This window comes from Sarcophilus harrisii, chromosome 3 (genome assembly GCF_902635505.1).
Source record: "Sarcophilus harrisii chromosome 3, mSarHar1.11, whole genome shotgun sequence".
NCBI lineage: Eukaryota > Metazoa > Chordata > Mammalia > Dasyuromorphia > Dasyuridae > Sarcophilus > Sarcophilus harrisii.
This window is the reverse complement of record NC_045428.1, coordinates 235,558,726-235,702,904: the sequence shown is the minus strand read 5'-3', so window position 1 is coordinate 235,702,904 and position 144,179 is coordinate 235,558,726. Positions and strand designations below refer to the sequence as shown.

General features: G+C 32.4%; 2 protein-coding genes across 2 annotated transcripts; both read right to left on the bottom strand.

Moving 5' to 3' along the window:
* Positions 1-36,343: 36,343 nt before the first annotated feature.
* On the bottom strand, positions 36,344-40,396 carry TFF2 (trefoil factor 2). Its single transcript, XM_023498881.2, has 4 exons — positions 40,266-40,396; positions 39,364-39,513; positions 38,373-38,519; positions 36,344-36,566 (listed from the first exon to the last, which is right to left on the bottom strand). The coding sequence occupies exons 1-4, from the start codon at positions 40,342-40,344 to the stop codon at positions 36,553-36,555; spliced, it is 390 nt and encodes a 129-aa protein (XP_023354649.1). The 5' UTR covers positions 40,345-40,396; the 3' UTR covers positions 36,344-36,552.
* A 43,008-nt stretch (positions 40,397-83,404) lies between these two features.
* TMPRSS3 (transmembrane serine protease 3) lies at positions 83,405-141,486 on the bottom strand. The gene is made up of 13 exons (XM_012544362.3): positions 141,469-141,486; positions 140,279-140,429; positions 119,647-119,757; positions 118,671-118,787; positions 118,108-118,231; positions 112,577-112,702; positions 103,770-103,813; positions 102,315-102,480; positions 100,992-101,161; positions 100,104-100,199; positions 93,200-93,342; positions 90,734-90,886; positions 83,405-83,860 (listed from the first exon to the last, which is right to left on the bottom strand). Exons 1-13 carry the CDS (start codon positions 141,484-141,486, stop codon positions 83,843-83,845), a joined length of 1,437 nt encoding a protein of 478 aa, XP_012399816.3. The 3' UTR covers positions 83,405-83,842.
* Positions 141,487-144,179: the final 2,693 nt, after the last annotated feature.

The following is a 144,179-nucleotide window of genomic DNA, read 5'->3' as shown; positions in this document are numbered from 1 at the left end:
GTTTAGATCTGACTTTATTTGTGCAGAAAGTATTTTGTAGTTTTGCTTACATAATTCCTGACTTTCCCTTGGCAGATAAATTCCCAAATATTTTATATTATCAGCAATTATTTTAAATGGAATTTCTCTTTGTATCTCTTGCTGTTGGATTTTGTTAGTGATGTATAAGAATGCTGATGATTTATGTGGATTTAACTTTGTTATAGTTGTAGCTTATTTCTAATAGCTTTTTTGTTGATTCTCTGGGGTTCTATATATCATCTGCAAAGAATGATAATTTGGTTTCCTCTTTATCTACTCTAATTCCTTTCATCTTTTTTTTCTTCTCTTATTGACAAGGCTAGCATTTCTAATACAATGTTGAACAGCAATGGTGATAGTGGGCAACCTTGTTTCACTTCTTATCTTATTGGGAATGGTTCTAGTTTATCCCCATTACATATGATGCTTGCTGATGGTTTTAAATAAATGCTACTGATTATTTTAAGGAAAAGTGCATTTATTCCTATACTCTCTAGTGTTTTTAATAGGAATGGGTGTTGGATTTTATCCAATGCTTTTTCTGCATCTATTGAGATAATCATATGATTTTTGTTAATTTGCTTATTGATATAGTCAATTATGCTAATAGTTTTCCTAATATTGAAACAGCCCTGCATTCCTGGTATAAATCCTACTTGGTCGTGTTGTATTATCCAAGGGATGATTATCTGTAATCTCTTTGCTAATATTTTATTTAAGATTTTTATATCAATATTCACTAGGGAGATTGATCTATAATTTTCTTTCTCTGTTTTTGTCCTATCTGGTTTAGGTATCAGTACCATGTCTGTGTCATTAAAAAAAAATTTGGTAGGAGTCCTTCATTCCCTATTTTTTCAAATGGTTTATATAATATTGGAGTTAATTGTTCTTTAAATGGTTGGTAAGAATTCACATGTAAATCCATCTGGTCCTAGGTATTTTTTCTTAGGGAGTTGATTAATAGCTTATTCTATTTCTTTTTCTAAAATGGGACTATTTAAGTAATTTATTTCCTCTTCTGTTAATCTAGGCAATGTATACTTTTGTAAGGATTCCTCCATTTTGCTTAGGTTGTCAAATTTATTGGCATAAAATTGGGCAAAGTAACTCCTGATAATTGCTCTAGTTTCCTCTTCATTCGTGGATAGCTCACCCTTTTCATTTTTAAAACTAACAATTTCATTTTCCTCTTTCCTTTTTCTAATCAAATTAACTGAAGGTTTCTAATCACATTAACAAATTAAACCAACTAATGGTTTAGTTTCTGTTGTTTTTTCTTAGTTTTATTTATTAATTCAATAGTTTTTTAGTTTGAATTTTATTGATCTTTCCTTTTATTTTTAGAATTTCAAGTTTGGTATTTGATTTGGGATTTTTAATTTGTTCTTTTTCTAGCTTTTTTAGCTGCAAACCCAATTTATTGAACTTCTCTTTCTCTATTTTATGCAAGTAAGCATTAAAATATATAAAATTTTCCCTTATTACTGCTTTTGCTGCATCCCACAAATTTTGATCTGTTGTCTCATTATTGTCATTCTCTTAGATGAAATTATTGTCTATGATTTGCTGTTTCACTCATTCATTATTTAGGATGAGATTATTTAGTTTCCAATTTCTTTTTGATCTATTTTCCCCTGGCCCTTTATTGAATGTAATTTTTATTGCATCATGATCTGAAAATAATGCAGTTGCTAGTTCTGCTTTTCTGCATTTGATTTTGAGGTCTTTATGTCCTAATATATGGTCAGTTTTTGCATAGGTGTATATATATAGTATAGATGAAAGTGTACTCCTTTATGTCTCCATTCAATTTTCTCCAAAGATCTATCATACCTAGTTTTTCTAGTTTTCTATTTACCTCTTTAACTTCTTTCTTATTTATTTTGTGGTTTGATTTATCTAGTTCTAAGAGTGCAAGGTTGAGATCTCCCACTATTATACTTTTACTGTTTATTTCTTCTTGCAACTCTCTTAACTTCTCCTTTAGGAATTTAGATACTACACCATTTGGTACATATATGTTTAATATTTATAGTGCTTCATTATCTATGGTACCCTTTAGCAAGATATATTTTCCTTCCTTATCTCTTTTAATTAGATCAATTTTTGTTTTTGCTTGATCTGAGATCAGGATGGGCTACCCCTGCTTTTTTTTTAACTTCACTTGAAGCATAATAGATTCTGCTCCAGCCTTTTACTTTTACTCTGTATGTGTCACTTTGCTTTAAAAGTGTTTCTTGTAAACAACATATTGTAGGATTGTGGCTTTTAATCCAGTCTGCTAGCTGCTTACATTTTATGGGAGAGTTCATCCCATCTACATTTATAGGTAAAACTACTAATTCTGTATTTCCTGCCATCGTATTAACCCCAAATTATACTTTTCTCTTTCCTTTTCCTCTTCCCCTCCTCTCCAGTATTTTACTTATGAGCACTACTTGCCTCAAGCAGTCCTCCCCCTATGAAGACCCTCCCCCTTTCTTATACCTTTGCCCTACTATTTCTTTTTTTCTATTTAGCCTACTCCTTCCCCTTTCCCTTTTTCCCTCCCACTTTTCTATAAGAAGAGAGATGTTTCTCAGTGAAACCAAATATATTTAATATTCTTTCTTTGGGCCAAATCTGATGAGAATAAGATTCACACAATATTCATCACCCTCCCTTCTTTCCCTCAATTATAATATGTATTCTTTGCCTCTTCCTGAGATGTAGTTTCCCTCATTTTACCTCCACTTTCCCCTTTTTTTTCTGTTACAATCTTCTTTCCATCTCTAGATTCTTTTTTATATTATAATAGTAAAATCAGATTATACATGTACTCTCAATGTATGCCCATAACAAAAATACAGTTCTCAAGAGTTTTGGGGGGTTTTTGGGATTTCATTTTGTTTTGTTTTTTTACCTTTTTTATTCTTTTCTTGAGTTCTATATTTGGAGGTCAATTTTTTTGTTTAGTTTTGGTCTTCTCATCAAAAATAAATGGAATTCACCAGTTTCATTGAATGTCCATCTTCTTCCCTGAAAGAAAATGCTCAGTTTAGCAAGGTAATTTATTGTTGGCTGCATTCCAAGTTCCTTCAACTTTCATAATATCAGATTCCAGGCCCTTTGATCCTTTAAAGTGGAAGCTACTAGGTCCTGAGTAATCCTTATTGTGGCTTCTCAGTATTTGAATTGTTCCTTTCTGGCTGCTTACAATATTTTTCCTTAGTCTGATAGTTCTCAAATTTAGCCACAATATTCCTTGGGGTTTTAATTTTGGGGTCTCTTTCAGGAGGCATTTGGTGAATTCTTTCAATGGTCATTTTACCTTCTGATTCTATGATATCCAGGCAGTTCTCTTTAATGATTTTCTGAAAGATAGTGTCTAAGCTCTTTTTTCATCATCTATTTCAGGGAGTCCAATAATCCTTAGATTGTCTCTCCTTGATCTATTTTCCAGGTCAGTTGTTTTCCCAATTAATTATTTTACATTTTTTTTCATTTTCATTGTTTTGCTTGACTGATTCTTGTTGTCTCTTTGAGTCATTCATTTCCATTTGTTCAATTCTGAATTTTAGCGAATTATTTTCTTCATTTACTTTTTTTTTTATTTCTTTTTGTATTGTCCAATTGAGTTTTAAATGAATTATTTTGTTCTATGGAATTTTTTTCCATTTCACAAATTCTGTTTTTTAAGGAATTATTTTCTTTTTCTCTTTCACAAATTCTGTTTTCCTGGGAGTTGCTTTCTTTTTCTATTTTATCAAATGTGTCTTTCAATGAGTTATATGCCTTTTCTAAAACTTCTTGCAAATTTTTCATTTCCTTTCCCCATTTTTCTTCTAGCTCTCTTTTAAGATCCTTTTAAATTTCTTCTAGGAGGGCCTTATTGTTATGGGAGAGCCTCACCTTTTGGGGCTTTATCTGGAGACAATCTACCTTTAGTCTCCTCAGGATCTGAAATCTGTTCTTCTCTTTTGCCATAAAGCTGTCTATCATCAGAGTTCTTTTTACTTTTTTACTCATTTAAAAAAAAAAAAGTTAAGGTCTGCCTTTAGGGCAGGGGAGACTTTCCAAGTGGCCACACTGAGTTCAGTGCTGATTTATTCTAGGTGCTGGGTGGGGGTGGCCAGGTCCCCTGAGATTCTGCCATTTCCGAGTTCACTATTATCTTTTGTGTTTGTGTTGGATGTTTTATAACTTCTCTGCTGATCTACTGGCTTACAACTATGACAGACTGTCCAACACTACTATAGATTCCTCCCCATAGATTCTCTGCCACAGGGAGTCTGCAGCACCCTGCAGAGTCTGCACCACTCCACGGAGTCTGCATTGTCTCAGCTGGCACTTGTACTCAGCTGTTTGTGCTTTGCTGCCTCCCTCCTGTTTCCGATTGAAACAGATCTTTTCTGGTCTGTTTCCTCCCCATAGATTCTCCACCATGCAGAGTATCCACTACCACTGTCTACATTGGCTGTCTCCCTTTCATTTCCAATTGTAACAGACCTTTTCTGGCAATCTTCGAAATTATTTTCTCCTGATAATTTGTTGCACTCCCAATATTTGTGGGTTCTGCTGATCCAGAGGTAATTCAGAAGCTGGATTTCATAATTAATGTGAGAGTTATAGAGAAGGTCAAAAAAGAAATGTGTGTCATCTCTGCCATCTTGGCTCCACCCCAAAGAGTAATCTTTTATTAAATATTTTCTATGTGCTAAACTGATGCTAAGTAAAATGAGCAGAACCATGAGATCATTACAAATGATAACAGCAAGATTATATGATGATCAGTTCTGATGGACATGACTTTCATAAACAAAGAGGTGATTCAGACCAGTTCCAGTGGTCTTGTGATACAGAAAGCCATCTGCACTCAGAGAGAGGACAATGGCAATTGAATGTGGACCACAAGAGTATTTTCACTCTTTTTGTTGTTGTTTGCTTGCATTTTGTTTTCTTTCTTAATTTTTTTTCCTTTTTTGATCTGATTTTTCTTGTGCAGATATTTATGGAAAATATAGAGAAGAATTTACATGTTTAACATATATTGGATCACTTGCCAACTGTGGAAGGGCATGGGGGAGAAGGGAATAAAAAATTAGAACACAGGGCTTTGCAGGGTGGATGTTAAAACTTATCTATGTATATATTTTGAAAACAAAAAGCTTTAATTAAAAAAATTTTTTTCCATGTGCTAGACATGATGCTAGGTCACATGCTAGGATATAAAGGCAAGAGAAAACAATATCTGAAGACAAAGAAAGGAAAGGAAAACAAGCAGAATGAGATAGAAAAGGAAATGGCAAAATGCTCCATCATTTTTGCTGGGAAAACCCCAAATGCAGTCATGAAGGAAGAGTTGGACATGACTGAAAAATAACCATACAACAAATACAGGTAAACAGGGATTCCAAGAGGCAAAAGTGGGGAATGAATCTCTAAAAATATAATGAAAGGGGATATAAACAAGAGGCAGAATGTCATGTGCTGGAACATGTATGAGAACAGTAAAAAGGGTAGACTGGCTAAATCACAGGAAACTTGGAGATCAAAAATGTGTAACAAGGGTAGAATGGTAAGGTGGGATTATATAGTGGAAAACTTTAAATTATAGAAAAGCTTTTATTTGATCCTACAGGCAATAGGAAATCAGTGAAGGCTATGGAGAACAGGAATATTATTGTTAGGACTGTGATTAAAAATGGCTTTGGTGATTATGTGAAAGATAGATTAGAGAAGGGAGAGATTTGAGGCAGTGAGAACAGTTAAAAATAATCTAGAAAAAGGGAAAGGTGTACCTGTCTAGAGCAGTGGCTATGTATATAGGAAAATATACATACATATTTTTGTATGTGTATGCAAAATATATTATAAAGATAAAAATGACAAGATTTGGCATCCCATCTTATATGTGGGAAATCTTTTGCAGAATATGGGAGGAAGTGGCATCATGGATACCCACACCAGGAGTTGTCCTTGTGGGGTACAAAGATACAGAAGCACTGAACCTCCAAAATATATGGGGTTTTAGGACTCTCTCCATACACCAACCCACCAAATATTGGGATGAGTTGAACCACAAAAGTATATTAAGGTTTTAGGCTGGTGTTGCAAGGTGTCTCAAAAGAATTTTTGAGGTTTAGACCATCTCCAAATCACGAGGCTAAGTTCTAAAAGGGAGTTTTATTTATTAACAAGGGGAAAGATGCCAGCTAAGTTCTCTAGTGGAAACTACCATTACAAGGAGGAAGACACCATTAGGCAGAATAAGTCCTAATGTGCTTGCTGCCATAAGGTGAGTAGTTCCTAATAAACTCACAAAGAAAGAGGTATAGATAGCTTTTTTTAATAGGGGAAAAATAACCTTGGAAATTGACATCATAACTTAGCTTTATGATTGGATTCAGTAACTATGAGGTTGTGATGATTTTTTCATTGCAAGAAATTGAACAACCGCTCCCAGCTTGCCTCAAGGAGTAGCTGTGGGAATTCAACTAGATCCAACTGCAACACAGGCTCTTAAATCCAACAAAAGCCTTCTCTGTCAACTCCTTGCCCTGTGGCCCACTAGACACTTCTAGCAAAGACATGGTCTTTTGCTAGGGTCTTATTCACTTCATCAGAAGGATATTTTATCACAATATGCTGAAGTTTGAACTAGATTGGTGACACAGTATATGAAGCACTGGACTTGGAGTCACAAAGATCTGATTTCAAATTCAGACTCAGATACTTATTAATCATTAACTCTGGCCAAGTCACTGCTATTTGCCTTATTTTCTTCATCTGTGAATCAGAGATAATTATTGTACCTACCTTCCAAGATTGTTGTGAAGGTAAAAAAAAAAAAGTTGATAAGAAGTTAAATAATGCACTTTTCACACCTTAAGATGATATACAAATGCTAGCTATTTCAAGATTAGGAGGAGGAGGAGAAAGGAGAAAAAGAAGGAGATGAAGGCAGAGAAGAAGCTAAAAGAAAACTAAAAAATGAAAATATGACAGGATGATGTCAAGGGATTTAGAAATGGATAAAAGGGGAGAAGGAGTGAGCTTAGAAGAATGTCTTTGACAGACATCAAGGTGTGGCCAGAATAAACCAATATTACGCATGTGGAGCTTTATTCCCTCAGAAAAGCCTTTCGCTATACTACTTCTGAAAAACAGTTGCTTGGTTCTTAGGAACATAATGCCACTGACCAGATGACAAAGGATCATATCTTTTATCTAGACTTGGATATCCATCTATACTAATTCCTGGATAGTACACATGAATCTGGCCAAGTGACGTAGGGCCCAGAAAGCACAGGTTATCATTTGGGGTCAGAACCAATTAAGGAATTTTGCTGATGTGACATATCAGGGCTCATTAAAGATGCTAAATAGCCAGGTTCAAGTTGTTTAAAAAATAGCAGGGCTTAAGTAATGGGTTATATGTCAATTTGGATGTTGATATTATGTTTCACTAGAGGCAGAACCATATAATCCCTCTCATTAAGGACAAGATAATTCTTATTTACTCATGAGCCCTCAACTACTAGCAAAATAGCATTCTCCCATCATAGGGTGCATTGTTTGCCCCTATTGATAAATGATTGCATCATCATTTATTTGGCTACATCTAACTGACCATGTCAACTGACCATGACAGATATGTCAAGTATCTGTCTAATCTTTCCAAAGCTGTGTGTGTAACATATCAATTCCATCCAATGATGGAGAGAAAGGTTTCTCTTAAAACTTATCTGAAAATAATGGTCAATTTTTTTTAACATAATTCTAATTAATTCTCTCCAGTCCTTTCTATTCCTTCCTCAGAATAGAGTTGCCTTAGCCACAAGGCCCTGTTACCAAAAAAGGGTTTCCTACACTCTGGAGAAGTATCTCAGGTCCTCAATTGACTGATTTCATTTCCTCTCAGATGGTTCAGGTAACTCCTTCTCAGAAAGGACTTAGGGGAATAAGGCATGATATTGGAAAGCATCTTTTTTAAAGCATAGAGATGTAAAATTGTTGCCAAATAATATTTACCTCATGTATATAAATTTACATGGAAGAAAGAGCATCCTTTAGTTGATTTGGTGATAATTATGAGTCACTGGACAACAATGAGGGCAAGTCCTAATTTGACCACTAATAAAAAAGGGGGGAGTACTCCTCCACAGAGGCCTCTAAGGGGACAAAGGTGTGCAGCATTTTTTTGTGGTTTTTTAAAATCAATGACCTGATATAGTCTTTAGTGGGTGAAATGTTTTGACAAGTGAACTAGGTAATATTGAGTGCTTGGAGGGATAGAGGGAGAGGTTTGGTATCAATTTATAATTGAAGACATATAACATTGCACATCTTACTGCAAATGACCCTGATGTGGGATAAAATATTTTTGACTGTATCAGAGTGTCCACACAGAGACCCTGATGTTCCTAGAGCTCTTCCTGCCCATATTACCACCTCATCCAAAGAGAAGAAATCTGTAACTAAACTAGAGGTGCTATTATCTGTGTTGTGGTTCTGATGTTCTTTTGCTGCTCTGGTTCACCATCACCAATTTGCATTAGGAAAGTCTCTTTTTTATTCAATAGTATTTCATTTTTCTAATTATATGTAATGATAGCTTTCAACATTCATTTTTGTAATATTTTGAGTTCCAATTTTTTTTCTTCCTCCTTCCTTTACTTACCCCTCCCCAAGATAAGCAAGCAATTTGATATAGGTTATATATGCATAATCATTTTAAATATTTTTCATATTTGTCATGTTGTGAAAGAGAAATCAGAACAAAAGGGAAAAGCCATGAGAAAGAAAAAGCAAACAAGAAAAGATGAAAATAATATACTTTGATCAACATTCAGGGTCCATAGTTCTCTCTCAGGATGTAGATGGCATTTTCCATCCCAAGTCTATTGGAAATTTTGTAGATCAATAGGTTGCTTTAAAAAAAAAAGCTAAGTTTATCATAATTGATCATCATATAATCTTGCTGTTTACAATTAATATAAATATTGTTTTGTACAATGTTTTCCTCACTTCTTTTAGCATTAGTTCATGTAAGTCTAGGAAAAACTCTTAGGAATTATAAAGATATGGTGTCATGAAACTTTGAGACTATATTTTCCGAGGAAGAAAGAAAGGTTTAATATTATTGGCTTTATTCACTTGCACAATTTTATTTTGTGTGTTTTAATTTTTTTCCCTTTCTTTCCTTATTATTGCCTATGGTAATAGGGCAGCCCAGTAAAAAGACTTGAAATTTGGTTTTTCCAAAAGTGAGGGAAGGAAAGGCCTAGAATTTCTGACTCTTGTCCTCCACATTTTTGTTTTGTTTTTGCTGTGCTTATTTGTTTTATTCTTTTCCTTCTTTCCTTTTCCCTCTTTTAATACTAACCCTACAGGAAAACTATAAAAGCCCTATCAGCATTTATTTGGTGAAAAATTCTCTTGAAGATCCTTAATACCATGTCACCAAGGACTAGCATGTGATAGGACCAGTAGTTTCCTGATGCGACTTCCTTTAGTACCAGTTTCTCTGGTTGTGTTTATATTCTACTAAACTGAAACTTTCAGACCCCAAACCCTATAGTCCCCATTTCTCTCCTAAGTAGGGGAAGAAAACATACTCCAGATATTGATCATCTGTCCTGATTTCAAACACTTCATATTATATAAACAGGAATAGGTATGGGCATGGTACCTAGGCTATTAGTTTCTTAGGGACAGGATGGAGGACTAAGTTCCAATGACTATCCAGTGACTAAATAGGGTTATTAGATATTTTCTGAGTCCTTTAAATAGTGGAATCCAAATTACTGTAGTATGAGATTGCTCAAGTGTTATAATTCCCTGCAGCAACTTCAGCTTCTAAATGACTTACAAAAATAATAATGGAACTGTAATTAAATTGATGTTGACTACTATAATTTTTGGCAAATTGGTAAATCTATTTGTAGGGGCAATCTCCACTGAAGAGTATCTAATTGGAGGATCAAGAGTAACCAATATGGACTGGGAAAGGCCCCTCTGTGGGTCTATGCAACAAGCAAGCTGAAAAATTGATAGCTATACATTATTTATGACTTCTTATAAAAAGAAACCTTTTTCTGGAGTCTACATGGAATGACATATGTGATCAAACTGCATCTGACAAATCTTTTCAGTAGCATGATGTATCCATGCCCACATTGGCCATAGAAATAAATACATTATATAGAAGTAGACCCACAAGAAAAGACCTTCACCTCCCCCAAGAATAAATCAAGGAAGTAAGTACTAATTGAACTTCTTGCCAGCTTCATGACCATGTAAAAAGGGATCCTTCATGAAGATCCTCTGATGGAGAAAATGCTATAACTAACTAGCTTTTGATAATTAGGTTATGTAGGCCTTCTTTCATAATAGTGGGAGGGAGGGGACAAGGATCCATGATTTATAAAAGAAGTAGGAATCAGAGGGAGAAACTTGAAAAGTAGATAAATGGGTTCCCATTAAGATAATGGAAAAAGAACTAGGGCAACATTGTGGATTCTGTCCATAGGATAGTCTACCTATAGACTAATGGATAGGGAAGTGACTATATCCAGGAGAGAAAATGTGGGCTAATGAGGAGAACAATGCTGGCCTAAACTCCTTTCTATATAAGACTCAAACAATAGCAATTGGGACTAGCATCAGAAAAAAAAATCATCTGGCTCTAAGAACTTAAAAAGTTGTTCTGAAGTGCCCTCAAAGTCCTGGTCCTCAATGGCCAGCCATTGGACATATAGCTGGCTATAGTCATTTGTTGATAATTCACTGTGTGCTTCATTGAAATCAGCACCAGCTTACTAATTCTTTCATCATCTGCCTTGTATATGCCCAGGATAGAAAAGGTTTTATTTTAATTGATGTAATAAGTACTTTGTGATTCCATGATCTTTGTGAGGGGTGGGCCACCTGGCCTCAGTAAATTCCTAAAAATGATCCCCACCCACCTGGATCTCCCTTGGGAAAGCCATCTGTTTTCCATAGGAATCTCAATTGATCTGATAATCACTTTGGTCTGAGAAACAATCACCACCCTTTTATTGAATTGAAAATTAGCCTTTAATCACTCCCTAACCCCAAACTATAGAAACCTAATATAATCAAAGGCTGTACTGCAAACCTTTACTAATTCCTTTTGGATCTGGACCACTGGAAAATTGTTTCTCAATGTAATAAACCCATTTTTTGCCAAAAACTTCACCTTCAGATAGGGACTGTGAATTCTTTCACAAAAACCTGTGACACCAGCCTGGGAACTCCATTGCTATTAGGTATCTCTCATCCCTTATTTCTCACACCTCAACAAAATAAAGAGTGCTGAGATTAGGGGATATATTGTAAATTAGTGAGAATTGTTTTGACAACCCAGAGACTGGGCATTGCTGTCCTTACTCCACCAGACTCTTGCTGAATGGCAAAAAGTTACCCATATCTTTGCCTCTTATTCCTCAATTTTTATAAAACATTTTAGAAGAGGAAGGATGGAATAACTATATGAAGCACCTAATATGTGAAGTGTTTATTGTGAACCAGATATTGCACTAAGTACTTTATAATTATTTCATTTGATCTTCACAACAAATCTTTGAGTTTAGGTACTATTATTATCCCTATTTTATCGTTGAGGAAACTGAGGCAGATAGAACTTAGTTCATGTTATGCTATTAAGAAATCTGCAATCTGTGGAGAAAAGGATTATTTTAAAATATGAATAACATCCATCAAAAAATGTAAAAGGTTTTTACTTTTTCTTGTCAACAATATTGCTTCTCAAAGGTATGGCAAATTTAATAGAGAGAGCTAAAGTGTATTTTTTTTTTTACTCTGTCTCCTTAGTAATTGTTTCTTTATTATTGATAGCAAATTATTTCACCAAAAGAAATGGAGAATTCTTTCAGATTTTTGCTGATAAAATAAAAGATTTGGTTCTATCCTTGATATTTTTCACTAATGCTTTAAATCTATTTTTTAAAAATCACACTTTTATATCCATACTCTTAAAATATTCAACTAAAAGGATACATAAGAATGCACAATTTAAATCCCTGAAATGACTAAGTAAAAAGAAGTTTCAAAATTTAATACATAAAGATGTAAAAGAGGAAAGAGTCTCATTTATACAAAAATATAAAAAGTAGCTTTACTGTAATGCCAAAGAACTGGAAACTACAATGTTACTCATAAATTTTTGATAGCTTGAAGGAAATATGGTACATGGATGTAATGAAACAGTGTTGTGCTCCAAGAAAAAGATAGAGGCACTTTCAGAGAAACTTGGGGATACTTGTATTGAATATGTATTGATACAGAGTAAAGTGAGCCAAAGCAGAACAATGCGTATTATAATGACAACAGTGTAAAACTGAATAACTTTGAAAGTTTTGGTATTCTAATCAATGCAATTGATGAGGACAATACAGCCTCGTCCAGAAGAGCATCTGCATTCCCTGGAAAAGACTCTCTTCCCACACATTATGCACATTTTGGATGCTAAATCTACATTCCCTGGGAAAGACTCTTTTCCCAAACCCTATCTCAAGTATGTTCCTTTTGGATGCAAAGCTCAAATTGTTTTATTTCTGTATATAAGTAAGCCCTGAGAAAATGTCTCTGCAATTCTTTGACATTGCCCACTAAGAGAATATCTTAGTGTCTTTCTCTCTTTAATAAAGTGCCTTTTCTTATCACAGCCTTTTGTGTAGCGTTTCTCGACTGCGAACCCGCCCTAACTTGGTGTTTTGTAGAACTAGGAGACCAACCCATATTCCTGCCACGATCCATATCTCATCACAGTGATCAACCATGATTACAAAATATGGATGAAAAATATTATCCATAGGAATAACAAAGAAGTAAAGGACTAAATACAAAGAATGAAGTAGAAATTTGGGGATATGGCCAATATGGAAACTCGATTTGTTTGACTAATCATATTTGTTACATAATTTTATTTTTTATTTTTCAAATGGGAGGGAGGATTAGAGGAAGAAAAATAAATGCTTGATAATTGAAAAAAATAAAATGAAATGCACTTTAAACTACATAAGGAAGTAATTGAGTCTTACAAAATATTAGAGTTGAAAGGAATCTAAAAGATCATTTAGCCCAACTTGTCCTTTTATTGGTAACTGAAACCTAGAGATGTGAGCACAAAGAATAACCAAGTTTTTACTCCCAAGGACAACGTCATTTGAAATTTTACCTTCTATTTCCATGAATTTGCACATGTTTCGCCTGAAGTAGAATTCCATTCTTCCTCTTAAAATCCCTACTTTCCTTCATAATTCAATTCAAGTGCCAAATCCTAGGGAAGGCTTTTCTTGATCCTCCTTTCTACTGTCACCTCCCTTTCACCCCAATGAAATTATCTTATATTAATGTGTATCTATATATATGTGTGTTTGCTATAATTTGATGCAGTATAAACTCGTTGAGGAAAAATACTCATTTACATTTTTATATCCCCAACACTAAAAAAGCATGTAAGTTAAACAAGTTAAATAAGTCTTTAAAATGTGCTTATTCCTTGGCTAAATCATTCAGTCAAAATAATCTTTCATCCCTCCCACCACAGAAAGTATTGTTTGTCTCTCTTATGCAGTTATACAATTTTATATTGTAGTGAAGCAGGTTGTGGTCCCTTTAAGAAACTGTATTTCCTATTGATTTGTGATACCTTTCAGATTTGCAGCTCCTCCTGGGGAAAGCATATCCTCCCCAGATAAATTATCTTTCCAGGATGCCAGGGCCTTTGATTTTATTAGAAACCCTGTTCAAAAAGCACCCCTTTGAAGTCTTGTTAAGTCCAATAGGAGATCCGGGCTGTCCCAGCTCCCACTGAGTCTGGCTTGCTCAGGCTGTCCCAGCCCCCACTAAGACCCAATTTAATAACTTCCTTCAATGAAGGTCTTTTGCAGATGGACCCAGATAGCTCACTCAGTTATCAGGACCCTTCTGTCCACTGAGATCTCCATTCTCTCAGTGCAAAACTCCGTTTTCCAATAGATCTGCCATTATAGAAGTCAGTCTCTTGCTAAACTGATTTCTATCCAACAATAAACTTTCATTTTGCAACTAATAAATTGGGAATGAGTGAATTCTTTCACTCCTAGAACCTGCAGCTGATTTTTAAAGGGGATTCTTAGCAACTCTCTTATTGCTACTAACCTCTAGATCACCAGGAAGCTAGACCACTCAAATCTCATCAGTAGTTGCTTGTATTATTGTTGTTGTCTAGTAGTTCAGTCAGTTCTGACTCTTCATGACCCCATTTGGGATTTTCTTGGCAAAGATACAGGAGTAATATAGACATTTTCCTTTCCAGTTCATTTACAGATTAAAATAGAAGCAAATAGGGTTGAGGAACTTGCCCAGGGTCACACAGTTACTAAGTGTCTGAGACTGGATTTGAACTCATGTTTTCCTGACTCCAAACGTGACACTCTATCCATTGTACCTCCTAGTTATCATAGTTAGTTATGTACCATATGTTATTCCCTTTCCTAAATTGTAAACTATTGTCTACCACAGTGCTTTACACATAATAGGAAATGTTTGTTTAATTGAATTGTTGAATCATTTCTTTAGTTAATCTATATACACAAGATTTCATTCTACCTTCACAAATTTTTCCTGGCATTTTACCTGATTTTCTTTTACTCTTATCACTAGTACAAGTCTTATCTTCTCCACCTTTACCCCCCCATTAGATATTAACTTTCTTGAGACTAGGAATTTATCAGTGCTTTGCCCATAGTATGTGCTAAATAACTGTTGAATTGAAATATAATATACTGTTTGGATCATGTGTGCACATTTTTTACAATGTGTTACATGACCACTGATGCTTTTTTCTGTAGTCTCTCTAGGTTGACTAGTATTTCAAAGGATGTTTTAATATTGCAGTAAGACATTTATCTTGTTAAATGTTTAATTTATTGGGGAAAACAAATCCTAAATGGAATAGTTACTTCTGCCATGAACAGTCACATGAAATCACAAAGATCATTTCCTCATAAGCAATCTCCACAAAGTTTTTCTGATTCCAAAGGTACTCACAGAAATATTTATAATCACTTTGTCCCATATACTAGATGGCAAGAGATCATATAGCCACATTTCTAATTGCATAATTTATAACCCCATAAGTAAAGTAATTGTATGATATCTTACTTCACAAGTTTTAAGAAGCTTGTCCATATTGTCAGCTAATATTTACTGAACACATATGGGTAAAATTAAACATTATTAAACAAAGAAGTCAGTCAGTCAACATTTATCAAGAATCCATTAGGAAGTCATATGCTATGAAAAGTTATAAAAGAAACTGAGAAGCTTACTGTTCTTGAGCAACTCAGAAAACCTTTGAGGAAACACATTGCATTATGATGAATAACAAAAATATCCAAAACTAAACATGAGTAAAACAAGGGTTTCAATTTGCTTACAAATCTAGAACATGAATAGGTAACACATGAGATTCCAAAACAAATATACTTTGTTTTCAAGAGAAATGCAATTATGGTTCTAGATCACCGTGGTTGTACATGGCTTCATCACTGAAGCTTTTAGGCAACAGACAGACCTAGAATTGGGTTCAGCCATACAGTGGGGGGACAAGTATTTTTCTGGTCAGGGAGCATGAAGTTATTGGATCAATGAGTTAAATCAATCTGAGTTATATAAGAGGAAATTAATTATGATCAGTAAAATGGTAGCTTCCTCAAGTTGCAGGATTAGTGTAGGGTAGTTTGGAAACAATTGAAGAACTTTTTGATATTTATGTGATAAGCATAGTCTTGGGACAGGCCCAAATAGAAGGCTCTCCAATCTTCTATTATGTGATAACTTCCCCTTCATAATACAAGGAATAATCAGGCCTTCATCTCCAAAGACAATGCTCTTCAAAATCTATGATTATATATAAACATACACACATGTATATATGTCTATGTGTATACATGTATAAATATATGTGTGTGTTTGTATATATAGTTTTCTTAAAATTCTGAACTTAATAAATATCAAATAAATGGATTTCTCTATGTAAAAGTACAAATTATGGCTTTGGAAATCACAAATCTCTACTGTATAATTTTATTTTTTGTATTGAAAATAATAAATAAATGTTTTATTTTTAGCTCCTCATCAGTTTACTTCTGAACTCTATACTATGTTTGCTTTTGTACATTTTGCTCCAAACCCCTTTTTTCTTTAGCAATACTATTATTAGCTCAAATCTCTCTCCTAAAGCTTATCTAACTTTTAAAAAGAGAAAAAGAAAAACAATCTTTGTAACATATATCCATAAGCAAACCAAACAAATCCCTGCATTGACCATACCTAGAAACCAATCATACATATTTCTGACGATTATTTCTGTCAGGAGTTAGATAGCATATTTCATCATTATTCTTTTAAATTTGTGGGTGATCATTTCATTGATCACATTTCTAAAGTTTTTTAAGTTGTTTTTCTTTTCCAAGTTGTTATCATAGAGATTTTTTTTCTTTTGGTTGAGCTCACCTCAATTTGATTGTTTATGTTTGTATCATGAAAATTTTACTAGCTTTTTCTGAAGCTATTTATCCTTGCTGTCATTTCTTACTGTACAATAATATCTCATATATCAGACATAACTGAAATGGCAGAACAACACTTCTCTTTATTTTTACTGGTCATTAATTATTTCCCAATCCATAACTATAAAAGCTATTTCCTTCCTTGTTCTTCTAATCTGTTTACAAATGAACATTTTATATATGTCATGACATCATTTGGAGCTAATCTTGTTTTATAGTGAAGATATTTATTTAAATCTAAATGCTGCCAAAGTAGTTCCCCATTCTCAGAAGTTCTGTCAAATAGTGAATTCTTGCCCTATTTCTTGAGATCCCTGTGTTTCTTCAACATGCTACAATTTTTGTTTTGCTTCTGTATATTGTGTATTTAACATCTGCTGATTGAATAGTCTCTTTTTAGACTAGTATTAAATAATTTTGATGAGTTATTACTTAGTAGTGTGCTTTGAGATCTGGCACTAGTAAACCCCATTCTTTCTAATTTTTAAAATTTTTTTCCTGGCATTCTTGACATTTTGTTCTAATTAAATGCATTATTTTTTATCTCCATAATCTATTAGTAGTTTGAATAACATGTCACTGAATAAGTAAATTTATTTAAATAGTGTTGTAATTTTTATTGTATAGGCATGATATAGCTATGAAAAACCTATAATTTTCCTGTTATTTCATGCTGCCTTAATTGCTATAAAGAGTGTTTATGGTTTTATTCATATAATTTCTTTATATGTCTTGATATGTAGTCTATCAAATAGTTTATAAATTTGTTTTGTTATAAATCCCTACAAAGGGCATATATTTACATTTATTTTAATGGATTTTTTTTTCTTTCTGAGTTTTTTTTTTCTTCTGAGTTATGTAGGTAGTATAATGGTAAGTTCATGATTTATATATTTTTCTCATATATATGCTGCTAACTTGCTAAAATTATTTTTTCTTTTTTATTTATTTAAAACTTAAATACAAAATAGATAACTGAGTTAACGTTTTTGTACTTCCTTCTGGAAATGTATGATAGAAGTCATGGAGGGCTCTGTCCTCCATTTCAGTCCCTGTGTATGTATTCTGCAACTTTCCTGTTGGTTATGATACCTTACTTGGTACTTGGTTATGATAAAAAGCCCTTTTAATTGACTGACAAGGTATATATGAGAGTGCAAAACAAAAGAATCCAATATCTCTCTCTCCTGGCAGCTTTGGAGTGTAAGAAAAGAATATGGTACTTTCCCCCAACCTAAAAGACCTATGGTCATGAGCACATGCCTGCTCTTTTTATTCCCTTAAGACTTTGTTGTGTTTATTCTTTCATAATCCCAAATTAATGGATATCAGAGACAGATATGTGTAAGCTTTAAAATAGATCAAAGAAAGGAGAAAAAGTACTCTTTATTAATAAGAAACTCTTTTGTAGTGGTAAAGATCTAGAAATTTAAAAGGTATCCACAAACTGAGAAATGGCTGAACAAATTATGGTTTATGAATATAATGAAATAGTAATATGATATAAAAAATGACAAAGGAAACTTTTATGAACTCATGTAAGGTGAAGTAATCTTGACCAGTTCAATAATTTATACTTTAATACAATAATATTGTTTTTTTTAAAAAGCAAAAACTTTGAAAAACTTAAGAATTTTGTTAAGGCAATAATCTGCCAAAACTTTAGAGGACTGATGATGCTACACACTTTGTGACAAAGATATGAGGGACTAACTATGAAGAATGACAATATTTTTTAACATGGTTGATTTGGGAATTTGTTTTACTTTATGTATATTTGTAACAATGGTTTGTTTACAGAGAAAAGGAGAATATATATTTTTTTAAATGAAAAAAATTTAAAAATACAATTTTGAGGCCTTATTAATTTTTTGTCTTGACTTTATGGCAGTCTAATTCTTAGATTACCTCTCCTTAATCTGTTATACAGGTAATTTTTATAAGACATTCCTTATATTTTCTTCAGTTTTTCAGTCTTGATTTTTTTCCTTATATCCCATTTTGTATTATGCAATAATTTATTTCTCTTTGAACCATTCTAATTTATAGGAAGTTCATTATTTTTAATGTGAATTTTATTTTTCTGTTTACCTCTTTCTGATTATTTTCTCTAGTTATGCTTTAATTTCTGTTTAAATTAATTATATTTGTAAGCATTATGTGAAAAAAAAAAAGTAAAACTGAATTAAATGGGAGCTTTCAAGAAAAAAATAAATACCACCAAAAAAAGATCCTAAGAAGGGACAGGACTTCTACTTCAGAAGGGATGGTATGATGGAGGAGAAGTACTCTTATTTTAATTTTGTTTTCTCCTCCATAAAGAATGATCTTTGGATCAGAAAGAACAAAAGAAACATGACTGATAGAGAATAGATGCCAAAAAATAAACAAAAAATTACAAACATCCTAGATGGTCATTACAGACCTTTGGGGAGCTTCAATAAAAAATCCCAGCCATGTTGATATTAAAATATTAACAAATAATCTTTGAACATAATTAATATGATGGAAAGCTAGACATTTTCTCCTATTCTGCTAACCTCTCAAAATTGCCAAGACATCAAGAGGTCTAATGAGATAATAATATGTCACAGAGAAACTAATAAGATCTTAATGCATGGTTGGTAAAGTTGTGAACTGATTTAATCATTCTGCAGAACAATTTGGAATTCTGCTCAAAGGGCTATAAAAACCATGCATAATCCTTGACCTATCAACAATACTACTAAGTCTGTATCTCAAAAGAGATTTAAAAAGGAAAAGGATTTTTATGGGCAAAACCTATCTCTAACTGCTCTTTTTTGGAGGCAAAAAATTGGAAATTAAGGGGATGCCCATCAATTGGGGAATGACTAAATAAATTATGGTATGTGGTTATGATGTAATTCTATTCTGCTCTAAGAAATTATGAGCATAATGCTCTCAGAAAACCTTGAAAGACTTCCATGACCTGATGCTTAATGAACTATACTGTGTACAAAGTAACAGCAATATTGTAAAATGATTAGCTGTGAATGATATAAGTATTCTCAGCAATACAATGATGCAGGACAACTCTGAAGAACTTATGATGAAAAATGTGATCCATACACAGAGAAAAAACTGGTGGTGTCTAAATGCAGACTGAAACATACTTTTGAATGATTTTATTTATTTTTTGTGTGGGTTTTTTGTCTGTTTTCTTTTACAACATGAGTTATATGGAAATATTTTGCATGGCTACACATATATAACCTATACTGAATTGCTTGCATTCTCAATGGGAAGTGAGATGAGGAATGAGGAAAGAAAGGAATCTAGAACTCAAAGTTTTAAAAGCAAAAGTTAAAATTTGTTTTTACATGTAACTGGGGATGAGCAGATAAAATACTAAACAAACAAAAAAGAAATTTTCAAGGAAAACAAATCACTCTGACACAATAAAACTATAGGGTAAAACAGAAATTGAAAAAAAAATCACCACTCACCTTCTGAAAGAGATAACAAATGGAAAACTCTCAGAGATATTATAGCCAAATTCCAGAGCTCTCAGGTAAAGGAGAAAATACTGCAAGTAACCAAAACAACAACAACAACAAATTTGAATATTGGAGAGCCACACTTAGAATTACACAGGATTTAGCAGTTTTTATGTTAAAGAACTGGAGGAACTGAAATATGATGTTCTAGAAAGCCAAAGATTAAAATCAAGACTCACCTGCTCAGGGAAATGTAGCATAATTTTTCAGGGGAAAAATGTGTATTCAATAAAATAGAGGATTTTCAAGCATTTCTGGTAAAAAAAAAAAAAAAGGTAGAGCTAGAAAGAAAATCTGATTTTCAAATACCAAACACAAAAACAGGAAAGAAACATTATAAAGCACTGATATTTTTAAACTGTTGACATTCCTATATATGAAGATGATATTTGTGTGCCTAAGAACTTTATTAGTAGAATTAGAGGAAATTTATACATAGAACCCATGGATATATATATATATATGTATAACACATATAATTTGACTGTGATGGAATGATATTTTTAAAAACCCATGAAATTAAGGGGTGAGAAAAAAGTATTGCACTGAGAAAAGAGGGCATGAAAAAGTAAAATGAGGCATATATCTTAGATGAAAAGTCATGAAAGAACAATTAGAGTAGAGGGAAAGATAAGGGGGTTATGTGCAGTCCTGAAACCTTAATCTTATGAAATTGTCTCAAAGACAGAATTATATACATAATGAGTTGGCTATAAAACTATAACTCACACTATGGCAAAGTGTAAGGGGAAGGCAGCATAAGGAAACTGATAGAAGGGAGAGGGAAAATTAGCGGAGATTTTGGTCAGAAGCAAAACATTGTGAGGGGGGAATGGGAAGGAAAGAATAAGAGAAGAAAGAGAGAGAGAGAGGGGAGGGAAAGAGGGAGGGGGAAGAGAAAGACAGAGTCCGAACGAAAAAGAGAGACAGAGTGAGGCAGAGAGAGAAAGAGACAGAGTAATAGATAGCAGGGAGGGAGGAAGAGAGGGAAGGAAGGAGAGGAGAAGAAATAATATGGAGCAAACTACACAATTAGAAAACATAGCTGTGACTGTGAATGAGATGAACTCACCCCCAAATGGAAATATATAGCAGAGTGGATTAAAAATCAGAATGTTACAATATGTTGTTTACAAGAAATACATTTGAAGTAGAAAGACACACATAGAGTAAAGGTAAGTGGGTAGAGTAGAATCTATTATGCTTAAGCTGAAGTAAAAAAAAATGTAGGTGTAGCAATTATGACATCACAAAACAAAAGAATAAGTAGCATAATTTTAAAAGATAAAGAAACTATATCTTGCTAATAAGTTCCTTAGAGATTGTAGTAATATCAATACTATCTATCTATTACATATATATATGTATATATACAGAGAGAGAGAGAGAGAGAGAGAGAGATAGAGAGAATGGTATAGCATCCAAATTTTTAAAGGACAAGTTAAATGAGGAAATAGAGTAAAACTATACTAGTGGGGCACTTCAACTCTGCCCTCTCTGAATTAGATAAATCTAACCCCTCAGAAAAAGAAAAAGAGAAAGAAAAAAGTTAATGAGGTTAATGAACAGAATTTTAGAAACTTAAATATGACAGACTTATAAAGAAAATTGAATGGGAATAGAAAGGAATATATCCTCTTCTCAGTATTACCACTTACAACAAAATTGACAGTGTAGTAGAGTATAAAACCCTACAACCCAATGCAGAAAAACAGAAATAGTAAACATATCCTTTTCAGGTCATAATGAAGTAAATATTACATTCAACAAATGATCATGTGAAGTAGATTAAAAATTAATTGGAAACTAAATAATCAATTCCTTAAGAATGAGAGGATCAAAGAACAAATCATAGAAACAATAAATGATTTCATTAAAGAGAATGACAACAATAAGACAACACTCCAAAATTTATGAGAAATAGCCAATGCAGTACTTAAGTGAAATTTTATATCTCTGAATATTTACATCAATAAAATGGAGAAAGAAGAAATCCATAAATTTGGGCAGGAAAATTTTAAAAAAAAAAACTAAAAAAATAACAAATTAAAAATTGTTATGGGCCAGAAGTTGAAATAAGGTGTTAAGTCACTGGGAATTGATAGAGACTTCGGGAGATTCACAAGTCCAGGAGATTCACAAGTTCAGTGGAGGAGATTCACAAGTCACAGCTCCCACAATCCCATTCTTGGAGGAGGAGTCAACCTTTGAGTTCACACCTCTAAAAGAGCATATAAAAAGACAAGCCTACTAGAGGAGAAGCCCACTAGAAGCTCTCAGAGGAGGAGACAGATTCATTCCAACTTCTACCTTTCTGCTGGCTGGAGGCTTTGGATTCAGAGAGAGCTAGAGCCTGAAGGACAAATCTTTGCATTCAGAGACATTCGGAGGGAGCTTTTGGAACCAAGGAGAGAGATAGGCCTCTAAGAAAGCTAACCAGGCCCAAGGAAAGAGACAAGACTTGGAAGGAGAAAATAAGGGATCTGAACTTTTAACAACTGGCTGAATTTGAGGTGATTATTACTTTAAACTGAAACTAAGGCTGCCTCCAGAAACTTCCCAAGAGACCTGCTCCCAGAGAACATTATATTTCTAGAGAAGAGAACAATACAAAAAATCTCCAATTAAACACAAAAATGGAAATCCTGAAAATGAAAGGAAAAGTTAATAAAACAAAATAAAATAAATAATTTTTTTTATTTGTTCAAATAAATAAAAGTAGGAGCTGTTTAAAAACAAATTATAAAATAGATAAACCATTCATTTGATAGAAAGAAAATCCTACAAATTACCAATATCAAAAAAATAACTCCATCATTGAAGAGAAAATTAAAGTAATTATTAGGAACATTTTATCAATAAATCTGAAATTCTAAGTGAAATGAACTAAAATATACAAAAGTATAAACTGACTAAATTATTCAAAGAGGAATACCAAATAACCACATTTTAGACAAAGAAATTAAATACACCATCAATGAGTGACCAAAGAAAAAGTCCCCGAAGCCAAAATGATCCACAAGTACATTCTACTAACCATTTAAAGAATAATTAACTCCAATGCTATATAAATTATTTAGAAAAATAGCTTAACACCATACACCAAGATAAGGGCAAGATGGGTTCATGATCTAGGCATAAAGTATGAGATTATAAATAAATTAGAAGAACATAGGATAATTTACCTCTCAGACCTGTGGAGGAGGAAGGAATTTGCAACCAAAGAACTAGAGATGATTATTGATCACAAAATAGAAAATTTTGATTATATTATATTAAAAAGGTTTTGTACAAACAAAACTAATGCAGACAAGATTAGAAGGGAAATAATAAACTGGGAAAACATTTTTACAGTTAAAGTTTTGATCTTTATCATTTCCAAAATATTTAGAGAATTGACTCAAATTTATAAGAAATCAAGCCATTCTCTAATTGATAAATGGTCAAAGGATATGAACAATTTTCAGATGAAGAAATTGAAACTATTTCTAGTCATATGAAAAAATGGTCCAAATCATTACTGATCAAAGAGATGCAAATTAAAACAGTTCTGAGATACCACTACACACCTCTCAGATTGGCTAAGATGACAGGAAAAGATAGTGATAAATGTTGAAAGGGATGTGGGGAAACTGGAACACTGATGCATTGTTGGTGGAGTTGTGAACAGATCCAACCATTCTGAAGATCAATTTGGAACTATGTTCAAAAAGTTATGCATACCTTTTGATCCAATAGTATACTATTGGGCTTATATCCCAAAGAGATCTTAAAGAAGGGAAAGGAACCCATATATGCAAAAATGTTTGTGGCAGTCCTTTTTGTAGTGGCTAGAAACTGGAAATTGAATGAATGTCCATCAATTGTAGAATGGCTGAATAAATTGTGGTATATGAATGTTATGGAATATTATTGTTCTGTAAGAAATGACCAGCAGGATGATTTCAGAGAGGCTCGAAGAGACTTACATGAACTGATGCTAAGTGAAATGAGCAGAACCAGGAGATCATTATACACTCCAATAACAATACTATATGATGATCAATTTTGATGGACATGGTTCTCTTTAACAATGCGATGATCCAAACCAGTTCCAATTGTTCAGTAATGAAGAGAATCAGCTACAGCCAGAGAGAGATCTATGGTAAATGAGTGTGGACCACTACATAGCATTTCCACTCTTTCTATTATTGTTTGCTTGCATTTTTGTTTTCCTTCTCAGATTTTTTTAACCTTCTTTCTAGATCCAATCTTTCTTGTACAGAAAGATAATTATATAAATATGTATACATATATTGTATTTAACATAGACTTTAACATATTTAACATGTATTTGACTACCTGCCATTTAGGAGAGGGGATGGGGGGGAAGGAGGGAAAAAGTTGGAACAGAAAGTTTTGCAAGGGTCAATGTTGAAAAATTACCCATGCATATATTTTGTAAATAAAAAGCTACAATTAAAAAAAAAAGAAAAATAGGCAAAGAAGGCAAATTACCAAATCTTTTTATGATATAAATATGATGCTGCTATATAAACTATGGAAAGCAAAAACAGAGAAAGAGAAATATAGACTAATTTCCCTAATAAATATGATTCATATTTACTTTATAAAGTATACACTCACACAAATACTTTATCTTGTTCATTGAAAGACCTTTTTTTAAATAGGAAAGAAAGCATTATCCATACTACTATGATAATGTTTGCAAATTCTCAATCCTAAGGGATGGTCACATTTTCAGACATAATCTCTTTCCCCCACATAGTATATATATATATATATATATATATATATATATATATATATATACATGCATATAAACCAGTACTAATAGCAAACAGGAGGGTGCAAACAATCACCACAAAAAGAATATCATCTGCTTCCTGAAAGATAGATGTTATTACAAATCTTCACCAATCAAAAAATAAGGAATTAACCTGATTTTAGTTCCCTTTAGAATGGAAATAGGGGAATAAAACTCCCTTCCCAAAGATGGGTAAGGTGGATCTCATCAAGAGATGGCTATAATTCAAATAAAACTAGCCTATTAGATACTTGAGTCACCAACTCTCCAAATCCCTTGATCTGTGTTGGAATTGTGTGAACCAAACTGACTTCATAATATAAAACTGATTTTATTTTGAGACCTAAATTCTACCTGCTTACTAATCATGGGATTTCAGTGACATCTTGTTTCACATCTGAAAAAGTCCATCTGCTCACTCTCCCTTTCTATCTCTTGAAATTCACTTACCCTCCTCCCTACTCAAAAAATGAAGGAATTTTATATTCTGATTACCTAATCTTGAATTCTGATTATATCCTTTTTAATTGTTTTCTTTCTTTCTTTTTTTTTTAATCTAGTGGACTTTTTTCCCTGAAAAGCCACTTGTTTTTACCTCCTCAAAAATATTTTATTTTTCCAAATACATGTAAAATAGTTTTCAACTTTCATTTTTGTAAGACTTTGTTTCCACATTTTTTTTGTTCTTCCCTCTCCTTCTCCCTTCCTAAGACAGCACACAATCTGATATAGGTTAAATGTGAAAAATCCTTTCAAACATATTTCTATATTTGTCATGTTGTACAAGAAAAATCAGACCAAAAGTGAAAAAATCATGAGAAAATAAAAGCAAATAAAAAAAGGTAAAAATACTAAATTTTAATTCACATTCAGTCTTCATAGCTTTCTCTCCGGCTGCAGATGGCATTTTCCATTACAAGTCTATTAGATCACTGCATTACTGAGAAGAGCCAAGTCATTATAGTTGATCTTAATTTTGCATTACTGTGTACAACATTACCCTAGTTCTCTCATATTACTCAGCATCAGTAAGTCTTTCCAGGTTTTTCTGAAATCAGCCTTCTCATTATTTCTTATAGAACAATAATATTCCATTATATTCATATACTATAATTTATTCAGTCATTCCTTATTTGATAAGAATCCACTTCAATTGTTTTCTTTTAGTGCAAAAAACTCCACATCCCCTTACATTTTGGGTTTAATCCCTAGCTGACAATCCTGGTCCCAATTTGCTATGCAATTGTGTACTCTATCAGTAAATAAGTATGATCAGGAGCTCAAACTTTAGTTTCCTCAGTCATTTTGATGAATTTACATGTAACATCTATTCAGTCATTTCTGGATCCAATCAGCAGTCACGTGCCACCCTTGTAACCCCTCCCTTTTATCAGTCTCTAGCCCAACCAGCATTTGTGGACATTTTTTAACTTTATGAATCTTGTAAATAGCAAAACCTTTAGTCTATCATCCTGATATATCATCCTGAGAAGCAACTTGTGGAGATGCAGTGTAGTAACTGCTCTTACAGGCATTGCAATTGAAGACCCTCCAGAATCCTCAACATTGTCAAATGGATCAGTATCAGAAACTGATGTGATTTTATTAGTGGAAATGATGACAAAGAAGAGACAATACTATCCTTTCCCACTGCATTATAAGGACTGTGAGTTATTTTCATCTGAATTAAAGTGAACCATTTCATATGGATTGTCTCCCTATTAGAATATAAATCCTTAAAAGCAGAAACTATTTTACTTTTCTATTTGTGTCTCCCATATTTAATACATTATTTCCCATGTATTAAGTCCTTCATAATTTTTTATTTTCTTCATATTTACATTTAATTAATAAAGAAACATTTATTAAGCACTTAATACATTAGGCATTACACTAAGTGCTGAGGATATAAAGACAAAATTGAAAAATCTCTAATCCTTAAAGAACTTTTGTTCTTCCAGGGAGGGAGAAAACATAAATATTTTAAAGATCTAATTTGTTAATGTCATACATAAGAACAGCTAAAATGTGGTATCTTAGACCTCCTTGTAGAAGAGCCAAAGTACATGAAGAAAGGAAAACAAAAATCCCCACCCAAGAAGACAGGAAAAACTGCTGTTGTTTATCTCTATCATCTGAAGTCACCACCACTTCCGCTGTAAGGAAGTGGGTGAGCTATTAGTAAGTCAGAGACAGTAATAAGTATAACTGTACTTTTCCTAGAGCCAGACTAAGATTTTTTTCTATTGTATGAAAAAATGATAATTTAGTAATTAAACTAGCACATTCTCAGTATTGCAAAGCAGAAAGTGAATAATACTATTTATTCTTTATTGTGGCATTGTGCCACGATATTCAAATACTTGTTACTTAATTTGCATAATTGCAAATTACTCATTTAATTTTCCTTAGACATTGCACTGATTCCTCTGTCTAGTTCTGGTTCAAAGTTCCATTATATGATAATTGGGGGAAATCAAAGTTGAAGTAAAATTACTGGAAACTGAAAAACAGGGAAAATACTGATGGATCACATCTCAGAATTAAGAGGAGAGTGTATGTGTTGCCCATATAGATTATGTCTTTTCCCATATAGTTGTTTTACATACAGCTCATGAGGTATAATAGATACCTCTGCAATGCTGCTCATTTCTCAAAGGGAAACTGATATTCCTGCTTTAAGAGGACTTTGGCTACTTTGGGATGTATGTGTAAGTGTGTGGGGGGAGGAGGGTGTGAAAGAGGGATGAGAGAAATCAGATTAGGCTTACATTTGCTCCCATAAGTAGTTCTAGTCTGAGTTGCTATGCACAATTTTTAGGTCAATAGTCAACTTTGTTGGCTATTTTCTCTTGATGGAGCATCATATTCCAAATTTATGCCTCTGGTTTTATTTTCCTCTCCTCCTTTCCCAAAAGATCATTACAAATATTGTTTGTTTTGGGTGCGGGGAAGGGTTGCCAAGCAAATAGCAAACAGATCTCAGGCAAATTACACAAATTAGAATATGCCCAAAAGATCAGCCAAAATTGAGAAGTAGCAAGATCTCCCCAGAGCTTCCATGTCTTCCCAACAAAAATTTTTTAAATGTATCACACTGAATTCTACCTGAAAAATCCAGCAAAAATCACAGTGAGTCACTTTCCAGCCCACTTTGGCAATGGAAAATACATGAAGTTGAAGAATTTATGGGCAAGTTGTAGCGAGGAGAACACTGCATAGTGCAGGGATTATCAACTCCAGTAAATCAGAACAGGAAAAGGTCTCAGGCACAAAGAGATATATTCAGGGAATTGGAGCAGATGACAATTAGTACCTCTGTTGCTTGAGGTCTAGTGCTGCCTTATAGATCCAGTGCAGAATAAGAAAGGAATCTGCACCTAGATGTGGCAGTCCAGAGCAAAGAGAGTCCATAGGGTTTATTATGCCTACTAAGCAAGGAACAAGTGCAGAAGCAAGCAAACTAGATTTTGACCCTAGTAGCATAGGCAAGTCCCTGTTCCAGCTTATAACCCATTCTGAAATCTTTAGAATATCCAGGACAAAAAATCCAGATCTATGAGAAGACTAAAGTCCTGTCACTCTGTACCTTTGAAGTTTCCCCAAGAGCAATCCACTCCATCACAACCAAGGACAGCCCACAAATATGTTGTTCTGCTCCAAACCCAGTCTACATCCAGGATCAAATCTCACTGAAAGCTTATAAATCCCAAGCATAAACAATCTGGTAAGATTCTGGAATGATAAAAACACTAAATACTCCATGAAATGATCAGCACAATCAAAGAACACACAAGCATCTAGACTTTCTCTCCAGAATTGTAGAGAACCTCACCATGAGATAAAATTTGAAGTCAGTAAGTGGATTGTAAGACAAAAAACAAAAACAAAAACAAAAAAAAAAAAACTCCAAACATAAATATCTATTATGCTGACAAGGAAGGCTAAGACACAAACACAACATTTATGAACAAAAACAAAATATGCACACATCCCTGGAGTGTAAATTAAAAGAGAATTATTGGAACAGATGAAACAAGAAAAGACTCAAAATAATTTTATAAATGTAATGAGTATTCAAAAGGAAAATTCATTCTATTGATTTAAAATTCTAGACTTAAAAACAGATGATTTTGTTGATCTAGCAGCATGTTCCCTTTATTTCTAATTTTTTGGTGATTTTCCCCTGGGACTCTAAATTTGTTTTTCCTTCAAATAAGTTTAGTTACTATTTATTTAGTTCTATAAAATAATCCCTTGGTAATATCATTGTTATAGCACTAAGTCTGTAAATTAATTTAGGTAGAAATATGTAAGTATTCTTTTATTTCAACAATTAGCAACGACTTCTAGTTATTTAAGTAATTCTTTATCTCTTCAAAAAACATCATGTAATTATCTAGTAAAACTTAGTGGTTGGATTATCTGAAATTTTGTCAGTTTATAAATTACTTTGAATGAGATTTTCTTTATTACTTCTTGATGGATCCAATTATTGTTATATAAAAATATTGACTTTCCAAAAATTTTATTTTGTGTTCTCTTATTTGACTGAAGGGCAGCTAGGTAATACAGTGAATAGAGTGCCATGCCTGGAGTCAGGAAGACTTCACTTCCTGAATTCAAATCTGGTCCCAGACACTTACTAGTTGTGGGATCCTGGGCAAGTCATTTAACCCTGTTTACCTCAGTTTCCTCATCTATAAAATAAGCTGCAGAAGGAAATGGAAAACTACTAAAGTATCTTTGTCAAGAAAACCCCAGAAAGAATCATGAAGAATCATACACAACTGAAATGACCAAACAACAACAATCTTGATTGGAGCTATGAATTGTCTCAATTAAAAGTTTCTCTGCTGATTCTCAGAGTTTTCTAAATAAATCATCCTTTATCTGCAGTGATATTATTATCTTCTTTTTGTCAGTATATATGAATTTAATTTCAATCTTTTATCTAATTGCTATAACAGATATTTCTAGAGCTATATGTAATAATAGTAGAAAATAAGGCATTTTCTAATAATAATGCATATCAACTAAGAACTTTCCCAAATTGTTTATGATCAATGAAATATATATACAAATCAGGTCATCAAATTTGGAATACATTTTGTGGTCATGAAATGGAGTTAATGCACCTGGTTTACAATTAACAATTAACCAACAATTATAAACTATCAATCTGGGATTTTAAAATATTGAGCTGAATAAGAAAGAGCATGTGAGCTTTAAGGCAAAATGTTGTCTATAACAACTACCAATGCACTATTTTTTTATAACTTTTATTGACAGAACATATGCCTAGGTAATTTTTTACAACATTATCCCTTGCACTCACTTCTGTTCCAACTTTTCCCTTCCCTCCCTCCACCCCCTCCCCTAGATGGCAAACAGTCTTATACATGTTAAATATGTTATAATATATCCTAGATACAATATATGTGTGCAGAATCAAATAGTTCTCTTGTTGCACAGGAAGAATTGGATTCAGAAGGTAAAAATAACCTGGGAAGAAAAACAAAAATGCAAACATTTTACATTCATTTCCCACTGTTTTTTCTTTGGGTGTAGCTGTTTCTGTCCATCATTGATCAATTGAAAATGAATTAGGTCTCTTTGTCAAAGAAATCCGCTTCCATCAGAATACATCTTCATACAGCATCGTTGTTGAAGTATATAATGATCTCCTGGTTCTGCTCATTTTACTTAGCATCAGTTCATGTAAGTCTCTTCGAGCCTCTCTGAAATCATCCTGCTGGTCATTTCTTACAGAACAATAATATTCCATAATATTCATATACCACAATTTATTCAGCCATTCTCCAATTGATGGACATTCATTCAATTTCCAGTTTCTAGCCACTACAAAGAAGGCTGCCACAAACATTTTGGCACATACAGGTCTCTTTCCCTTCTTTAGTATTTCTTTGGGATATAAGCCCAGTAGTAGCACTGCTGGATCAAAGGATATGCACAATTTGATAACTTTGGGGGCATAATTCCAGATTGCCCTCCAGAACGGTTGGATTTGTTCACAAACTCCAACAACAATGTATCAATGTCCCAGTTTTCCCACATCCCCTCCAAAATTCATCATTATTTTTTTCTGTCATCTTAGCCAATCTGACAGGTGTGTAGTGCTATCTCAGAGTTGTCTTCATTTGCATTTCTCTGATCAATAGTGTTTTGGAACACTCTTTCAAAGAGTGGAAATAGTTTCAATTTCATCATCTGAAAATTGTCTGTTCATATCCTTGGACCATTTATCAATTGGAGAATGGCTTGATTTCTTATAAATTTGAGTCAATTCTCTATATATTTTGGAAATTAGGCCTTTATTAGAACTTTTAACTATAAAAATATTTTCCCAGCTTGAATGCAACTATTTTAAATTAGTTTTTCATTTAACAAAAAACATTTTTCTGTCTCTTACTTCATTCCAACAATTCATTTTAAAAAGGCAAATAATACCCTTGAAATAAATATGTATAGACAGGCATATATGTGTGTGTATGTATATATTTATACCTTGGCCTTGTCTGAAAAAAGTCACTATATGCTGAATGCATCATTTCTCTCTCAGGAGATAAGGAGCATACTTTATCATCAATCCTCTGGAATCATATTTGGCCATTATTCTGATAAGAATTCTTCAGTTTTTCATAGTTTTGTTCTCAAAATCTCAATGTATAAATTGTTCTCCTGATTTTGTTCACTCCACTCAACATCAGTTCATACAAGTTTTTTCAGATTTCTCTGAAAACACCCTTTTCATCCTTTCTTATAACACATTAATATTCTATCACATTCATATACTGTAATTTGTTCAGCCATTGCCCTATTGAGCACTTGCTAAGTTTCCAGGTTTTTACTGCCATACACAAAGCTGTTATAAATTTTTTTGGCTATCTGGATCTGTGTACTTTTTCTGACCTCTTTGAAGATAGAGACCTAGAAGTATTTTGTTAGACAAAAGGGATTGCACAATATAGTAAGTTTAGAAGCTTAATTCTAATTATCTTTCTAATGCACCAATTCACAGATACACCAAAAGTGCATCAATGGATCATTTTTTTCTGAAATTAAATACAAAATAATAGAACTGATTCATGACTCCAGCAAAAATACACTAGTATCTATCCATAGCTCCTTCAACTTTGACTATCCTCATTTTTTGTTATCTGAATTAATATTGAAATCTCAGCAATGTTTTGATTTGCATTTTTCTTATTAGAGATTTGGAGCATTCTTTAACATGGATCTTAATTATATGTGGTTCTTCTTTTGAGAAACATCCATATTTTTTGACAATATATCTTTTGGAAAATGATGTATGTGTGTTGCTTGCATGTATTAGATATGCTATCAGAGAAATTTCTTGAAACAAATATGATCTTTTCCTATTCAACCATTTGCCTTGTTAGATACATTAATTTTGTTTGTGCAGAAGGGTTTCAATTTCATTTAATCAAAGTTAACTTATTTTTCTTCTGCAATATCCCTTGTTTGGTTAAGAATTCATCTCCTACCATGGTTGTTGAGAGATGTATAACTCTTAAATTTTTAAATAGCATAATCTTTAATATTATAGTCCCTAATCTATTTAGAATGTACTATGGAACATGGTGTAAAGTATTGAGCTAAACCTTTCTGAGTGTTTTTAAGCTTTCTCAGCAATTTTTATCACATAGGGAATTCTTTCCTGGATAATTTATGTTTTCTGGTTTATCCAACATTTGGGTAGATGAGTTCTAATTTTTTATTTTTCCCTTATTTAGTATGTTCAAAATAATTCTGATGACTGCTTTTTCATGGCATAGTCTGAGATCTGGAAGTTCTCTTCCTGTTTTATCCCTACCATTTTTTCATTATGTTTTTCTATTGTGAATCTTTTATTTTTCCCAAATGAGTTTTGTCATTATTTTATTGAGTTCTATAAATTAAATGATCATTTGATTGGTAATTGTACACTAACCATCATAATATTATTGTTTTTATGACACTGACATGGTCACTCATGAACCCTAAAAATTCCTCCAGCTTTAAAAAAGCACTTTGCAAGGCAGCTAGATGGTGCAGTGGATAGAACATTAGCTGTGAAGCCAGGAGGATCTAAGTTCAAATCTGATCTCCAACACTTAGTACTTACTAACTGTGTGACCCTGAGAGAGTCACTTAACTCTAATTGCCTTGCAAGAAAAGAATAAAAAAGCATTTTGCAATTGAATTTATAGGCATGTTTTTGTGAGGTTTGGTAGTTCTTTACTAATTTTATTATTTGGAAGAGGATATTCCTTTCTTTTATTTATTGCCTCTTGGGTATTGTGTTTGTGTATGTTATTTTCTTTAAAAAAAAAATTATTTGTAAGCTTTTTTGTAATTATATATAGGATTTTTGTTATGTATAGAATTATGTAGAAGCTTTCTTATTTTAGATAATATTTAGTTCATTAATCCTTTTTTCTTGTTTGTTAGTATATGTTTATAAAGATTATTAACTGCATACTAGACATTTTTAATGCCAATTCTTCATTATAATTTTTGTTCAAATAATCATTGTTTCCGAGATTTGTTCTTTTAGATACTCTAAGGATGAGTGGTAACATTTGGAATGTTATTTTTAGGTCTTAATTTTGCTTTGTCTAAGTCTTTCACTTGATTACTTTGTTATTTTATGACCTGTAAGAAATATGTTTTCTATTTGTGTCTTTTAAGAAGTATTTGCAGTACCTATCTGGATTAATAGTCAAATTTTGAAAAAAACTATTCATATATTGCTGAAACATTTATTTTTTGGAATATTCATCATCTAGAAGTCATAAGCCTTTTACCTCTAATTCCTCCAGAAATTTGTTCTTTACTGTTTTCCCTTTTGTTTATCTTTGTATTGAATTTGTCCAGAGTTTAAAAAGGTGCATTAATGTACATTGTATGTTATTGTTTAATTGCTATCTTTATATTCTTATATTTAAGTCAGTTTTGTTTTGTTTTATTTTGCTGAGGCAATTGAGGTTAAGTGACTTGCCCAGGGTTACACAGCTAGGAAGTGTTATGTGTCTGAGGTCAGATTTGAACTCAGGTTCTCCTTATTTCAGGGATGGTGCTCTATCCACTGTGCCACCTAGCTGCCCCAAGTTTTTTCTTTATAAATTTAGAAGTTAAGGCATTTGAAACATATATTCTTAATACTGGTTTTGTTTGTTTCTACGGTTCATTTTATCATCATATAGGATTTTGTTTTTTTTTTCTCTTTTATATTGTGAATGTTTGTTTTGGCTCTTTCATAAAAGATTATTCCAACTCCTGTTATTTTGAATTCACCTAAATGCACAGTAAATATCTTCTCTCTCATTTTGATTTGTGTATGTCTGGTTTTTAAAGTATTTTTAATAAGTAAAAGATTTTGGTAGTTTAAATTTTAATTTTAATTTCTCACATTTTTTCTCTTTTATCTAGATTGTTTGATTCATTGGCATTCTAAATTATAAGAATTAGATTATATTTCCCTACATTTGCTCTATGTTTCCTTCTTCCTCTGTGAAGAAAATATCACTCATTTATTTTTAACTGAATCTACTTTAATGTAACCCTTTTTCTATGATATTTCTTTCTTTTTCTCTCAAGTCCTCTCCTTCATCCTCTCCTCCCTCCCTTTCTTTAGCTTTGCCGTTTTGTTAATTTATTCTTATTTTTTCTTCCTTTTAACCTAGTTATTTAATGTTCCTCCTTTTTTTTCTGTTATGTAATCAAGTAAATTTCTCCTTAACTCCCCCTCAAGTTGCATTTTTCTTTCATTTTTTCCCTTTTTTTTTTAGTATTTTAATAGTATTTTATTTTTCCAATTAAATGGAAAAGATTTTATAAGATTTTGAATTCCAAAATTTTTCTCTCCCTCCCTCTTATCTCCTTCCTCCCCCAGACAGCAAGCATTCTGATATATGTTATACATGTACAATTATTTTTAACATATTTTCATATAAGTCATGTTGAGAAATAAAAATCAGAACAGAAGGGAAAAATCATGAAAAAGAAAAAACAGAACAAAATAGAAAGGGTGAAAATAGGATTTTGTGATATGCATTCAGTTTCCATATATCCAAATATTGAAATTGTCTTGGATCATTATATTGCTGAGAAGAGCTAGGTCTGTCACACTTGATCATCAAATATTCTTGCTATTACTGTGTAAAATGTTATCCTGATTCTGCTCACTCCACTCAGTATGTCTTTCCAGGCTTTTCTGAAGGCTTCCATCTTTTTCTTATAGAACAATAGTATTCCATTACATTCAAATACCATTATTTATTCATCCATTCCCAATTGATAAGCCTCCACTTTCTTGTCAACATAAAAAGAGCTGTTACAAACATTTTTACACATGTGAGTCCTTTTCCCTCTTTTATGATATCTTGGAACACAGAGCAGTAATGGTACTGCAAAATCAAAGAGTATGCCCAGGTTTATAGTCCTTTGTGCATAATTCCAAATTGCTCCCCACCCTTCCATCCACTGTCTAACCCCTCTTAAACACTTTGGCACATGTACCCTTAGCAACCTGGGTACCCCTTTACCATCACCTACTCATTTAGCTACAGACATTAGACTGGCCTGGAGACTGAATCCAAGACATTGTTCTAAATCAGAAGCATTAAACTGTTGCTCTTGTTTTGCTGCACCTTGAACAGTACATAGTCTATGTATCTCTTGCTATGATGAAGCCACAAGTTGGTCATGTCTATGTTCATATCTGGCATGTGTTACAATTAAGACTTAAACTCAAGTCATTATTCCATACTGGCACAATAAAGAAAAATACAATTAAATTGTCTGATTTAGTCTAACACATTTAGTAGCCAATCACTACAGTTTATTAATAATGCTTTACATTATTTAAAAAGTATATTGTCTATAATATTATGGGGGGAAATAGGTGTTATGAAACACTACCCCCATTCATCTGATTCTTGAGCTAGATGTCTTAAGCAATTGATAGATGTATGAATTCAATAGATGACAATCTATATCAGATTATTTGCTGTTTTGGGGAAGAATGAGGGAAAGAAAGAAGGGAAGGGAAAAAAAATTGGATCTAAAAATCTTACAAAAGTGAATGTTGAAAGCTATCTTTACATGTAATTGGAAAAAATGAAATTCTATTAAATAAAAATAAAATTAATATATACAGATGCTTCATATTATTTTGCTTAATCACCAAGAAGCAGTATTTTTTATATCAAAGAACTATACAGGAAGAACCCATATTCTAGTAATATCATGCTCATAAAAATTAAATAAGAAATGTTCTACATTTTTAAAAGCATACTACCATTGACTAGTAAGAGGAGAAATAACAAAAGAGGAAGAGAAATTGTAGAAATTTGTACAAAGATATTAAAATAAGAAGTCAAACATAAGTTTAATAGATCTTAGGAAAACTTTTTATTTGAAGAAGTTATGTTCTCAACCATTAAAAAGAATAAAAAGGTGAAACCTCTAATTTATACACCATAAAATTATTGTAATTACAGAAAATGAAATTTAGGGAGATGAGTATGTTCTTTTGTTTCTTCTTCTTTCAGAATATCTAGCTGGGAAAATTAGTTATCTGGAGCCAATAGTTTTAATAATGGCATTCTGGAAATTAAAAAAATATAACAAAATGATTAGTAAAAGCTATATAGAAATCAAGAAAGCATAATAAATTATGAACATAGAGGGTATATGATTGCCCTTTAAATACTTTTTTGAAAACTATAATTATTCTTACATAAAATAAAACAGAATTTTAAAGCAAAATTTTCTTTGTAGGGCTCATCCTCACTGACCAGTGGTCTAGTGACTTACACATTTTTCAGGTGGAACCTAGCCATAGAGGAATCATCTCAAAGAATTTTTGGAATACAGTTATGATAATGCCATTTTATTATAGTCTTGGTCCCTCCACCCCACAAAAAAAAATTTTTTAAGTAAATATTTCTTTATGTGCTATTTCTGAATTTTAAAAATAAGATGGACAGTAACTTTAAAGAGACATCGCAATATATGTCCAAGAAAAAAATTGACTGAAGAAAATTTAATCCAGGATGTTCAAAAGCTAGAAAAACATTTTTATTATTTCAGATCTAAAATTTTTTAATAATTTACTAAGATATTAAATTATTAGAAACATATATTTATAATATAGATAATAGTTATAACTGCATCAATAGTAATAAAATTATTATTGTCATAACAGCTGGTATTTTTTAAGTGCCTATTTTTGCCAGGTATTATGCTAAGTGGTTTACAAATATCTTATTTAATCCTCACAACAACCCAGAGAAATATGTGTTATTATCATTTTCATTTTATAGTTGAGGAAACTGAGACAGACAGAGGTTAAATAGTTTGCTTAAAGTCACATGACTAATAAATATTTGAGACTAGATTTGAACTTGGGTATTTCTCTAGTTCCAGTGTTCTATCCAACACACAGGACAAACCAAGAGTCTGCAATATAACATGTAGTTCAATGGACTACTTTTAGAGTTAATCCATCAGCACATAGATATAGATAGAACATACACGTATATGTTAGCTACCCTGTGGGGATCTAACTTGCCTATAGGAATTGGAATAATGAACCTAGAGAGTATGATACACATACAACTAGGGTAATTCAGGGTAATTTGTATTAGAAAAATCAAAATATCCCTCCAATTGCTATGTAAGTGAGATGCTTGCCGGTAGGCAGAATTAACCTCTCAGGTAACAATATTGGGTGATATACCAATGTTTATAAGTAAATTATATCTAATATCTGGATTCATAAAAGAAGACAAAAATTTAAGGTAACATACCATACCTTAACCATCTAAAAGGTTTCCTTCAAAGAATTCCCTTTAGGAATTCATCCTAATATTAATTCCATTAATATTGCCATTAAGCAATATATTTGGGGGATTTTCTTTGACAGTCACAGAAAGATATCTTATAAACCACACACTTATAAAAATTTGGTTCTTTAACTTCTGATGAATCCTTACTGTCTTACCTTAACTTTACTTCATTTTGAATTTTGTAAATTGTATTATCCAGATAAATCACTCACTTGATTCTTGAGACTTGGTTTGGGGTGACTTTTCAATTTTTTTCAAACATCAAATCAATCTTTAAAGGATAATGATTTGTAGCCATTGAGAATATTCAAAGAATTTGACTGTAGGCATATATTTACATAGGGTTTTAAAAAAGAATATCATGATCAATGAATAAGAAAACAAGCAAATATTCTTAAGTATAACTGCAGACTTTAGTATCAAGAAATGATTGTTTCCACCTTCACCAGCCCCAGTCTATCTAGTCAAGTCATTTTGTTAAAATCCTGAGGTATTAAGTTTCCTTGATATATGTGTATGCACACATATACATATATACATACATATATACAGATATAATTACCATTTACAGGAAGAGGGTAGAAACACCAAGGTACTTCCGGGATCTGGTCATCAAAGCAGCATCCTCGTGATTTGCATGTCTCAGGGGAAATTGCTGGATATCCACAATTTACTCTTGCCTTTACTTCCATGACACACCCTTCAGATTCTTTAAAAATTTTATTAAAAGAATGTTAAACAAACTTAATTTAATTGAGGTTTTATAACTTTTTATTCCACACTTTTCTAGGATCATCATAGGATTAGGAAGTTGGAACAAGTCATTATAGCTTAAAGTATTGTCCTTTGTTTCAGAACATTATGGAAATTGTAATTTGATTTCAACATATTTTTATCTTTCTTAAGTCTGTTGTTATTACCTGACAATAAGGGCATTTTCTTATTCCTAGGGAAAAACTAAAGCTGTTAGGCATTCTTAGAGATGTTTTTCATTGCCAGAATAGATATATCAGAGTAGATGTAAAGTTATATTCCATTTGAGAATATAACTAAGGATCTATGAAGTTGCAAGTGACTGAGTTGCAAGTACTTCTCAAATATAACCTTTAAGTATAAAAATAAAATCTATATGTAGATATATAATTGACATAAATTTCATTTGTTCATATCATTAAAAACTGATATCATCATCAAAAACCTTTTTAAGCATAGTAAGTTATAATTCCTAATTTATTAAGAATTTAGTTCAACCAACCCAAACTAGTTACATTTAACTTTAGAAGTTTTTCACAACTCAGACCCAGATAAGTAATTTTTAGATTTTTTTAAAAGGGATAATTATTCAAATCATCCCCTTATTGAGTAAACCAAAGTTACCTCATACACATACATATATAGCTGTAACACACAATTCTCTTTTGTGAAAATCTACAAATCCGACTTTTAAAGTGGAATCTATGCTAATTTCTGAAAATCTATCTGTCTTGTGACCAGTAGTAATGTATTTTGGTTTTTCAGTATAGAGATGGTCATATTTCCTTGGGCTATATTACCTTGCTTTGGCAGAGGAGTGAAACACCAGGGAACTCCAGGGACCTGAGTATCAAAACAACATCCAGAAGCAAAGCATTCTTCACCAGAAATCCCTGGGAATCCACAGTTCTTTCTGTTCTTTGGGTCCAGTCTTGAACACTGACAGGCAGCTGTATGAAACAAAGTTAAGTTTATTTTCAATTCTTTGAACTATTTCTGCAAGGATTTTTTAAAAATCAAACTCTAATTTTCATTTGTAACTTTACTAATGTCTTGGTAAATTAACCAATTTGAATATAAAATTTATTGTTACAGGAACTATCATATTTGCTACAGATGTTTCTTAACTGATACAATATTCATAGGTCAAGGTGGTAAGTTGTTGGGGTTTTATTGTTTTGTTTTAACTTTGTCTATTATACTGGTCCAATGAATAGACATCCTCTGCCTCCAATAAGGTCCTGAGAAGCCCCACAATCTAACTTTACTTTTTTTTTGCATGGTACTTAAATTCTTTTGATATATAATTAAGGTAACAAAAAGGAATGATAGAGAAACTCAAGTCAACCAAGGGTTTATATAGGACTTTCTTTCTCATCTTCCACCTGGAATCAACATAAAATATGTGGCTGGAAGCTCCATGAGAAGGAGTCATGAGAACCATATTTTCCAGTAGTGAGGTAGCCATATCTTAGGGTATTTTGCATCAAGACAGCTTGAATTAACTTCTTAATTTAGTTTTCCCATTCTTTTTAAAGAGAAACAGAAATAAGGACCACACAAATTAATAGTCTTCTTAAAAATGATTCATTAAAATTGCATTTACATAGCTTTAAGTCAGTCAGTCAAACAAGTATTTATTAAGCAGTTACTAAGTACTGGATCCCATGTAAACCTTTGGTAAACTCAGCTTTCTACTTACATGGTTTCTCCCCTTCAACCCCAGTGCACAGGCCTAGGATAAAGAGAATCAGCAGGAACCAAGGACTCTGAGGTTCCATTTTGGGTGCTTAGCCTTCAGTTGCCAAAGGAGAAAGTGGGTCCTGAGAGTGTGAACTTATTGCACATATGTTGTTGTTTGTTTGTTTTTTATAATCTCTCCTGTGTTTGCTCAGGAAGCTCAGATAACCTTGTCTCTTTTCCCTACTCCATTAAAGTTTAAAATTCTTTGTTTGAGAATAGAATTCAGATAGGCATGCTTAACAAGACATGGCAATGAGAAACTGAGATCAAAGAGCCTTGGTGAAAGCAAAATTGCATGTTTAAGGTGATGAGTCATCAACTAATCATCTAAGAAGCCCAGAAATTAGTTAAGAGGAAAAAAAAGCACAATGAAAATATAACAGAGTAAAGCTAGTATCCCAGAGGCAGAAAATTTGCTGTGTACACAAATTCAAAGAATGGTGTATGCTGCTGTTCAATACTAGCCCAAAAGTTAAACATTTGTGATAAAGTTTATAGCTGCAAGGAGGGGAAAGTTACTTATTAAAAAAGAAAAAGGAAAAAAGAAAGACAAGCTAGGGAGAATAGGAAATTTCAGCTTAAAAAAAAATCTCATTTAATATATTGTTTTCCCTAATACATATAAAAACAATTTTAATATTCTTTTTTTTTCAAATTTTGAATTTTAAATTCTCTTCTTCCTTCCTTCCCCCCACATTGAGAAGGCATGAAATAAGTTATACTGTATAGTCATGCAAAACACATTTCCATTGTAACTCATTCAGTGAAAGAAAACACAGACAAAATTTTAAAAAAGGAAAAGAAAGTAAAGAAAAAGTATGTTTTATTTGTATTCAGGCTCTATGAGTTCTTTCTCTTTCTCTGAAGTTCTTTCTCTGAAGATGAACACTATCTTTCATCAGAAGTCCTAAAGAATTATATTGGATCATTGTACTGCTGAGAATAGCTATATTACTCATAGTAGATTATTATACAAAATTGTTATTAATGTTCTCCTGGTTCTGCCCAACTCATTTTGCATCAGTTCGTGTCTTTCCATGTTTTTCTAGGAGCAACCTACTCATCATTTCTTAAAGCACAAGAGTATTCCATCACAATCATATACAACAATTTGTTCAGCCATTCTCCAGTTGATGGACATCCTCTCAATTTGCAATTCTTTGTCACTATTAAAAGAGCTACTATAAATATAAATACTAAAAACTACAAATAAATAATTTAATTATCTCTTTGAGATGCAGACCAAATAGGTATTCTTTGGTCACCTTTTGGGCATAGTTCCAAATTACTCTCCAGAATAGTTGAATCAGTATACAATTTCACTAATAATATTCATGTCTTAATTTTCCCACATCCCCTCAAATATTTGTCATTTTTTGAGTCATATTAGGCAATAAGTCAGGCATGAGATAGTAACACAGAGTTGTTTTAATTTGCATTTCACTCATCAAGAGTGATTTAGAACAGTTTATAGAGAGCTTTGATTACTTTACCTGAAAACTGCCTATCCATATCTTATGAACATTTATCAATTAAGAATTGGCTTATTTCTATAAATTTCCTCAATTTTCTATATATTTGAGAAATGAAATCTTCTTCACAGTAATTTTCCCCATTTACCCTGCTCTGTGTGTGAGTGTGTGTTTTTACCATATCCATTCTCAAAAGTGTTTTGCTTCTGACTTTCACTTCCTCCAAACTGCCCTTCCTTATATCAGCTTTTCCCTCACTTTTCCTAACCCCTTTCCTTATTTTATCAATCTTCATAGATACTAAAAGATTTCTACATCTGAGTGTGTATATTATTCCTTCACTGTGCCAATTTTGATGAGAATATGTTTCATATACTCCTCTCCCCACTTCTCTCATTTCCTCCTCCACTGTGCAATCTCTTTCAGGCCCTTTATTCAAGGATAGAATGTATCCCATTCTATCTATCCCTCTACCCTTCTCCCAATTCATTTTTCTTTCTCATCCCTTAATTTTATTTTTCTTAGATAATCGTGCCATTTCATTCAAACACACCCTTACTGGGCATACCCCTTTTAACTACCTTAATAATGAAAAAGGTTTTAGGTATTATAAACATCATTTTCCTATGTAGAAATATAAAGTTTATTGAATTCCTTATGATTTCTCTTTCCTGTTTTCTTTGTTATAGTTCTTTGGCATTTTGTATTTGAAATTCAAATTTTCTATTCAGTTTTCATCATTTCATCAGAAATGCTTGAAAGTCCACTATTTCATTGAATATTTCTTTTATCCTAAAGGATTGCATTTAGTTTTGATAGTTGAGTGATTCCTGATTGAAATCTTACCTTTTATTTGTCCTTTGAAATATGACATTTAAAGCCCTCTGATCCTTTAATGTAGAAGCTGCTTAATCTTGTGTTCTATTGTTATTTGAATTGTTTCTTTTTGGATGCTTGCAGTATTTTCCCCCTGAAGTGGTAACTCTGGAATTTGACTATAATATTCCCAGGAGTTTTCATTTTGAGATCTCTTTCAATAGGTAATCCGTGGATCCTTTCAATTTCAATTTCAGCCTCTGGTTTCAGAATATCAGCTAGTTCCTTGATTTCTTGAACGATAATGACTATGCTTTTTTTGATGGTGGCTTTCAGATAAACCAGTAATTCTTAATTTTTTTTCTCCTGTGTATATTTCCCATGTCAGTTGTTTTTCCAAACAGATATTCCACATTTTCTTCAATTTTTTTCATTCTTTTGATTATTTTTTTGGTCCTGTAGAATCTTTGGCTTCCATTTGTCCAATTCTCATTTTTAAGCTATTATTTTCTTCAGTGAACTTTTGTATCTCCTTTTCCATTTTTGCAATTCTACTTTTTAAAGAAATCTTCTCTTCTTATTCTATTACTAATTGTCAAGATGAACTTAGGCAATCCATTTAGTTTCTCTTAGCTTCATTTATAAAAAAGAAGCAGTAGTACCAATACAAACATATCACAGGATTGTTCTAGTGAAATAGTTTTGCATAATGTAGCATAATTGCATGAATGTTACTAATTAATAGTGATGGCAATATTTCAAATATTACTTATCAAAGCTTAGAATATTGTTTGCAAAAGTAAATAGTATCTGACTGAAGGCCTTCAGGTTTCTCACATGAGGAAAAAGCATGAGCATTTATTTCATGAATTTTTGATGGCTAGAGGGCATTTTTTCTTTGCTTTGGGGGTCTCAGCTGCATTCTAAACAGTGAGGACTAATAATAAATGATTATCTTAAAAGCAAAAATGAAACAATATACCAAAATAAAGGTGAACCAACACATTAAAATTTGGGGTGTGTAGTTCAAGCAATTTTCAGAAGGAAAGTATATCCTTAAAAACATACATTAATAGAAAAAGAGAGGGTTGAAATTAAAACTTATTAAAATATTAATTACCAACATACTATCTTAAATAAATACTTTAAAATTCTTTAGAACTTTAAAAGTAATTTTTTTTTTACTATGTCAATGGGAGAGAGATTAGAAATTAAAAGTGAAATAAACTGGAAAATAAAAATACATATAAATAATAAATAGTTCTAAAATGTGTTTTTCAAAAGACTAATAAAGCCAATAAACCTTTAAACTAACCTGAATAAAAGAAAGAAGACAAAAATCAAGTCAAGAAAATAACGATGGAACAAGGCAAAAGCATAATAAAGTCAGATGTAATGAAAAGATGGATTTATACAATTACATGCTAACAAAACTGACAATGCAAAACTAACCCAAATTAATAGAAATTCCAAATAGAAGTCTTCAATGTTCCAATTTGAATAACTGTAAATTAAAAATGAAAGGAAAAACAAAAACTCCTGGATCTTGATGGATTCAAAGAAGAATTCTATCAAATTTGAAAAACAGCTTACTACTCCTTATTACTACCAATACTACACAAATTTATTCTCAAAAGTTAGGATCCTGCCAGATTTCCTTTATGATGAAAATATAGCTATGATGTCTAAGCCAAGGAAGGATGTGTTCATGAAAGGAAAACTCCAGAATAACATTAATGAATATTAATTTAAAATTGACATCCCATCAGATGATAGAATTTCATTAAAAAAAAAAAAAAAAAAAAAAAAAAAACATTCACTATGACCATGTTGGATTTACATGGGGATCCAAGGATGAGTCAACAGGATGAAAGTAACCAATTTAATCAATCATATTAAAAACAAAAATATCTCAAGCTACATAATTATTTTAACAGTCTTTGACAAAAAAGCATTCATTTATGCTAAAAAAAAATTTTGTTCAAAATATAGAAGGAACTTTTTTAATATACTAAAAATATCTATCTAAAACCAAAAGTAAACATATGCAATGAAGTTACATCAATTGATAAACATTTTTAAAAACATATCTTATATGCCAGGCAATGTACTTACTAGTAGGGATACAAAAAGCTTCAAGGCAGTCCCTGCCCTCAAAGAATTTACAATCTAATAGTGTGGAGGGGACAGCATGCAAACAAATTTGTACAAAGAAAGTTATAAACAGAATAAATAGAAAAATAATTGACAAAGGGAATGCACTAAAATTAAGAGGAGTTGAGAAGGGCTTCCTATAAAATGTCAAACATAATGGTCTTTCCCAATAAACACAGAAGTCTTTAACTTCTAGATATCCATTAACTTTGTTATAATTTAATGTAATTCTGGAAATTTTAGAAATAATAATTAAGCAAGGAAAAAAGGTAAAAATCAGCAGAGAAGATAAAAATATCCCTATTTACCAATAATATGAGGGTTTAATTCAAAAATCTTTGTAGAGGGTGAGAACTCTGAAAAGGTATACTTGAATGAAGGACAGCATGGTGCTTATAGTTAAGTACTTACTCAGTGTGAGATAATGGTTACTTAATGTGTGATGTAATGGGTGGTTGGCCCACACTCAATGTGCTGTAGTGATGTAATCATACTGAGGTGTTTAAGGAAGTCTCAGACACAGAAGGGTCTCTCAGACACAGACACAGAGACGACTACAGGCTCCAGATTCCATCTTTGACCAGCTTCATGATGACTGTCCTGCCTCCTAGGATTTGGACTAGTCCTGAGATACTCCAGAAAGTTAGCCCAAACATTATAAATCTTCATTGTGTTTCATTAAAGTTAATGAATGACTACTAAATGAATGAATGACTACTAAATAAACTCTCAAAAAATCTATATGGTATAAAAATTACTATAAAAGCTCTTTTGTGGGAGAAAAGAATTGGAAACTGAGAGGGTAATTGATGATTGGGGAATGATTGAACAAGTTATATAAATGAGTAGATGTTATTGTGTTGTGTGAAATGATAAAAAAAAGAGGAATTTTTAGAAAAACTTGGAAAGATTTGCAAGAATTAATACAAAGTGAAATGAGCAAAACTATGAGAACAGTTTATTCAATGATAATGGTATTGTAAAAACAAAAAAGCTTCAAAGATCTAATAAATCTGATCAACACGATGGATCAATAACACTTCCACAAGGCTCATGAGAAAATATGCTATCCAACCAGAAATAGTGAGATAATGTGGATTTAGAGCAAAAATTTAAATGTATACACACAAAGAGACAGATAAACAGAGAGAAGGAGAGGGAGGGAGGAAGGAAGAGGAATAACTAATGTACGAGTTTACTTGATTACACATATTTGTAAAAGGTTTTACACAATACACACACATATACACATACAAATGCAAAAGTCATATGCCAATAGATGAGTGATCAATGGATATGAATGGAAAAACATTTCTAAAGGAAAAGTTAAAATTATTAAGAACCATATTAAAGAATGCTCCAGATCATTGAAATTAAATAAATGAAGATGAAACCAAACCTGAGTCTTCATCTGAAAATTAGTAAAAAAACAACAAGAGATGAGAGTAGTTAGTATGGAAATAGTGAAAGATAGGCACATTAGTGCATCATTGGTGAAATCATGAATTACTTCTATCACTTTGGAAAGCAATTTAAAATTTTGAAAATAAAGTAATTAAAGTTTCTGTACTCATTGAATCCAGAAGTTCCATTATTAGGTTTATAGCTCAAGGAAGCCATAAATAGAAAGAAAAATCACGTGTATACAAAAATATTTATTGCAGCACTTTTTGTGATAGCAAAGAACTGGAAACATAGTAGAAGTCCATTAGGAAACAGCTAAACAAGTTTTAATATATAAATATAATAGATATTGTTGTGCTGTAAAAAAAAGATACCTGTAAAGAACCAAGTAAAGATTACTTGAAAAGGAAGTAAGCAGAACTAAGAAAACAATAAAACAATAACCAAAAAAAGAAAAAAAAAAAGCCTATACTAGGTTAATTGGGGAAAAGAGATGAGCCAGAAAATGTCAAAAGTGGATCTTATAAAATTTTAAAGGACAACATAGAAGACACCTCAATCTCTTATACTGATTTTCCCCACCTTTTTGTCTTTAAAAAATAGCATTTTTAGATGGGGATGGATTCCTGATAGAAGAAGAGGGAAGAATACTAGGAAACGACGTGATTTTTCACAAGGACAATACTAATTATTTTAAAATCACATGGGCTAAGAAAACAGAAATGGATCTTTAGAAAAATCCCCACATCCTGATCTAACAATAGATCTAAAAGGACATACAGAGATACAACTCTACTTTCTTGTTATCATCTTAATGTTTTCTTCAAATACAGAGGGACCAGTTTGTGGAATAAACAAACAATAGCTACAAAAATTTTCATTGAAGTCTGTCTTTAAAAATAGAATCATTTATTTGATAAATGCAAATAAACTATATTCAAAATGAAAATTTTAGAATGTTTAAATCTGTTACCTTTCATAGATTTTCTGTACTCATTGAGGTCATTTAATATCATACCACATTTATTTTGGTACTCAACTTAGAATGACATAGACTAAAAGAAAACTCAGGATAGTGTGCTCATCAGACAGGAACTATTAACAAATTAATAAATTAAGATACTGATTTCATTTCATATTCCACCTATAATCAGATGTTTAAATCTTAATGCAGAGATTTGGAACCTTAGCTATGATTCTTATTATTCTTACTTAGTAAGAGAAAATGTGCTTGAAGTCAATTCATCCATCTAAGCCCATTTCAGAAATGAGATAACCATATTTGTATTACCCCAAAGAATTCTACACTGTGTACCAAGTGGAGGAGGGCATGTCTAAGATATCAGATATTGAAATAGAAAAAGCTATCATTTAGTACATTTTACAAGAAGTTACTTCAATCAGTGTTACTCTCTAGAACGTATGGCATGGAACTATTTCTCTGAGTCCCCCCATTATAAAAAGGAAAAAGAGAGGGACACTTTCCCCATCTCCTAGAACTTTTGGAAGGTGCACACACACTGTCCAGATTAGTTTGGTCCTTGACTGAACCCTTATTATACTCCCCCCTCAAAAAAAAATAACCCTGAAAAACAGCTATTTTAAAATTTTAATTTAAACACCAAAGTAGAAATTCTGAAAAATCAAAAATATTGCAAAAATGGAAGCAAAAGGAAATCATTGAATTAATTTAAATTAATAACTTATTTTTAAATAGATAAATCTATTATCAATATTGAAAATTTAAAAACTCACAACAAATGAAATAAAAAATTAGAAAATGTTTTTCTTCATTATATCTCAATAAATGTTAAAAACTTAAATGAAATTTTGAAGAATAACAAAAGTTTAAAATGCCTTGGTTAATAGAACAAGAAATACATAATTTAAGTAACTCAATATCAAAATAAGAAATTGAATAAGCCATAAAGAATCCCACACAAAAGGAAAAATACAACCCCAAAGTTCTAATAGTACATAAGCTTTTTTCAGAAAAAAAAAAAAGAGATTGTAAGAGACCTATCAATTTTGGGTAAGTAATCAGAACATGCCAAAAGAAAGAAATAAAAGTACAGGCCAGTATGACATTGACAATTTCTTTTTAGGAAAACATTAGTAAAAAGACTACAGCAATATATCACAAAGATTATAACTCTAACCAAGTTGAATTTTTAAAAAGTAAGAGAGGATTGGTTAAATACTGGGGAAAATTCAACAACAATAACATTAATCATAAATTGAATAAAAAGTCTTATAGCTTTATTAAGAAATATATAAAAAACTTTTCATGCATTCTATTTTAAGTATAAACCCTGAAAAACAGAAATAAGTGGACCTTTTGAAAATATGATATTACAACATATAATATATATTACATATAAAGGAAGAAACAAGGATGTTAATTATCAGCAAAAAATCAAGGCAAAGAGTTTGAAGAAATAAGCTTAGGAAAAGAAGAAACGAAATTTTTGCTTTTTACACATAATATAATAATTTACCTAGACACTTCTAGAAAATCAACTAAAATTAATTTTAAAAATAACTTCATTATCAACATTTCTGTATATTACCAATAAAAACCAATAAGAAATAAAATAAAAACTTTCACTTAAATTTGATGTAAAATATATAAAATTCTTGAGAGTATATTAAGAACCACACAAGAACTAAATAAATACATAAAATTCTTCTTATAGAAATAAATAAGGTTAATAAAGAAGGTTTTGTAGCACTCAGCTGTAAAATATATGATAAAAAGTGATTATCAAAAAAATTAGCATGTATGCATATCTGATTATATATAGAGACAGACAGACAGACAGACACAGAGAGAGAATCTTATCTTTCTAGCCACACAAGTTGTTTTTCTCTAAGAGAATATAACCTCCTTCAGAAGTATTTTTATTATTTCATTTTTATTTTGTTTTGAATCTCTATTGCCTAGAATGCAATAAGTATTTAATAAATTAACTTTTCATTAAAATGAAAATACTTTATCAGCTTGTCAGTTCTTAAATATTTGAGGGTCACATATGCTTCCCTCAATAAAATTTGGCTCTAAGTAAATTGGCTCAGATTTTTTCCTTAAATTAGACTATAGCTGTGTAATAGATTATTTAAACTACAGACACTTGAAGGTAGCTTATCAATGAGCACTTGGCTTTCTTAGGCAACTTTATCTTTTCTAGCTTAATTTTTTTCTTCCATTGACGTCTATGGAGTTGTACATAGTTCAAGGATTCTAGGACATAGCTTCAGAAGAAACAGTGAGCTAGTCACTTAAAACATTTCCTATTTTGCTTAATGATCCAGACAGCCAGGGGGTAAGTTAAGGAGCAGTGAACTAAAAAAAAAAAAAAAAAAAATGCTTCTTTTATTCAAAAACTAATTGTGATCTACCAAAGTTTAGTGGCAGGCAGGAAGTCATTGAGGTAACAAAAGAAACTTGGAGATCATTTTATAAAAAATCTTATTCTCTAAAGAAATGAGAGACTTGCCTGTGATCATGTTATAAGTTACTGCTGAAATGCTGAAAGAATTCACTTTTCAAAATATTCTTACTGGCTCTTTCCAATAAATTGACTGGCAAGGGGGTGGGGGTAGGAGTAGGAGTGGGGGGCAGGGAAGAGGGTGGAAGATTTCTTATGCATAGAATCTGAGGACAAAATGTCTCAGTGAGGAAAATTTCTATTTTATTCATTATTTTATATTTCCCCTTTATAACAGTGCTATGGGAGCTTCCGGCTTAAACTTTGACACAGAATCTCAATTCCCCTTCTCCAGAGCAAGATATTTTACAAGACTGTATTGTTAGCAAACTGACTGATTTAAACCAATTTCTTTCTCCTTTCTACTCTTTGTTTAATAGCTTATTTTCAAAATATATGCAAAGATAGTTTTCAACATTCACCTTTGCAAAACCTTGTTTCGAATTTTTCTCCCTCTTGCCCCATTCCTCCTCTAAATAACAAATAATCCAATATATGTTAAACACAAGCAATTCTTCTATACATATTTCCACATTTATCATGCTGCACAAGAAAAATAATATCAAAAAGAAAAAAAATAAAGAAAAAGCAAGCAAACAACAGAAAAGGTGAAAATACTATTTTGTGATTCACATTCAAACTCCATAGTCCTCTTTCTAGATGCAGAGTGCTCTCTCCATCACAAGTATATTGGAATTGACCTGAATCACCTCATTCATTGTTTAAAAGTCACATCCATCAGAGTTGATCATCACATAATCTTATTGTTGCTGTGTACAATATTAACTTAATTCTATTCACTTCACTTAGAATTAGTTCATGTAAGTCTCTTCAAGCCTTCTAAAATCATCCTGCTGATCATTTCTTATAGGACAAATAACATTCCATAACATTCATATACCATAACTTATTCAGCCACTCCCCAGCTGATAGACATCCATTCAGTTTCCATTTCCTTGCCCCTACAAAACGGACTGCTACAAATATTTTTGCTCACGTGGGTCATTTTCCCTTTTTTATAATCTCTTTAGGATATAGGCCCAGTAGAGACAATGTTGGATCAAAGGGTATGCACAGTTTGATGGCCCTTTGAACATTGTTCCAAATTTCTCTTTCACAAATTTCAGTTCACAGCTGCACCAACAATGTATGAGTGTCCCAGTTCTCCCACATCCTCTCCAAAATTTATCACTAAATTTTTCTGTCATCTTAACCAATCTGAGTACAAGAGTAGCTTTTTAGTTGATTCTCTAGGATTCTCTATGTATACCCTAATATCATCTGCAAAGAATTATCATTTTATTTTTTTCATTACCTACCCTAATTCTTTTAATTTCTTTTTATTCTCTTTCTGCTTACACTAACATTTCTACTATAATATTGAATAATAATGATGATAGTGGACAACGTTTTTTCACCTCTGATCTTTATTAGGAATGCTTCTAGTTTATCCCCATTACAGATAGTACTTGTTGATGGTTTTAGATAGATGCTGCTGATCATTTTAAGGAAAACTCCATTTATTCCTATGTTCTCTAGTGTTTTTAATAGGAATGAGCATTGTACTTTTGTCAAAGGCTTTTCTGCATCTATTGAGATAATCATATGATTTGTTAATTTGGTTATTCATACAATCAATTATGCTAATAGTTTTCCTAATATTGGATCAGTGCTGCATTCCTACTTAGTCATAGTGTATTATACTGGTGATATTCTGTTGTAACCTCTCTCTTTTTTTTTTCTGAGGCAATTGGGATTAAGTCACTTGCTTAGGGACCCACAGCTAGGAAGTGTTAAGTATTAAGTGTCTACTCAAATTTAAACTCAGGTCCTCCTGATTTCAGGCCTGGTGCTCTATTCACAGCGCTACCTAGCTTCCCTGCTGTAATCTCTTTGCTAATATTTTGTTTAAGATTTTTGCATCAACATTCATTAAGGAAATTAGTCAATAATTTTCTTTCTCCATTTTTCCCTTACCTGGCTTAAGTTTCAATACTATATCTGTGTCATAAAAGGAATTTGGTAGGACTCCTTTTTCTATTTTTCCAGATAGTTTGCCTAGCATTGCAATTAATTGTTCTTTAAATGTTTGATAGAATTTGCTTGTAAATCCTTCTAATCCTAAAGATTTTTTCTTAGGGAGTTGATTAATAGCTTGATCAATTTCTTTTTTTCTAAAATGGGACTATTTAAGTAATTTAGTTCCTTCTGTGTTAAACAGCAATTTATATTTTTATAAGTATTCATCCATTTCACTTAGATTATCAAATTTATTGGCATACAGTTGGGAAAATAGTAAAAAGTTCACTTTTTCATTTTTCATACTGGCCATTTTATTTTCTTTTTTCCTTTTTCTAACTAAATTATTTATTTTGTTGGGTTTTTTTTTTTTTTCATAAAACCAACTCTTTGCTTTTATTATTAGATCAATAGTTTTCTTACTTTCAATTTCATTAATCTCTTTTATTTTCAGAATTTCAAATTTGGTTTTTAAGTAGGGGTTTTTTAATTTGTTCTTTTTCTAGCTTTTTTAGTTGTATGCCCAATTCATTGATCTCCTCATTTTCTACTTTATGCAAGTGAGCATTTAGAGATATAAAATTTCTCCTAAGAACTGCTTTGGCTGCATCCCATAAATTTTAGTATTTTGTCTTATTATTATCATTCTCTTGGATGAGATTATTGATTGTGTCCATGATTTGTTGTTTCACCCACTCATTCTTTAGAATTAGATTATTTAGTTTTCAATTAATTTTTGGCCTATTTTCCCTGGCCCTTTATTACATGTAATTTTTATTATATCATGATCTTTTAAAAAAAATGCATTTACTATTTCTGCCTTTCTACATTTGATTTTGTCCTAATACATGGTCAATTTTTGTGTAAGTTCCATGTACCACTGTGAAAAAAGTATATTCCTTTCTGTATCTTCAATTTTCTTCAATGGTCTATCACACCTAACTCTTCTAAAATTCTATTTACCTCCTTAAGTCTTTTTTTATTTACTTTATTGTTTGATTTATCTAGTTCTGATACAGTTGCAGCTCTCTTAACTTCTCCTCTAGGAAAGGTGGTGCTATATCATTTGATCCATATATGTTTAGTATTGATATTACTTCATTATCTATGGTACCCTTTAGCAAAATGTAGTTTACTTCTTTCTCTCTTTTAATTAGATCTATTTTTGCTTTTGCTTGATCTGAGATCAGGACCACTACCCCTGCTTTTTTTTTTTTTTTACTTCAACTGAAGCATAATAGATTCTGCTCCAGTCTTTTACTTTTACTCTGTATCACTCTACTTTAAATGTGTTTCACTATAAACGACATATTGAAGGATTCTAACTTTTAATCCAGTCTGATATTTGCTTCCATTTTGTGGAAAAGTTCATGCCATTAATTCACAGTTAAAATTATTAACTCTATGTTTCCCACCATCTTATTTTCCCAAGTTATACTTTTCTCTTTGAGCCAAATCCAGTGAGATTAAGAATCAAACAATGCTCATCTCCTTCTCTTCTTTCTCTCAACTGTAATAGATCTTTTTTGTCTATGTGATATAATTTGCCCATTTTATTTCTCTTTTCCTTGTCTTCCAGTACAATCCATTTTCCACCCCTAGTATCTTTTTTTATATCATTACAATAAAATCAAATTATACCTACATGCTAAATATACCCCTAACAAAGATACAGTCCACTAGAGCTAAACATATTATTTTCCCATATAGGGATGTAAACTTTTTAACCTTTAAAAAATATAGTTTTTCCTTTTTTATATTATTATGCTTTTTTGAGTTCAATATTTGAAGATCAAATTTCTTATTCAGCTTGGGTCTTTTCATCAAAAATAATTAAAAATTCCACATTTCATTGAATGTCCATCTTTTTCCCTAAAAAATAATGCTTAGTTTTTCTAGATAGTTAATTCATGGCTGCAATCCAAACTCCTTTGCCCTCCAGAATATCATATTCCAGGCCCTTTGATCCCATAAAGTGGAAGCTGCTATATCCTAAATGATCCAGATTATGGCTCTTCAATATTTAAATGGTTATTCTGGTTTCTTGCAGTATTTTCTCCTTAATCTGATAATCCTGGAATTTAGCTACAATATTCCTTGAAGTTTTCCTTTTGGGTCTTTTCCCAGAGAAAATGGGTGAATTCTTTCAATAGCTATTTTACCCTCTGATTCTTAAGACATCAGGACAGTTTTCCTTTATGATTTCATGAAAGATGTTGTCTAGGTTTTTTTTTTCTTGTCTTAGTTTTTAGATAGTCCACTAATTCTTATATTGTCTCTTCTGGATCTATTTTCCAGGTCAGTTGTTTTTCCAATGAGGTATTTTACATTTTCTTCAGTGGTTTGCTTTTGTTTGACTGACTTTAGATGTCTCATTCAGTCATTCACTTCCATTTGTTCAATTCTAATTTTTAGTGAATTATTTTCTTCAGTTAGCTTTTTTATTTCCTTTTGCAATTGGGCAAATGAATTTTTAAATGGAATGTTCTGTTCATTGAATTTTTTTTCCATTTCACCAATTCTAAGTTTTAAGGAATTATTCTCTTCCATTTCAGCAATACTGTTTTTCAGAGTTACTTTCTTTTTTCCATTTTGCCAAATCTATTTTAAGGAGTTTTTCTTCAGACAATTTCTGTTTCCTTTCCCAAAACTCTCATTCCTTTCCTCATTTTTCTTCTAATTCTCTTTTAAGATCCTTTTAGAATTCTTCCAAAAGAACTTTTGAGTTAGATATCAACTCACATCACCCTTTGAGGCTTCATCTAAAGATGTTTTTTGTCTTTAAACCCTTCAGGGATTGAGGTCTGTTCTTCCCTATCTCCATAATAGCTATTTATGGTCAGAGTTCTTTTTGCTTTTTTTGCTCCTTTCTGAAGGTTGAGGTCTACTTTTAGGGCAAAAGGAAGATTATTCCAAGGTTCCTCTACAGGCAATGGCTTCATTCTGCCCTGTTGCTGATGATGCCAACTTCCTTCCTGTCCTGGGTGGATGTGGCCCAGTCCTGGTTGTCATGCTGGGGCTCAGGAGCTCATTATTTGCCTTCACTAGTTGTGTTAGAGGTCTCAGCTCGTCTACTGATCCACTGGCTTCTGAACCAGGACAAAGTAGCTAATGCTGCTATATTTTGGCTAACAGCATTCCACTAAATTCCCCTGGCCTCTATTGCACTGTGCTTACACTTAGCTGTCTTCACCCCTGCCCAATTGAGATATACCTTTCATGAAGTTCTTACAAAATATCTTCTGATGGAAATTTGTTACACTTTTTTTTGTGGATTCTATCACTATAAAACCCATTCACAGCCTTGATCTGGTGCTGATTCTGAAGGAAGCAAGAAAGAGTTCAGACAAAGACCTGTCTACTCTCCACCAACTTGGTTCCACCTCTGTCTCCTTTCCACTCCCATTCTCCTGGAAACAAACAAAACCAGGACACATATCTACAGTGCTAGGACCAAAGATTTTGACCCAGAATAAGGCACACACATATATAAAAAGAGTTAAGGAGGGATCATAAACATTTCTTTAAAATGCTTCCAAGAATACAAGGTCCTATGTGTATACCTTTTCTGTGGAATCACACAGTTCTCACATTTCAATAAGCTCTCTTTTCAGCTGAGAAAGAACATGAAGCAGAACTGAATCACATAAATTAAAAGAGAAGTCCCTGAACTGAAAACCATATTTTATGGTTAATACTTTCAGAAGAATATCAGATTTTAGTATTATAGTTCTCAATATTTTCTCATGTGCCCTCACATTCTCTGAAATTATGGTAAATCAAAACTCTAGATAATCACATTCAAATTAATTTGGTATTCATGATATCTTTATTTTAAAATTCAAATAATTCAAGTTGTTAATGAAAAGTGCATATAGCTGTGATGAGTTCAAATCAAAGCTTTGTCACTTACTCATGTGACTGAGAAATTTACTTCATTTTCTGTAATATGAATTCCTTTTTCTGCAAAATAAGGGTTTAAATCCTTTCATCCTGCAATAACATTTCTAAGTCTATATTCCAAAGAGATTTTTTAAAAACCCATTTGTACAAAGAAGGAAGCAAGGAGTGAAGAAGGGAGGGAGGCAGGAGATAAAAAAAAGAAGAAAGAAGAATGAGAGTTATGTCACAATCATTAGTAGAATCTCAGATAAAATTTTCTTGACTAAGTAGAAGAGTAGCTAGAAGGAATGATACAAGTAGTTTAAAGGGAAATTAGAATTGGAATAAGAACTTTGGAGAAGAAAATTATTAACAGTTGTTGTGAGGATCAAATGAGAGAATATTTGTGAAGTGCTTAGTCATTGTCTTAGTCTTTAAAAACACAGGCAATTGGGGCAGCTAGATGGTGCAGTGGCTAGAACACTAGCCATGAAGTCAGAAGGACCTGAGTTCAAATCTGATCTCAGACACTTAACACTTCCTAGCTATATGACCCTGGGAAAGTCACTTAACTCCAATTGCCTCAACAAAAAATAATTTTTTAAAAAAATTTAAAAAATAAAAACATGGACAATCAAACCAAGTTGGATTTAAACCAGGAATTAATGTTGGAAAGCAATAAACTAAATAATAATATATGCAATAAAAATAAAAGCTATTTTTGAGGAGTTTTGCAGAATATTTGTGGAAGTTTTAAATATACAATACCCATTTTCATTTTTAAAAAATATTAGAAAACAATAATAAATTGACTTTTCTTTAAAATAATAAAAAAAAATGATCTAAAACCAAGAGCTGCTGAAGCAGAGTGAAATAAGCAGAAACAAACAAACAAAAAATAGTATATCCCATTTTTATTTTTTTATATCCCATTTTTATAAAAAAGGAACAGATTAACAATAAAATTAACCAAATTAGAAGAACATTTTATAAAATAATGGCAACAACAATGTAAAAAAAAAAAAAAAGTTCAAATGCTGTAAGAAAGAGATCGGTATGATAACCATTTACAAATTGTTTCAGAAGACTGATGATAAGGTACTACGCATTATAGAAAAGTTTTGGATTGGCAGTACAAAATCATGTGTGTGTGTGTGTATGTTTGTGTGTGTGTAAATACATAAATATATAAATACAATGTATATATATATATATATATATATATATGTGTGTGTGTGTACGCTTATATCTATTCATGAAAACACATGTTTGTGTTGACTCATTAAGTGAATTTGTTTTGCTTTGTTTGATTATTCATATTTATTATGAAATATGCTTTCTTCTTTGTTTTTTAGTAAGAAGGTGAAAAAAGAGAAAATAGATTTTTGTTAATTTTTTTAAATAGAGCAGTTGTGAAGTTAGAAATGTTAAATTTTGCTGACATTTCTAGATATCACTGTATTGTTAGTTTCACTTTAACTTTTATTTTGTTACAAAAGATATTTCAAAGTTTGTTACAAGAAATATATCAAGAAGTCTGTAAATGTTTGTAATATAAAAACAAAATACAACAATAAAACTTTTAAAAATATATAATTCATTTCCCATGATACTTTTCAGTAAAATATAGCTTTTCTGTTTATCTTTTCATCATCTTCTTTTGCTTTTAGCAAAATATAATTTTGCTGTTATTTCTTAATCAACTTGTGGCTTGATTGGCTTATATGAAATAATGATTGCTACCTCTACATTAATTAATTCAACTGAAGAAAAAATTTGTTGCAACTCCTTCCTTTTACTCTGTGTAACTACATTTCAAGTGTATCTTTTGTTGACAATCCGTTATTGGAACTGTTTATGTTTTTACATGGAAATGTAAACTATGTTTGATATTGACAACAGCAATTGGGTAGTTCAAAAGAAAACTGAATATGACCTGATGCTAAAAAGCAAAACTTTCTAGGAAAAGTATAGTAATTATGCTATATGAATGAGGTGTAGAAGAACAAACAGAGAGAGATTAGAGGGGGCAAAGAGGGATTCTGAAAACCTACTCACATCAGGAAAGATTAAATAAGGAACAATACATACATATATATGTAAATATGTTTGTATGTCTATATTAATTTATACACAATAGAAGTATATTACTTCTAAAATCTATAAAGAAATAAGAGGGAGGATGGAGCCAAGATGGCAGAGAAGGCACATGTGACTTTCTAAGCTCCTCTCATAATCTCACGACCAATTATTAAAGTCAGCCTCAAAAAAAAGCACTACCCATGAGGAGTAGAAATACAACTCACCAGCGGAAGATAAATCTGGAAGCGCTCCAGGAAAGGTTTGTCCTGAGGGGCAGGAACAGACCAGCACAGGCAAGGAAGTAGGAAAGGCTAGCAAACAGAGCTGATGGGAAAGGGGGTGGCCTCTGTGGTTAGAAAATTACAGAGGCAACTGTGGCATAGGCTGATTGGTCTGCCTTGGTTGCGAAACAGCAGATCAGCAGAGAAATTAAAGCCAAAGGCAGAAAGTACCCTAAAAAAATGCCAGAACCTGACAGAATCTGGCTATACCCACCCAAAACCAGAAGTGAGGGACTCATTCCAGACCATAACACAGCTCTGCAACCACATTCTGCATTATGGGGCCTGCTCAGGGCAGTTACAAATCTGCACAGCAGGTGGGCACAGCCCAGAACAGCCTCTAATATGCACAGTGGTGGGCTTGGCCTGGGGCAATAGAACTTCCACAATGTGACTATGCTTCCCTGGGCAGAGACACTTCCGGTCCATGAGGGGCTATTCGCTGGTCATCTGCTAATACCCACAGTCCCTCCCTTCCTTTCCCCCCCTCCCCATGGGCTTTGGCCTGGGGTAGTGACACTCTCACTGCTCAGTCTCTAGCCTCAGGGCAGTCGCTAATCCACACAGTGGGGTTCTTCACTAGGCACTTCTCCAACTGAGCCTGTGCTAACCAGTCTGAATCACTTCCACTGGGGGGAGGCAGGGACTTTTTCCCAAAGCACTCTCGTGCCTCACTGCTCTTTGCAACCCATTTATACCTATTCCTGCTTTGCAGAGGAAGTTGGTAACCTCCTTGCCCTGAAGCCAGAACCTAAAGGCTTTAAAAAATGAGTAAAAAAATCAAAAGGACAATCGATAGCTTCTATACAGAAAGAGAGCAGGTTTGCAACCCCAAGGAGACTAATAGCAAACAGTGTCCAGAAAATACCCCAAAGGGGAATGTTACCTGACCACCATCACATAATGCTCTCCTAGAAGAGACCATTAAAAGTCTTAAAAGAGAGTTAGAAGAAAAATGGGGAAAGGAAAGAGAAGCTATGCAAGAAAGTAACAACTTCCTGAAATGCAAATTGGAAAAGGTAAAGAATTTCCAGGAAGTGCAGGAAAACAGAATTTGTGAATTGGAAAAGATAAAGAATTCCCAAGAAAGTAGGATTGGTGAATTGGAAAAAGAAAATAACTCACTAAAAAAAATTAGTAAAATGGAAAAAAATTCCATAGAGCAAAACAACTCATTTAAAAACTCAATTGGACATGTACAAAAAGAAGTTTAAAAAAGCTAATGAAGAAAATAACTCATTAAAAATCAGAAGTAAACAAATAGAAACCAATGATTCATTGAGACATCAAGAATCAGTCAAGTTAAAAAATGATAAATTAGAAAAAAGCATTAAATATGTACTTGGAAAAATGACAGACCAGGAAAATAGATCTAGGAGAGATAATCTGAGGATTATTGGACTTTCTGAAAATTAAGATAAAAAAAGAGCCTAGATACTATTTTACAGGAAATCATCAAAGAGAACTGTCCAAATGTAATAGAATCAGAAGGTAAAATAGGCATTGAAAGAATTCATTGAACACCTTCTGAAAAAGGCCCTAAAATAAAAACTCTGAAAAATATAGTAGCCAAATTTCAGAACTATCAGATTAAGGAAAAATATTACAAGCAGCCAGAAAAAAACAACTGAGGTGCCACAATAAAAATCATCCAAAATCTGGCTGCCTCCACATTAAAGGATCGAAGGGCCTGGAATTTGATATTCTAAAAGACAAAAGAACTTGGAATGCAGTCAAGAATAAACTACTCAGCCAAGCTGAGCATTTTCTTCCAGGGAAGAAGGTGGACATTTAATGAAACAGATGAATTCTATTTGTTTCTAAAGAAAAAACCATAACTAAACAAAAAATTTGATCTCCAACCAGAGGACTCAAGAGAAGCAGAAAAGGTAAAAGGAACTCTTGAGAATTTTATTTCTGTTGTGGATATACATAAAGACTACCTGTATAATTTGATTTTACTGATATAACATAAAAAAGGGAAGTAGAAATGGAAAGGGGATAGTGTCAGAAAAAGGGGAAAGGGGGGATAAAAAGAGGGAAACTACATCCCACAAAGAGGCAAAGGAAACCTATAATATCTGAGGGAATTTAGAGAGGGGGAGGAACATTGTGTGAATCTTACTCTCATCAGAATTGGTTCAAAGAGAAAATAATTGACATATTTGTTTTACAGAGAATCTTCTCTCACCTCATTAAAAAGGGGGAGAGAGCAAAGGAAAAAGAAAAGAGTAATAAGGGAAGGGTACAAGAAAGGGGAAAAGATTCAAAGGGGAGAGGAAGGGATTCTGAAGAGGGTGAGCAGTATGATACACGTAGTGCCCATAAGTTTAAAACTGGGAAAAAGGGTTAGGGGAGACAAGAAAAAGAAAAGCATAATCTGGGGATAATAAAATGGCAGAAAATACAGAATTAGTAATTTTAACCATAAATGTGAATGGGATGAACTCTCCCATTAAGCAGAGGTGGATAGCAGACTGGATCAAAAGTCAGAATGCTACAATATGTTGTTTACAGGAAACACATTTAAAGCAGGGAGATACATACAGAGTAAAGGTAAAAAGGCTGGAGCAGAATCCATTATGCTTCAGGTGAAGTCAAAAAAGCAGGGGTAGCCATCCTTATCTCAGATCAAGCAAAAGCAAAAATTGATCTAAATAAAACTAAACATATATACACCAGGTGGTATAGCATCTAACTTCCTAAAGGAGAAGTTAAAAGAGTTGCAAGAAGAAATAGACAGCAAAACTATAATAGTGGGAGATCTCAACCTTGCACTCTCAGAATTAGATAAATCAAACCACAAAACAAACAAGAAAGAAGTTAAAGAGGCAAATAGAATATTAGAAAAATTAGGTATGACAGATCTTTGGAGAAAACTGAATGGAGACAGAAAGGAATATACTTTCCTCTCAGCAGTTCATGAAACCTATACAAAAACTGATCATACATAAAGACCTCAAATTTAAATGCAGGAAGGCAGAAATAATAAATGCTTTCTTTTCAGATCATGATGCAATAAAAACTACATTCAACAAAAAGTTAGGGGTAAATAGACCAAAAAGTAATTGGAAACTAAATAAGTTCATCTTAAAGAATGATTAGGTGAAGCAGCAAATTATAGACACAATTAATAATTTCACTCAAGATAATGACAATGATGAGACATCATACCAAAATTTGTGGGATGCAGCCAAAGCAGTAATAAGGGGAAATTTTATATCCTTAGAGACTTACTTGAATAAAATAGAGAAAGAGAAGATCAATGAATTGGGCTTGCAACTTAAAAAGCTAGAAAAAGACCAAATTAAAAACCCCCAATCAAATACTAAACTTGAAATTCTAAAATTAAAAGGAGAAATTAATAATATTGAAAGTAAAAAAAAACTATTTAACTAATAAATAAAACTAAGAGTTGGTTTTATGAAAAAAACAATAAAATTGATAAATCTTTGATAAATCTGATTACCAAGGGAGAAAAAGGAGAGAGGAAAATCAAATTAGTAGTCTTAAAAATGAAAAGGGAGAACTTTACACCAATGAAGAGGAAATTTAAGAAATAATGAATTGCTTTGCCCAATTTTATGCCAATAAATTTGATAATCTAAGTGAAATGAACAACTACCTTCAAAAATTTGATAATCTAAGTGAAATGGATGACTATCTCCAAAACTATAGGTTTCCCAGATTAACAGAGAAGGAAGTGAATTGCTTAAATAGTCCCATTTCAGAAAAAGAAATAGAACAAGCTATTAATCAACTCCCTAAGAAAAAATCCCCAGTACCAGATGGATTTACATGTGAATTCTACCAAATATGTAAAGAACAATTAGCCCCAATGCTATATAAACTATTTGAAAAAATAGGGAATGAAGGAGTCCTACCAAATTCCTTTTATGACACAGACATGGCACTGATACCTAAATCAGGTAGGTTGAAAACAGAGAAAGAAAATTATAGACTAATCTCCCTAATGAATATTGATGCTAAAATCTTAAATACAGTATTAGCAAAAAGACTACAGAAAATGATCCATAGGACAAATCACCATGATCAAGTAGGATTTATACCAATAATGCAGAGCTGGTTTAATATTAGGAAAACTATCAGTATAATTGGCCATATTAATAACCAAATTAACAAAAACCATATGATCATCTCAATAGATGCAGAAAAAGTATTTGATGAAATCCAACATCCATTCCTATTAAAAACACTTGAGAGTATAGGAATAAATGGACTTTTCCTTAAAATAGTCAGGAGCATCTCTTTAAAACCATCAGTAAGCACCATATGTAATGGGGACAAACTGCAACCATTCCCAATAAGATCAGGAGTGAAACAAGGTTGCCCACTATCATTGTTACTATTCAACGTTGTATTAGAAATGTTAGCTTTGGCAATAAGAGTTGAGAAAGAGATTAAAATAATTAGAGTAGGCAATGAGGAAACCAAATTATCACTCTTTGCTGATAATATGATGGTATACTTAAAGAACCCCAGAGATTCTACTAAAAAGTTATTAGAAATAATTCACACCTTTAGCAAAGTTGCAGGTTACAAAATAAACCCACATAAGTCATCAGCATTCTTACATATCACTAACAAAATCCAACAGTTAGAGTTACAAAGAGAAATTTCATTTAAAGTAACTACTGATAGTATAAAATATTTAGGAATCTATCAGCCAAGGGAAAATCAGAAACTTTATGAGCAAAACTACAAAACATTTTCCACACAAATTAAGTCTGATCTAACCAACTGGAAAAATATTAAATGCTCTTGGATAGGGCGAGCAAATATAAGAAATATGACAATACTACCTAACCTATTTATTTAGTGCTATACCAATCAGACTCCCAAAAAACTATTTTAATGACCTAGAAAAAATAATAACAAAGTTCATATGGAAAAACAAAAGGTCAAGAATTTCAAGGGAATTAATGAAAAAAAATCAAATGAAGGTGGCCTAGCTGTACCAGATCTAAAATTATATTATAAAGCAGTGGTTACCAAAACCATTTGTTATTGGCTAAGAAATAGACTAGTTGATCAGTGGAATAGGTTAGGTTCAAATGACAAAACAGCCAATAACTTTAATAATCTAGTGGTTGACAAATCCAAAGACCCCAGTTTTTGGGATAAGAATGCATTATTTGACAAAAATTGCTGAGAAAATTGGAAATTAGTATGGCAGAAACTAGGCATTGACCCACACTTAACACCGTACACCAAGATAAGGTCAAAATGGGTTCATGACCTAGGCATAAAGAATGAGATTATAAATGAATTGGAAGAGCATAGGATAGTTTACCTCTCAGACCTGTGGAAAAGGAAGGAATTTATGACAAAGAAGAACTAGAGATCATTATTGATCACAAGATAGGAAATTTTGATTATATCCAATTGAAAAGTTTTTTGTACAAACAAAACTAATGCAGACAAGATTAGAAGGGAAGCAATAAACTGGGAAAACATTTTTACCGTCAAAGGCTCTGATAAAGGCCTCATTTCCAAAATATATAGAGAATTGACTCTAATTATAAGAAATCAAGCCATTCTCCAATTGATAAATGGTCAAAGGATATGAACATACAATTTTCAGACAAAGAAATTGAAACTATTTCTAGCCATGTTAAAAGATCCTCCAAGTCATTATTAATCAGACTAATGCAAATTAAGACAACTCTGAGATACCACTTCACACCTGTCAGATTGGCTAGAATGACAGGGATATATAATGCGGAATGTTGGAGGGGATATGGGAAAACAGAGACACTAATACAGAAAGATTGAAAATGCTTTGTTGTGGTCCACATTCATTTCCCATAGTTCTCTCTCTGGATGTAGATGACTCTCTTTATTACTGAACAATTGGAACCAGTTTGAATCATCTCATTGTTGAAGAGAGCCATGTCCATCAGAATTGATCTTCATATAGTCTTCTTGTTGCCATATATAATGATCTCCTGGTTCTGCTCATTTCACTTAACACCAATTCATGTAATTCTTTCCAGGCCTTTCTGAAATCACCCTGCTGGTCATTTCCTACAGAACAATATTCCATAACAATCATATACCACAATTTATTCAGCAAATCTCCAGTTGATGGGCATCATTCAGTTTCCAGTTTCTAGCCACTACATTTTTACACACATGAATCCCTTTCTCTTCTTTAAGATCTCTTTGAATATAAGCCCAATAGTAACACTGCTGAATCAAAGGGTATGCACAGTTTGAGGCCTTTATCAGAACCTTTGAATGTAAAAATATTTTCCCAGTTTATTGCTTCCCTTCTAATTTTATCTGCATTAGTTTTGTATGTACAAAAACTTTTTAACTTCATAGGGGAAAAATCTTTATAGCCAATATTTCTGATAAAGATCTCATTTCTAAAATATATAAAGAACTGTGTCAAATTTATAAGGATACAAGTCATTCTCCAATTGATAAATGGTCAAAGGATATAAACAGACAATTTTCAGATGACAAAATTAAAGCCATCTATAGTTATAAAAAAAAATGCTCTAAATCACTATTGATTAGAAAAATGCAAACTAAAACAACTTTGAGGTACAACCACACCCCTCAGATTTGCTAAGATGACAGGACAAGATAAATATAAATGTTGGAAGGAATGTGGGGAAACTTGGACACTAATACATTATTGGCAAAATTGTGAAATTATCCAACCATTTTGGAGAGCCATCTGGAACTATGCCCAAAAAGCAATAAAACTGTGCATAGCCTTTGATCCACAGTGCTATTACTGAGTCTGTATCCCAAGGAAATCATAAAGAAGGGGGAAAGGATCCACATGTGCAAAAATGTTTGTAGCAGCTATTTTGTGGTTGCAAAGAATTGGAAAATAAGTAGATGTCCCATCAATTGAGGAATGGCTGAACAAATTGTGGTATATGAAGGTAATGGAATTGTTTTTGTTGTTGATGTGCTGCATGTTTACATTATCAAGGAGACTGTTCAGATCATCAGGTTTTCTGTTTTGTTTGGTTTTTTAGAACAAATTGCTGTCTAGTGATGTATCTTTGTTCTACTGTTAAAACTGATTTGTTGAAGACAAAAGTAAGACATCACATTTAATTTATTTAATTTCATTATCTTGGTTATGACAAAATTCTCTAGGCAGTCAAGATTATTATAATCAATTGTAATCCTATTTGTTAACACTTTATCCCATATCTTTGCCAACCACACATTTAATAAGCAGGTTCTCTTTGGCTTTATCAAAATTATTAATAAAAATATAAAACAAGAAACTTTAAAAAATGAAGATAATGGAATGTTACTGTTCTATAAAAAAATGATGAAACAGCTGATTTTAGAAAGGCCTGGAAAGATTTACATGAACTGATGCTGAATGAAGCAAACAGATCCAGGAATACATTGCACACAATAATAGCAAATGTGTGATAATCAACTATAAAAAAACTTGGTTCTTCTCAAAGGTTCAGTGATCCAAAGCAATCCCAATAGATTTTGGACGGAAAATACCATCTGCATTCAGAAAAAGAACTAAAGAGACCGAGTATAAATCACCAGATTCTATGTTCACTTCTTTTTTCTCTTTTTTTATCTCTCCCATGGTTTTTCCCTTTTGCTCTGATTTTTCTCTCCCAACATGATTCATAAAGCAATTCATAAAGCATAAAGACTAATGGATAAATTCATAAAGCAATGTGTGTTAAAAATAAATTTCAAAAAATCATAAAGAAAAAAGGAGTTAAGTAATAAAATGAAACATTGTACATATACACTAAAATACGCATGCCAGTATTTACTGTGAAAACATAGAATGGGACAACAAAAAAACCTTATTCAATGATTAGAAATGAAAAAATTATCATATGGTGCATGAATGTAATGGGATATTACTGCACCATAGTAAACTATAAATATGAAAATTCCCAAAAGACATAAGAAACCTGCCAAACTAATACAAAGAATAGTTCTCCATGTATGGGAAAAGAATAGTGGAAAATGCTGTTATTTGTCATTGTTGTTGTTATTTTCCCACAGGCATATTCCTGACTTCAAATTAAGGCTCTAGTATTTATCACCTAGGAAACAATGGGGAGTTCATCTATTTTGGTGTCACTTTCCACATCTATTAAATAAATAAAGTACTAAATCATCTCTTTAAAAAAAAGGCAAATACAAATAATGACAAGGATCATCTCTGCTTCTATTCTAATTTTACTGAAAAAAACTTACAGATCCTCTATTATAAATAATGTATATTCTGATTGGATCAGAAGTTTTTTATTCTTTTTTGTGAATGTCACAAAATCATTACACAGTGTGGTGAAATATATAGACTACTCTCAAAAAAAACAAAAATATTACTTTCTTTCATGTTCTTTATTAATTAGCTTCCCTTTCTGTCTTTTCTAAATTATTCTGTAATTGAATACTCTCATATATTTTTATTCTTTTTTTTTAGTCTCTGTGTTCATGCTTCCTCTCAATTTTTTTCCTACTTTGTTAGTCCCCTCTTTTTAAGTTTTCCTTCAATAAACACTCCTAAAATGGACTCTATCTACCAAAATCAAAGAATAACCCCAAAGTGATAATTATTTACCCCTTAATGGCTCTGCATTCATTCACTAACATATTAATAGGATCATTGTTTCTATCTCCATGAAGATTCCTGTTCCATTTTTATCTTTAGGGCTGTGTATGGTACCCAGCTTCATAAGAGGTACTTGGTGATTGACTGATTGATTGACTGAGAGAAAATGATATTTATATAGCAATTTAAAATTGATATAGGACTTTCCTAATTATAATCCCATGAGTTAGATTGCTATGACCCCTAATTTGTTAATGCTTGAACTGAGGTTCAGATAAATTGAATGACTTGTCCATTGTAATACAGACACTCAGCATTAGGATTCAATCCTATTTCTCTTAGCTAGAAGTCTTAGTGCTCAACAAGTAGAAAACTCATCAAAAAAATTTTATTTTGAGCAACAGTGCAGAGCATGTAAAATGAGGCACAGAATAAAGCTAAAAATAAAGAACCTGGGACTAACACAAAGTATGCTGACCTTGAAGCAAATGAAAATAAGAAATAAACAGACTGTAGTTCCCAGTGCAGAGAGAAGAGAGAGAGAGAGAGAGAGAGAGAGAGAGAGTTAATTGTTGATATCAGTTGTGAAGATTGATATTGGCTAGAACACCTGTATAATAAATGATGGATTTTGTATCAATGACCCATTCATTATCATGATCAATTTGTATCAATAGCTAATTTTATTGAGTTTCATAAGTATTCTTTATATTTTAGATTTAGTATGTAGGGTCTTAAAGTTTATGTTATTAGTCCTACCACTTCCTGCTGCTGCCTCATAACCAGTCTTCTCAGCTAAGAAAACCTTACATTGTGGGTACACTAGTGTCCTGAGCTTCCCATTTCCTGCTAAGCATAGTGTATTCCCTATGGAAATATTACCAAAGGTCATATCAAACATTTTCCATTTGCCCCAAATCAACCACTTCTATTTGTATAGCATAAGGCATCTTCCATCTCCTCCTCCCAGTCCAATCTTCCAGTTTAATTTAGAGAATGTACAGTGTAAAGAATGTCTCCTGGTTAGAATGCCCTTTGAAAATAGAGGAGTGATGTCCCCTCTCAGTGAGCATAGTTACATACTCTAATCATTCAACCTGCTGTCCTTATTAGTTACTCTTTCATGCCATCTTAGCCACACACTCAGAGTTATTGCCTTAATTTTGTCATCATTCACTAATGTACCACTTTCACATTCAAGAATTCTGAAATCATCTTATCCAACCATAACCTATTGGCTTTTAATCTTTTTCTCAGTTTCCTCTTATGTAACCCTACTCTTAATCCTCACCAAGACCTCTACTCCCTTTGACTCCTCAATTCTTCCCCATGTCATATTACTCTCCCCTCTTCTTTCCATCTTGATTTCTCAATAAGTCAAATGAACTCTATATTATTCTCTTCTCTTGAATCATTCACCCCTTATAATATTATCAATTATGCCCATCTAATCTTCCTCTAGGTATCATTCTCATCATAAAGTGACTTCACACCTTCATGTGTACTGCCTGCTCTACCTATTGTATTATTATAAAGGGCAACATCCTCCTCCCAGTAACTCAGGCATGTAATCTAAAATTCATCTTACATTCTTCACTGCCTTCTTAGTCCCCATTCCCATCCCATTTCTAAGTTTTTGCCAAGTCCTGTCAACAACCTTGAAATATCTCTCACATGTTTTCTGCTCTCTTCTGAAACTGGCAACACTCTAGTACAGATCCTCATCACCTCAAGCTTTGATTACTGTAAGAGTCTGGTGGTATATCTGCATGCTTCAGGTTTCTGCCCACTCCAATTCATTCTCCATTCATAAAACCATGAAGTTGATTTACCTAAAACCTCATATCTCCCAGCCCCATTTAATAAAATGAAGTGATTTCCTTACTCCTTCCCTGAGCAAATATAAAATGTTCTGTTTGTCATTTAAAGCTCTTGATAACCTCACCTTCTCCTATCTTTCCATTATTCTTATACCTTACTTCCCAATATAGACTCTTGGATGCAGTGAAACTGACCTCCTGGCTGTTTCACCAATAAAACATTTCATCTCTCCGATCTGGGCACTTTCTTTGGTTCTCCCTCATGCCTGCAATATTATCCCTCATCTAGACTGACTACTGACCTTTGTGTTTTTTTAAAATCACAACAAAGTCCCATTTTATCTTTACACTTACAAAACTATACACAAAAACTATATTTTAGTTTTCCTCAACATTCCTTACTTCTAGAGCTTTTCTTCTTAATTATTTCCTTTTCTCCCTATGTATAGCTTACTTATATATTTGTCTGCGTGTTGTCTCCCCCATTAGATTTAAAGTTTTTTTTTTCCAAGTCAAGTATTGTCTTTTATCTCCCCAACATTTAGTCCAGTGCCTGGCACATAGACAACGATTAATAAATATTTATTGAATAAATAAATTATTATAGCTATCCAAAAAAAGTAAGGTACCATTCTGTGCCTACTTCCCTATGGTATCAACTCATCCATTTCTTATTAATAAATACTAACAATGTTTTCTTCTGAGAGCCTATATTAAGAAACAATTTGCAAATAGATGTGCAAATTCTCTATTTCTCAAGAATTAAAATAATTTTAGACATTTTTAAAGAACTGAAAAACATTTGTTAAATTTTTCCATCTTTTATTTTTTTAATTTTTAGCCTAAATTATATTAGCAGGGAAACATTTGAAGAGAAGTGATGAATTTTGTCACTATAAATGTCAAGTTAAAAGTGACACACACCCATAATAAATCTATAGAAAATTCAGTAAAATCTATAAACATTTCCCATTGACATAAAGTAAGATTTCCATTGGATCAAGCAAGCAAGGTCTTCTCATGAGAGTTCTTTAGCATTCTAAAAGACAAAAAAAAAAAAAAAAAATGTATAACTTTGTTAGTGAAAATAAATATCATTGTTATTTGGAAAAAATAAAGTTATTTCAATAAGTTTAAATGTAAACTTAATTTTGTAAGAATCATTGGCTAATTTTCCCCACATTCCCACCTAGTCTTTCTCCTGTAGTAAAGTAGCCAAAAATCAAACCAAATGTAGCTGGTCTTGTAAAAATCATTTGGTGAAATTGACTATAAAACTGTCTATCTTTTTTGACCCAAAAATATCACTGATAGGTATATGTCCAAAAGATCAAAGAAACAGGAAAAGGATGTATATGCAAAAAATATATATATTTATAGCGGCTCTTTTTGTGGTGGCAAAGAATTAGAAATTGAGAGCATACCCATCAATTGTGTATTGTTGTTTTATATGATTGTGATGGAATGGTCTTGTGCCATAAGAAATGATGAAGGGTATAGTTTAAGAAAGATCTGTTCATTTCAAAGTTAAATGAGGAGAACCAGGAGATCATTGCACATAAAAATATTATAATGATAATCAACTGTGAAACATTTAGCTACTCAATTAAAATAATCATCCAAGATAATTCGCAGCAGTTCATGATGAAAAATGCTATTAGCCTTCAGAGATACAATTAACAAACCCTGAGTATAAATTGAAATGTAATTTTTTTCACTTTATTTCCCTGCTCTGTTTTTTTTTAATATAATTATTATGGAAATAATATGTTTTGTCACATTTATAATTGCTACCATATTATTTGCCTTCTCAATAGAGGAGGAATGGATGGGAAGAAAAAAATGGAACTCAATTTTTTAAAAAAGAATTTTAAAAATAAATAGATAATTCAAAAACTTAGTGAGAAACTTGTGGGAAAAACTAATGGCAGAGGTCAAATTACTGAGCACCAATAAGATAAATTGTCTACTCTTTCCAAGGTCTTTTTCTTCCTTCTTTTAAAATCATAATTCCTGATCATATCATTGAATTAATGATATTTTTAGTTATAGATCACTTTTTAGTTATAGATCATTTTCTCTCAGAACTCATTTGGCTCCTCCATGTGAAAATATTATCATTGTAAGTAAGGAAAGTTTTTGTAATTTTACATTGTCTAATCACGGATGTCCCATCTCAAATATTTCAATAAATCTGTTATTTCATTGGTGTGAATATTTTCTTCCTTGATGTAGAATTTGATCCTTTTACTTGTTAGTAAACATTTTCATACATTGCCAGAAACATGGATAAACTAGTGCTTAAGTTTCTGAGGATAAGCTTGTACCAATTTATTAAGATGTCTTTATTCAACAATATCCAAGTCATCTTCAAGCTTATACGAAGTCTTAACAACTTTGTTTTTGTTTCACTGGTATCTATGGTATCTAACTCTTTGTGACTCATTTTGGGATTTTCTTAGCAGTTATTGAAGGGGTTTCTCTAGCTCATTTCAGAGATAAAACAAATGAGGAAAACTGGGTTAAGTAAGTGATTTGCTCAGAATCCCAGAGCTAATAAGTGTCTGAGGCTAGATTTGAACTCATAAAGAAGACCCTTCCTGACTCCAGGCCCAGCACTCTATCCACTCTGCCACTAGCTGTTCCTCTAAACTTGGTATCCACGGGCAGCTGGATGGCACAATGGAGAGAGCACTGAGCCTGGAGTCAAGTGGACCTGAGTTCAAATCCTGCCTCAGACACATAACACTTGTTAGCTGTGTGACCCTGGGCAAGTCACTAAATCCTAATTACCTCTCAAGAAAAGAAAAAAAAAAAAAAAGAGGCAAACAGGCCAAAGCTTGCACTTCACTGATAAAGTCTTCCAAATATACAAATAGTTTCACCATAGAGAAGAATAAAGATTATGTGTGTGGTTGTATGAAGAAACAAACTGATATAAAAGTTATGAAATCTACCATACATGGCCTGATAGACTATCATATTTTTATTAAATTTGCAGATAGAAAAATAAAATTAATTTTTCTTTCAACTTATTTTTGTTCAGAGACACTTATACTATCTTAGGATTTATAAGCTTTTAAAAAATATTTTGATAAACTGTGCATACCCTTTGATCCAGCAGTGTCTCTACTGGGCTTATACCCCAAAGAGATACTAAAAAAGGGAAAGGGACCTGTATGTGCCAAAATGTTTGTGGCAGCCCTGTTTGTAGTGGCCAGAAGCTGGAAAATGAATGGATGCCCATCAATTGGAGAATGGCTGAATAAATTGTGGTATATGAATGTTATGGAATATTATTGTTCTGTAAGAAATGACCAGCAGGATGAATACAGAGAGGACTGGCGAGACTTACATGAACTGATGCTGAGCGAAATGAGCAGAACTAGGAAATCATTATATACCTCAACAATGATACTGTATGAGGATGTATTCTGAAGGAAGTGGATTTCTTCAACAAAGACAAGATCTAACTTAGTTTCAATTGATCAAGGATGGACAGAAGCAGCTACATCCAAAGAAAGAACACTAGGAAATGAATGTAAACTGCTTGCATTTTTGTTCTTCTTCCCAGGTCACTTATATCTTCTAAATCCAATTCTCCCTGAGCAACAAGAAAACTGTTCGGTTCTGCACACATATACTGTATCCAAGATCTATTGTAATCTATTTAACATGTATAGGACTGCTTGCCATCTTGGGGAGAGGGTGGAGGGAGGGAGGGGAAAAATCGGAACAGAAGTGAGCGCAAGGGATAATGTTGTAAAAAATTACCCTGGCATGGGTTCTGTCAATAAAAACTTATTTAATAAAAAAAATAAAATAAAATAAATTTAAAAATATATATATTTTGATAATTATTTTTATACAATTATTTTCTTTTGAAACATTATATATTTTATAATATGCATTTAAAATATTATTCTGACTTCCAAAACTGCCAACAATATCCATGCACTCCTGCTTTAAAACTAGTAGAATATTTTAGAGATAGATGTGAGCTGAAATTCTTTGGGAAAAGGTGTTAAATTATATTTAACTAAAAATGGCAATTTGCTTCTCCAGTATATTTTCTATCAGAGGCCTTTTCTGTATCATGTATTATTTATACTTTTATTATTAAACTAAATTTGTTGTTTTTCTTTCCTTGCGTATGTCTATAATTGTATTCTACTTTTATTTCTAGGATTACCATAGGTGAGATATCAGAGTAGCACTTGATAGAACAATAGGTTTTAGATCTGTAAAGAGACATTACACATCACCCAATTAAACCTCTTCATTTATTGTAAACCTGAAGAAGTTATAGTCATTTTCCAAAGATACATACCATTATCATCTATTTCTTGCAGAGGGGAGAAGCACCAGGGATAACCCCTAATACTGCTGTCAAAGCAACAATTTTTTTCGTGACATTCTTGTTCTGTGATACCACTCCAACCACAATTTTTCCTATTTTGTGGAGCCATATTACATGTTTCTGAAAATATGTAACATAAAATTAAAAGAAAACAAGCATGTAATATCATATAGATTTCATCCATTGAACAATATTCATCCCAGAATATCAGCTAAAAATTATCTCAAAAATCATCTAGCCTGATCCTTTTTTTAGGACTTATGGGAAAAGGAAACAGTGAAGGGATGAAGGGATGGTCTAGAGCTGTGACTTCCTCAATGTGGAGAACCCCTAGCATGGAAATTCCTACACCAATACCAGTCAGTAACTAACACTTATAACTTATATTCTTATTCAATTGCCTGTTCAAGTGTTACTTAGAGGTTTAATATTTGCCCATGGTTATGCAAACCAATATGGAACAGAGGCAGGGTTTGAACTTATTTATTTCCAATTCTAGTTCCAATCCATACTTGAACAAGAATAATAATAATGATTTTAAAATAATTTACATATAGCATCACATTTGATGTTTGGAACATTGCTGTTAGGCAAGCATTTTAATATCAGTTTTAGAGATGAGAAAAAAATAATGTTCAGAGAGGTTTAGTGGCAATCATTGTGTAGTAATTGTGTATGTCAGAATTAGTCTTGCTCATTTCAAGTCCATTTTTATTTCCAATACAATAAACAATAAGATTGCCTATAACATATCCAAATGTTCATTCAGCTTTTGTCTATTGAAAGGAAACTTAAAACCTTCTGATAGCCCTATTTACTTTTGCGGAACTTCAGTTATTAGGAAGGTTTTCCTTATGTTAAAATTATATTTGTCTCCTTGCAATATCCATCATTTTTCTGGTTCTATTCCCCGGGTCAAACTGAATGAATGTCATTTCCATTATTCAGTGAAGCATTTAAGTATTCTAAGACACTTATCCTGAAGCTATGCTGACCCTAAGGAGATTATATTGAATCAGGATAGATATAAAGTTTTTATATTGGGTATCAAAACATCAATTTCACAAGGACAAGATAAAAGAGGCATGCTTACATATGAAACAGAATACCCTGTTCTGTTGAACCATAGCCTCAATGTAAGTCAACAATACAGGATGCCCTCCCCTAAAAAGAAAAAACTAATATATTCTTAGGCTGCCTTTAGACAAAGACTTCTGTCTTTCTCTTAAGCTAAATATACTCAGTGTCTTCAGTTGATAGGACAAGGTTCTTTATCATTTTAATTGTTTTACTCTGTTGAAGGAATAATATCCTTATTAAACCATGGCACTGAAAACTTAATGCAATAATACTATGTTTTAACCAAGGAAGAATATAGTGGAATTATCAGCCCCTCACTTTCAGATATTGTGTTTGTTTTAAGGAAACTTAACAATACTTTTTTGGTTCAAATCATGTGGTTAATTCACATTAAACTTGTAGTCTGTTCTGCTTTAGACAAACTCCTATCTAATCCTTCCTCTTCTATCTTGTACTTGTGAAGTAAACATTTTGAGCCCAAACATAAGAACTATACTTGTATCTATTCAGTAACATTTTTGATTCAGCTAAACGTTTATTGAGATTATTTTGGGGCTCTACTTTCAAACATCCTTGGTAGCTTAATGTCTTCATCTGTGTTAATAAACATACTGTTTTATGCCTTTAAGCCACTAAGAAAAATTCTAAATAGCATAAGGAAAAGAACAGATATTTAAAACACTAGGCCAGGTACTTTCTTTCATACTGACATAAAACCATTGATCTGTTCTATTAAGTTATTTAATCAGTTCCAAAAGGACCTGCCTGTGATATTGCCTATCTCATATTTTTCCATAAGAATAATATGACTAACTTGTCAAATTATTTGATAAGACATAAAGCATTCTCCTGATGTACTTGTCAAAAAAGAAAAGGAAAAAAATTAGCTTGGCATGGTTCTTGTTAAGTAAACATTGGTTTAATGTCTTAATACAGCTAGATCCAGATAAGTGGTACTGCAGATTGAGTGCTAGAGCTACTGTCAGGAAGATCTGAATTCAAATCCAGTCTCAGTCACTAGTTCTGTGACACTGAGAAAGATGCCTAAGCTTACGCATGTTCCCATTTACTGTAAAATGCCTAATAGCACTTACTTATCAGGGTACCATGGTGATCAAATGAGGTAATATTTATAAAGTACTTAGCACAGTACTTGGCACATATCGAAGATGCATTAGATTTAGTCCTTATACTAAATATATAGTCCGTATATTACTAACTTCTACTATTAGCTTTATTTTCAACAGACCAGTAGATATTTATAGTGAAACTTGTCTCTTTCTTTCATTCATGTTTAATAATATTTTCTTGGAATTTTGCCATTCTCTTCCCTATTTTGAAAACTGGCATAGCATTTGTTGTCCTGTAATCCTGTAGCATATTTTTTAATCTCTCAGCCACTCATTCATAGATGCATATAATTAAAGTTGGAAGAGATCTCAGGAGTCACCAGATTCAATCCCTACCCATATCATGAATATCATCTAAAAAATCACCAAGTAATCATCAGTATCTTTTTTAAAGATCTCAATGCAGAGTTCTAATTACTAGAAAATTTTTCTTAATGTTAATTTTAAATCTATCTGCTTATTATCTTCCTTCATAGTTCCTACTTTTGCCCTCTGGACTCAGCAATAGCCTTTGCAATAACTCTTAGCAAAGCTACTAAGCTTATCATTACTCCATTTATAACCCATGCAAAATATCTTTTCAGAAACATATTACTTCTAGAAGTAGTGGTAATGGCAGTAGTAGTGATGGTATGGTGATAATAATGTATTACCAGTAATAATTTGGAAAGAAATTGCTTGTAAGAAATCATATTATACATTCTTGGGCCATATGTATTTGTCTATTATCTGGGACACTGCCTCCCACTTGCCCCAATCTTAGAATTTGAAATGGGGAAAAAACACTTTCCAAGAGTACAAAAATTAAGACATCTAATCTATTATGTCTGGAGCTTCAACATGATACACACAAAAAATAAATTTGTCTTACCAAAGATTCCCTGGGTCAGTACATTGCACCCCAGCATCAAAGTGATGATCAGTGTGCAAAACACCTTGTACTCCATTCTACTCTTCTGTCTTCTTTCTCTCAATCCAAAAGAAGAATTGGTGTCAAGGGCAAGAATCAGCCTAAATTTTTTTATTATATAGACCCAGGTATATTTGCTTAAAGAGTTTTAGATAACATTTACTTAAGGAGGGTCTGGTAGCCCTCTGCTTGAAATAATCTTTGTTGATTAAAAGGTGTTTTTTAAACCTACTAAAAGTCAACTAGAAGTTTGGTGATAGAGGAAAATGCCATTTTGTATAGTCATCTTGTAACAGGATTGTTTTACAATAAAGATAGTCTCCCTTATCCTATGGGAGTATCCCTTGACCTGCCCATGATCCAGTTCATATCAGTTAAGAGCTTTTCAGGAAATTTTAAATTCTTTTAATTAAAAAAAAAATGATTCATACTAATAGATGAACCAAAGAAGGAGATGTTTTGTTAATAGTGTTTTCATTGGTTTCATTTTTCTTCTACTGTGGGGCAAAGAAGATAATTTTAGCTCAGACTGATAACATACGCCTTTTCAAATTAATAATGCCTTCTCAGATATTGTAGGATTTCAGAATTCATGGGACAGCAATTGCATGGAAAGAAATGATGATCCTAAGTCAATAAGATTAGTTATTCTTCCAAAGAATATTTTTAAAACGGTAAGAAAAGGTCTTTCTTTGCTCAAATTAATATCTTTTCAAATACCCATTTTCTTTAATACATATTAGATATCATTATTTTCACCTAATGCAATATTTACTATGAACTTACATAAGCAAAGCACAATTACTTCCTATCTTATCTTAGCAACAGTGATATAGCTGCTATATTACCTTGTAGTCACAAATACATAGCATTTTTAATACTTAACATTTATTTTTAATCAACAAAAATTGGTCTTCTCTTCATCCTTCTGCTCAGTAAAACTTGCTCCTTTTTGAAGACAATATATAGCTCCTTTAGAGTGATGTAATCTGTATTTTTATTAGGGCATTTTCCATAGTTCTTCTGATTTGTTCTAGTGTTCTGGTAAGTTCTAGAGTCTTTCAATGTAATTAGTCTGCTTTTCATAAGTGTTATGTGACTTTTAAATGTTCTTCTCTTTCAAATTTTCATTTCAAGCTGCCACCAAATATCTATATATTTTTGGTTGATGCCACTACTAGGATCCCAAAGACATCAATAAAAAGGGGATTAAAAATAAATATGTACAAAAATGTTTAAAGTAGCTCTCTTTGTGGTGGCAAAGAATTAGAAATCAAGGGGATACCCATAAATTAGGATTGTGGATGAATAAATTGTGGTATATGAATAGAATAGAATATTATTGTTCCATAAAAAATTATGAGTAGGCAGATTTCAGAAAAATCTGGAAAGACTTATATAAACTGATGGTAAGTGAGAAGAACTAGGAGAGCATTATAAATAGCAACATCAACATTATATGATGATAAACTCTAATAGAATTAGCTCTTCTCAGCATTACAATGATCTAATTCCAAGAGATTCATAACAGAAAATGCCATTTACATTGAGAGAAAGAACTATGGAGTCAAAGCATAGTATTTTCAATTTTTTGTTCTCTTTTCTTTCAGTTTTTTCCTTTTATTCTGATTCTCTTTTCACATATGGAAATATATTTAATTTGATTGTACATGTATAAGATATCATATTGCTTTTCATCCTGGGGAAATGGAAGGACAGGAAGAAAGGAAATGAAATTCAAAATTTAATAAAAGTAAATGTTGGAAACTTTACATGTAATTGGAAAATGTAAGTGGAATGTATATACTTGATGAGTTTGGCCTGAAGAACAAAGTATTTGTTTTATCTTTATACATTTATTCAATTTGACCTCCATATTTGGATTTGAATATGGAATTCAAATTGAATAAAGAATAAAGAATCCAAATTCTTCAGTTTATAGTCTTCTTTTGCATATTTTAAGAATTTCAGACTTAGTGAGTCAAAGTAGCATTTTATATCATTAAAGAAATTCCACAAGATGAAAGATATTTAATATTTAATATTTTTTCAGGGGCCAAACTTGACATCATCCATATAAATTCAGTAATTAATATCATGCTTTGCTATAATTCTTTCATTATTTTAGAGGCCCTACTCAATTCTATCCTGAAAAGTTTCTAATGGGTTTATGTCTCCCTAGAAAAATGAATGGTTTTGTATCATTCATGAAACTAATGTATTATTGTAGATTTCTATGTAAATGGTCAGCTCTGTTACACAATGGATAGACTACTAGATCTGCAGTCAGAAAGACTCATCTTCCTGAATTCAAATCTGGGCTCAAACATTTACTGGCTGTGTGAATCTGGACAAGTCTATTTTCCTCAGTTTTCTCACTTGTCAAATGAGCTAGGGGGACATAAAGCATAAGATATCTGTCAATTTACAGTAAATTATAGGAATTTGAACAAAGTTATCATGCCCATCATTATAGATAATCCTGACTTTATTAATATTGTGTCCAAGGTAAGTAGTTTAAGGCTATTCCTCCCCACTCTACACCTGTGACAAAAATTATTTAGAAGGAGTCTTCTTTTGTCTGGAAAAAAAATGCCTTCATTCTTTCCCCAGGGTTGCCTGAAGCCTTCCTCATACTGCCACATTATAGTGGGAAGAGACACTGTGCCATGGAGTGGGAGAAAAGAAAGATAATAGTCATCATTGTGATCTTCCATCATCATAATCCTAAATCTTGCAGTGTACTAATCAAAGAATAAGCTGAATGTGATAGTATCTGAGTGGCCCTGACCTCAGGAACAGAGAAATGGCTCAGTTCTAGCTTCAAGTCCAAGCTAAAGCTGAGAGTGGAATCCCAGACCAAAGAGGAGTCTACAATTCAATCTTTCTTAACCTGCACGGTTTCCTGGTGGTTAATAGATAACTCCAACAAGTATCTACTAAAACTTCAAACTGAGGACAAACCAATAGAGATCTTTCTCAGATCCAAATGTGGTTCATTAATGAACAGAGCTCAGACTAGAAGGCTTTGAATATTGAAAACTTGCAAAATCCTATAGTAGCTTTTTATGGTAAAGTTTTTTTGTTTGTTCTTTTTTCTAGCCTATTTCTTCACTTAGAGCTTTATTTTAAAAGTCTAACTCATGTGTATGGAAAAGCATCATCTCGCTCTTCATGGTTTTTTCTTCATGTTTTCAGAGCTAGTTTTGGGAGGGTCTGCAAATTTTGGGTGCTTCCAAGGTAAATATGATTTGAGGATAGATGTGATCACTGTTTTCCTTATAGGTACTTTGTTCCTTATCGAGGAAGGGCCCTTGATCACCCAGAAGCTAAAAGCACTAGTGCTCTTCTTGATCCTGGAACTGTGATCAAATCCTCTGGTCTTTTGCAGCTGCACTTAGTACCTGAAAATTGTGTTCCATAATCTCTTTCTGACTAATTGTCTCATCCCCTTGTTATTTCTGGACTGAGTTCTCAAAATTTGTTGCCCCTTCTGCTACTGCCACTTTTGGAGATATCCCAAGGCCCATCAATCGTGCTACTGCCTCCCTTGGGCTTGCCTTTCATTGCAGTATCATAGGTAGTTCCTGCTGACCTCCTAAATTGTTTTAGGCTGGAAAAAAATGTCACTCTCACCTTTTGTTGGATCTGCCACTCTGAAATTTAATTTGAGGAGCTATTTTAAATTTGTTCAGAAGGAAATTTTGGAAGAGCTTAAATGGGTGCTATTTATTATCTACCATCATGGCTCAACTTTTGCCTGTTTTAGACAGTTAACAAGGAAGGGATCTGTACCTAAGAAAATTATTAATTATATACTTAGGGTTTGTTTGTTTAAAATTTCTTATTCTTTGAAGCTCATAGCTTCATAAGGTCATCTATCAAAAATAGGAACAATGTAATATAAATTGGTATTTTCTGTGGAGAAAATTTATCCTCATAATAATTTTTTTGTTTTTCTAGTTTAAGTAGAGAGGAAATCAAAAGTTCTACATTTACTGCAGTTCTTTTCTTCCATCAACCATCTATCTATTTTAGTCATATTATAATTTTGCTTAATTTTAAAGATTTTCCCAACTTTAGCAATAAAAATTAACTGCAACCTCATAGAGAAACTTTTTAAAGTCCATTGGGTTTCAGTTTCTTCACTCATTTAAAAAAAGGAGGACAGCTAATTCATCTTAAGTTCATATCCTATCTGACTTCTCTGATTCTAAGTCATGAATTTAACCTTATTCTAACTTCTTATTATCCCTATCTCCAGGCAGAACACAAATGTTTCATTTTTATCTTTGTGTTCTCAGAGTAGCACTTACTAATATTAGTTGAATTTAATTGTTGAATTGAGCCCATCCTTGACAAATAGTTGTTCCTTTGGCCTGAATCAAAATAAATATAAAGCTTAGGCTAGAGCAAACATCTTTTATAAGTGAAGGAAGATGATGAAAGGAAATTATAATGGGTATACATGAATGAAGCCTGAGAGGAAACAATGAAGCCTCAGCCAAAATGTATACTCTCTTTAAACTCAAAATGGTAAGAGAAAAACAAGAAAATTACCAAAGACACTGATAGGGATAACTTGAGAAAGAACTTTGCTTGCATGAGCCATTGGTCTGCAAATTATGACATTTACTGCTTACCATTTCTTTCCATTCTCAATAAAATGCAATACATTCTGAATATTTCATACATGCTTTATCCAATTGATTTTTCTTCTTGTATTTTAAAAGAAAAAAATAGGTTACCCCGTAACACTAAACATAAGCTAAATAAATTATCTAAAAATGAATGTTGCTTAATACTGATGCCTTTAAAATTAGTTGACACTGCTGACTAATGTTAAAGGCTTAGTCATGAGATATTTCTTTCACTTTACTTTGGCTAATACATAATTTTCCAAGCTTATTCCAAATTATTTTTCTTCATGAAATCCATGTTCAAGACTAATTTGACAGCTTATCATTCTCTAGACTTGGTAATCTGTCTCCTATCTCTTTATATTTGTATTTCACATACATGAGATGAATTTCCTCCTCCTTTGTCTCCCAGAATACTTCACAATTCAACTCAGGATCAGCCTTTGCAAAATCTTTCTTGAGTCACACCAATTCATTGTTAATATTGTTTTCCTTCTCAGTTTTCCTGGTACTAAATTATTTGTTATATAAACTATACTGTTTCCCTTTTGCCTCTAAGAATCAAATAAAAATGCATCTAAAATTCTTCACAGTTTACCTCTAAATCCACTTTTCTAAACTTTAAGCATTGATTCCCCCTTACATATTCTATAGCCCATCTAAATAAGACTTCCTGTTGTTACCCCCACATTACACAGTTTCTAATCTCTCTGCTTTTGCAGAAGCTGATCTCAATGTTTGGATACAATTTTTTCTATCTGTTCACCTCTTGGAATTCCAACTTTCCTTTAAAGTTCAATTCCTTGAATACTTTATTGATTGACTTAACTGCCAGTGTCTTTTCTCTAACATTGTCCTTTATTTGTTTATTATAAGGATGAGGTTAAGTCAATCAAATTATCCTTAACATACAAAGTAAATGATAAGATGACCTGATACTTTTAGGTGAAAACAAATCTTAATTAATCTCAATTATAGGATTTCAACAAAGAGGAAAAAGTCATGGAATTGAAATTTCACAGGAACTGTGTTGAGAATGTCTGAAGAAATTTGGTCATACCATAGGAATTATCAATATATTGGTTCAGTATTAAGATTATTACAACTTAATGTGAGTAAATCATTCTTGTCAAACCTATGTGGAAGAGCCATTTCAGGGTGAAAGGACATATTTTATCATAGGTTGGGTTTCCTTCATCAACTCCCTTTAACCAGAGAGGAACCTTGTGAACTTCAAATGGTGTAAAGAATTTTGGACTTCCCATCTATATCTTAGCAAAGTTCCTGGAACAGCCAATTACCATGACTATCAGTAGCAAAGGACAGATAGAATAAATATTAATTACTCTACTAAGCTATCAGCAAAGAAGCACTACTATACCCAAAGGAAACTCACTGAACACCTTACAGTGGGATTAAGGGGAGAAGTTTATTTTTAATAAGTTTACAATATTTTCTTTTTCTTACTTAGTATCTCATATATTTGCCTCTCCCTCTCAGAGTTATTCGATGACAAATAATATATTTTGAAAGAAGAAAGTTATCATTACTGATTAACACACTAAAAAAAGTCTAAAATCATGTGCAGTGTGCAAACTCCAAGACTATGTTGGAGATGTCTTCTCATATGTCTTCATTTTAGTACCATTTGATCTATATGATTTTGTTACATTTACATTTTGTTTTTTTGGCATATAATTGTTCTTTGAATTTACACTGGTGTAGTCATAATGTTTATTGTTTCCTTGGCTTTGCTATCTGCATTAATTCATATAGAGCTTGTTTTGATTCTCGGTATTTACCATACAAATGTCAGTAATATTCCTTTATAGTCATGTATCCTGATTTGTTTAGCCATCCTTCAAATTGAAGGCATATATTTTATTTCCAAATCTTAATTACCACAAAAAGTGCCACTATAAATATTTTGGAATATATGTAGACACAATGGAGTGACTTTAGTTCTGGAAATTAGTAGGGTATGTTAGTGGGGGTTTTTATATCCTTCAAATTAATTTCATCATGTGATCATTAACTTTGCCTATCCACACACTGGATTGAAGACTACATGGGAACTGGCACTGACTGGGATTGGATTGGAGTACCTTATTTCAATTTTCACTTTTGAAACTTACTTTCTCTATGAGAAATCATTTGATCTTCTTTGGATATTAGTTTTGTCATCTACAAAATGGGTAGTTTGACTATATGGCCTCTGAATTGTTTTTTAATCCTATATCTATGATGCTATTATCAATATCTTCTGTTTATAGTACCTATAAAACACAAAGGAAAGGGCAGTTTATATATGGCAAGTAAATCTCAAACCTGACCTTGGGTTTTGGATTGTCTCTTCTGTATGGTCTCTTTCCTAATCTTAGGTAAATAAATATTGATCCTCAGATGGAAGCTTGCAGGCTTGGAATCCACTTTGGGAGTTCAAGAGGTTTATCAGTCCTGTATTCTTTGGTTAAAGCTGATGGCAATATATACCCAACAGTAATGTGGCAGAATGTCTGATGTTTAGATGATGTTAATACAACAGAATTTATTTTTACTTCTTTTTAAAGCCTTTCTTTCAATGTATCCTTGTGAGTGTTTTGTGTTGACTACTTATTTTGTGTGTAGATTATGTATATATTAATGTATAATATAATATATACATATTAAAGCAGAAAACCTTTTAGTGAAGGAAGAGTGGAGGACTGACCCAATCTCCAGGCCCAGCAGAGGTTTTCTTAGATTTAAGTAATTAATGAGCACTAAGTTAAAAAAATAATTTTGCTTTCCTTTTAACCTTAAGTTTCAATACTTGCATCATATACAAGGAATTTAGCTTTTGGTTTCTCAATACCAGCAGACTTTTGATTGTCATTTAATTCAATCAAGATTAAACTAGTTTTCCCTTCAGAGAAAACTATAAAAAATTTCAAAACAAAACAGCAACAATTACTTTTTAATACATGAAAATGATTTATTAATGAACATAATTTTCACATGTAAATAGATTTTGAAAGAAGAAAGTTTTAAGTTTTCTGGTTTCTGGTGCAAAGGTATTTAATTAATAATAACACATCTCTTTAATTCCAAACAGTATTTCATTCAAATGATTACAAGATTACTTTGTGTAATTTCTTCCATTTTTTCAAGAAACCATTGTATTTTGTGTGGTTCATATTATTTGTAATGGATAGAAAAATGTAGTTAGTGCTTCTTCTGTGCCAAGCACTATAGTCATTACTCAAAATGTTCTTTATAAATGAACACAATAATCAAGGAAAATAATGAAAGCTCTGATCTTAACAAGAAGCTAAGTTTTACATATCAGTCCACAGTAGGACAATACAGCTTTTGTAGAGTGGAAATTCAAGATGAGAAAAATAATCCTGTTGCTCATCCATGAAGTCTTCAAGTTTTTAGTTCCCTCTAAAAATAGAAACATTGGTTAATCTTTTTAAATGTTTAACTTTCTATTCTAGCAGTTTTAGCTTTCTATTCAAGTGAGCTTTTCCACTAGTGATATTGAAACTGTTGGACACTATTGAAAAAATAATTTCAGAGGTGTAGGTTATAGAACTATGTTGTTAATTCTTTTGTAAAACATTTCTAGTACTCTAGATATAACTTATTATAGTTAGCAGCTTATTTGCAGTAGCATCAAAGGCAACAGATCTATGAATATCTTAAAGTATATATTAGTCCCATGTGTCTAGAAAGCAATAACATAACTTTCATTAAATCTTTCTATATTTTTTACTGTCTACAGAAGTTCTTTCTATAAAGCTTTCAAAAAGCTATATTAATTAATTCAATATTCAACTAACTTGGAAATGTACTGATAATTAATTTAGTCCTCCATTCCACAAACATTTATTAAACACAATGTACATGTGGTTAGAGCCTATCATATGTGGTAGGCTCGAAGATTAGACTGCTAGATATGACAATGAGTATATTCTCAAGAAATGTATACTCTATTGGATATCTGGTGGGATACTCGCATAACTAAAAGCAATAATTACAGTATAACAGGAGCATAAAATGAATAACCCAAGCAAAGTTCTCTCTGAGAAATTCAAAGAGAAAGAAAAAACTTCCATTAAAATATGAAAATGAGGAGAATATCCAGAAAAGCTACAACTGAATTGGAAAAATAGAGGGAGAGTTCATTTAAAGACAATTACAGAGACTTAATCTTTAATCTTATTTATATCTTATTTGTAAATATTTATTTGCTTGTTGGCTCCCTCCCCCCCATAGATTGTAATTTGCTTGAGTGTAAAGACTATCTTTTGCCTTTTTTGTATACCCAGTGCTAAGTAAAATGCCTAGAACATACTAAGTACTTAATAGTTTATGTCTAATTGTTTGGGTTCTGTGCAAAGGCAAGAGAAGCATAGCAATGGAGTAGAAGCAGACTGCATCAGATCTAGAGAACTAGTGCTAAGTATATAGTTTCTCTTTTATCATTCTGTTCTTTATAAAGAGAAGGCAGCAGCAAATATATATATTTTTAAGTATAAAAGAATAGGCTGGAAGGAAGCATCAATTTAATCATTCTAAGAAGATAAATAGAATGAACTCAGCCATAAAAAGAGCATAACAGAATAGATTAGAAAGCAGAATTTAACAATACCTTGTTAATAAGAAACTCACTTTAAACATCTTCATAGAGAATTAAGAGGGACTGGAACAAAATCTATAAAGATTCAGCTGGATTTTTAAAAGGTGCTGGAAGAAATCATGATCTTAGATAAGAAAAAAGCTTTTCCAAGCTCAATTAAAATAGACTGACAGGAAAATTAATTTTTTGCTGAGAGATGATCTAGATAATGAATTTAATACCAAACACACATGTGGCAAATGATACAGCATCTAAATATTTTATTGTAAGGATAAGATGAAGAAATATATCATAAAATTACGATAATAGGGTAACTTAATATAATCCTACAAGATTTCGATAAATTGAACCAGAGAAAATAAATAAGCAAGAAAGAAGCTAAGAAAAGTTAGATATATCATACTTCTAGAGATTAGTTAATGGCAAAAAAAAAAAAAAAAAAAAAAACCAGTGTACACATTGCTCAACTATCCATGGGAATTTTACAAAAATTTACCCCTCATTAGGTAGTTAATTCATACAGCAGGAATCAGGAAGAATTGAGTTCAAACCTGAACTCAGGCACAGTCTGTGTAATCTTAGTCAAGTTACTTAAAATCTGTTTACATTACTCTCCTCATTGGCATTATGAAGATAATAATTTTATCTACCTCTGAGATTTGTTGTAAGAATAAAAATTATATATTTGCAAAGTATGTTGCAAGTATTAAAGTGGCATATAAATTCTAAAGCTACTATAAAATTCTCACAAACATATGAAGAAAGGCAGAAATATGGACCGCATATGTTACAACTTGTAACACAATAATAACACACTGAAGAAATTGTTAAAAATTAATTGCAGACCAAATAACTTATTTCTAAAGAGTAGAAAGGTCAAAGAACAAACTATATAATCAATAGATGATCTCATTAGAGTTAATGACAACAATGAAACACTATGCCAGAATTTTTTGAAATGTAGCTAAAGTAATCTGTAGAGGGGAATGTATAACATTTTCTTCAATAAAAAAGAGAAAGAATGTGTATTGGGCATATTGCTAAAAAAAAAAATAAAATAAAATAAGAAACCAAGAGATTGAAACCTCATAATTAAATACCAAAATAGAAATCCTGAAAAATCAAAAAGATTAATGAAATTGAAACTAAATAACCTATTGAATTAAAACAAAAATGAAAAACGTTTTTAAACAATAAGTAAACTATTATCTTTTGAAGGAGAAAGAGGAAAACCAAATTTATGAAAATAAATATAATAAAAATGAAAAGAATGAATTCATAACCATTTAAAAATAAAGAATATTTAAAACAAATTTATCCAATTATATGTCAATAAAACATTCTCTCAATAAAATGGATGAATATTTAGAAAAGTTCAAAGCTCCCAAATTGACAAAACAAAAGAAAGAAGATTTACATAACAGTGTTGGAGGGAAAGGATGAAAAAGAAATTGAACATGCTATCAACCAGCTCCCAAGGGAAAACAAAATAAAATTCTAGAACAAAATGTATTTACAAGTAAATTCCAAAACCATTTTGGAAAATAATTCCAATTTTATTTTTTAAAATATTTAAAAAGGTACTTAATTCCCTTTTGTCGTTGTTGTTGCTATAGATATGGTCCTTGTATCTTAACCAGGGAGCATTGTTTTAAAAAACAAAGAAACTTATAAACCAATATATTAATGAGTATTGTTGTAAAATTTTTAAATAAAATATTTTAAGAGAACTATTATACCATATCACAAATCTTATACATAATGACCAGGTTAGATTTCTATCAGGAATGCAGAATTTTTTTCATTATTAGGAAAACTATAACTGTAATTGATAACATATAGCAAGAAAGAGAATATAATTTAAGAAATACAGGAAAATCTTTTGACATGATGAAATACTTTATTTTACTTTATTAAAAAAAAAACACTAGAAAGCAGAAAGTAATATCATGTGTAACTATAATATATGCTATCTAGCTAAAACCAAAAGTCAACATTTTTTGGTAATGTGAATAAACTAAAGGCTTTTCTAGTATGTTCAAGGATTAAGCAAGGATATTCATTATCAATATGACTATTTGATATAGTTCTAGAAATGCTAGTTATAATGATTAGATTTTTTAAAAAGAATGGATGAAATAAGTAGTCAAAGAGGAAATAAAATTATCACTTTTTACAGATGACAGGATAGTTGACTTGAAGAACCATAGAGTCAATAAAAAATTGAATGAAATAATTAGTTGAAATAAGTTTAGCAATGTAATAGGATATAAAATAACCCCCCACAAACCATCAACATTTCTTCAGAAAGAGATAGAAAGCTTCCTTTTAAAACTACAGAATGTATAATATATTTGAGATCCTACTAGTCAAAATATTCACAAGAACTATATAACAACAAAATATACTTTATACAAAGAAAAACATTTAAATAATTGAAGGAATAATAAATGTTCACAGGGAGGTTGAATCAACATAATAAAACTGTAGTACTTGTTTTTTCCTTGCCTAGGTCACATAACTAGTAAATGTTTGAGGCCAGATTTGGACTCAGGAAGATGAGCCTTCCTGATTCCAGGTCAAATACCTTATCCACTGCATCATGTAAATTAATTAAGTCAGTGTTAAACCAGTTGTACTACTTAGGGGGAAAAAAACAAAAACAAATCAAGAATTTCAAGAGAAAGAAAAAAATGTTGAAAAGAAGGAGATGCAGTAATACCAAAACTATATTACAATAAAACTTCACAAACCTTGTGACCAACAATATAAGTAGTAAATCTATAGACTAAAATATTAAAGAAAAAGGAAAAGAACCATATTACAAAAATATTCATAGCAGTTCTTTTTGTGATGCAAAGAATTGGAAATTAAAGGAATGTTCATCAATAAGGGAATGACTGGACAAGTTGTGGCATGTGACTTTGATGTAGTACTATTGTTCTATTAAAAAAAAAAAAAGGACAAGAGAACTGGTTTCAGACAAATGAACTACTGCAAAGAAAAGTGAGCAGAACCAGGAGATCATTATACACACTAACAACAATATCATTATGATGATCAACTGTGAAAGTTCTAACTTAGCAATGCAGTAATCAAGATAATTCCATAAAACTCATTATGCAAAAATGTTAACCACCTTTAGAGAGAACTCTAAATGTAAATTGATTTTTTGCAATATAGCTAATTTTGAAATGTGTTTTGTATGCTGTCACGTATTAGTGACATCATATTGCTGGCTTTCTCAAGTAAGAGAATAGTAAGTGATAGATGAAAGTGTGGAAAAGAATTTGGAATTCAGAAACTTTTCTAAATGCTAAAATAAATAATTCGATTTTTAAAAGAAAAATTTAAGTCAAATGTATAAACTTCTTTTTGATTATAATCATTCAAATCTAGAATTATTAAGCTATCTTGGGAAGATAGCTCTTCATTGGAAATTTAGAAGGAAAGATTAGATGATCACTTTTCAGATATATGGAGAGAAAAAATCTATTTAAGGTATGTAATGGACTATTTGACTTTTTAGGTCCCTTTTAATTCTGAAATTCTGAAATTCTAAGATATCCCACACAGAGTCAGAAATATGGATTCTATACACATACATATTTGAGAATTGCATGTATTATTGAAGGTATTGGGAGTAGAGAGATCTTGTAAGAGGGAGAGCGTAGAGAAACAAGAACAGGGGGCCATAAGCAAAGGGACAACCACTCTTGGGGGGAAAGAATGTTAGAAGTCATCAAAAAGGAGGAAAATTGTTATGAAAGCCCAAAGTATAAAAAATGAGGTTGCCTTACAATAAATAAAGACTATTGGATTTAGTGATAAAGTGCTCAATTGTGATCTTAAAGAAAACTGTTTCATTAAATGGAGGGAATATAAAGGGAAAGCCTTATTTCATGGGCTGAAATATAAATGATGATGATGCAGACATAGTAAGTGAAGAATGTCCTTTCTAGAAGCTTAACCAGGAAAGGGGAAAAAGAGAAAGCAGCAGAATTCAAGAAAGGGTCATGTTAGTTGTTACTGTTGTTTAAAGCTACATCAAACTGATAGTGTTTATATGCTGGGGAAAGGAACCAGAAAAAAAAAAAAAAAGAAACTGAAAATATCTGAGTGAGAGAAAGTGATTGAATGAACAATGGCACAGCATAGGATGAAGAGGTTCTGTGTAAGTATGTGTGTGTGTGTTTAATTTTTACCATCAATGGAGAAGAACTCCCTGCTTTCCATACAAACTGAGATATTTCTTCATTCTAAGTGGATTGTAGTAGTATTTTAGATAAGACTAGTTTATTCAAGTTTTTTTTAACTATCATGGGTTTATAGATTTAAAGATGAAAGAGATCTTAAAAGAAACCCAACTCTATCATTTTACAAATGAAAAACCTGAAATTCAAAAAAAATTTAAATTATTTGACCAAGATCATACAGGACAGAGCTGAGATTCAAACCCACATTCTCTGACCTAAATCTAAAGCTTTTTGCATGCATCATACTTCTGTCTAGTTAAATAGCAACTTTATGAGACACACCTAACAATATTGATATATTATCTACAGGCTAATCTATAATGATTATGAATAGTGCCATGATATTAGTTATTTGTCCTTGATTTGTAAATACAAAGCATATCTGTGCAGCAAGTTCCCACCTAAACTACAATTAACTAACCAAATGAAGTAAAGTAGGTCTCAAAGTATTTCATACTTGTCTTTTTCCCGTATTAATGTTTTAAGGAGTTGATTAATTTTGATGAATTTTATATCATTCAAAAGAGTAGCAAAATGAAACTCAATTTTAATTCATGGATTATTTGACCATTTCTACACAAAAGTTTTCAAATGGAACATATTCTAATACTATAATGTATGCATTATATAGATCTCGGATTCATTAGATACATGAAGGTAACTTAGTCATGTAGTCATTCATTAAAAAAAAAAAAAAAAGTTATAGAGGGAGAAAAAGGAAATAACTCTGGATGTCTTAATTTTTCATTTAATATTTCCCTTAAGGGGCAGCTAGGTGGCACAGTGGATAGAACACCAGCCCTAAAGTCAGCAGGACCCGAGTTCAAATTTGGTCTCAGATACTTAACACTTCCTAACTGTGTGACCCTGGGCAAATCACAACTTTAAGGGATGAAATCCCCAGTCAAAAAGAGGCAACATGGAATAGTAAAAGAACAGTGAACTTGGTATTAGAGAATATAGCTTCTCTATCACACCTATTATCTGTGTGATATGGTGGAAATTACTTTACCTTACTAGATCTTAATTTTTTTATCTATAAAGATAAGTGAGGTTGTACTCTATTGTCCCTTAGGTCCCGTCCAGATCTAAATCTTTGATCCTATTATCTTATAAACAGATAAATATGTATCAAAGAAAATCAACAACTATTTGAGTGGATAATATGCATGTGTGTGTTACTATCCAAATTGTTTCTCTACCTTATTCTAGTTATCCATACCTTTGGAGATTCTAAACTTATCCATAACAATGGCTCATCTTATGAGACATCTGTCAGATGAAGTAATAATCCTTAATTATTTTTTATAGGAACTGATGGAGTCACTTTAGTTTAAAGCAGAGAGTTATAGGGAGCTTGGAATTCAGCTAAGATTTCAACATAAATAGAGGAAACTAATCATAGAGTTGGATACCAACCTCCATCTGTTCATGTATCCAGTCCAGGAAAGATGTAATACGAGTGTAGACTCCTGGTTTATTTACATCAGCACAACCAATTCCAAAGCTTGTAGCTCCCACCAACTTCCAGATCTTCATTTCTTCACAAACTAAAGGTCCTCCACTATCACCCTTAAAGTGAAAACAAAATGAAACAACTACCAATCAATATGGGACAGTAAAATTAATCTTATATACTGGGTCACATTGTTGACTGAGCATAAGTGAGCAAATAGCAAGCCTTAGAAGCAATCTCAGGAATTTAGGGAAGGATTGCTGGAGACCCTCCCCATGATTCTGCAGTGGGCACCACTGTTGAAGTGTGCTTTACATATGTTATAGGAGAATCCAAACTATAGCCCAAGGTATTCTGGACTTTGAGGGACTTGGACAGTGCAAAGCCAAATTAAAATAAAATGGCTGCTTATCAATCATAAAAAGTGTTTCACACTTTTATGTTTCAAGTCTTACTCAAGAAAGTATGATAGTTTACTGCTACTGCTTATTTAAGTGCTTGTCAAAATGTGTTTGTGTGCCTTTTATGTCAAGAATTTCTTTTGTATGGAAGAAATAAATAGTTATCTCACATGAATTAAGTTGTACATTGTTTTATCTGTCTTTTGGAGAAACCTTAGAAATTAACCACAACATAAGATTTATATGATTCACTCCAGGCCTCGATGGCAGGGATGTGTGCTAGGAAAAAGCATAATCTTCTCTAGAAGCCAAGTTTTTCCCAGCACAGTATCTAGCCCAAGTAGGTTAAGAACTGAAAGAGGTTTCATTTCAAAAATGGAGAGCAGGGGAAGCAAAGTAGTGCAGTGGATAGAGCACCAGCCCTGAAGACAGGAAGAGCTGAGTTCAAATCTGGTCTCAGACACTTAATACTTCCTAGTTGTGTGACCCTGGGCAAGTCACTTAACCCCAATTGCCTCAGCCAAAGAAACAAAAAGTGGAGAGGGCATTGTCTCAAGGTCTCTGAACCCAGAAATAATTATGTAAATTGTTATATATGTATACATAAACACATTTATATTTAGAAATATGAAATAATGGGCCTTTTCCACATGTTAAGATCTTTGCAGGGGAACTTTTTTCCTCCCAACTTTATAGAATCTGAGTTGGCATGATATGTAGAATCCCACTGGAAAAAATTATGAAGTCCTTCTATTAGAGGTTTTTCATCCTTATTTTGAGAGAATAATACAGATTTCCTGGCTCTGGTCAAAAGAAAAAGAAATAAGATACAATTCCTTGGGAAATTTAATAATTATGTTATGTATCTACTATTCTGAATGTCATAATTTTTTATTGTTTCCTTTTATCATACTGATATCAGCTGAAAACCAGATTTCCTAATTATCCAAATTATAGTTTAATCTATATGTCCACCTATCCACAAACAACACCATAGCAGGATCACAGATAAACCTTCTACATGTCCCTTTTTAGCCTACTTTGAATAGGCTAAAACATTCCAATTCCATGTTTTTATCTACCCTCAACTAGTTACTGAGCTCAAAGATACCAAAACAGAGAACTATAAGAAAAGGCAATAAAAAGAAAGTACCTCCTCACCAAACCTGGAATCTCCTCAAAAATAAGGAATTTTACTCCATAGTAGACATGAAACTTTTCTTTTACAAAAAAGAGAAACCTGGGGAGCTATTTTGATAGCTGTCACAGGGGAATGCTGTAGTCATTTTACTGTGGTTCTGAACAATTAATTATTAAATTTTCAGAGTATCTCTTCTTTAAAAGAACAAATGCTAAAAATCAGGCTTGATTCATTTTTTTGCTTGATTTTCTAGATCAAGGGTCAGCAAACTGCCGCATTCTCTATTTTTGTCAATTTTTCCATACAACCCTTGAGTTAAGAATAGCATTTTAAAATACAAAAATTTTATTTAAATTTTATTTTATTTAAAAATGTAAAAACTATTCTTAACTTAGAGCCCATACATAAATAAAGGTAGTGACATGGATTTGGAGAACAACAATACTTTCTCTAGCCATCTGTAAGGAATAACAGAATAAATTGTGTTTGGACATCTAAATCTTAAATATAAAGTTTTTCCTTTTCATTTATCTAATATGGACCTTGAGATACAATGATCTTCACTTACCAAATGTAGAAGTTAAATGGAAGGTAGATACTGACTCATTTTTTAAATTCTTCAAACACTGAAAAATCTGATTTAAATTTCTGCAATTAATATTTCTAATTGAAATATACACCAAAAAGATCAAATAAAATCCTTTGAAGCAAATTATTTGCCATTCTGGACCTTTCAATGATCCATAAAATGATTAGATGTTGGTAATGTAAATAACATAAAAATTCCATGTAATCTATAGTACAAATGTATTTTTACCAGCCAAGCTTCATTTTATTGTGTTGATATTTTTAGTACTTATGAATAAATTTTGGTGAAAATTTCTTACCTGACAGCTGTCCACACCACCCTTTAAATAGCCTGCACAGAGCATTGAAGGGGCAATGATTCCACCATACACATCCTTATGATTGCAAACTTTGTTTGAAATTAAAGGAACTGCCGCATGGTTCAAGACTGGTGAAGCATCTCCTATTTCAAAATAAGTATTGGTATGTGTCAGTAGAAGCAAATTTCCTCATAAGGTAAATTTAGTTAAAACTGATTGTTTTGTTCAAAAGGGAGGAATGAATATGATATAAACAACCAAAGGGAAAAGTCTGAGTAGGAAAACAAAATATTTTATATAAAATAGCATTGGACAAACAAAAGATCTTATGAATTTATCAATTTCCATATAATCAAAGTAAGCATATTTGGCTTTATGTGATAGAAAAACTTCATAAGAATGATACATATATCAAGTTTTGGTTAAAAGGATAATTCTATAATTTGAAAAATGAATCCTTAATTTATATTTTTTGCAAATTCATATTTAATCATAACATGTTTCCCTAAGTTAAGAAATGCCATCTACTGGACATGGCTCTCTTCAACAAAGAGATGATTCAGACCAGTTCCAATGATCTTACGATGAAGAGAGCCATCTACATCCAGAGAGAGCACTGTGGGAACTGAGTGTGGTTCACAACACAATATTTTCATTCTTTCTCTTTTTGTTTGCTTGCATTTCATTTTCTTTCTCATTTTTTTCTTGTTTGATTTGATTTTCTTGTGCAGCAAAATAATTGTATAAATATGTATGCATGTATTGTATTTAACATATATTTCTACCATGTTTACCCTATATTGGACTACTTACTAGGAGGCAAGGAGGAGGAGGAAGAAAAGGGGTGGGGGAATTGGAACAGAAGGTTTTGCAAGAATTTATGTTGAAAAATTATCTATGTTTTGAAAATAAAAAGCTTTAATAAAAATTTTCAAAAAATGCCATCTACTTGTACCCTAAAAAAATAGTGACAATAATAATCATGAACACAAAGAGGGAATAGTTTAAATAGTTCTTTTTGAATGGACTTCTGAATCTGTACCTCCATTTCATCTAAAATTATCACCAACAAGGCACATAGTTTTAAAAGATGGAAATTTTACACTGACAAGGGAAGAAAATTAATCCCATGTTTTAAGGAGTGTTATTAGCTTGCCAACAATCTGGCTTCTTAAGGTCTTTTTAAAAAACCAACAAAACTTGATTGTCCAGTTTCTTGGAAAGAATGACTCATAAACTTATTCCATGACACTCTTAATAGATTAAACTGGGGAGGAAAGAATATTCACCTCTTCTACAAAAATATATTGAAGGATTACAGATAATATGTATTGACATCTCCAAGAACCTGATACTTTCAGTGATTAAGGTCTGGGATGGGGGGAAATAGATTTGGGTTAAAAGTAGTTAATGCTATATTTTCATATAATATCCCATAGGAGATTTTTTAAAACAGAGAAAGGGCTTTCATAATACTAAGTTCATAAAAAGCACTTGATGGCAACTTGTTGATTGACTGATGGACTGTATTGCATTGTATTTTTCTATGTACTGTAAGGCAACAGCATGGTCATTTTAAGGGATTTGGGAACATAACCCTAGCTGACCCAGAAAACTAAGAGGAAGGAAAAGAAAGAGTCTTTTCTTATGTAGGAGAAACATGATTTCTTCCTCTTGAACAAGGAGAATCAAATCCAAAAATTGTTATAAATAGGATCCTAGAACCTAAAATTTTTCAGAGGAAGAAAAATAATATCTGCTTGAGAATAAAATTGCTAAATCAATCACAAATTTTAAAAATATTAAAAACAATGAATACGGGGTGGGGTGGGGGGTTTAATGTGTACTTCTATGACATATACATATTGGATTCCAGTCTTCTGTCCTGATCCTGATATGTGTAAAGAATATGTGAAGTCCAACTTGGATCTACCTTATCCTTTCTAAGACAAAATATTGACCATAAGCAGCCCATTGTTCTCATTCTCTTCATCTCAGGGACACTTTTTTTATTCTTATAAAGTATGCAAGCTATGAAGACATACTTTACAAATTCACGAGCTATAAGTAAATAAAATAATAATATATATCCAGGTTGGTACAGTTTATCTGGTTCCTAGTGGCTGCAGCTAATGGAATGAGTTATTTTGGATATTTCTATGGGAATTTCATCACCCTTCAGCCTAGCCTATCTCCTTGAAAAAAAAATTAGATATGACCAGCTTGCATCAAAATGGAACCCATTAATCAACAAATATGTCTAAAAATGAAATGGAGAGACACAAAGGAGGCTTGTTAAAAGAATAACATTAAGGGGCAGCTAGGTGGCAGAGTTGACAGAGCACCAGCCCTGAAGTCAGGAGGACCTGAGTTCAAATCTAGCAACAGACACTTAAAACTTCCTAGCTGTGTGACCCTGGGCAAGTCCCTTAACCCCAATTGTCTCAGTAAAATAAATAAATAAATAAATAATGGCATTAGGAATTTTAAGGCTCAAAACAATCAGCATAGAAATAAAGATTAAAAGAAAAAAAGAAATAAAAAAGGAGGCTGAGAAAGATTTTAATATAAACTATGAATAGCTTAATTTAGGACCAAAAATTGGTATAGATAGGACTATGATGATAACTTGTAGAGCCATCAGAATTACCCCACTCTGAAAGAACTGATTGATTGGTGTGCTCGAAGAGGACAAAAATGACATCCCCATATTGGGATAAAAGTACAGGGTGTCTGACAATGACTGATCAGACCAATATGAGCTTTGAAGGCTCTACCACAGCTTCATAGTTCATATGAAAAAATGGACTCATGACATGGAGTGAAGATGCATGTCATATTTCTTTTGAACTACCACATTTATGTTTCAGTCATAAAGCCCAGCACCATCTTTGATGTGGTCATCTTATACTAGGCAATCTTGTGTTAGTGTCTCCCATGTCTCCCAATCAATTCCAAAGTTCTTCAGAGAGAACTTGAGAGTGTCATTGTGCCACTTCTTTTGAACTCTATGTGAGCATTTGCTTTGTGTAGTTCCCCATAAAACAACCTTTTAGGCAAATAAACATTTGACATTCAAAGGATGGGGCCTATCCATTGGAGCTGTGATCTCTGCAGTAAGATCTTAATGCCTGACATTTCAACTTGAGAAAGGAGCTCAGTGTCTAGTAGCCTCTCTCTTGCCAGGTTATCTTCAGAAGCTTCTTAAGACAATTCAGATGGAAGTGGTTCAGTTTCCTAGAGTGCTGCTGATATGCTGTCCAGGTTTCACAAGCATACGTAAATGAAAACAGCACAGCAGTTCTGTAGACCTTCAGTTTCATAGTCAGTCCTAATACTTCTCTCCCACACTTTCCTTTGCAGTAGAACTCCTGCCTTGTGAAACTCATTTGGAATATTTTCAGCATTAGATGTTTTACCACATAAAAGGGGCCTAATGACATTCAAAACCTTTCATCAGTTGGAAATTAATTAGAGTTGGACTGACTTCAACTAGAGCTATATAATCAATGACTTCAGTGCTAGTTTATGGTAATCTCTTAAGAACATTAATCAGCCCATCTCTGCAAAATCAAGTTTTTATCAAAAATCAATGTGGATCCATCAGAACTGAGTAGTTGAGATGAACCATAGATTTTTGGGCCATATATAACTTTCAGGGCATGATAAAAGTGCTTTTGGAGAGTTACTGTCAAGATAAAACCAAATTTCACTGCCTTCTTATAGAATCATGAATCCCGCGTCTCTAAGTTTTACTTGAACTTTCCTGATGATATAGTTAAATGATTCCTTCTTAGAGATGAATGAATTAAACCCTCTTGAATTCTTTTTCTTTTTGGTAGCAACTTTTTAATTTCCCCATCATTTTCAGAAAATCAGTCTTTCTATTTGTGCAAGACTTGCTCCAGATGAACAAATGAAATGTTGTACATCAAATCTCTGAAAACTATCTACTTCTTTTAGCAGAAAAGTGGAACAGCTACTGTTGCCTACTTTGTGTTGGCTCAACTTTCCCTCCAAGCAATGAACTGTTCATTCCCAGAGAAGTAAGTTTTCTGGCAGTCATATCTTGAGGCCATTGCTTTTGTTGAATTTGAATATTTAGGTTGAAGAGGATGTCTATGATCAGTCCAGCACCCTGTGCCATACATTGCCTTTGTCACTCACACACCCTTACAATAAGATATTATTAAATGTCAGTGTTTGCTCTGAAGGTGGCATCTATGAAGTTTTCTTACATTTAGGTAATTAGGGGATGATGTTGGTGATGAGAAGGTCATGAGATGCAAAGTCTTCAATTGTTAGTGACCATGGATGTGGCTCTTTCCAACTCCCTTCCTCTCAAGGACTCCCTAATTTATCTGATAATCTGAGTTCACTTTGAAGATACCCATAATTATAAGATTGTTCTCTTTGGGTACATTGATGATGAGGATTTCCAAATCTTCATAAAAATTTTTTTCATTTCATCAGAGTTCACCATGGTGGGAAGGTATGCTCTGATGATGTTGGCAAGGTACTTTTTGGTAAATGATATTCACATTATGATTTACTTCTTTGGGTTGACACACAAGCTTATTGACTAGATTAACTTTGGTTGCAAAATCTACACCAACTTCATGGTAGTACCCTATCACTGCAGTCACTCCAGAAAAACTTGTATCCAATTCTGACTCTGGAAATCTGGCCTTCATTTGCCAGCCTTGTTTCACTCAGAACTGCTATTTGGATATGATACCTGCAAATTCTTTCACAAGAGATGTTCATCTTTGAAGTTTACTGCATTTCTGGTTGTCATAAGTGTGTTCATGTTCTATGTACTGATGGTGAATAAAATCATCTTCTGCACGTTTTATATTTTTTATGTTTTTTTTATCTTAAAGTAAGATCCCTGCCTGCCACAGCAAGCAGGCCAGAAATGGGTAAACAGAGAATTTTTAAAGGTACCTTTCCTAGCTCCTTCCTCACACCAGGAGATGAACAGAGTAATCTTAAAAAAAAAAAAATAAAAAAAAAAAATAAAAAAGTTGCATAGATACTCAGAGGTCTACCTAATCCCATTGATGCTTCAGTTCAGCAAGATGTCTTTTTATGGGCTAGGCTTCCTTTGTGCAGGATTATGATGATTAAAACTTCCAGTGTATCTGCATTTGCTGCTTTCTTACTTGTCCGTTGCACAAGAGGACTTTGAGGAAAGTAAAAAATTTTAAATGGTACAGGTGATGTCTTTATACTGACACACAAATCAGTTTTAAGTTAAGTGAAATTGCAAGAAGTGGTTAGTCTTACATGTACTAAAATGTGTATAAGAGCTCTCAGAGCAGACAGATGGAAATTGAGGGGATGCCCATCAATTATAGAATGGTTGGATAAATTGTGTATGCAATTGTGATTAGCATTTCTGGAATGATCAGCTGTTAATGACTTTGCTGTTCTTAGCACTACAATGATCCATGACTATTCTGAAGGACTTAAGATGAAAAATCTTATTCACAGTGATGGTGCCTAAATACAGATTGAAGCATTCTCAGTCTCTCTCTCTCTCTCTCTCTTCTCTGTGTCTCTCCTTCCCCCCTCTCTCTGTGTCTCTCTTTCACCCCCTCTCTTTCTGCTCTCCTCTGTCTCTTTCTCTATCTCTCTGTCTCTTTGTCTCTGTGTGTGTTTGTGTGTCTCTCTTTGTATCTCTCTTTATTACTTGATGAGTTTTTTTTAGAGGAGATATATATATATATATATATATATATATATATATATATATATATATATATATATTTTCTGCCGCAACATGAGTTTTATGGAAATGTTTTCCAAAATTCCACATGTGTTTTATTAATGGGGGCTGGGGTGGAAATAAGAGAGAGAATCTGAAACTCAAAAATTTTAAAAACAAATGTAAAAAATGTTTTAAATGTAACTGTGGAAAAATATTAAATAAATATAAAAACAGAAAAAAAGTGGTTGATCTCATTCTATTCCAGAGTCATTGAAGTCCACAGGTTAAAAAAGATAAAATGAGAGGTGATAGCCTCATCTTTGATGTCTAACCAAGTTCTAAAACTACTCCACAGCACCTGCTCGAGCCCTTTATGGCCATTGGAACAAATTATTCTCATCCACCTATTTTAGTGAGGGGAGTCTTCATGGTTGGGATAGATACCCTCCTAAATCAATGATGGATTTGAAATGTCTCAGTTAATCTAAACATGGTTTAGCATGTCTGCCATATGTGTGTGTTCAGTTTAATATATGCAAGGAAAATAATGTAGAGTATTTTACTTATCATCTAGTTCTTATGTGTGCCCCAACATGATCTCTTCTCTCATCAACTCTTACCAAAGATGGTGTACAAATTTGGGGTGGGATATACATGTGTACACCAGGTTAATGGTGGGACCATCTTACTGCAGGTATTTCATACTATGCTATTTCATGAAACAATTTTCCTTTGAACTAATTATGCCTACTGACTGATTCATAAAAGTAAACACATTGGTATGGGATTGTGAGCTATGGTTATGGGTAGATACGGATCAGTAGATTTTTTTTGAACCTTAAGTAACTTTTGGGAATTCATATATGAGTGAGAATGACCCAAATACTAAAAAGTAAAAAGTAAAATTCTATCCCTTAGTAGACAGGAGAGAAATGTCAGATTTTTACAAACAATTAATATGTTAAAAAGAATTTTTTTTAAAAGAATGTTAAAAACAAGATAATGATTATATTGGTGATAATGAGCCTACTTTCCCCATTTATTCCTTTTGGATGTAACATAAGAACATCCAAAATTACTTAAAGAAAAAATCTTTCCAATTCCTCATGATCCTATAAAAATCTCTGGATTTTCATAAGATTCATATATTAGTCTGTCAGGTTTCATAATATTAAATTCTACAATACTTACCTCCCTCTTCTGTGGCCCCCCACCCTGATGTCCAGCACATTTTCCCATCAGGAAAGTCCTCTTCAGAATTAGGCAGACAGATTGGTTGAATCATATCTGTTTACAAAAGAAATAATGTTTTCTTTAAACCTAACTAAAAAGGAAAGATAAAGTAAAAATTTCTTCTCATTTTAGCATTTATCAGTTTGGATTAAATGAAATCATATGGAAAATATAACTTCTTGGTAATGTTAAGAGCTATCAATTCATCCCAGAGTTACAACAACAGCCTAGAATAGGACAAAGATGACCACAAGTAATATGTCAGTCATTACATTAATATTCTTAATATAATATTGATTTCTATTTTCATATATTTTGTTACCTCCTTTCCTCTTTTTATACTAATTTAATTTACAATCTGCTATGTATACATACATATTATATATATATATATATTATGTGTATATACACACAGAGATATATATAAAAGCAGGTCACATTTATAGACCCCTTTGCTAGGGATATATAACAAAGTATGAAAAGATATTTTATTATACTACTTGTAGGGGAGGGAGAGTAATTTTCTATTTTAATCTGAATCCAAAGGATTTCATGCATGTCTAAAATGTTCCTTTTTATTTGCAAGCCTTTGTTAAGTACAATCCAATATGACATAATGTCTTCTGGACCATTTTCAAGGATTTATTAATCTCTTTAATCTCTCATAGAACTCAGTGAAATATAATACCATGTATTTTGGTGAATTCAGAAAATTGTGAAATCCAACTCAGAAGGAAAATAAAGATTATCTTTTCAGAATAGTTTCAGGAGGAAAAAAAACTTGTGGAAATTTTTATTATTTTAATTTTAAAAGCAAGGAAATAAGGAAGCCACACTTTAAATTACCATCAAAAGTGAGAGGTATGGCTAGTTTCATTAGAGCAATATCATTTCCCAGTCTCTTTGGCTTATACTTGCTGTGGTATATGATTTTGTCCACTGAATAAGAAGGAGCTGGTGTATCTATTAAGGTCACCAAGCCTACTTGTATGGTCCACGAACTGGGCATATAAAGGCTGAAATGAAATTAAAGATGGTAAAGGTACAGAAAAAAAAAATGAAACAAAATATCCACCCACAAATATTATGAAAATTAATCTTGAAGAAGGCTTTAATAAATGTTAAAATTCATATCAAATATTATGTTACTTGTTTGATTGTTTTTTTATTCCAAGTAAATAAGGAGCAACACCAAGAATCACACAAAATTTATCAGTCACCACCATAAAGGAACAGAAAGCTTGGAATGAAATTTTCCAGAAGGCAAATCTTCCAAGCAAGAATAAGACACTCAGCAAAACTAAGCAAAATGTTACTAGGGAAATGTGGACTTTAAATGAATAGATAGGGGCAGCTAAGTGGCACAATGGATAGAGCACCAGCCCTGAAGTCAGAAGGACCTTAGTTCAACTCTGGATTCAGACACTTAATACTTCCTAGCTGTGTGACCCTGGGCAAGTCACTTAATCCCAATTGCCTCAGCAAAATAAAATAAAATAAATGAATAGATAACCTTCCTGATTAAAAAAAAAAAAAGCACCAGAGCTGTGTAGAAAGTTTGAGATTCAAACAAAGGAATAAAAAGAAATATAAAGGGGAAAACTTTAATGAACAATTTTATGGGATTAAATAAAAATAAAATGTTTACATTATAAGGCCTACTGATCTAAGAGAAGAATGGAAAGAGAGGGGGGAAGGAATATATAACAAGGGATGAAGGAATATAAATTAGAGAACATTATCTAACAATCACAGTAAATAAGTAGAAATCTGTACAAACAAGGGATGAGAAGGAGTTGGTAATGCAAAAATATTTATAGCAGCTCTTTTTTTGTAGTGTCAAAAATGAAAACAAAGAGTGTGCTCATCAATTGTAGAATGACTAAATAAGTTTTTATATTTGAATATGGTGGGATGCTATTGTGTTTTAAGAAATTATGAAGGAGGGGCAGCTAGGTGGCTCAGTGGATAGAGCACCAGCCCCGAAGTCAGGAGGACCTGAGTTCAAATCTGGTCTCAGACACTTAACACTTTCTAGCTTTGTGACTTAACTCCAATTGCCTCAGCACAAAAAAAAAAAAAAAAAAAAAAAAAAAAAAATCAATTACAAAGGGGATGGGAAGGCACCATTTAAGGAGCAATAAGATAATCAAGGAAGTCAGTACTCACTCATAAACACAGTGTGCAGCAGTGACAATCCACACAGGAGTGATGAGAGATCCACCACAAAGATGATATCCTTGGAACTGGAGACTAACTTGCCAGGGCCATTGCATAAGGGATGACATGTTTCCCCCAACTATACGTGGGCTATAGCCTATCCTCACACCACAAGCTGAAGGAGTGAAAAGAAAAAATATATATACACTCAACGACCCATCTCAAATTCATTTTTCACTGCCTCTTTCTACTTCATGTCTCAGATAGATTGCTGCCAGAGAGGCAGTTATGTTACATAAAACCATCTAGTCAGTTGAATTAAATCATTTCTTCAATTATAATCTCCTTTTTTTCTCCTCTTCTCATTCTTCCTCAACCCTATTTTCCCCTAGACTCATATCAATTCTGGCTCATCACTCTCTTTTCATAGTCTCAATCTATAGACAGTTCAACAAAACACTCCCTTGTACACACTCTAGAATCCTTGGTCTCTTTGCCTTCTCACTGTTCTTCTACTAATTTCTGTGTCCTGTTCTAGAACCATAAAATTTTGTCATATGCATCTACACAACTACATATTCTCTTATTTCCCATTACTTAGTTATTTCCTCACTACCTATAGCCATAGTCAGGTCTCTCCTTTCCTTAACTCTATCAACTCTTCAGGCTATCATCTTTTTCCCTCTTCATCTTTCTCCTACACATCCTATTTGTTTAATCTCTCTATGTCGGTCTCCTTTCCCAGAGTCCAACATCTGCCCCCACCTCATAAAGACATATGCCAGACACTCTCCTACTATATTTCAATATTCTTTCCCTTCTATGGTAATCACACTTCCCATATCAAAGGGTTATACTGAGGGAAACATTTTGGAATTCTTAAATTTCTATAGAAATTTGATCTGTTGTCAGATATGGAACTTTTTGCCTTTTTCACGTTCCCGATACTTAACACAATCTTTGACAATAACAGATAATTAAAAATTGCTCTTGATATTACTTGACCTGATTTGACAAGAGTAGCACTAACTCCAGAAAACAAAGAAACAATTGCCTGGTTACTTGTAAAGAAGGAACAACAATCTCCTGTCCCAAAACTGTTACTTAAAATAAATATCATGGTAATATAGCCTTCCTATTTCATGAAGGGACTCCATTCTGACTCCCTATTCTTTTTTTCATTCCAAGTAAATAAGGAGCAACAGCAAGAATCACACAAAATTTATCAATCACCACCCTAAAGGAACAGAAAGCTTGGAATGAAATCCTATAAGATTTCCTATAAGATATTGGAATAAAATAGTTCTCTTACACTGAAATAAACTTTACATATATACATATAAGATTAGAAACATAATGGCATATTAAATAACATGAGATTGGCAAATAGACAGAACTATGTGTTAGTTCTCCTAGAGTTATTCCTTTTCCATTTTCAATTCTTTGATATTGCAAAATACTTACTCACACACTTTAAGATAATTACACGTCCAGAAGAGCATTTCTCCCTAAAATAAAAAATAATATTTAGCCTAATTTTCAAAATCACATGAAATATATTTCTTGGTTGGTGATATTATTAAGTCTTATTTGATTCTAGGATAATGATTAACTAAATTTCCCCCAAGGTAGAATAACAATAATGACTTCAGCATATTTTAAAAGAGATACTTATGAGATTTAAATAATAAAAATTACAATAAGGACAACACTAGTGTCCAAGTGCTATATTCAAATAAACAATGAGTCCAAAAGATGGAAGCCAAACCAAACCATATATCTCCAGGCAATGAGGGGATATATATAACACTGAGAATAAAACACATATTTTTGTCATAGGAATTTGTTTTGGTGGACTACTCATGCTCATTATATTTTTTAATTGTTCATTGTGGCAGATAATCAAGTTCAATTGAGTCAACAAGCATATAGTTTGTGTCACACATAAGTATCTGTGAGGAAGACATATGCTTTGCATATGTGTATATATGTATTGTGTATGTATATATGTGTGTATGTGTATTATTATTATAAACTTAGAGATGATCTTAGAAGAAAGGTACTAGTATTAAAGGGTATAAGAAAATGCTTCCTGAAGAAGGTTGAATTTTAACTAGGATGTAAAGGATTACAGAGAAGACTAGAAAAAAATGATAGAAATATTATAAGAATGGAGGATAGCAAATAAAAATGCATAGTCAGGAGATGCAGTATTAAGTTCAAGGAAGAACAAGGAGGCTAATATCATTGGACTAGAGTGTGAAGGGAAGGGGATCATTAATTAAGGAGTTATAAAAGAATTGCCTTAAATGAAGTCCCAGTAGATATAATGAAATATAAATGTGTAGTGAATACATTCAACACAGTTTATTAATTTTCTCTATTTTCATTCAGCAGCACTTAAGTAGGAGCAAAGACAGCAGCAGATTGTGAGAGTAATCCAAGACTGATTATGAACAGGGCAAGATCACTGAGCAGATAAAAGAACAAGAAATTGAGAAGACGATGTAAAATTGACCTGTTTCTAGAAGCAGAGTCAAGATAATGGAGTAAAAGAATCATTCTAGCCAAACTCTCCTAATGATCCCTCTAAACAAATTTTAAAAAATGAATCAAATTGAATTCCCAAGTGCCATGGCCAACAAAAGAGTGAGATTATTTTTTTCCAGTCTGAGACAATTTAGGTAACTGGAAGGAGATGATTGGCCTAGAGTGCAACATAGTGACCAGCAGCATTGGAAATTGTAACAATGGTGAAAGCAGCAGCAGCAACAGCAACAACAATTCCAAAGTTCTTGCCACCCAGAAACAGTAAGGGAATTATAAAACTGTTCAGAAAATTACTAAAGCAGGCCCTTGTGTATGCACTAGATGTAAGATACGATATTGTTTGGCAATTCTTTTGCCTATTATCATCACATATAATCACAGTTCCAGGATGAAAGGAGGATTTGTGATCATAAGGGAGGAGGGATCCTGGTAACAATTCTATAATGAAGAGAGAAAGCAAGGGCCCTAAATCCTATATCCATTCCAGGGCAGAGAAAGAATTGCTAGTGCTTGTGGTCATAAAGGAACAAGGGCCCTTGCTGAGTAAGGATCAGAATGCAGACCAGGAAAGCAATGACCACACTTTTCCAGATCATATAACCTTGAAAACACTGAAAACTTATAGACTCTAAGAACTATGAAAATATCAAGGTGAAAAAGCCTAAAACTTGGTACAATGATACATGATCATAAATAGTTGATGAAAAAGAAGTTCAAGACATAAACTTAGATGAAAACAGCAATCTGAGAATATCTACATGTAAACCCTGAAAGAAAAATGTAGATTGGGCACAAAACCACCACCAACAACAAAAAACATTTTTTTTTTAATTAAATGAGTGGTAGAGGAAAATTGCTGATAAAAATGAAAGCAATGCTAGAAAATCATGAAAAGAAATTTACTATCTTGGTAAGAAAAAAGAGGCACAAAAGACAGTGATGAAAATGATTTCTTAAAAAGTAAAATTGTCCAAATGGAGAGAGATCCACAAAAATTCAATTCCTTAAAAATCAGAATTTATTGAGTGGAAGCTAATGACTCTTTAAGATTTTAAAAATAACAAAAACAAAATAAATTTTTAAATAAAAAACATGTAATATCAAATTGAAAAACCATGTACTGAAAAATAAATTAAGGAAAGGTAATGTGAGAATTATTGAACAACTTGAAAACAATGATTTAAAAAAAAGAAAGAAATTTCAAGAAATTATAAAGAAAAATTTCTCAGAAATCTTAGAACCTAGGGGCAAAATAGAAATTGAAAGAATTCACTGATCATTTTCAGAACTCAAAGTGAAATCTCCCAGAAATATTGCAACCCAATTCCCAGACCATGGGGGAAATACTTCAAACATGGCAAGAGGAAGGGAGGAATTTATTTACATACTATGGACTGAGGTTGCACAAAATTTAGTAGCTACCATTATAAAGAAACAAAGATCTTGGAATATGATATTCCAGAAGACAAAGGAGCTAGAATAACAACTAAAAATAACTTTACCTAGAAAAATTAAATATAATTTTCACAGGAAAATAGATATTTGATTCTACAGAGAACTTTCAAGAATTTCTGATTAAAAAAAACTATAGTTGAATGGAAAATCTGACATTCAAATACAAGGTTTAGGAGAAGTATCAAAAGGTAACATGAATGAGAATAAAGAAGACCTTAATATGGTTAAAATTGTTTGTAATCCTACATTAGAAGATGATATAGATGTACAGAGAGAGAGAGAGAGATAAGAATATTTATTATCATTAGGGCAGGTAGAAGAAGTCTACATAGAGAGTATGAGTTTGAGTTAGGTATGTTGGAATGAGTCCCCCCCTCCAAAAGCATGAAAGGATGAGAAAGAATTGTCCAAATAAATAAAATGGGAAAGGGATATAGGAAAGGAAGAATGAAGAAAATTATAACTCATGCAAGAGGCATACCAGGAAAAGATTATACAGTGGAAAGAAAAAAAAGAGAGGCAGGCAATTCTTGAATTTCATTTTCATCTAAACTGGTTCAAAGAAGAAATGCAGATATACACACACACTCACATACATACACATTATATATACTCTGTTGAGTAAGCAATTATCTTGCAAATCAGAAAAGCATGAGGGGAAGGGGCTAAGAAAAAGAAGGTCTGATAAGGAGAGCAGATCTATGGGAAGCAAAAGTCAGAAGCAAAACAGATTTTTGAGGAGGGACGGGGAAAACAGGGAGAGAAAAGAATAAACAAAAGAAAAGAGAATGTAAGGAAATGCACAATTAATAATAATAACTGTGAGTGTGAATCAGATGAACCCATGAATAAAATGGGAGCAGAGTGAAGAATGGATTTGAAACCATAATTCAGCAATATGTTGTTTACAAGCAACACACTTGAAGTGGAAAAATATACACAGTTAATAATTTGGGTTTTCAGCAAAAGCAAAAAAGACAGGGATAGCAATCATGATCTCAGATCAAAAAAGGGGGGAAGGGGAATTGACCTGATTAAAAGAAAGAATCAAGTAAATTAATTTTGTTTTAAAAACATCATAAATAAGAACATCCATACACCAAATGGCATAACATTCACATTTCTAAAGGAAAAGTTAATGAATTACAAGAGGAGAGAGAGTAAAATTATACTTGTAAAAGCAATTTATTCTTCTCAGAAATTCATGAATGTAACTATAAAATAAATTTTTTAAAGTTATGAAGATAAATGGGTTTTTTTAAAGTGAAAAAAGAGTAGGCTTCTAGGTAAAAATTGAATAGACGTAGAAAGGAATTTACCTTCTCAACTGTACATGGCATTTTCACAAAAATTTGTCACATATTAGGTAGGGCAAAAAAATTTCATGAACAAGTGTAGAAAAGCAAAATATTAAAAGCACCCTTTTCAGACTATAATGTATAAAAATTACATTCAGTAAAGTTTTATAAACATAGAATAAAAATTAATTGAGAAATTAACAATCTAATCCTAAAAAAAGAAGGTGTCAAGGAACAAATATTAGAAATAATAAATAATTAAAGTTAATCACAACAATTAGGTAATGTACAAAATTTTTATAAGATGCACCAAAGCAGCCCTTAGAGGAAATTTTATATCTCTAAATGATTACATCAATTTAAAAAAAGAATGTGTTAATAAATTAGGCATGCAACTAAAAAAAAAAAAAACTAGAAGAGGAATAAATCAAAAATACCCAACTAAGCACAAAAATAAAAATCCTGAAAATCAAATGAGAGATTAATAAAACTGAAAGTGAAATTTTTTTAAAATAATAAATTAATAGATAATATTAAGAGCTGGAATTATAAAAATAGTAATATAAATAATTCATTGGTTTATTTGATTCTTAAAAGAAAACCAAATTATTAATATTAAAAAAAACAAAAAAGGTAAAGGTACCACCAATAAAGATGAAGTTAAAGTAATGCCTTAGACATAAAGGTTGATATAAACAAAATAGAAAAGCATGGAAAAATTAATCTAGGTTTTAAAGCTATGGATAAGAGAAGAGTTTATGACCAAACAAAAGACAGTGAAAAGTAGATAGTTTTGATTACATGAAATTACAGAGTTTTTGTACAAACAAAACCAATGCAGCCACAATAGAAGGACTATAAGAGACTGGGATGGAGGGTAAAAGAAATTGCAGCAATCTGTTCAAATAGAAGTCTGATTTCTCAAAGATATAGAAAATTAAGCCAAATTTATTTTAAAAAATAAATAAATAAATAAATTGAGTGTTTCTACAATTGGCAAATAGTCAAAGGCTATGAATAGGCATTTTTCAGAGGAAGAACTCTAAAATATCAATAACCATAGTTATTAATCCCTAAAAGACTAATAATTGGAGAAATACAAAATAACCCCCTCTGAGGTGTTGCATTACATCTAACTTCTTGGCTAATATAACAGAAAAGGAAAAGGACAAGTGCTAATGGGTATATGAAAAATAGATACATTGATGTATTGTTGATGAAATTGTGGATTAATTCAACCATTCTGAAGAACAATTTGGAACTATGCCCAAAGGGATATAGGGATATAAAACGGAATATTTTTTGATCTACCAATCTATCAATATCACAACTAGAGAATTGTAATGTCCGGGCTAACTCTCTGGAGGATCTCAGGCCCAGCCTTGGTCTTAGTGGAGGAATGAAGTAGGCAGGAGAGCCACCAGAAGGATGGTCAAAGATGGAATATCTCATTTCCAGTCCTCTCAGCCCTAAAATACCTCAGTATGATTACATCATTACAGTATACCAAGTATGTGTGAATTAGAGAACCATTACATCACCATACTAAATATTAAGTATATGTGAACTAGAGAACCATTATCTCATCAATCACACTGAGTTAACACCCTGCTGTAAGTATCTTTGCTTCAAGTATACTTTTCTCCGAGTTCCCCAATATCTGAGGTCCTCTACAGAGAATAGAGAATAGAGAAAAAGGAAAGTCATACATATTTACAAAAAAAAATTATAGTAACTCTTTTTTTGGTGCCAAAAAAAAAAAGAAAACTGAAAGAATGTCCATCAGTAGGGAAATGGCTGAACAAAATATTGTATGTGATTATTATGGAATTCTATTATGCTATAAAGAAATGAGGGGAATTATGAATTCAGAAAAACCTGGAAATAATTATATTAATTATTGCCAAGTGAATTGAGCAGAACCCAGAGATGACTGAAAATAGTAACAGCAATATTATAATGATATATTATATAATATTATAATATATGATGATTATCACCATGCAGTTATGCAAAACAATTTCAAAGGATTCATGGTGAAAAATGTTATCCACATCCAGAGAGAGAAATGATGACATATAATTATAAATTGAAACATTTTTTATTTCCTTTATCTTTCTTGCTTTCTTGTTAAAATGAAAGTATATTTTGATTACTACATTTGTAAGATGAGTATTATATTATTTGGCTTCTCAGTGAGTGAAGGAGGGGAGAAAAGGAGGGGAAAATTTGGAAGTCAAAAATTTTTAATGAATATTTTTTACTAGTATATTTTTCAAAAATATTTCACCAAGTATTCACCAAGCATTAAAAATGTTTCAAGTACTCCAGATAGGTGTAGTCATTACATGGGGCAATAGATTGGGCAAGAACTGAGAGATGGAGGCATTAGAAGTCATAGTGAGAATGAAGAATAGGGTTTGGGATTTCAAGGCAGAGGGAAAGTGGAGTGACAACAGATTATGATCACATAAGTGAATTTCAGAGTTCATGCCTATGCTAAAGGAACATTTATGTACGATGGCAAGATCAAAGATATGACCTTCTCTGATAAACTGAAGTGAAGGGAGAAATATGTCATAAGAAATGGTAAACTAAGAAACTAGAAATTTAAACTGTTTGAAATATAAATGTTAAAAACCTGTTAGTATGAGAGTAAAAGTTTAGGGAAAGAGTAAGCCAGTCATTGAATACATTGAAGAAGAAGGAAAAATGTCTTGAAGGCTATAGATATTAACTACTAGAATCTTGATTGATTATAAATGTGGAATGAACAAATCTCAGTGGTGGGAGTGGTGATAGACAGAAAGCTTTAAGGTGACAATGAAAAGTGTTTAGTCTTCCCCATCACAACTAGTGAATTGAGAATATGAGAGAAAATGCAACCAACTCTGGAAAAGGTGCCCAAGGACTCTGTGTCTTTATGAGGGAACCAAATCTTCGTGAATGCAATAACATGAAAAGAATAAAGAAAAGGAACATTTGTTATCTATGGAGCATTCCAATGAGCATAACAGAAGGGTTGGATAGCTTTATAGTAGAATATTGGGTAAACTGGGTTGTGAGGAATAAAAGACTGATTAGTGGAAAATAGAAAATTAGATTTGAATAAATGCAGTGAAGGTTTGAATATCTTTAGGAAGATAAAGAATGTTTGTCCTTCTTTCTTTTTTTTATTTAGCAAGGTAATCAAGATTAAGTGATTGGCCTAAGATCATATAGCTAGGATGTAGCAAGCGTCAAGGCTAGATTTGAACCTGACTCTTGACGCCAGAGCCAATATTCTATTCACTGCACCATCTAGCTATCCTTTGTCTTGTGACCAATAATATCAAAGGGTAATGATTTGACTGTTGCATGAATTGGATTTCAGTGAGGCAGAGTTGCACAAAGTCATCAGCCTCATTCTCTCTTCCAGAATCATTGAAGTTCAGTGGGAAGACACAGCTTGAAAGCATCAGTTCTGAGGTGCTCAGCTTTTCTTATCATCCAACTTTCGGAGCCATGTATTACAACTGAGAAACACATAGCTTTGATTATATAGATCTTTGTCAACAAGGTTATATCTCTGCTTTTTACTATGTTGTCCAGATTTGCTATAACTTTCTTCTGAGGAGCAAATATCTTTTATTTCGTGCTGCAGTAACTGGAATGATCATTGAATCCAAGAATATAAAATTTTAAACTGTTTCCATTTCTTTTCAGTATTTTCCAGGAAGTGATGGGACCAATTACCAAGATCTTAGATTTTGTTTTCTATTTTAAGCTTCAAGTCAGCTTTTACACTCTGTTCTTTTGCCATCATCAAGAGACTTCTTAATTACTCTTCACTTTCTGCCATCACAGTGGAATTATCTGCACAGCAGAGATTTGTGATATTCTCCCAGAAAATTTAATTCCAGCTTTTCATTCATCCTTCCAATGAATTCTTATTAGTTGACAAGGTAAAAAAGTAAACTGAAACCTAGTATAATGCCTGGCACGTTGTACGCAATTAACAGATGCCGTTGACTGATTTTTTTTCTGGAGAATATTATATACCTTAACCTACCATCTCAACATAATCACCAATTTTTGTTTCTAGAATTAAATTATCTGTTGCTTTTACAAGTTGCTTTACCATTTATCATATCTTTAGGATTGAATTATTTAGTCTGCTTTTCCTTTCTTCAAAGGTTTTTTAATATTTATAATTTCAATCATTCAATAAGATTACAAAGAAAAAGAAATATAACAAGCCTAGTCTAACCATAGTTCATGATGACCCCATTCTTGCCCTTTGAGAGTATTCTCATCCATAATTTCAAAAACCTAAAAATGAGGATAGGTTTATAATAATCTAATAAGACTAATACAAATTATTTAGACAAAGATGAAATATTTTTCTGAACTTTTTATTCAACTTCTTTGAAAGTTTGAAAGAAAAGCAATGAGGATCACTAGTATTTATTATTATAGGTTATGAAACAGTAATTTCAGGAAATTGATCAGGAATGCACAGAGCTAGCTTTAATAATGTGGTTTAAGCTTCAACCTCATAGATAGCCCCTGATCTGAACTCCTGTGTCTTCTGGCAATATGTGATCAGTTACAACATTCTACAGGCAATTAATTAAATCAAGTGACCTATGGTTTTGTGAATATATTCAATATTCTCAAAGTTGGAATAAAAATTTCTTTGCTTTTTAAACAATTTTGTAATTTATTTCCTAATTATGCTAATGTCCAACTCCTTCTCATTATCCTGAGTCCTTGAAGGCTACCATAAGATCTGGCAAGTCCAATTAAGCTGGAAAAATATGTCATTAGAATGACACTTCACAAAAGAAAGGTTTCAAATGAAATGTTTGGGATGCTATGGGTGAAGAGGAGATTCAGGAAGTCATAAAGGCTATTTGTTAAGATATGGAGGAATTTCAATATGTGTTAGTGGAAGAACTATATACATCAATGAAATTATGAACTTACCTTACATATACTGCATGGTGTAAAGAGGTCACTTTATTTTCTGGTATAAGGTGATTTATAGAAACAAATTCCTCTTGCAACTCCTCCTCAACTACATCTACCCACATGCTGCGTGAACTTATATAACTGTAAACAAATGAAAAATATAAACCATCATCATTATTGTTACATTTATTTCTATCATTCAGATGAATTTAACTTCCACTGTTTTTTCATCTTTTATATGTTAAGCCTTTATAAATGAAAGAAAGTATTGATTTTGGATTAAAATATTCCTTATAAATGAATGCTCAGGATTCAAATAAGGGCTCAAGTAGAATTGCTTAGGCTTCAAAGCAAAATAAAATTTAAAAAACTGAAGGTAGAAATAAGCGTCTCAGACAATATAATGGTTTAAAAAAAATAGATGTTCTATAAAAAGGTAAGTGGAGAAAATATATTATGTTTATAAACATCAGGAATAATTAAATAGTATCATTGGTTAATATATAAGAAGGAGAATGGATTAATATATTAGAAGGAGAATTGGTTAATATATTAAGAAGTAGAACTGTTCTTGGAACTAGGAAAACTTAGATTAATGTCTTCCCTCTGATGCATACTATCACTTAGCCCTTCAGAAGTGTGGTCAAATCTCTAAGCCTCAAGTTCTGAAAATTTTTTGTCATGAACTCTCTTGGTAGTCTAGTAAAGTCTGTAACTTCTTCTGATGATAATAATTTAAATGTATAAAATAAAAAAGGATTACAAAGGAAATCTTATATTAATACAATTATCAAATATATATAAACAAATTCATGTACCTTGCTTGTTAAATTGAAAAAAATTGCCACCTTGTACTAGTAAAAAGTTTCCTCACCTGGAAGTTCCCTATTCCAATGAAATCATAGATGCAGTGCCTATTCATATCCCTACTTATTACATACTATATACAGTTTTTGATCAATCTCTTTTAGACACAGACAAACATAACAAAAAAATTAGGACAGTTTAGAAAATAGAAGTTGGATATCACAGATTTCTGGCAATTACTGAGTAGAAATTGGAACTAACAAATATTTCACAGTCAGACATGGCAACTTAAGAAAACAAAATACAAAACCCTAGCTGCATGTACAAAAATCATTACAATTAAATGGTGATTGAAAAAAGTAATTTAATTCTAAACAAGTCAAAGAACAAATTGAAGAAATGACAACAACAAACAAAAACAAAACAAAACAAAAACTGGGTTGCAAGGCAAAGTTCAGGAAAAATATATGTCCTCAAATATTTTAATTAATAAAAGAAAGTACAAATCACAAAATTGACCATACAACAAACATTGAAAAGCAAATGAAACACAAAATTAGAAATTCTGAAAAATGAAAGAAAAAACATTTTTTTTAAAATTTTAATTAGCAAAAATGAGAGCTGGTTTAAAAAGCAATTAAATAAATTATTAGCTAACAGATTTTAAAAGAAGAAACAAAAAAAAGATATTAGCAAAAATTAAAAGGGATAATTTACAAGAAATCAAAAGAAAATAATGCAATTTATAAATTAAAAAAAAATTTTTAATAGAATTCAGGACACAGAATCAGGAAGACTTGATTTAAGTTTGAATCCAGCCTCTAATGCTTAACTGTGTAATCCTAAACAAGCCACTTAATCTCTAAATGCCTTAGTTTCTTCAGTTCTAAAATGGAAATCATAACAACTGCATCCCAGGATTGATATGAGCTAACACATGTAAAGCAATTTGCAAACCTTTAATTTACAATGGTTAACCATTATTATAACCAAATTAAATTTACACCAGAGATGCAAGGGTGGTTCATCAACAATTAAATCATATTTTTTAAAAATCCCAAACCACATGATTTTCTCAATAGATTTTTAAAAGCATTTTTACAAAACTTTTAACTAAGTAAAATACTCGTTTATATGAAAAAGTCCTTCAAAATTTTACATAAATAAATATTGTCTTTCTAAAACTAAAAGCAAGAATCATATTCAATAAGGATATATTATAAATTTCTCCAATATACACAACAGTAAAGCGATTATACATAGTCTCCCTATTATTATTTGATATCATTATAAAAATTATACCAATAGCAATAAAAGAAAAAATAAAGGTATAAATATAGGCAAAGAAGAAATAAAAACAAAACCCACAAGCTCGTGATGTCATATTTGCTTAGAAAATACAAGGGAATCAGCAAAGAGATAATTAAGATAAGTAATAGCTTCAACAAAATTACAAATTAAAAATAAAAAACCCAAAAAATCAAATTTTCCATATGACAATAAAACCAAAGAGATGATAATTGAAAGGGGAAATCTCAATCCAAATAAGTACAAAATACATGAAATATTTGTGAGACAGTCTAATAAAGTACTTACAAAGTGTTCCTTAATGAAATTAAGAATGACATAAATTGTAGTAAGAATATCCAGTGTTTATGGATGATCTGTGCCAATATAATAAAAATGACAATACTATTAAGGTTATTTTCAATTTTGATGCTATACCAATTAAATGATTAAATTTGTTCTTTATACAATTCAATAAAATAATAAAATTCATTTGGATGAACAAAAAACCCTAATATCTCAAGGGGAAAATGACAAATGGCAATAATAAAGAAGCAAAAGCACTTCCAGACATTAAATTACATGTAAAATAGTAGTTGTAAAAAGTAATTTGGTGTTAATTTAAAAAAACAAAGAAGTAGATCAATAGAACAGACTAAACAAGGGATTCAGAAATAACAAAACTCAGTTTAATATTGGACAAAACTGAAAACATAAATTACCTAATGTGGAGTTCTCTGTTTGATACCACATTATTGGAAAAATTCGAAGTCATTCTATCCAACTTTTTAATGCCATACTCTATAATAACTAAAAATGGATATTTAACCTGAATATTAAAGATCATATCATAAAAAAATAAGAAAGAAGTAGATGGATTGACCTATCACCAAAAGCTATTTCCCAATAGATAAGTAAACAAATAATATGAGTAAACAATCCTCAAAAGAATTGTACACTATTTATAAATGACTCAATTCACTAATAATTAGAGAAATTCAAATAAAAACAACCTAAACTTTCATCTCACACATAGAACACTGGAAAAGATGACAAAAGATATTGAAGGGATTCTGAGAAGATAAACACAACCATTTTAGAAAGCAATTTAGAATTATATAATTTTGATAGATAGATATGTAAACTATTCCTAGTCTTTGAATCCAAAGTTTTTCTCCTGGGTATATATCTCAAGGACATCATTGATAAAGAAAATATACAGCAAAGTATTTATGGCAACACTTTTGTACTTTGAATAATGGTTAAATAAATTATGTTGCATGAATGCAATGGATTATTTCTGTGTTATAAGAGGGAATATAATAAATACAAAGAAACATGGAAAGATTTGGATGGATTGATATAGAGTGAAGTTGTCAGAGACAAGAAAATGATATGCACAATAATAACAACCTATCAATGAAAAGAACAACCAATACAATGTAATAATTTTTTTATAAAAGAATACTGCAAAATTATATGGAATAAGCAGTGTCCCAAAGTTAGATATGAAAAGACATTTCTTTATCAACTCTTTTGCAGATGGGGAAGGTTCAATGGTTGTAGAACATCACATACATTTTCATATTTTTTGAAATACTGATTTTTTTCCCTTCTTCTTACTCTTTTTTTTTCCTTTTTAAATTTTTTTTTTTGTTTTTTGAGATGGTTCTCTATAAGATGGAAGTAAGGGAAAAAACAGGATGAAATTTAGGCAATGGAACTGCAAATGATATTAATAAAAGCTTATTGTTAAATAATCTTTATTATCTGGAATTGTTCTTTGGGAATAAAGGAATGGATATAAGGAAAAATTTTAGTTGCATAAAATAATAATTATTTAAAACTAGCTTGAATACTAAAATTTATCTGAAATTTCATCGGTTTGGATATTCTTTCCAACATTATAGATTATAATGCATCCATGATTGTCCATACTGGGAAACTGTTGTTTATGGACTTATAATTTCATCACAATAATGGCAAAATATTGATTTTGGAATATATTAAATAAAATAAAAAATGCCAAAGAGAAGTACAGAATGTAAATAATCTTAAATTATATACTAAAATATGAGAAAATGTGGCATAGGTCATCTAATTGTACTACTATGTAAATACAACGTATTATATTACAAGAGAAGTATTGCAAGTATTGCAAGAGAAATTCAATATCAGGCTGAGACATATGGAAATAACAAATAATCAAAGTGGCTAAAATGCCTTTTGAATCTAGAAAGTCTTTCCATGATATGTTATACTGGATATGTGACATATTAAGTCATTAACAATGACTTATTTGTCACAAGGATGCACAATCTTTTTTTTTTTGAGAACTTTTTTTTTTCTGGAAAACTTTTTAATACTCAGAGTTAAAGAATCCAGAAAGTGAAATCTGTGAGTAAAGACCTAGATCAGGCTGACCAGAAAACAAGTTAGCTCTAAAGATTGATGCAAGGAATCTTCTCACTTCTCTTTGGCGTTTTTTATTTTATTTAATATATTCTAAAATCAATTGTACATCTCAAGACACCCACAATTCTTATGAAAACTGGCCCTACTCTAGTCAATCAATTATTGTTTCCATGCTCCTTTGATTATTTACAGACACCTAAGAAGAGTGGGACAAATCATTTTTTTCTGAATTCAGGTATCTTGTTCACTCTCTGTATCCAAACTTGGAGAGTCCTTAATATTTCCTCCAATTAAAAATCAGATTACCTAATGTTATATTGTTTGATTTAAAGTATGGAAGTTTATATACTATTGTATTCAGAGTCCAAGCCTAAAATGAGGGAGTCTGGTCCAGTTTCTTGGATAATTATCAAGTATTACTTTAATAAATTCATGTGCTTAGAAGGTCAAACCTTGGTTCCCTCAGTCAATTCATCTTTTGTCTCCCAGATTTTTGGCTGAGCCAATAAATTGAGTAAATTAAGTTTGCCCTAGGGATTGGAGTGGTTCCACCCACTACACTTTCATCCAGAAATCTATTATCCTATGATAATCAGATCAGCAAGACCTTAATTCAATGGGACACTGAACAGGTTTGATGAGGAAAAGAAAGCATTGTGAAAAAGCTAGCAATCTAACACAAAGTTTGTTGTTTAGGACCATGACATCATGGAGGTGATGCTGTAACATAAAAGTGGATTTAAGTGAGAGAGGACTGTGCAAAGTCACCTGCTTCACTTTCTCCTCATAGCCATTTAGGTCCAGTGTGAAAATATAGATCAGGATGACTAGAGATGACAGTCTATCAACCAAGAAGCAAAAGCAGGTATTAGGACAGAGAAACTGCTAAAGTAAAGAAAGGAATGTTTACTTCATAGTTTTATTTAAGTTCCATATTAGAACAGTTTCTATGAATTATAGCATTTCAAAATTTTGGTCTGTTGCATTTAACTCTTGAAAACAAACATCACATAGGCTGGAATTTTTTTCCCATTTACCTTGAGAAACCTAATTGTTCACAGGCTATAAGTCCATATTGACCCTTCCAGTCATCCGAACACATAGTTCTCCATGCAGCAGCAACAAACACCTGAAGCACTGCGTTACGGCCACTCACACGGACTGGAAGCATATGAAGAAAAATATGGTTAACTGACATAAAATTTTAGGATGAAAGTAAAGATTTTATTATATAATATCATAATTCAAATAGTACTTTTCATTTATCAAGTTAATCACAATTATTTCATTGTTTATATCTGTTTATTTTTACTAATCAGATGTTATTCATAATCCTGTAGTAATCCCTCCCCTTCTTGTTGCTACAATCCATAGTGATCTGTACTCCCATAGCATTTGTCTATATTACTTATATACACATATGTATAATACATATAAATAGATATGTATTTATGCAAATAAGTAGATATGTATATCCTCCTCAACTAAATTTTTTGTGGGCTGAGAAAAACACTTTTTACTGATAAGATAAAGGAGTAATTGAATTGATTTTCTCTCATTCATAACACTAACAGTAATAAAGAAGAGTAAATCAAATTACCACATCTGTATTCATCCTCTCCATCTTTACAGTTATATACACCATCACACCTTTCTGTCAGTTCAATACACTGAAAAGATGATCTGCACCTGTATTTCCCAGAGCAATTGAAGTGTACTAAAGAAATTGAATTTAAAAAAAACAGAATGGAACAAGATTACAGATTTAAGTCCAAAGAAAACAAACCTCTATGTTCAAAATACAATATGCTTTGTGTTTAAAAAACAACAGGAAAGTTCTTGCCCAGACTTGTTTAAGTTAATAATAAAAATCTGTAAAAAACTATAATTTTTTTTGCTTTTCTATTTTTTTCTGATTTCTTTCAGCTTCTATTTCTTAAGCCAAGAAAGATATAGCTTCCTCTCACAAAGTAGAAACTATCTGAAAACTTAATCTGAGAAGGGGAAATTCCAGAACTTAAAAGCACTGGCTGGAAGGAGTTTAGTGATGGAGTCCTACATGTGTCCATTTATCCTATTCTTTCTTTTTGTTCCTTCCTTATTCTGATCAGAGAACAAATGAATGGTGATTCCAGAAGGTCTCCTGACATATTAGATCATTATTTCAGTAAACCCAGTTGATGAACAATTTTTTTTTTTATGACAGCCTCTGAAACAATGAATTTTCACTAAAATTGCCTCTAATTTGTTTTTCAAATAGTAGAAATGTTTGATAAATTAATGAATGGAGTTCTTTGTGTGTGTGGGTATTCCAGCCAATATTGACACACCTGAAAATATTCGATTACAGTATCTCCCTTTGAATGTTTCTCACTGTTTCAATTTCCTTAGTGACGTAGCCCTCTTTTTTGCCCATACTTTTCCTCAGAAACAGTAGATTGACCTTACCAACAGGGCATTTGCTTCAACAATTAAGTGTATGTGGCAGCAAAACACTAATCTAAAAAGGAAGCTTGTGAACTTTTAAATGCTTTAATAATTGTTTTAAAAACAATTAAATAATAAATAGTACTCACTGCCCAGACCAATGGCCACTGCTATAATCAGTGCAATAATTCCAATGACGATGATTGGGAAAAACTTTAATGGAAGTAAAGAAAGGATCTGTGCAGCTAGTGCATCAGCATCTATAATTCAAAGGGAAGAATGAAAATAATAGTCATAATTGAAATTTAATATTTACCTCCTAACATCCTCTAAATCACTTCCTCTTCTATGCTGAGCCCTATTTAAGCCAATCTTCTGGTCATTTACAATGACACCCAAAATATATTCACGAATTACTAAAAAGTGAATTATCATTGTCAATAATAAGTATTGAAGACAGTTGATTCAACTAAGCAAAATTGAGTTACCCAGCATAATCCACCAACCAAATATCAGAGTGTCCTTGGAGTTCCTCTAAGTTGTTTGGTATCAGAGTAACCTAGTAGTGATATCAACAGCCTGAATTCATATTTAGCCTCCTAAGCCAATATAGTCCCAAGGATGGCCTTAATACCTCGGGGGAGGGGGAAAAGTGAGGGGGGAGGAAATACCCTAATGAATAGGAGGAGGATATTGCTCTCTTGCCTCTTACTTTACTGAGAAAATGGACATGGAAAATAGAGACCACCAGCTATAAACTCTTCCTTCTCCTCTACTACATGTATCAAAACCCCATGAATATTATTTGCCATTCTATCCTCTACATTCAGACAAGAAAGGAGCCCTTCTTACAAAGCCAATCTCTCTATTTATGCCCTTAATCCCAAGATCCTCCAGAAGTTGCTATCCATGTCACCTGACTTCAAAACTAGTGCTCTTTCTACTATTATAACTATTATTATTACAATGGATAATGAAATTATTATTATTACAATAATGTCCTCCTGAATGTCATTCAATCTATGCATGTCTAGGACAAAGGGAGGAGTAGGAGGTTAAAGGTAATAATTTTGCTGACTAGAGTGATGTACACTGAGACTCCAAATGTCTGAAGCTTTTAAGATATCTGTGGCTTTCTAAAATACTGGTGAATAGAAGAAGACAGAATAGATCAGTAAATTCCAAGTTCTTCAGGTCTCCCCCACAAAAAAAAGACAAAATAGCACCTTAGGCAAACTTAGAGTGGTAAAAACAAATGAGCTGGGGCAGAACAGTGGGCCTCATACAGCAACTAGAGAAGACCTGAAAAAATATACCAGAATGGAGCTTTGTCCTTTGTGAAGTGTAAACACCTCCAAATTAGTTCCACTGAAATAGCAAGTGGTAACCCCTGTGGTTAGCTGAGCAGGGAGATAGCTTCAGTCCCAGGCATAGAAATTTTCACTCCTGGACATCATGAGTACAGAAGCAGTGAGGCAGGGATACTCATAACTGGGCACTTACAGGAGAGCAGGTTCTTGGTTTTGATTCCAGGACAGATGGGAGAATTGAAGGAGGACCTGGAGCCAGAAGCACCATCCCCTACACCTCAAGATTGGAGATGATTACACTAACAAGCTGCTATAAGATTTAAAAAAAAAAAAAAAAAATAAGCAGGCAAATAAGAAAAAAACCCAACCATAGAAAATTACTATGAGAATAGAGATCAAGGTTCTTCTTCAGAGGAGGATATTGGAGGGAGAAAAAAAAAATCTCCTCATACCTCAAAGAGTAACATTAAACGATGATCTGCCCAAAAAGAATTCATAGACAAACTCAAAAAACTCTTTAAAAATCAAATGAGAGAGAGTAAGGAAAAACTTTTTAAAAATAAGAACAATTCATAAAAACCAAATTATGAAAAGAAAGTCTACCAACTAGAAAAGGAGATCCAGAATATTAAGGAAGAAAATGACTCCATAAGAAATAGAATTGGGCAAAGATAAGCCAGCAAAGTTATATGAGACTAAGAAATAACTGAACAATATAAAGAATGAAAAAATATAGAAGAGAGTGTAAGACATCCCATAAGAAAAACAACAGATATCAACAGATCAAAAAGAACAGATCAAAAAAAGAAAACAAGCTATGATCAAAAAAGAATCTTGATACAAAAACACAAGAAATAATTAAAGAAGATTGTCCTAAACTGTTAGAACAAGAGGGGAAAGTCGAAATGGGAAAAATCCACTGATGAGATCCTACAAGGTAAACCTACAGGAACATCATAGTCAAATTCAAAAACCCCGAGATCAAGGAGAAATTATTGTAAGCCGCCAAAAAAAAAAAAAAAATTCAAATATGATATAGCCACAATTAGGATCACAAAAGATCTAACACAGACTACATTAAAAGATCTCAAGTCTTGCAACCCTGTACACTGAAGAACAAAAGAACAGTATTGTGAACTAAAATATCATATCTAGAAAAATTAAGCATAACCCTGAACAACAACAACAAAATAGACATTCAATGAATTTTCAAACTTTCAGGATTTTGTTGCAAAAAGATATGAACTTAATAGAAAATTTGGCATACAGGATCCAAGAAAAATATAAGATTAAACATCAAAAACAACTTACAAATTCTCAATAAGACAAATTGTTTTTATGTCTTATATGTGGAAATTAAACCATGTGTCTAAGATTGTCCTTAATAATTGGGTAGTTCAAAAGAAAGATTGGAGTAGAGCTATGTATGATGTGATTCAAAAAAGTAAAACTATGTAGGAAAGGCAAAGGAATTAGAAGGGGAAGAGGGCTGGTTGTTTTGGCACCCTCATTAGGAATAGATTAAAGAAACAACATATAAAGATACACACACACACACACACACACACACACACACACACACAAATGCTACTCACTTCAGATCAGGATTAAAGAGAAAATAACTTTTACAATTAGAAGGGAAAAAATGTTCTTAATTTATAAAGAGTGAGTGTATAAGAGACCATAGAAAGGTATGCAGATTAATGGGAATGAGATAAAGTGGTAACAATAAATATATTTGGAAGCCCATAAAAGTCTTCTAAATTTAGGTAGAAACAAGAGGGAAAGAAGCAGGGGGGAAAGAAGATAAGAGAGGGATCCTTGGATGAGGGAATATGTTGAGTAATAGAAGAGCAAGGTAGTAGAGAGAAGTAAGTCAGAGAAGTCAGAAGAGATAGGAAATAAGAAATACACACAAACATAATAATAATGATCAGAAATAAAAATTGTTAGGTTTAAAAAAAGCAGAGCTAGTAATCATGATTTTAGACAAAGTTAAAACTAAAACTAATTTAATCAAAAGAGAAAAGTAAAAACACTGTACAATATGTCAGTGATATTAATCAATATTATTTTAGATTATTTATAATAATTAGATAAGATAAGGTTGGAACATTGCTGTAGTGTAGGAAATAATGAATTGATAGAGTTACAAAATGTGGAAAGGATGGAGCTATCCACCTTCAGAGAAACAGAGGACAAACAAGCACAGTATGGTTTTCATATAGATATATATGAATGTATATGTGTATATATTGTATGATTATAGATATATATGTATATGTGTACATTTATATATATATATATATATATATATATATATATATATATATGTATCTATGTTAAATTGTAACCTTCTTAGAAGATTAGGGAAGAAAGGAGGAAAAAAAAGAATAAAGTAAAAAGTGCACAGCAGAAGACAAAAGAAAACCTACAAGGAAGCAAAGATGAACACATGTGTTATTTATTATATAGGCTTTCTTGAATTGGAAATTTATTGCTTTATATTTTGAATTCTCTCATGTTCTGTTATGCACATGGTGATGGGTGTTTTTTTCTATTTTGTATTTAAACTTTAAATGAATAAATAAAAATTTAAAAATAAAATACTGATGAATTGAATTCTGGAAATAACATTTCCTGTGTTGCCCCCACAAAATAATGAAACTGCTTTTAAAAGTTAAAAAAAAAAACTGGTAGCGCAGCATAAGTTACATACTTAGTCTACTCAAAAGCTCTCCCTAAGCTTTTGGTTAAATATGGCAAAATACACAAAAACAATCAGAAATACCTATTAATGCTCCTGTGCAAATAGCATTCTCACCTTTTCATTTAAGATGTGATGTCTCTGACTGATGCTGACATGTCCTATAAACAATTCTGTACGGTGGGAGGTGTCATCAAAATTCCTCCTTTTAGTCTTGATCTAAAAGAGCAGAGTCTTTGATTGTCTAATCCTATGTTCTTCAGACTGCCTGTCACTTGATCTGCAGGCTCAGGCCCAGTAATCAATGTAGATGAAGATTGTCTTTGTCCTAGCCCTCAAGACTCTTACTTGACTTCCATAAATTTTGGAGCTAAGCCCACTGGAAGAACCTGCATTTCTTAGGGGAATTTTACTAAACTAGTAATTATTTAAATCCAATTATATATAAACTCATTGTAGATGGCTTAATCTAGTAAACCAGTCAAAAATAACATTTTTCATAAAATTGATTTCCCATCTTTTGTTCCTCATAAGGGCCAGCATATGACCTTGGACCTGATTCACTATTACCTTTTCTGATTTAGTCAAATATATATCATTATAAGGGTATGCATTAATGCTTCTGGAAAGGTCTATGTCCAAATTAATGTGGTACTATGAGGGAAAGTTGTTATCATTTACTTTATTGTCAGTCCTGTTGTAGAAGGCACATCTGAAGGTTCCTCCAGAGGAAAATTTCCTCCAAGGTATACTGATCCTAGAAGCTGTTGTGGCAGGCTATTTGGAATGTGAGGCAATTTCATAGCATCAATCTATCAAATTAATTTCCATTAGGAACTGAATCTTATTCCTTGCTGTACCCTGTCAGGGAGTCAGCTTAAAGAGAAATTCATCTGTGTTGAGCAAGAGGCAAGTATTTTATTATCCCAGTTAACTCAAAAGGGAAACAAAGGATGGCCTCAGTCTGAAGACTTTAATTGATTTAGCTGACTCTTAAAGTCTGCTTCCAAAGAACTCGCCAAGCTTATAAAACTCAATCATAAAGAGAGTTTTAACAATGATTTCATCATTTCCTCAGGAACCAATGCTCCAATAAATGATTCATTTGTGTTTGAACTTTTCGTGCAACCTGCTCAGTTCCTTGGTGCTGAAAGTTCACCTGCCCCCTACTCTCCCAGTGAAGGAATCTTTCTCCTCTTAGGAACAGTAATAAAATGAGATTATTGCTATTATCACCAAAAGATATTTCCAAGTTTCTTCCTCTCTTCTGCTCTCAATCTCTTGTCTCATAGATCTGATTAAAGCAGGATATATGAACTCTTGGCTGTGACTAGTCAATGAACAATACTCTAAAAGGAATTCTTTCAACTGCACTGTCACCGGTTCTATGAGCTGCCCCTCAGCCTTCATTGCACATTGCTTGCTCTCTGAGTAACAGCTTGCTTTCTAGTGGTTGAATGGACTAAGCTAGTTAACTTTCTGTCTGATATTTACCGTAGCAGTTCAGTTTCTGCTAGTCAACAACAAGGACAAGCTATTGGAATTGGCACTTTCTTTACCCTACCTAGCAGCCTACACAGTGTCCATGGAATAATTGTTCCATCTGAAAAAGAACCAGCTGCCTTTTCCACAGGGAGGTTTCCCCATGCATAATCAGAAGCACTTTATCACCAGATTTCACCTTGCTGAATTCAGTGATTTTATCACTCCACTGTCCAGATTTGTTTTGCTTTTCTCCTATATCAACCATGATATAAGACACAGAGGCCATTTTATTCCAACCTTAAAGTACACCAAATAATAGGGGTAAGCCTAATGCCCACACTCTCTTATTTCAGGTTCAATGCTGGAATGAACTGAGGTACTTAGAGTTAATTAAAAAGTTAGTTAAAAAAGATTTACTTAGGGCAACTAGGTGGCACAGTAAATAGAGCACCAGCCCTGAATTCAGGAGAACCTGAGTTCAAATCTGGTCACATTTCCTAGCAGGGTGATCCTAGGCAAGTTATTTAACCCCAATTGGCTCAAGAAAAAAAAAAAAAAGAGAAAGAAATTGACTTAGCCTTAACATATCAAAGATATAGCATTTAACACAAATTCCATGGTCATGCCTCTCCTCCCCTTCCAACTCCTATCTCCATTTATACAGCAAGGGAGAGCTTGGCAATCCATGTGTTATAAGGTATCCTCCAAGTTGGAGGGGTGCTGACCCCATGTGGATGAGATCATTTCATATCTTTAGATGATCAGGAAACCCCATTCAACATAGCTAAAAGATCCCAGAAATGATTTCTAGGAAGGTACAATTTAAGCCTTGTCCCATCCCATGGGGCTAATCAAGTCTGACTTTTTCTCCTTTTAGGGCTAAAGTAATGTTGAAGGAGGGGTAATATCTCTTGTATATTGTTCCTTTCACACACATATACATACACATTCATTATGGTATCTAACAGTGGAGCTACTTTCTAAGAAGGAAACATCTCAAGGATATATCACTTGGAAAGTTAGTTTGAAAAAGTTTTAGGCATAAATGAGAGAGTACAGACATATTGACATATAAATCTTCCAGGAGTGTGATCCTTGCTAACAGAGATGGGATATAGGAACTCCATAAAAGTGACAGTTCAAAATCAGAACTGAGTTGTAAAGGGAAGCCCTATTAGCTAAGCAAATCACCTAAAGAGATGTTGTACCATTTGAAGAACTTTATGAGGCTTTCATATAGAGCAAAAAGTCACCATGGACCTGTTATATTAGACTTTGTAGTAATCTTGGTCACAAACACTCCCTATATATATGTTTCATTACCATTATCCAAATAGTATTTGTCAATGGAATAATATTCTGAGGTTTGTAGAAAGGAGATTTTTAACAATTTTATTTATTTTATTTTTAATTTTTGAAATAACAAGCATTTGCATTACAGTGGAATTTTAAAAGATGATTCCACATAAAACTACAAATCTATTATATACAGCTTGCTATTCCTTTTAAATACATAATAAAGTTACTATGTGACATTTTTTTCCTGTTTTCTTCTTCCCTTGTTTTATTCGCACAAAAACTTTTTACTTTAATGTAATCAAAATTACCCATTTTACACCTCTTTACACTTATTCATAAATTGTCTGCCTATTTATAAGAAGTAATATGTTCTATGTTCTTCAGATTTTCTAGTAAATTTCTAGTAAAAGCTCTCCTTATGATGAGGTCTAGATTTGGGGTACCTAAATGAAATTAGGGTTTAATTGAGGTCCAGTGGCAGATTCGGGGTACAAGGAGTCAAATAGAGCTCCCCTGCAACCCTTTTGGATTCGGCACAAGGATACAGAGTTGAATGAGGTCTAGTAATGGTGTGAGAGTCCCTTGTAGAGGAACTTACAAGCCCAAAAACTAATAGATTGATAAAAGAGGTTTATTATGGGGTTTGGAAGTAAGGTTAAAGTATAGTTAAGGAAATAGGTGAAGGTAGAGAGAAGAGTACATTTAATATATAGAATTTTACAGATTTTTGTGAGTTTTTTAATGTCTTAATTGTGGTCAGTTTTAAAATCTCATGTGATTGAGAAATAAATACTTATAGGGAAAAAAGAATTTTGTGTGTGTGTGTGTGTGTATGTTTAGATAAAAAAAATTAAAATATACAATAAAAATAAAAAATATACAATGTATCTATTTCTACATAAATATATTTTATATAAATACACACATATATACATGCATGCATGTACATACATATATACATAGGTATATATACATATACATATATATATATATATATATATTGCACACATACACACACACACTGTATATTTTCCAATCAGCAACCTCCAGATAGCTAAACTTTCTAAAATTCTATTCAGGTCCTTAGCTCCTGTCATTTATTTGTTCTTTTAATTTTTTAAAACTAACACACTCTCTCTCTCTTTCTCTCTTTTTCTTCTCTCTCTCTCTCTTTCTTTTTCTTCTCTCTCTCTCTCTCTCTCTCTCTCTCTCTCTCTCTGCAATATTTCCAAAGGCAAAAGATATAGGTTTTCAATCAAACATAATTTAGCCATGGGGAGCTGGATGGCACAGTGGATAGAGTACTGACCTTGGAGTCAGGACTACCTGAATTCAAATCCAGTCTTGTATACTTAATATTAACTAATTGTGTGATGATGGACAAGTCATTTAACCCAAGAGTCTTGTCAAAAAGAAAAAAAATTGAAGAAATAATTTAGCCAGGGGGTACACTGAAATCTATAATTTAATCATGTAGAAGAAGATGGTAAGGAAAATTGAGTATGCACAGTGTGACTAGTATATGGCTTGATTCTGCTTCTCTTCCTTTTATTGAGACCACAAACATGGGTTCTTAAACATTCCCTTTCATTATTTTGAAACCCCTCTAAATGATTCACTCTCTAAGTGCATGGGTTTTTTTGATTATGACTAATATCTCCATGAGTATGCCAACAATCTTTACATTCTCAGTTCTGTCCTCTACACCAACCCAGTTTCTTTCTTTTCTTTTAAATTGAATGTATTGTTATATCAAACTTACCTATGTGTGTATCTTCTACTTTAGTTTGTTCAGTTGAGATGGAATTGAGTTTCAAGTAATAGTGACATACTGACTAGCTCTACTTCTTTTTTTGGCATATATATATAATATATAACTAGGATGCCTCAGTTATATAAAATAGAAAGCCCTCCAATACACACAACACACACACACACACACACACACACACACACACACCCCTTCCTTTTTTCTTTACTATCTTACGTTTTCTCTTACTATCTTACGTTTTTGCCTCCCCCATTACTTTTATTATTTTAAAGAAACATATAAAAATGCTTCCAGATCCTTTCTTATATTTAACTCCCTTTTTGACACTCCCCTCTAATGGTATTAGAGTTGGAAAAGGACATTATTTCTTCTCAATCTATCACAATGTAAATATTTCATCTTTGTATCATTCCTTCTGATATCCTCCAATATATTTACATTTCTAGAGTGCTCTTGATTCAAATGTTTCCATTTCAAAATCTCTATTCACCTTATTTTTTCATCAGGAATGCTTGGAAGTCTTCTATTTCATTAAAGATCCATTTTTTCACCCTGTACAAGTATACTCCATTTTCCTGACTAAATCATTCTTTCAATTTTTTTTTCTTTTTGTCAAGGCACTTGGATTAAGTGATTTCCCCCACCGTTACACAATTAGTTAGTATTAAGTATACAAGACTGGATCTGAATTCAGGTAGTTCTGACTCCAAGGTCAGTGCTGTATCCACTATGTCATCTAGCTCCCCATGGTTAAACTATCTTTGATTGAAAGCCTATATCTTTTGCCTTTAGAAATATTGTATTCCAAATTCTCCTCAGTATAGTGGTGAATACCAATTTTTTTTTTATCTCATCTGAACTTGAGCTTTTTTTTCCTTTCGGCCTGCTTGTTGTATTTTTTTTAATCGTGGAAGTTCTGGGTTTTGTTAAATACTTTGCTGGAAAGAAATTGGAGGATATTAAACTATATCCACATAAATCATTAGTATTTCTGAATATTACAAATAAAATCCAGCAAGAATAAAAAGAAAAATCACATTTAAAAGAATCAGAAAACATATAAAATACTTGGTAATTTATTTATCAAGATACAAACAAGAATTTCATAAATCACCTAAAAACACTAGAATTATAGACAAGTCAACAAACACTTAATAAGGACTTACAACATGGTAAGTCCCTGTTTTCAAGGAGTTTAGTATCTCATTGGGAAAATAAAATGCAAACAATTATGTACAATCAAAAGGTATACAGGATAAATTTGAGATAATCTCAGAGGGAAAGGATTCACATTAAGAGAGATTGGGAAAGGCACCTTGCAGAAGGTACGAACTTAGCTGATATTTCCAAGAAAGCCAGATGGTGAAGATGGAGGAAGAACATTCCACCCATGTGAACAATCAATGAACATGTGTAGGAAATGGAATCTTATATAAGAAATGTCAAGAAGGCAAATGTCATTGAATCAAAGTATATGTAAAAAAGAGTAAAATATGAAAAAATAAAAAAGTAAATAAGGAACCAAATTATATAGAATCTTAAAAGCCAAAGAAAGTGTTATATTTTATCTTAGAGATAATAAGTTACTGAATTTTACCAAATGAAGGATGACAGTCAGATCTGTGCTTCAGAAAGATCATTTTGCTAACTGAATGGAGAAAATAAAAAAGGCCTAAAGAATTACAGAAAGATTAGTTATTCATGTGTAGGCTGGACAAATAAAAATGATATTACTTAAATTTATTTATTCAATCTTGTGTCCAGGAAACTGACAAAAGATTATTTGATAAAGGTAGAAAAAAATAATTTAAAAATTCCTCTGAGGAAACAAAGAAAATATTTTTAAAAGGAAGTTAGAAGCTAATTGTACAATATTTCAGATTCTGATTCTTTATGTACAACAAAATAACAGTTTGATCATGTATACTTATTGTGTATCTAATTTATATTTTAATATATTTAACATCTACTGGTCATCCTGCCATCTGGGGGAGGGGGTAGGGAGTAAGAGGTGAAAAATTGGAACAAGAGGTTTGGCAATTGTTAATGCTGTAAAGTTACCCATACATATAACCTGTAAATAAAAGGCTATTAATAAAAAAATAAAATAAAAGGAAGTTAGGACAGCACTACCACATCTTAATGCTATTAAGCAATAATAAAAGCAATTTGATACTAGTTTAAAAATACAGAAGTTGATCAGTAGAACAGATTAGAGTCATAACACAAAGGTAGCCTAGATTACCAAAGACCTCAATTACTACAATAAGGACTCACTATTTGACAAAAGCTACAGTGAAAACTGGAAAGCAGTTGACAAAAATTAGATTTAGATCAATACTTCACAACATATATTAAGATAAGATACAAATTTCCACATGGATCCATGCCTTAAATTTTTTTTTAAATCACCTCATAAACAGGCAAAAGAAAAAAAAAAAAAGAATTACCTTTCAGAGTGTTCCAAATCACTATTGATCAGAGAAATGCAAATTAAGACAACTCTGAGATACCACTACACACCTGTCATCTTGTAAGATGGCAAGAAAAAATAATGATGAATGTTGGAGGGGATGTGGGAAAACTGAGACACTGATGCATTGTTGGTGGAGTTGTGAACAGATCCAACCATTCTGGAGAGCAATCTGGAATTATGCCCAAAAAGTTATCAAACTGTGCATACCCCAAAGGGGTATGTTACTACTGGGCTTATATCCCAAAGAGATACCAAAAAAGGGGAAAGGATGTGCCAAAATGTTTGTGGCAGCCTTGTTTGTAGTGGCTAGAAACTGGAAAATGAATGGATGCCCATCAATTGGAGAGTGGTTGGGTAAATTGGGGGATATGAATGTTATGGAATATTATTGTTCTGTAAGAAATAACCAACAGGATGAATACAGAGAGGCTTGGAAAGATTTACATGAACTGATGCCGAGTGAAATGAGCAGAAACAGGAGATCATTATATATTTCAACAACAATATTGTACAAAGATGTATTCTGATGGAAGTGGATATCTTTGACAAAGAGAAGATCTAATTCAGTTCCAATTAATCAATGATGGACAGAAGCAGCTACACCCAGAGAAGGAACACTGGGAAATGAGTGTAAACTGTTTGCATTTTTGTTTTTCTTCCCGGGGTTATTTTTACCTTCTGAATCCAATTCTTCCTGTGCACCAAGAGAATTGTTCGATTCTGCACACATATATTGTATCTAGGATATACTATAACATATTTAACATGTATAAGACTGCCTGCCATCTAGGGGAGGGAGTGGAGGGAGGGAAGGGAAAAGTCAGAACAGAAGTGAGTGCAAGGGATAATGTTCTAAAAAATTACCCATGCATATGTACTGTCAATAAAAAGTTATAATAAAAATAAATAAAAATTTAAAAAAAGAATTACCTTTCAGATTTAAAGCTAGAGTTCATAATAAAGCAAGAAAAATTCAGGATTATAAGATATTAAATAAACAATTTTGATTACATAAAATTTAAAAATTTGTAGACCAAAAACAACCCCCAATGCAACTAAGATTAGACAAGAAATTTAACTGGAAGAAAGTTATCAAATATGTAAGAATGAGTCCTTCTTTGACACTTGAGAAGATTAACACTGTCCCACTATCATCTTTATTTTTTCAGCAAGAGCATACACACTTTCCCCTTTTTAATCTGTCTTTTTCAATTTCCTTTTCCATGCTTCCTGATAAAATAGTTAAGAATATGAAAAGGCAGTTCTCAAAATGAAGAAATTCAAACAATAAATTGCCATATAAAAATGTTTCAAATCAAGTGTCAAATATATGGCCTGCAGTTTATATGCAGATCCTAGTATTCCCAAGAATAATATGAAAGAAAATACAATTGAGAAATGGTTAACAAAACAAAAATACAATGAAACATGGATAATATTATATTTTAAAACAAAGTCAATGTATAACCTGTAGCTTTCCTTCACTGGCCCCTCTTTGTGTGAGTTTGACATCACTGCTCTAATTCACTGATAATTACAGAAATGCAAATTAAAGTTACTTTGGAATTCTACCTTAAACTCATCAAAGAAAAAAGAGGAAATGAAAACTGTTTGAAGGGTTGTAGATGCATTAATTCATCATAAATTGGTCCAGCCATTGTAGAAAGCAAATTGGGACAATACTCCAAAAGTTATTCAAATGTGCACACACTTTGACCCAGTAAAACCTCTAATGGGCTATGTTCCATTACATCATAGAAAAAGAAAAGAGAACTTAAATAATTAACAACAACAATACTAGCTAATGATGTAATAAGGACTCTTGTATCTCCCTGATCTTTGTGGAGAGTAGGCCATCTGCCTGGGGAAATTCCTGGACATGATCCTCACCCATCTAAATCTTCCTTGGGAAAGCTACCTGGTTTCCCATAGGAATCACCCACTTCCAATTGATCTGATAATCATTTTGATCTGGAAAACAATCACCACCCTTTATTGAATTGAAAATTAGCCCCTAATTGCTCCCTATCCCCAAACCCTAAACCTAATATAATCAAAGGCTTTACCCCAAACCTTTGCTAATTTCCTAACAGGATTTGACCCACTGGGAAGTTGTTTCTAAATGTAAACCCATCTTTGCCAAAAACCTACCTTTGCTAAATTCCTTTGGAACTAGCCTTCTGGGAAGTTGTTTCTCAATGTAATAAACTCTTTTTTTTTTTTTTTTTTTGCCAAAAAATTTCCCTGCAGATCAGGACTGTGAATTCTTTTGCAAAAACCTGTGACACCGGCCTGGGGTCATTGCTGTTAGGATAGCTCTCATCCCTCATTTCTCACATCTCAACACTAACATTTATATAGTACTTACTCTGCACCAGGCATTGCACTAAATGCTTTATAATTATTGTCTCATTTGATCCCTACAACAGCCCTGGGAGATATGTATAATTAATACCCTCATTTTACAGATGAGAAAGTGAGGCAGAGATTAATTTACTTGTTCAGGGTCACAGAGCTAGTAAGTGATTGAGACTGAACTAAAGTCCTCCTAAAACTAGTCTTTGTGCTCTATCTACTGGAACCAATCAACTGCCTCATATACAGATAAATTTATAATAACTTCTTTTATAGTGGCAAAGAATTAGAAATTCAGGAAATGATTATCATGGGAAATGGTTGAACAATTAAGGTATATTGATGCAACTGAATTCTATTGTGCTGTAAGAAACAACAAAGGAGACAATGTAAGCAAAACTTAGCGAAAAGTATATGAAATGATACAAAGTGAAACCAGTAGAACCAGGAGAACAATTTATATTATAATGAAGAGGCTCGGGGTTCTTGGAGGTCAGGGAACTAAATGAAGAAATTTAGGATTGTGTCCCCAAAAGATGAGGTTTGGCTCAGGGCAGGGAGTTTTGGGAACCCCTTTGGTCAGCACAAAGGTCCTTCATAAAGGAATTTACGAATCTGAAAAGCTAGACTGGCAAAAGAAGTTTATTATTGGCATGGGGAAGTCAGCATTTGCTGACAAAAAGACTGAATTCCTTGGTGGCAAGGTCCTGACAGAGAAGTAAAGTTTGAAGCAGAGAAAGATCATCAGGAAGGTATAGAGGGCATAGTCCTGTTAGGGAAATAGGAGAGAGAGAGAGAGAGAGAAATGCTGAAAGAGAATATCATTTCAATGGGCAGAGGGTTGCAGCTCATGCCAAGGAAAAAGAGAGATTCCTTGGCATGGCATGTTAGGTCCTCTGCAAAGAAATGAGTTTAAATTTGCCATTTTTTATAAGGAAATCTGAGACAGAAGTTTCAACCGAATGAGATTCCCTCAATGCTGTCACTGCCCCCAGGCCTCGATGAGACCACTTACTGGGAGTGGTTTTGAGCCAATTTTCAGCTCAATAGGGGTCAATAGAAATCTAATTATCCAGCTAAATGAGACTACTTCAACTAGTCCCACCAAGATAAACCACTTTATCTTGATTCCCTGGGGTGGGTATTTCACAGAGGCAGAGTTCAAGGAGAATCTCTCTTTCGAGGAGCTTCTCAAGTGCTTTACTTCATGGCTCACCCCCAAAGTCAGAGAGAGGGAGAAAGAGAAAGAGTTTCAAGGTTCCTCTCATCAATAACACATTAAAAACAACAACAACAATAACAACTTTTAAAGACAAAAATTCTGAACAATGAATGGCCAAAATTCCAAAAGCCTATTGATAAAGAATGCTATCACCTCCTGAATGAGAATGCAGAATATGACATAGTTAAGGCCAAGGTAGGAATTTGTTTTGCTTTACTACATATATTTGTTTCAAGGATTTTGTTGTTCTTTTTTTCTTTTTTTTCCTAGTGAGGGGACGTGAAGGTGAGGAGAGAAAATAAATGCTTGATAATTTAAAAAAAAAACTAATTTAATTTAAAAGACAAAAAGAGTAGAAGTAAGTTAGAGACATGTTCCATGACCTTCTCTATAAGAACACTTTGAAAAAGATGTGAATAAGAAGAAAAGAATGACTATTATAATGCTCAGAAATAGTAGTGCTTTTGTAAAACACTGTATGTAAATTACCTCATTTTAACCTAACAAAAAACTTTTGAGGTGTTAATACTAACCATATTTTACAAATGAGGCAATAATGCTTCAGTATACCACTGCTCATTCAGTGGTATACCATACTCATTCAGTATACCACTGCTAAAAAAAAGTATCCAGGGTAGGATTGGTGCCAAAGGTTTTCTGACTCCAGATTCAGCATTCTATTTACTATGCCCTATTGCTTTTAGCAACAAGAGAAAAAGTTTCCATTGTATAATGTGTAGATTTGTGTCTCATCCTTTGAAATGTATAAAGCTCTGACAAAATGTTAAATAGTGTCTGAGGCAAGATCATTTATGAATTGTTCCCTGAATTCATCTCACCCTTTCCTCTTTTCCTGACCCAAAATGATCTTGGTTATGGGAATTTTCATAGCAATTTGTTCATGTCTTCTTCAGACTTATTTCTTTCTATTTTGTATTTTTCTTCCCTGTGTATAGGTTTTTTATCTCCATTTGGATAATTTCTTATTTTTATTAGCATATCTTAGTGCCTTATAAATAGCAAGTGTTAAATAATGGTGTAGTTGAAAGGGAAATGGATTTGGAATAAGACCTGGATTTGAATTCTAGAATAATAGTGTTGTCAGTGGCAAGATACCCAATGTATCTGAGCCTCAGATTCTTCATTCATAAAATAGGAGTAATAATACATGGTTTTTAAGGGTTTGGGAGGTTTGCAAGTCAAAATGTTGTTTGAATGTGTTATAATTAGTTTGCTATATTGATCTCCTGAAACTCAAAAAAGATACAAACTCAAAACTCAAGGAAAGAGGTTTGTAAAGAGAAAAATAAGTAAAAGCAAGGTAGGAGAAAGGAAAGGAAAGGAACATAAAGCCAAGACAAACCCAAGAACTTATATGAACACAATTATAATTACAAGTGTTACAAAACATTTCTCACACAAATAAAGTCAGATCTGAACAATTGGAAAAATATCAATTGTCCACGGCTAGGCTAAGATAATATAATAAAAATGATAATTCTGCCTAAATTGGTCTACTTGTTCAGTGCCATACCAAACTACCACAATGTTATTTTATAGAGCTAGAAAAAATAATAACAAAATTCATCTAGAACAAAAGATCAAGAATATCAAGGGAATTAATGAAAGAAAAATATAAAGATGGTAACTTAGCAATACCAAACCTAAAACTATATTATAAAGCAGCAATCATCAAAACCATTTCCCTACTAGCTAGAAATAGAGTGGTGAATCAGTGGAATAGATTAAATATACATGATACAATAATCAAGGCCCATAGAAATCTAGTATTTGATAAGCCTCCAAACTCCAGAAGTTCCAAACTCCAACTTCTGCAATAAAAACTCACTATTTGACAAAAATTGGTGGGAAAAATAAAAATAATGTCAAAAACTTGGCATAGCCCTTCATCTCACACCCCATATCAACATAAGATTAAAATGGATATATAATTTGGACATAAAGGATGATACCATAAACAAATTGGGAGAGTAAGGGATAATTTACCTATCAGATCTGTGGAGCAGGGAAAAATTTATGACCAAAGAATTAGAGAACATTATGAAAGACAAAATGGACCACTTTGATCACATTAAATTAAAAAGCTTTTGCACAATCAAAACCAACAGAAACAATATTAAAAGGAAAGTACAAAGCTGGGGGGAAATCTTTACAGTCAGTATTTCTGATAAAGGTCTCATTTTAAAAATATATAAAGAACTGTGTCAAATTTATAAGAATACAAGTCATTCCCCAATTGATAAATGGTCAAAGGATATGAACAGGCAATTTTCAGATGATTAAATTAAAGCCATTTATAGTTATATTAAAAAATGCTCTAAATCACTATTGATTAGAGAAATGCAAATTAAAACAACTCTGAGGTACTACCTCTCACCCTTTAGACTTGCTAAGATGACATGAAAAGATTATGATAAATGTTGGAAGGAATGTGGGGAAACTAGGACATTAATACATTGTTGGTGGAATTGTGAAATGATCCAAGCATTCTGGAGTGCAATCTAGAACTATGCCCAAAAGGCTATAAAACTGAATATACCCTTTCACCCAGCAGTACCATTATTTGGTCTATATCCCAAGGAAATTACAAAAGAAGGAAAAGAATCCACTTGTGCAAAAAAGTTTGTAGCAGCTTTTTTTGTGAGAGCAAATAATTGGAAAATGAATAGATGCCCCTCAGTTGGGGAATGGCTGAACAAGTTGTAATAAATAAAGGTAATGGAATATTATTGTTCTATAAAAAATGATGATCAAGCTGATTTTAGAAAGATCTGAAAAGATTTACACAAACTGATGCTGGGTGAAACAAACAGAACCGAGAATATATTATATACAATAACAGCAAGAATGTGTTATGATCAACTATGAAAGACTTGGTTCTTCTCAATAGTTCAGTGATCCAAAGCAATCCCAATAGACTTTGATAAAAAATGCCATCTGCATCCAGAAAGAGAACTAAAGAAATTGAATGTAAAGCAATACATGCTATGTTCACTTCTTTTTACTGTTTTTTTTTTCATCTCTCACATGGTTTTTCCCTTTTGCTCTTATTTTTCTCTACCAACATGATTCATAAAGCAATGTACATTTAAAATAAATAAATGAAAAGGAAAGGAACATAAAGATTGAATGTCAAATTAATGTTCATACAGAAAGTGGGAAGTGTGACAAAAGTTAATGGGTAAAATAATTTTCATTCTCAAGTAATGTAGAAACAGACTGTTTAATAGAAGTACAAAGTGGTAGATTTGGAAGATCTAGAGAAAAACCTTTTCCTCATCAGGGATTCTTTTTCCCTTTCAATGGAAAAGCCTGAGAGAGAGAGAAGGGAAAGGCATTTCAGAAGATATTGTTCTGGTAATTATTAATGCTTCTCTCTAGATCAGTAGCCTAGATTGCTTAATAAAGTCAATTAAAGCAAAATCCACTTAATTATTCTTGGAGATTTAGACCAAATTCTCACATGATTCTTTCTTTTTCTGTGACTGAATTAAATAAATCAACAGATTGCTTTAAAAAACCTTAAGTGATTTCTTACTCCTGCCAAGTATTCCATGACCTCTTCAGGCCCACACCAAAGACTTTTTTTTAACTTAAAGAAGCTCCACTGTAAGACACTATTCTCCTAGTTAGTGACTATTTTTCCCAGAATACAATTTCAGGAAAGCTCCAACCATGCTACACCTTACTCTCTTATCTTTCATCATCTCTTCTATAATCTCCATAGAAAAAACTCTCAAGTATAAAGAATCCACACATAAGGAGAAGTATGGCCCAAAGAAAGGTAAAATAGATGTCTCTAACCTCTTCTATGCCCACTCTTCTCCAAAGTGAGAGTAGAGGAAGGGATTCATTTCTACCAGAGAAGGAGGGTAGAAGCAGGAAGTTAAGTCCAGAAGCTTCTCAGAAAGAGAGAAGTCTAGGACTAGAATTACATTTAGTCCCTTAAATATTATTACTCCAAAGGATATCATCTAGGGGTCCAATCTAACTTCTGATCTTTGTCATCATTATCAAGGGGAAGGTGGATCTCAAGCTTTATATCCAAGGTTTGAGGTTTTTATCCATCTAAGATGAATTCCACAATGAATACACAACAAAGAGCAAAAAAAAAAATCATTTTTCCAAATTATAGGAAGACAGAAACCAGAGAATGTATGTATGAGGGAATACATAATAGAAAATACATAGTTAAGAAGCTCTCCCATTGGCAGTAACATAACTCAAGAGAGTCCTGTATTTCACCCAAGAGGAAATATGTGGCAGTCTCTAGTTTGGTAAACTGGGATTGGGGACATTAAAGAAACTAATAACTTCACTCATTTCTTCCCCGAGTTCTTTCCTTCAGTAAACTGAAATGCGTTAACCCCTACTATGTTCTCTCCCAAAGACACAAGCTGAAAGCATCCAAAGGATCTTAAAGGATCCAGGGGAGGGGGGGGGGGAAGTAGAAGAAGGAAAAGAAGGAGGAGGAGGAGGAGAAGGAGAAGGAGAAAGAGGAAAAGCTTTAAGGATCCTGAAGAGGGCTAAAGCTTGGAGAGTCACAAAGGGAACCAGCCTAGAGAGGTAAAACTTTTCTTGCCTCTCACCAACTCCTATTTGCCTTTCATACAAGGCAGAGCATTTATCTCCACCAATATGGAAGCAGTCCCATGCCAATGAGCCTTAGGATAGAGTTACATCTCTTTAACAATTATCTTTCCCAAATCACTTTTCTTTCCCACTCACCTTTAGGTATGAAACTATAAGCCACTGATAATCATATCAAGCCTGTTAGTGCTTCTGGATGAAGTGTGTCAATTTATTACCCAATGGCCTTATTCACAATTCCAGATAATATTCTTAGTCCAGTGTTCTCCTTTCCTGCCACTAATGGGGATGGATAGAGGATGGATAGAGGATTCTTCCACATTAGAATGCAAGTTACTTGAGGGTGGGGCCTATTTTTGCTTTTGTGTTTGTATCCCCAATCCATTGGCATAAGCTTGGCCCATAGTAAGAGCTTGTTGATTCTATTTCATTCATTCATTCATAATTTATATAGTTTGCCTTTCCTATGCATCAAAGAATAAAGTGCAAAATACATCTTACTCATCCTTCCTTCCAACTTGCTACAAATATTTCTGGAAACTTAAAACCAACCACCTGATTTCACATTAAAAGCAATCTGATCTGAATTGAAGTAAATGAGGGATGATGATTCATTTCTACAAAAAGCTTAAGGAGGGACAATCATATTATTATGACATACACTATTGCAAATTTATAAAATACTTTGTATAGTGCTTTAAGGTTACACAGCACTTTCTTCATGTGCATTTAAACAACTCTGTGATATATATAGTATGATTCTATTATGTTCATTATACTAATGAGAGAATAGAGTCTCAGAGAAGTACCTATGGTAAAATCACATAGCTAAATGTGACACCATTACTTAAATCTCTTTTATATTTAAATTGAATGTTCTTTCCTTTACATCAAAATACCTCTGGTGCTTCCTTACTCCTAGAATACTAACAGAGAAAATGAGCATTAAGTTAAAGTACATTTGTTTAAACATAAGAAAGAATTAATAGCGGAAGTAGAAGTCATGTGTAAATAGTAGGTAATTTGCCTCAAAGAAAGAAAAATTTGAGTTTAAATCCATTCTCTGACCTTAAGCATGTAATATAGTTTTAGAACCTTCTAACAATTTTTTAAGAAAAGGAACCCATCTGAAATGATACAGGAAGTTTCTTCACAAAAGTCAGGAAGACCTGAGTTCAAATTTGGTCTCAGACACTTAACACTTCCTACCTTCCTAGCTGTGTGACCCTGGGCAAGGCACTTAACCCCAACTGCCTCAGGAAAAAAAAAAGATGAAAGAGAATTTCCTTGTTATAATAAAATACTGCAACAAGCTATATAGAGGAAAATTTCTATTGGAAATCTTCAATAAGTAAATTCAATTGTACCTAGTTAAAGGTAGCAGGATTGTTGAACCAGTAAATCACTTGTTTTTCTTTTTGAATCTAGTATTCCATGATTATAAGAAATTTATATTCTATTCTTAATGACATAAGAACACCTAGAGAGAGATTATTAAGAGGCATATTCCATAGCATTAAGTTTTGGAATGAGAAAAAAACCTACCTGGTCCAAGAGCACTAGGTTCCATTTTTAAATCATCAAAACCAAAAAATGATCTAAAAGAAAAAGGTGCCTCAGTTGTTGACAATTCAGGATTAGTTACAGTGACTACTTCAGAATTTCCATGGCTTGTCTCCAATTCCACTTCTGCCTCCTTTTCAAGAAAGAAAGAAAGTGGAAGAGAGAAAAAATTTTCAATTCTTTGATGACCCTCTGTCTAGTGATTATCCTTAGGCTATTTTTCAATAAGTAAATCCTGTGACTTTTCAAGAGTGCTGTCTGTAACTATGCTAATGCAACTACCATAAAATTTTAATTTTGAAGACAATTCTAAATATTGGCATTCCTCTAAAAAAAAATAATAATCTGGTCATTAGACATATGCCCTAATTAAGGGTGAAAATAAATGCTTGGTGCCGTTTCTCTATGTGTTTTTGTCCTCTTAGCTACCATTATGTAACAAAGTCTGAAGAAGAACGTCATTTCCAACAATTACAACAGGATAGGTTTTTTTTTTTCCTTAATCAAGGAATTCTATCTTTTCCCAATTGCAGAGATCAAGAACAATTGCATAGCTATAATTTACGCAAATTTAAAACATTTTAATAAATGTTTGACAGTATCCTTTATCACTTTAATTTTGTATTCCCTTTGCTTTAGAAATGTTTCAAATCAGTTTTTATTAAACTATATAAACATATAACAGGGAGTCTGGGACTAGACTTGGATGATTGGCCAGCCCCGTTCCCTGTTGCACAAATTTAATCTTTTAAAGAAGTTAATCTTTTTTAAAAATACACAGTTCAATTCCAAATAAAAACAACATACTGATATTTTCTTTTTCTCCTTGTTCATTCTATCTTTGTGGAATATCCAATGCAACTCATGAATTTATCCTGGCTGATATTTGCAGCTTATTATTAGCATTCAGCAAATTATTTAGAGGAAAGAAGAAAGGAAGGAAAAAGGAAGGAAGGAAAGAAGGAAGAGACAGAAAGAGAAAATATGTGGAAGAGAGAGGAAGAGAAAAGTAGAAAAAGAAAAGAGAGTATGTGTAAAATGCTTTTTGAAATGTAAGACATGAGTATAGAAGTTTTTCTCTCTCAATTAGGTAACTGAGTGTATAAACACTGAGGATTATAAGAAATTCTTCCTTTCAAAGATGCGTCATTGCCCACCCCCATGTTACTCACCATTTCTGGAGAGTCCATCATTCAAAATAAAAGGGCTTTCCTTTTTCATTATAAAAATCAACTCAATGAGAAACTAATCTAACAAATTATTCCTCTTTGGAAATATTTTCACCAATTCACTCAGCACTGCAGGCTCAGTAATTGTAGCAAATGACATTATTGCTGTAGACTGTGAAATTTAAGCTATCTACGGCTATGGATATCTGATAGCCTAGATGGCAGGACTACAGAAATGGGGAAGGCAAAAGAAAAAAAAAAGACTGCCTCTTTTTCAATTAGTGTGAGCAGGTAAGGTAACCGAATCCTTCTAGGGACCTCTCAAAAAAAGAATCTTTTGAATAGAGTGTTTTCATTTTCATTAAGAATAGCATAGTTTCCTAGGGACAATGCAATGGTAGTTTCTCACTAAAGGTGACACTGAACTTTTCCTCTCCCTTTATTTAACTGATTCAATAAAAATGGTGCTACATAGTACAGGTGTTAAAATTTATAGTTAAAGGCTTAGAATCTTTACCCAACTACTCAGTACTCATACTCTGTGCCTCTGTCCTCTCTGGTAAAAATGAGGCCTTGGACTAAATTATCTCAACAGACTCTTCTATCTCTATTATCTGCAATCAACAGACCCTTCTATCACTATTATCTATAAACTACAGTATACATTTAAAGTTGTCTAGTATATTCATGGAAATATTAGGCACTAAGACAAGACATAAAATTTCCTCCTATGATAAAACTAAATCTCTGATCTCAAGGATCTTACAGCCTAATGTAGCAGCTCGTGACTAAAACAAAAATAAGTGAATTGGTATGGATGTCGGCCCCCATCCCCAGATTGTTCTCAAAATGACATAATTTAGAAATTAGATGACATTTGAGTCCAAGTCTATATTTCTCCTCTGTAAAGAGGCAGACTAAAGGAATTATATCATATCAAAGCCTCATTATATATAGAACTTGACAAAGCAAATTATATAGATATACAATTCAGTCTCTTACTTCATATACGTTTAAGTTCATACCCATTCAGCTCCTCCACCTGTGAGCTACATTGGAAAAAATATCAAATGAAGAATAAAAAGCCCCCTACTGGATTGTGAAGATGTGGGTCTCTTATGATCATATTCTGTCTATCTTCTGCCTAGTATGAAGCATCCTATGAGGAAGAGAAAAAATACCATTGCAACAAGTTTCCAGCCTTAGCTTAGTCTTTGGGAAGGAGAATATCATCACTGCTTCTGTTCCAATTTTTTGTTTCTTCATCTGAAATGCCCTTTTCTTCAAAAGAACTCCAACCTGATGTCACAATACTAATGACTAAAAATCACTCTGAATGTTTCACCCAATGATTAAACAATAATATCTCTACAATATTTCTATACGTCTTTGCAGATTTTGACACTTGTCTTTTATGTTCTCTTCTGTCTAGCCTTTCCTGATCCTCTTTTCTCCTGGTTCTCCACCTATGTATTTGATCCTTCTTTTTCAATCTCCTTTGCTCAATCCTCATCCACGTCATTCCCAGTAACTAGAGGTATCACATAGGGTTAAGTCTTGGGCCCTCTATACTTCTCCCTCTGTATTATTTAACTTGTAATCTTATTATCGTCCATGGATTCAATAATGATTTCGGTGCAGATTGTCAGACCTATTTTTCCAGCCCCAACCTCTCTGCCAACCTCTAGTCTCACACCTCCTTTCAGACATCTTGGACCATATGTCCAATAGATATCTTAAATTCATCATGTGCAAAATGGAACTTATTATCTTTTCCTTTAAACCTATCTCCCTTAAATTCCCTTCTACTACTTTGGGTACTACCATTCTCTCAATCTTTCAGGCTCACAACCTTTTTGTCATCCTCATCTCCTCACTCTCTCATTCCTTCCCCTATATCTAATCTGCTGTAGATATCTTTTGATTCACCTTTACAACATCTTTCTAATATATCCTTTTCTCTGATACTGCCACCACCCTGTTGTACTCATGTCTGGACTATTGCAATAGCCTGCTAGTTGGACTCCCTGCCACAGGTAGTCACATCCTCACTACAATCTATCCTCCATTAAGCCATCAGAGTAATTTTTCCCAAAGCTTGCATTAACAAAGTCAAGTGATTATACGTACATTTTAGAAAAATCATTTTGATAATTGAATGACCAGGGAGAAGGTGAACAAGACAAGATAATAAGATACTCACATCTTTATTTCCTACTTCTACTAGAATCTAATCAACCTTCTCCTCTTACTGGTAGATAGTCTGATCTCTCAGGCCAAGTAGAAGTCAATAAGAATTGTGATGTCTCATCTCAGATGTTTTTCCCTTTCATCTGGGTAGGATTCTAAGTGCTTACCATATAACAGATGGTGCATACAACAATGCATTTTGATTGATTGATTCTTTGTTGCTCATTAAGAACAGTGCTCCTAGATGCAATTAGATGGCATAGGAGATACAGTACCAGCCCTGAAATCAAGAAAACCTGAGTTCAAATCCAGCTTCAGACATTTAACATTTCCTAGGTGTGTGACCCTGGGCAAGTCATTTAACCCCAATTGCCTCAAAAAAAAAAAAAAGAGAAAGAAAAAAAGTAAAATTAAAATATTTTTTAAAAAGTGGTGATCTTTTTCTTTATCTAGATGTAATCTTCAGTCTCTATCAACTTAGTGATTGGTATCATGGTGATTTTTCATTGAGATTTACTCTCAAA

What these genes read in the sequence shown, in the direction of transcription:
- TFF2 (XM_023498881.2), bottom strand. Translation starts at nt 40,344, where the DNA reads ATGGAACCTCAGAGTCCTTGGTTCCTGCTGATTCTCTTTATCCTAGGC. An exon ending in GGTTGAAGGGGAGAAACCAT is followed by an intron (nt 39,514 to 40,265) that starts GTAAGTAGAAAG and finishes TGTTTCATACAG; the next exon opens with CTGCCTGTCAGTGTTCAAGA. An exon ending in CACTCCTCTGCCAAAGCAAG is followed by an intron (nt 38,520 to 39,363) that starts GTAATATAGCCC and finishes AAATTTTTAAAG; the next exon opens with AATCTGAAGGGTGTGTCATG.
- TMPRSS3 (XM_012544362.3), bottom strand. An exon ending in GAACAATTAGGTTTCTCAAG is followed by an intron (nt 112,703 to 118,107) that starts GTAAATGGGAAA and finishes ATTTGTTTACAG; the next exon opens with TTATATAAGTTCACGCAGCA. An exon ending in GGGGGCCACAGAAGAGGGAG is followed by an intron (nt 93,343 to 100,103) that starts GTAAGTATTGTA and finishes ATTTTGAAATAG; the next exon opens with GAGATGCTTCACCAGTCTTG.